Below are 113,668 nucleotides of genomic sequence, written 5' to 3' on the forward strand. Positions count from 1 at the left end.
TAGAAGGAGCTTTCAGTATAAAGTGCTTTACTTGGCGCTTTAGTCACCATGGCTGAAAAATCTGATTCTGTTACAGTTAATAGTAATTCATTTTCTTGACTCGTATGGGGACAGCATTTCTCCTTGTAATTCCTAAAGTAGTTCAGGGCAGGATCTAGGTAACACATTGATTATGCTATTTGTCCTCAGCACTGCTCTTTACTATTGGCTCTGGAATTTTTTATGTGGCAATGGCAGTAGGTTGCTTGAGGTTAAAAAATGTCTGAAATAAGATGACAAATTTCGGGACAGAAACGACTAAAATCTGCAGACCAAGGATTACAATCAGCTAGAGAAAGAGGTAGATGGAAAACCTGTGTTGTTTTGAGTCTGGTGTTAATATATCAGGCAGCCGGGCGGGAGGACATAGCGTGAAAACATCTGCAGTGCGAAGTTTGATTCCCTGGGGTGAGAAAGGAGATGGTGGAAGCAGCAGCAGCAGCTGCAGTCGGAGTGAGAAATCTCTGCTTTTCTTGTTTATTTTAACAGCAATATTGAGCTTATGTTGTGTTGATGGCTCTGGAGACTGTCTAATTTTCTTCTCGCTGGCCAGGCAGGGCAGATTTGGAGCACGCTTCCTGGGAGCTGCCCATTAAGTTGGCTAATGCATAAACTGGAAGGGCCACCTAGAGGGAACAGGGATCTTGAAGGAAGCGCCTCAGCCATCAAATTTAGTTCTTTGCAGTGGTAGGCAGCCCTGTGATAAATGTTTATTACAGATAAGTCAACGGAAATGCTACTCTGTGCATATCCCAGGAGCCCCAGAACACTTCCCCCAAACTTGTAATAACGTATGGGTCCATAATACAAAAGGCAGTACCACAAAAGCACACCACACCACAGGAAAACAGCAGAAGAGACTGGGGCATTACCATTGTGTTCAGACTCCAAAGCATCAGGGGAATCTGTCCCCTAAAGAAGTCTAAAGATCCTACAAAGTAAACAATCCCTCGCGCGATTGACAGAGACCAAAACCTTCCAAGCCTTCCCTGCCAATCTGCTCTGAAAGAATTTTTTGGCCCCAAACCTGGCAACATGCTTAATGTTCGATGCCTCAGCAAGATGCATCATGATTTGGACAGCTGTTTATCCTCCATGTCCATTCAGTTTTCTCACTGGCCTCTGTCTTCTGAGACACCTCAGTATCAATTACGGACATCGCAATAATGAGTCACACTGGAAACTGACTGGACACAGACTTTGAGACCCACCTTATGTTGACCACCCACCATTGCAGAGATCTTGTAAAATCTTGTAATAAAAACTCCAACACTCTAAAAGTAAGCTAACTTTCTTTTTATGTTTGTTTGCTTTCCTCTTAGACCTTGCTGCAGGGTGAAGGAGAAGGGGCTCATTAGAGACTGACACAGGAGTCTTGTCGGTTTGCATTCCTATGTTGCCACCATATGTGTCTATCTTCTGTTTCACTGTTGTTGTCTATAGTAGCAAGGATCAGATAGAAAATCTGGCCTTTCCTATGCATTTTTATAAATCAAACCCCTCAAGGTGGGCCTGCTGTCAAGCTAGGTTAACTTTTAGACACTTTATCGTAGACAATGTCTCTTAAAATTACCATATGGGGTTTCAAGAAGACTAAAGGCCATAAACTTCTAGCCTTTAAAGAAAACAGAAGAAAGCAGATGTGTAGACATTATAAATGAGAAATCAAGTGAAAGCTGCAGCCCATTCTTTACACCAAAAGGTTGTACAAAACATTTTGGAGCAGGGCACAGCAAAGAGGGGGCTGTGAGAGGGTCCATTAGTAGTTCTGTTGTCCTGGGGCAGAAACTGGCATTTCAGCGCACAAATCACCAGGTACTTTCTAAACAGACAAACTGAACTCTGAGTTTCAAACCTTTGAAAGTTTCATGCATAGCTCCCAATAGGTGGGGAAAATCTGGTTTATAATGCCTTAATATACCAAAAGTTCCATATTCTTTTTAGTACTGAGTAGATTCTGAAAAAACGCTGAATGGAGTCCTGTTACTTACGATTTTGCTGTAACCTTTTTATTGAATTGAGTTTTGTTGACTGGTAAGGGAGAAATACTAATTAGTGCTTTCCATTTTTGATAGCTTGCCTTATTATAAAACTAATTACTGTCTGACTTTTATTGTTGTGAGAATTAGAATGCTGAAAAAAGCCTCAGAGTAACAAAATTAAAAATACAGGATTTTTCTAATGATCTTGTGCTGGGTCAGACACTTGTGTATTTCTTCAAAAAAAAAAAATATTAATTTTCTCAGAAAAGAGAAAGAAAAGAGAGTACTCTTTGGGATACTTGAAGTTCTGTTACTGCACCAGTTCTGAGAAAATAGGAGCAGTAAAGTGTAAAAGATATTCAGGGCTAGAACTGTTAAGAAAAAAGTCCAGTTTGCTATCAATAGAGGTTTCTGTCTGAAAACTAATGGCAGGATTATTACCTTCATTCTAGTACTGAGAATACTCATGAATTTGTTTGTCATCTGAAAAGAAACCAAAGCATCCAGAATGGAAAAAAAAAACCCAAACAACTTCATTGCCACTCTGCCCCTGCAAATAAGCTGAGTAACAAGGGACTAGAATTTAAGAATGTATTAATGGATTTACAGAAAAGGTCAAAAATAGTAGTGGTGTTGTCTTTTGACAGTACTGTATACTGTATACTGTAATAAAAAGCAAACGGCCTTAAAGGGTCATCTTGAAAAACTGAAAGTAATCTGAGATACCTAATCTTGTTACACTGGGTCAATTTATGTTAGGGGACTATATTATCGAAATTTTATTGAAAAGTTCTAAACTACAGGGATTGACCTTCGAAGAGGAATCAAATAGCTACACGATTAAGAAGAATTATCTATATCAGTATAAGTAGTCCTACTTTAAAAGGCAATATGCTGACTTGAGCTACTGATTTATCACTTCTAAATACCAGAGGTAAGAGAATCTGTTTCAGGGAATGTGTTAGTTATTCTGTGTCTGAACTGCCACACTGACACTAAAACTGTGTCTAGACAAACCTTTAGAAATGGGTTGCGTATGTGCAGGATGCAACACAGAAGCTGTAAAATTACATATTTTGGTTTTATGTTGCTGTTGACATTAAATGTTTGAAGACAGTTATGATTCAGGAGAGAATGTAACTGGTTTTAATGGAGCACAGTTGAAGTATATAATTTAATGCCATCTTTATCCCTAAATGTGTTATACAGCGCTCTGTATTGCTTTATGTAAGTAGGCACTAAAAGAATATGTTAAAATGATGCATTTTCTCTTTGTTTAATTTTTAACGGTATCTATGTTTATACATTTTAGGTTTATATACTTGACAGATATTCCCTGTAGTTCAGTTTATTTGTAAAATGGTACTGGCACCTTTTCTAAAAGAAGGTGAAAATTCGTTTTGCTTTCTTTCCCACTGCACTGATGGCTGGCCTTGTATTTTGTGACTCATTTGGCTCCATTCTTTCTGATATGCCTGTAGTGTAAGTCTTGTATCTGTATTCTTCTGTGTCGTCAAGTACAGAAGACTACGCAGTCTTGTCGTCCCACTGTTTTGAACACAACTGGTTGAGTGAGCAATCACAGTCTGCATTTCTTTACCTGTGAAATCCAAAGAGACACCAAGAGAAAAGATGTCTTGGCAAAGAATGCCTTACAAATTTGAATGGAGGGTGTCTGAGGAGAAAATCGGTTCTGAATGATTAAATAAAAAAATATTCTTTGAAATAATGAACCTTGCTCCTGCCTGGGCAGCCCGATACCAGCACACCTCGTGAAAGAGTCTGCATAACTGAAAGATCTAGGCTTTGAACCATTTCCCTCAGGTTGCCATTTTGGGTTTGCAGCTGACTACGTTTTTGTCTAATTTTCTTCCTAGCTATTCAGTTATGAATGTCCTTGTGAAAGTGTGAAAATGTGAAAGTGAAAATGTGGCCAGAAATGGTCAAAAGGCCCTCTTGGTTCAAAGTTCTCCTATTCTGTCATTTGTTTACACGCTGCCATGTCCACACTGGAAACTCTAGTTTCTTTTTTTATTAACATACTGATCCTATTACAAAAGGTCTGTAGGTATGTGTGTCAAAATTCTACTGCAGAATAAAGATTGTGCTATAGTCATTAAGTACCACATCTTATGTTATCAGCGCCTTCCTCAGGTAGACCTGTCCTAGCTTTGCCTCAGCTCTATCAGCAGAAACAGCTGGTGCTTTTCATGGGCATCTTCTTTGGAGGAAGTGGTCTTCCTAGTCCTTACGAAGCTTGAACAGGGGCTACAGTGTTTCAGCAACAAGGACAGGCTTTCCTCCCAATTAGGGGCTGTGACTTCCACTTTTTGCTGTTTAACGATTTTAAAACACTGGCTCATTCTCAACCTCAAAATGTGGAATGTACACCATGTGGAGGGCACTGTGGTGGATGCAGGAGACAGGAGTTCAGATCCTCGCTCTCAGGAGTGTAGCAGGTAACTTTCAGCAAGACGTTGGCATTGACTTGACCTTTCTGTACACTATATTTTCTGTATGCAAGCTGTTTTCTTTAATCTAGTAATAGGGACTTTTGAAAAGTTATGTAAGAGCTGAAGATGCTAAGAGGAGTGAGCTGCTTAGCATAATTCTTGTCCTGAGAGGTGCTTATATTTCTTGTTTATCTCCTTTGATCTCAGAAAAGATGCTTTGTCACAAACTAATCCTTTTCTTCACTGTAAAAGGGTTGCTGGAGAAATAACTGCAAAAAAAGAAGTTGTTGCAGACATTACTGATATGCACTGTGCTGAGCCCGCCTCCCAGTCGTCTCTGTTTCTTGGTTTTAAGCTTGAATTTGCAAGGCGAATTTGTGGCATACATTGCTTATTTGGAGCTGATGATGTAGCTCAGTGTTGTGAAAGCTGTACGAAAACCCGATGCATCGAATAGCAGTTGAATGTGCGCCCGTTGGAACTAACTGGTTGCTCCACTTTCTACATGGGGACCTAGATACTGAAATCGCTTCCAGTTATCACAATAATAATGTTTGGCATAGCTGTGCTTTTTAACCAACAGTGTGCAGATGACAAAAGGGCCATTGAACTACTTAATTTCTGCCTTTACTATCATGAGAGAGCTGACAGGCCAGAAGTGTCTTCTGGTTTCATGTAGCTAATACTGTTCTGAAGAAGTTGGTCCTCTCCCTGTCACTGCTTCACTTCTGAGAGACAGAGGAGCAGCAAGCCACCTGGCTGAAACTGGTTCTCTAATCTACAAGCAGTATTTACATTATTTAAAACATGTTACCATTAAAAAAATACTTTGTTCTGGGTGTGGGCTGGTGATATCTGTTTGCTTCTTGCCTGTGCCTGGTCTCTGTATCCCAGCCATGACATCAACCATAATAGTCGCTGCATACAGCAGATTTCATTTTGCCTCAGACTTCTTTAGCCATAACAGGTCCTTTCACAAATACAAAAAATAGTGTACAACAGTGAAGTTATACAAGGTCACATCAGATATGAAGATGGCTCAAAGAGGCAATTTTTTTTGCAGTTTCATGATGCTCAGTGTACACTCTTTATACACAGAATTCTGTATTTGCCGTGCAAGTGAGTGTTGGAGTCATTTCATTTGCAGAACCCACAGGCTCTTTTTTTGCTAAATCACATTGCTCAGTATGGTTCTGAAATTGCCTGCTGCTTTGCATCCTTCTGAATCTTATGCGGAACATGACTCTTGTTTTGCAACAGGAAAGAATTCATATAAAATGTGTCTCGAATTGATATGAACTTCAGTCTTGAAGTTTACAGAGACAGGAAGCTCATGCTTCATCCCTCCTCACTGAACATGGTTACATGCTCTGAAGGCAATGTAGGTGTGTTCCACTTACGCTCTGCGGTATCTCTATCTGCCTCCAAATGGTACCGCACGAAGCCCTGCAGTGGATGGAGAGTTAGGCCTGTTTGAGTGCGTTTCTTGGGTTCCTGTTACCTTCTGGTGGCTGCAAGTTACAAGGACAAAGGCCCTGATTCTAGAAACAACATTCATGTCTTTTATTTTATGTCTTGCTAATGTGACGGTTACAGCTTTTGGCACAAAGATATTTCTGGATGGCATATACTAAAAAATTCCTAGTTTTTATTATTTTGGAAAATTGCAAGTGTTTATTTTTTTTTTAGGTGGGGAACAAACATGCAGGCTACTTTATGTGGAAAACCAGGTATATAGGGTTTCCTTAAGATTTCTGACACTACAAAACATGAAATTGTAGTTTGCCCCTTCTCTGCTTCATCACCTCTACTGTTGTGCTCTTCAGAGTTTACTGTCTCAAGAATATCTAGTGAAGCCTGATTCAAAAGTATCTATGAAAGATTTTGGAAAAGGTGTTTTGGAAAAGGTGCAGTGTGAGAGAGTCTAATTGATGCAGCTGACCGATGAGTGAAACCCTGTCTTTTTACTAATTGCATCTTCAGCTTTTGTCATCTTCATACATGGATTTTATCTCCTAACTTGCAAGATAAACCAAGGACTGATCTTTGATCTGTCACATATGATCAGCTGTTACAGCCCTGTGTATGACAGCACCCTGGCTGCAGGAGTGTGTAGCTCCATGTGGGCCACGTGCCAAATACCCAGCCTTGAGGAAGAGTTTGCAGCTTGCCTTGAGCATTGCGTTACTTTTTCTACTTCTTTAGCAATATCCAAGCTTGCTAGTTTAAAGATAGCTCATACATGCCCACACTAGGTGCAGTGACCGCAGTAGAGCAGTATCTGGTGTTTCTCTAATATTTCTCTATCCCTCCTCTGTGATTTCCTTTCTCTTTCTATGCTTAAAATAGAATGTTAGAGATTCCTGCATTTAAAAAAAAAGGCAGAAAAAAAATCTACGTGCACTTCTAGTATCTTTTTGCTTATTAAAAAACATCCAGTACAGACACATAATAAGGACGAAAGCACCTTGCTTTTATTAGCCATTTTTCCCTAGGCTTCTCTGTCTAGAACACAGTGAAACAGGCAAATGTGAATTACATGGCTATCAAAAGATTTTGCTAATGCTATAAACCATAGGAATGAAGCTTGTATAGTCTTTTTATTTGTAATCAATGAGATGTTGACATAAAATTAGAATCTGAGATTTGAAATATCCTCATTCATTTGTTACAATTCTTGAACATGATTTCCTTATTGCTTCTACTCCCTCTTTTGTCTGCCTGATTCGAAGACCAAACAGAAGCCCTGCTCTAATCGGTTGATCGTCCTATTTTTAATTTGCAGGAGTGATTTAATCCCTCTGAATTACAGAAGGGGCGAGTGACTTCATAAACCTGAGTAATGAGATTTGTTAAGCATTACTTTATCATGAGGATCTTTCCTAGAGCACATATCTACCCCAGGAAAATATTTGATTAAAACATAATGGGTGAAAGAGTATGCCGATTCCCAAATCCAGCAAGGTTCCTCCTCCTATGAGGTTTAAATTCTTTTGAGTCACAGCAAAATCAGCATTAGAGAAGGGATATGACATGACCTGGTTTGCCAACATTGATTAAAGGAAAATGTAGAAGACCTATCAGGTATTCAAAAATAGTATTACAATTTTGAGATCAGCCACCTTAGGTAGTCTTCCCTTTAATAATGTATATTGCAAGGGTTTTTTTATTAAACACGGGAATAATAACAGTCAGATTTGTAATTATCATTATTGACTTGAATCAACAAAAGTCAGTCTTGAAAGGTTGCATGTTCAAGGGTTATAAATAGCCCTATTTGGATTCCCCTGCTTTTTTTTTTCCGAAGAAAATATAGATGTGATTTAATAGATTTAAATACACAACATGGGTATCCAAGTTGGGTTCATGAAACCACAAAAGACTTGCCAGCAATTTGAGTGAGCTTCCGTTTGAGCAGCAAGTGGGGATAAAGCTAGCAACATGAGGTTGCCACAGGCCTGAGCTGGATGTCCTTTCAGTGCCCCTGACTCTTTTAAGCTGATGTTGTCTCCTGCTCATCCTGCCCCTGGCACCACCAGCAGGGACAGCCGAGAGTTCTGGTATTTGACAGGTCCTTGCCCTGCCTCCTAAGGATGGAGAGACTTTTGCTGCTTGTGAACTGCTCCCCATGCTTCCTCCATCTAGACTCTTCATAGTATGTGTGTCTCAAGGGAATGACATTTGAATACCTCTGTATGCAGAATATAATCTCCAGAAAGTGTCCTGTAGCCATATTTTGCTGCTTGAGTTCAGTGTTCCTTCTGCTGGCTTTGTTGTCTTTGCTGATGCCTTTAGGGTCCGAGCCTCACCTACTGATGTTCTGTTGGTTTGAGCCTTGATATTCTGAACAATGTATTTTGCCAGCCAGCTAACGTAATATTGTTCCTTTGAAGGCATCAGGTGCTGCAACTTGAGAGCCTAACTACTTCTTCACTTTACTGTGTAGAATGATCCGTCTTCACCTTTCGTTGGCCTCCAGTAGCACAGCAACATTATTCCTCTAGGCATCAAAAAGGTAATGAATGCCCTTCAACCTCTTAATGCTTTTTCTTCCCTGTCTCAGTTACCTGCACCAGACTACTAATGTTTGAGTTCCATAGGTGATGTTGATACCAATAGAGGTAACCATGACACGTCAATTATTAATGCCCCAGGATCTGATTTTCACAAGTGCAGGGATCCTGCAGCTTTTGTTTACGTCATTTGGACTTGAGAATTCTTTTTAATCCTAAAAATGGAGCCCACAGCTTCTCCTGGGGAAAGACAGAGAGAGAGATGAGACCCGACTTTATGCAGCTTCCAGATTAGATTTGCAAAAGGATATGGTGATTTTCAAAGCTTCCATCTTTAAGACCCTACAAAGGGCCTGGCATTTTTGTGTATAATTTCTAACCATCCACAGGGTGTTGAGGTTTGCATACTAAAATTAGGCCGTTCAAAGTCATTGAGTCCCTTTTGGATAATGTTTTCTTGTTTGAAAAACACCCTTCTTCGAATTTTGGGGTAGCAGAAACAAAAAAACTCCAAAATGAACTCTCCCACTTTATTGTTCGTTCAGTAAGGAATGCATTTTTATTCTACTGTTTAGTTTTAACTATTTGTTTATGGCCATTGGTTTTCTACATAGTTTAGAGGAGGTTCCATACTTGATGAAAAGGTTGTGTCTTCACATAACAAACTTCAGTGGGGGGGACAGGTGATGAGAGCAGAAAGGGCACTGAGCTGAACATTGCCATGCCAACTCTGTGAACAGAAGAGAGAAGATGCAGGTTCACATCCTGGCAAATACAACAATTTAAGAAGAATGTTAGTTCATTAATGTTTAAAAGAAGTTCTCAATAGTTTATGTGCAACACAATTCAGTTGTGTGGTCCTGGCTGCTTTCAGAGAGGTAGGTATTACTTGTCAGTGTCAAACCTTTTAGTCTTTATTGCATCCACAGCTCATTATGGGGGATCATAGCTTCAGGTGAAGTAACTTGATTCATTTATGCACAAGCTGGGCAAGAAACCCATAAATATTTAAAACTGATGTATATTTACTAGTGTAATATTGCATATAGAATTAGTTGTCCAGTTTGTCTGCCAGCGTTTCAAAGCTTGCAGTTTAATTATCATGTTACCTAAGTCTGACGGCCAGTGGTTTTAATGGATTCATGCTTCTGCCCTTTCCTTCAGCTTCTCCTTAAGCTCTTCTGAGCTCCTTTGTGACCCAGATGAATTGAAATCTTGTCAGCTTAGTGCACTGACAAATGAAAATAGGTGACTAATGTTGATTGTCTTTTGATATTTCATACTTTGCTTGCCAAGAATGTCTCGTGTACTGCGATCATTTAAAATCCTACACACTCAGGATAGCCATGTTTTTCATAGAGACTGATTGCAGTCTGTTGACAAAGAATATCATCGTGAGCAGTTGCTCGCCAGTAGCCACTCCTTCTTATATTAACTTAGTTTAACAAGAAATAATGAAGTCATATCACAAAGGACCACTTAGTCATATTGTCTGATCTCCTCTGTATTCTATGTCATTAAATTTCACACATGTACATGCACTGAAGGCAGTAATCTGCATTTGGCTGAAGCCTGTCTTCCAGAAAGACATCTTGTCCTGGTCAGGGGGACATAAAACCATTAAAAATTTCTTGGTGCCTTTGTTAGCTCGTTCCAGTGATGCATTGTCACCTTAAGAAGAAAAAACGTCTGCTTCATTTGAATTTGTCTGACTTCAGTTCTACCACAGCTTCTTCTTATGCCATTCTCCGCTAGATTAAAGAGCCCTTCAGAATTCAGTGTTTTTTTCTCCATTGAGGTACTTATATGCTGTAATCAAGTCAATCTTTTTGATACGATAAACAGATTGAGCTCTTTAAATCTCACTTCGCAGCATTTTTCTTCAAGTCTCAAATCACATTTTCAGCTCTTAATCTGCCCCCTCTCAAATTTTTCAATGTTTTTTTTTTTTTTCCAAAACATGGGCAGAAACACAGTACACAAGATTGGTCTCATCAGTGATACATCCAGAGATAAAACTATCTCCCCTACTTCCTACTGCCCTCATGCAGATTAATCCTTCCTGTTACCAGTGTCAGAGTCAATGTTTATGATGAGTTGGTGACTACAGCCCCTAAATCTTCTTCAGCAAGTGCTGTCTCCCTGTCAGTACACAGCACCTACAATCCTTCACGCCTGTTACAGGGATTTAGTTACAATAAACATAGTTCGTTTGACAAGGTCCAGTTTGCCACTCAGTTCAGACTACTTCAGGTGGTTGCTTGGTCCTTATTACCTTTACCATTTCTCTCCTCTTTGTGTCATTTTCAGGCGTGACCCCCTTTCCACAGAAACTACCCGTTCGATGAAAGTTACTTACTGTCAGCTACTTTTTGTCATCAGTCATTTAGACAAGTCTTAGTCAATTTGGCATGTGCTTTAATGATATTGTGGGATACTACATTTTCTTTCAGACTGTCTTAAAAGTCTAAATCATCAATATGCACTTACCCAAATGAGCAATCTCATCAAAGAATTAATTTAGAGAAGTTTGATTACATGTGGTCTTCCTAAAAAAAGATTGGAATTATTTCTATTCCTTTCTTTGAAATCTTTTAAAATTAAATCTGTTGTTCCCATCATTATTTGGGGTTCTGATGTTGGCCTGTATTTTCCTGTCATTGCAATTGCCCTTTTTTGACTACTGGTATAACATTAGCAGCCTTCTGGAATTTCACAAGTACTCCAAAGTTTACTAAAAAAGGTGAAAGAGACCAAGTATCTATTCTGGAACTGGGAGTAACAGTTATCTAAATTTGCTTATAAGACAATGGTCATGATTCCTATCTTTCTTAATTACTAGCAGGCTGGAACAGTTCTTCACAGTCCCCTTGAGATCCATCTACTTGTTTCTTTTGTAGCACAGAAGTACTTATGGAACATATTTACATTTTCCGCATGAGCACAAACCCATTTATGAATTACCTTCACTGATGGGCCAGTATCACCACCGGGTTTTCTTTTGTTCCTAACACACTTAACATGTCTCATTTGTCTAGGTCTTACAACCACAGATTTTTCTCCTGACTATTAACTTCCCTTATAAATTTTTGATATTGTAACTTGTAATTTATATCAACTGTAATTTATACATTTTCTCTTTGTTTTCCATTTTATTTCTAACTGCCACCTTTGAGCTTTTATGGGAAAGTTACTGCCTTCTCTGATTGCAAAATCATATTGGTTTTATAGATTCTTTAAGAGAGACCCTTTTTCGGTGTTATCACCATTTTGCCCTGTCAGTTCCCTTTTCTGTTTTTCTCAGCTTCTGGAAATAAGCTCTTTTGAAGAAGCAGAAATACGTAGTTTTAATTGGGGCTGTCCTTCATTTACCCATGAGGAATGCAATCAGGCCATGATCACTTGTTCCCAGGCAACTACAAACTTTTAATTTAGTGATATCTGCCATTTTTATCTGTCACAATGAGGTTCACATACTTATCTATTGCAGTGTAGGATATCTAATGGGCTGCAAAATTACCTTCTGCAAGTCGTTGAAGTTACTAATGACTTAGTAGAGGCTGCAGTTGAAGTTAGAAAAGGGCTATGTCTTTTCCTCACAAGCAAGGAAACTTAGGATACTATATAAAGTCATAGAATGGTTTGGGTTGGAAGGCACCTTGAAGATCATCTAGTTCCAACCCCCTGCCATGGGCAGGGACACCTCCCACTAGACGAGGCTGCTCAAAGCCCCATCCAGCCTGGCCTTGGACACTTCCAGGGATGGGGCGTCCACAGCTTCTCTGGGCAATCTGTTCCAGTGCCTCACCACCCTCACAGTAAAGAATTCCTTCATAATATCTAATCTAAATCTACCCTCTTTCATTTTAAAACCGTTACCCCTCACCCTATGAATGAGCATTCGATTCATGGCTCAATATTTCACCAGCTTCCAAAAATCTTTGCCAAACTTTGATCAGGCCTGAATTTTAATGGAGGGCATAAGCTTTTGGGGGCTTTCGTAGTGAATTTTTGGACATTGTTCAGACCTTTCTGTGACAACAGCACTAATGTCTTTTGTAAGAAAGGGATGAGCATTAAGAAGGCCTGTGTGGCATTGAATGGGGCTGGTGTCCTGGAATAAAGTGGAATAGGGAGGTCAGCCACAACTCACTCGGAGGCCTTAAAATAGCCCTTAGGGGCCAGCGGTGGCCAGCTGGGCTTTTGCCCAGCAGCAGCCCCCAGGGGAGGCTTTTAAGGCACCGAAACAAACCCTCCCACAAGCCGGGGGCGGTGACGAAACCCCCGACTTGGGGAGTAAGGGCAGCTCCCGGGCATTAAAAACCACCTTCCTTATGTGTCGCAGCCTCTCCCCGCAGCCGGGCAGGGAAACCCTGCGGGCGGCTCCCCCCGATCCCCCCCCCCGGTCTCCGGCGAGCCCCGGTCGTGCCCCGTTACCCGCCTCTCTCCCTCCTTCCCTCCCTCCCTTTCCCGCCGGAGGAGGCGGCTGGCGGCGGGCCAGCGTCGCCGAGGGTATTAATAGGCGGCCGGGAGGCAGCGGCCGGGCGGCTGCGGGCGTGCGGGGCCAGGGCTGCGGGCTCGGCACAGGACGGCTGGACGCGGGAGCGGCCCAGGGTCAGGCCGGGACGGGGAGGTGCCCCCGGTCCGCAGCCGGCTCCCACCGCGGAGGCGAGATGGAGGGTAAACGGGGCCACAGCCGCCTTCTCCCTCCCGCCGCGCTCGGCCGGGCGGAGGGGCTCGGGGGAGGGGAGCGCCTCAGTCTCTGCCCCGCTGGGGGCTTTGAACCCCTTCCACAGCCGGCTGGCGGCGGCTCCCGGAGCCTGCTCGCCGTGGCTACCAGCGGGGAGGCAGGGGACATCGGGGCAGAGGGTCGGTTCGCGGCCGAGGTGCGGGAGGGGCAAGGGCTGCCTCGGCGAAGGGCTCCCGCCGGCTCGAAACTTCCCCGGTAACGTGTGGAGATGAGCAGAGAGGCCTGTAGAAATACCTATCTAATATCTATCTATAATGCCCTTTTGTCAAAGTGCGGCAGTAACACAGCCAGAAGGGTTTAATAAGGTATAGCGTTTGTAACAAGTATTATAAAAGCATTGCAGTGTAGTATTTTTGTTGAAATAAATGATTGTTAGCGTGGTGCCTTTATTTATTTTTCTTTTTTTTTCTTTTTTTTTTCTTTTTTTTTTTTTTTCCAGGCACCAGAATAAAATAGGCATGGCAGTGTGATGGTTTGCTTTGGAGAAAAAGGTTTGAGGAAGGGAGAAGTTAATCCTGTTTTGTAAGTGTATTATCAAGTTAACTTGTTTACCTGCATTAACAGGAAGGCCTTGCATCATTATGTAATGAAAAAATAAAAGCGGACCGTATGTTTATGAAAGTTGGGAACATGGAAGTCAGGTGGCTAATACAATAAGGAGACTTCTATAGAAGCTTTGAAAAGGAGACGAGACTAAATTGTTGTATGCCTAGGCTTTAGGTATGCCATTATTTGCAAGGTTAAGAAATGAGGAATTCCTTTGTCTTCCGAGTGGAAACTGGTTGCTAAGTCAGAAAATAGTAAAAGCGTTTGCAGGTGGCAGTCCTCTGTCCCACAAGGTCAATAAGAGTTTCTCCACTTATCCCACATTGGGAACCTTTTATGAAAACAGTCAAAAAGGCTTGAGGATCTAGTATGTTTCTTTTAGTTTTACCCTAAGCATGGATGAAATACTTAAAAGAAGGTTTTACTCCTAGGTTGAGAAAGTCTCCTAACTTGTCTCCCAGAAGTTCAGTGTCTCACTTTCATGGGTGACTTAAGTCATTAGCACTTGATCGGTGGAAAATTTCCAAAAAAAAACCCGTATCCTTGAAATTGTGAGAATATAAGAACTCCAGAAACTTAATGTTTACGGACAATGATTTATTTTTTTCTTAGTTTGCTGTAAATTGAATGAGCCTTGTAAAGTTACGTGACAGCTCTAGTTTGCAGTAGATGTGTTCCAGGGTGCACAGTAGCTTAAGGCTGTACTGTATGAGTAGTGGAAGCAGCACTGGATGAGTGGCAGCAGCTGCAAAAGTGATTCCCTTCAGATGCAGCTTGTCTTAATATCCTCTGCCAAGACAACACCAAAGATAAGCTTCTATTAGTCACTAAGACCGAGATCCTGGTGTTCCCTTCAGTGTTCTTGTTAAAATATTGTTCAAAGTATGCTACCAAAAGTCTAACTTCCTTCCAAAACTATTGGCTTGTGCTGGTAAGACAGAATGAGTCTAGTGATAATACGACCTCCACACTTGTTGCTGCAGGTTTTTCAGTACCTCTGCCTTCCTCGTGAGTAGCATCTGTAACTTCTGCCTACTTCCTTCTCATCAGAAATTCTTTAGTTTCCCTGTCCCTTCTTCTCCCCTTTACCTTTGGTGATTTGCGGTGTTTTCTGTCTGGTGAATGGACTTCACATCAGAGGGATGGTGAAGGAAGTTCGGCTGCACTGTAGCCTCTGCTGGGCACATTGATTGTAGTCTGATCATTTGTAGATTTAGGTGATTTGGGATCTGGGGTAAGATTTTGCTCATTATTCAGAGCCATTAGAGAAATGAGGCTCGGGTTCTTGAGTGCTGCCACCTGAAAGCTCTTTTTTTTTTTTTTTTCTAGCAAGTGTGCATCCACACTTAAGATCAGATCTTTCTGGGCTGGTATGTGCAGCCTTTCTCCTTTCAGTACTGATTTTAAATGCTCTTAGCTGGATCTTGTTAAGGTTGTATGGGGAAAATATCTGGGAGACGAAGACTGAAGGGCGCTTGCCTGTTGCAGCAGTAGTGTTGTGTTTGCTTTGCACAACTGGAGCAGCTGGCAAAGTGGACACAGTTGCCGTGGAGATTTGGATGTGTTTCCCAGTGCATAGAGTTATCCTTGCAGTGGCTGCTCTGGCTGTGAATGCAGTGGGAGCACTTTCGAGCACACCTGACATTGTTTTTTAACACCCCTAATGTATCTGAAAGTGAGCGCTTGTGAGGTTCCTCTTGCCTGTTGCTAATTGGGCCTAATTTCTCTCAGGCATTATCACCACTGTCCACGAGGGCAGCCTTACTGACTATGCAGGGATGGGTAAGAGGATGCTTTAGGCTATGCCTTCGCTAACACAAAAGATAGCAAAATTCCATGTGTGAGTGGGGACCAAGTTGTAGATTCCTACTCCTAGCTGCAGAAATGGGTCTTGACTGCATATATTCTTCAGTCATTTGGCATCAGGGTAGCTTTCTGAAGTTGTTTTGGCATAGAGAAAGCCTGGAGAATTCTGTATTAGGAGGGGGGGAAAAAAAAAAAGGTGAAATGTTCCCTTGTGGGGCTTAAAGGCTGAGTCTATTAAGCAGAGTCTCAAGCAAGTTACTAGCTCATCAAGTACAACAAACAGACCTGTAGCTGGAAACCACAAGAGGAAGGAAGCAGCCAGCATTTATGCAATATGCTGCTTTTTTAACTTCTGGCTGGCAGCTGAGTGCGTATATGGTATATTTGGGGTGTTATGTGGTTTGTGTCTGCCAGCAGAATGGGGAGGGGGATGAGTCAGCAAACATTTATTTAATGTAAGATGTTGCTGTGTTGCCATCTCGAACAGGTGTAATGTGAAGCATGGTAAACCATACTGGAAGTTAGGGTGACTTTAAGACTCCAGTAATGTGATACTTGGGTTAGTATTTTGGTCAGAGCAGAGGGATAGGATCTCTCCTGTGTCATAAATCTATCTGATAAAAAAAATACAAGGATATTTGGTAATATCACTTCATCAGAAGAAGGGAAACATAGGTTTGCAAGAAATGAAGTTTGCATCAAGTAAAGCCATTCTGTGTGAGTGCATTCATTGTGCTTTAAAATTAATAAGAATTTTCTCGGCAGTTAATGAACGTTTAGTGAAGAAGCTTAATTTGGCATTTGAGAAGTTCAGTAAATAACTTTTCGTTCTTGATTAAGGCATCTTTTAAGCTGTCACTTATACAACTAAGAATTGTCACTTTTTAATGCATTTGGAGATCTTGTTGCATACTGATTCAGCTATTATTGCCTATTAAACAGTTTAGACATCATGTGCCTTAATTTCCCTGCCCTTGATTATTTTAAGCAGCCTGCTTCTTTAAAGACCATTCGTATTCCATAAGCATTTATTACACGTTCAAGACAGAAAAAATGGATGCGTTGAATACATGTCTTTGTATTTCTCTGACTTCCCCCCTCTCCCTCCTCACAGTCAGATTTGGGGTAGTCAGTCCTAATGCTCATCCCAATTATTTATGAAACTACCTCTTCAGGCTTTGCAAAAATCAAAAGTTAAATATCTTATGGTCTTTTTTGCTTTGTCTTGTGTTGCAAACTGTAGAGGTTGTTGGAGGTAGTTGTTTGTAAAGCATTGATAGCTCCAGGATGCTCAGCAGGACATGGTTAAATTGGGGCCATTTCCCTCCCTTTTTTATCCTCCCGTCTGTGCATGCAAGTTAACTTATTTTAACATTAATAGGGTTTATGTGTGCAATGAGGGAATAATAAACTTAAAAGGCTGTTGTTTTGTGGCATGTCAGTGGAGGTTGTTTCTGTTGATGATTATCGTCAGGGCTAGTCTAAGGGTAATAAAAGGTGACTTTGACTTGGTTCAAATGTATGTATGTCCATCTCTATTACTGTTTCTTGAGTATATGCGATCTTGATTTTATTTTTTTTAATGAAAAGCTTGTCAAGTGTTGGCAAATAGAGGTGTCTTTAAAGAAAAAGTCACTGGACGAGATGTTTTCAGTGCCATAAATATGATGAGGAAAGTGATTCTTAGTAATCAAGGTCTTCTGTTAGTGAAGTAGCAATAACTCTACAAAGTAGCTGGTTAAGTCTAGATAATTTGGAAGAGCTTTTGGCTCTAAAGCTTGGATGTCCCTGCCCTTTGCCATGTCTCACCTTATGTAAGCTGAAAAGCCTCATAAATATGATCTTATCCATTGGCAAATGTCAGGGTTTCAACAAGAAAGGTTGTCTCATAAGCGGCTTGGTGTCCCTCCGCTAGTTACACTGCAAAAGAGCTTACGTCTCATTGAGCTTCTTAAACTCATTTTTCTCAAGCAGGCCTACTCTATTGTTCAGGGATTACTGAACCCCCTTTGGGGCCAATATATCATCTTAAAAAGCTGTTACACCTGCCTGAAGGGGAAAGAGCAAGCAACAAATGCTGTATGTACCTGGTATTTTGTTGCAGTGCTGATGCTGATCTCAAATGACTGATTAAAAGTTTTGGCATGGTCAGAAAAAACCTCCAAATAAGTTATCCATCGTCTGTCTTTCACAGGGGAAAAATGGAAGACTGGGATCAGGGATGCAGTCAGACTGCAGGTGGTGTGGGGACTCTGTGCCTCTTTCAGCTGCCTTGCTGGGGCAGGGATCACACGGTCTCATTGGTGAGCCCTAGCACGGATAGCATGGTCCGATCTGTGCTTCTACCAGGCATCATCCAGGCTGCTGCCCTTCAAAAGGACTTCCAGTGTCTTCTGCTGGGCCTTACTGTGGTGTGTTGTCACCTGGCAGCTTGGCCTCCTGCAGCTCAGGAATGGTTTCCCAAAACCGCGTAGGAAAATCAAGGTAGGCAGGATCTGAAGTGATGATGGGTCCAGAGCCCTGCCGGCTCCCTCATCTGTGCGACCAGTCTCTGCTGATCTGATGAGCAACATTATAATAGTCTGTGCAAGGCAGCTTGCTCCGCTTTGAGACTGGATTGAACTATTTTGCTATACGTAATATGCTAATAAATTATGGATGTCCATGTAAGAACTAGTTCAGAGGCCCTAGAGGGCTGGAAAGTTACATCCCAGTTTACTGTGCATTAGCTTCCCTGTGTTAGTAAATAAGGGCACATCTCAGAGCAACGTTGCAGACTTAAGTTAGTGATCAGTAATTGGAAATCCTTTGTAGGAAACAGAAAATATGGGAAGTGTTTATGATGTTAAGAAAAAGCAAGAAGAAAAAAGTTCTTTTAACAGTAACTTGAATGTAGAGGTAAAACTTCCTAAAATGAAATTTAAATTTTTCTTCTGTTTTTACATTTTAGCTTGCATTGAATCCCGGAAAACTTAGTTTTAGTAAATTATTGCTTTTTTAGATGATTTTTGAAAGACTGGAGTTAAAAATTGTTTTTATATTATGACTAAAAATATAGTTCTTGCAGGAAATTATAGGCTGTCATGGAGTCTTTTAAATCAAGTTGCAGGACTTCCATTTGGGAAAAAAACCCCAATTGTATTTTCACTTCAATTTTTTTCCAGTGGGAAGCAGAGAACTCTCAGGGATTCTTTATATTCTATGTGGGTCACACACATATGCATCACTTCTGTCTGAACCCAGCCTCCTGAAGTTGTTAACTTTGCTATCCCGTGCATGGTGCCTGTGATTGACTTGGATGTTGCAAATATATTCACTTTCCCCTAGAAAAAGGAACATTCATTAAATGTTCATTATCAACGTGCACCTTCTAATTAAAACAAAAGCTTCCTACGCTGTTGGCAGATGTTAAAAATTAGAGCATGTGAGCTGAGAGAATCTCATTGGGGTCAGGGAGTTGGGATTTCCATTTCATAGTTGGCATCTGCCGTTTCTCAGTTTCTCATCAAGGTGAATTCCAATTCTCCACAGTCTTTCTTCCTAATTGGAAATGTTACAGCATGAATCATTCCTGCAGTTACTTGGTTAGGGCAGTGAGAAGTTGTTATTAAATATTAACATCAGTTCCTGAGGTTTGTATGCATAAAAATTTCGGATTCTTGTTTCTTAACTTTTGTATGCTGCTTTTATTTATTTATTTATTTTGGCATATCCTGCCTAGTGCTGTTTATAGGAAGCGCTTGGCACACAGTGAATGGGCACGACATGTCATGAGCATTCAACTAACTAACAAAGGTGCCCCCTCTGGACTGTGGAAACATTTCTGAAAGCAGAACCTCTCTCCTAGCATGGACCTTGTATTTCCTGTCATCGCTGGGGCTCTTCTCCAGATTTCTCTTTCTCCTCCCAGCCTTTCCTTTCAAATGGGAAATTCAGGTGTGGGATGGAGAATAGGACCCGTTTGTTGGGCTGTTGCTGTTCAGTGCTAGCAGTGTGCTCAAAGAGCCTATTCAGGGGCCTTTGAGCCTGGACACAAGCACTTTTGTTTTCCTCGTGTCCTGCTCTATAAAGGTCACTTTTGTATTTTCACAGTCGGAGGATTCCCGTGTGCGGGGTGGGGGGGGCTGTTGCAGACCTTCTGAAGGGAAGGACCCAACTTGTTCCCTGTCCTTGTCCATAAACCTCCAGAACATGTAGCATGGGGGCAATTGTATGAGCCCTGCTGTACCCGTGTCTGCTTTTATTCATATGGGTACCATATATATGGATACCAAATCAACTCGTCTGCTGGATTCTAAGAAGTCTGCATCTCCTTTACTAGGCAACAGGCCTGGGAAAATCAGTTTACTAAGAAACAATGTATTTTGCCTTAAAACCGGAGTGGCTTTACTTCGGTTGTAAACATACAGAAGGCAGTGATTAAAGAAACAAAAGTGTCTTTAAAAATTATGTATGCCAAGGGACTCAAATAGCTGCATAGTACAGGACGGGTGTGTATGTTAACGCTTTGATACATGATATGGTCTCACAGTAATCCATTAAACATGGTGCTGTGGAGTCTGGACACTGAAGTTCTCTTGTTTTCTTTTGCTGGACACACTGAAAGAAAATACTGAGGTCTTCTGGAAGAAGAGCAATGACTAGATCTTACAGGATGAGCAACTTAAAATTTGTTTCTTATTAGTGCTGCCAGTTATTACTGCATTTGTTACAAAGCAGAAATCAGCCTTTGGTCAAAGCCAGCCTTTTGCTTTCAATTAAATAGTGGTGCTAGTACAGTGTAAACTGAACAGGATTTGGCTCTGGTGTTCAAGCACAAGCTACTCTTTCACAGCCACCCCCTTCTGTTTCTGCCTTTTCCTTGTGAGCAGTAAATCTTTCTGGGCGTTCTATTCTACTCTCCCAAATGTTGTCAGAACATGCCAAGTACAAGGCTCCAGTTTCTTTTTCTCGTGCAAGAATTTAGCAGTGAAAGTTTCTCTGTGTTTATGGAAACACAGATGCAGCTTTTAAAATACTTGGTAGTGCTTACATAAAGATATAGAAACATCTGAAAAATGTTTATTTTTCTGTACATAATTTCAGCTCCAATTAATTTATGTTTTCTGCTGGGAAAATAATATTGATCGTAAAAATGAAATGCTGCTTGGAAATCCTTAGGCTTCTGCAATAGAATATTTCATTCAGGATGAAATGTGAGAATTACAGGCTTGATTCTGCTGCTGCTGAAGCCAGTGGCTAAATGCCCAATTACCTTCAATTGGGGCAGGATCGAATCTTCTCTTTTGCAGGAAGATGTCTTGAACAGTCAATAATCCTTCCTCTCTGGTTTGAAGCACTTCCATTTGGTAAAGTTTTAGTGCTGTTTCAAGCCTGGAGCCATTTGGCTGAAATTGCATTTGATATACTTTCTGGAAGTCTGTTTTCTGAGTCTGCTTAGGAGTCTGTTTCTCTATCCTTAAATAGTGACTTGCAAAACCTGAAGATCTTTACCTCAGAAAATGTGTATGTTTGGGCCTTGATTTAGCTGCTGAATGTGAAACAGTTGTTCATATTAATTTCCAGTAATAGTCTAATGGTATGTTGCAGGGCAGAATTTAGGTCAGCAAGTTCAGATTGAAATGCTAACAAAAAAAATTACTGAGAAAGTGGTAAATAATTGCAAGTTGTATTATTTAATGAAATGCATTGTGGGCTAAGTCCTGAACTCTTTGACGGAGCCTTACACAGGTAAATTGCTGTTGAAGGGAGAGCTCTTCTCCATCCATTCCTTCTGACCCCCTGCTTTGCCTCTCTGTTTCATAGACTCTTCCTGAGGCCCAAGACAGATGTGTTGGGACTAGGTTTAGGCTAATCATCCATTTTCCAGCGGATGTCTTCTTCCTCAGGCTCCACAGGTGTCCTATGGAGACTGTAAAGCTATGTGTAGAGGGGAATAGACCTGCTTCAAATAGGGAACTGTTGTTAGACACATCACCCAGACCCCTAAAGACCTGGTAGAAAAAGTAATGTAAAGTTCTGTTTTTGCTTTTCACAGAATCCCTGGAAGAGATCATTGTAAAGTCATGGAAATACTAGTATCGCATCTCTGTGCAAAAGTATCAGAAATAGGGCTGATGGAGTTACCAATAGAAAGCTTTTGCACAGCTCTGGCTCTAGCAGAGACATGAGGGGTGGAGCAGAGCAAAACAAGGAGTTAGTGAATTCTCTTGCTCTGCTGTATCTCCTTCCTGTAATGAAAGGAAATATCAATATCTGTGGCCTGTGATAGATATTAATCTCCTATAAAGTTTTTTCAGATCCTGTCCGCTTTTTCATAAAAACAAAACACCTTTGACATACATAGAAATAGTAGCATTTCTAGGAGATAGCAAGGCTGAGATTATTTTTTTTTTTGTTAAGGCAGCTATTTATGTATCAAACAACTCTTAATCCAAAAATAGTCCCTGTTCTGTCTGTCCAAAACTTGGTGCCTTCCAATTCCTTGTTAATACCTGGTGTTTTAAGTCTTGTAAAGTTGACCTACTAGTTTGTGTTTTCAGAGAGAAACCTCTAAGACTTTTTCAAAGCTACAGTTTTGGTACAGTGCCTTTGCTGTAATGTGCTGGGAAGCATGATGAGAATTAACATTTCTCATGTCTAAGATTTTCCCTCTTTGCCTGTTGAAGATGGAGTACTGTTTACCTGCTTGTTCTGTATGTGTCCCACAAGAACGTTTATGCCTCTCCTATAACAATGTGCTGAAGGCCTCTCTGTTCAGGAAAATGTAGTATATTGCCCCTTTTTAATTAAAAACAGAAGTAATTTCAGAAATGCAGAGCGTGGAGGTCTCATTTTTGTCATTAGTGATATGGGAAACCTAAGGCTCCACCTCATGTTAGAATTAGATCTTGTTTGTCATATCTCTCCTCATAGGTGAAAGTGAACTGAATAGCTTCTCAGAGTCATCAGTAAATAAAAGCTCATGGGATTGACAGGGTTTCTTTCAATCAATGGACCTTGAAGTCATCCACCTTTCTAGGCAGCGTTGTTGTACTTCTATATCCTCCTGCGCATGAGGAACTTTAATAATGATAAATACGACAAATGTGTCAGACTTCAGTGTCTGGCAGTCTTCTGGAAATTCAGTTGTTTAGACCTGTGAAAAAGCTGCCTTTCTTCTGTAATTTATAACTGGATCAAGAAGTAAAGCAGAAAATAAAGTTGCTTTGGCCATAAAACTTTCTCCACCGTACATCTTTACCCTTCCACCATCCTCACTGTAGCTAAAGAAGACCCTCCAAGGCAATGCTGCCTGGCTTCATAGATCTTAGCAATTCTAGGGCGAGATCAGTGGACAAGCGCTGTCTGTAACCCAGATAATTTGGGCATGGTAGTTACCGCTTCTTCTTTCAGCGCTATACTGTTTCAAATGCCTGTTCCCTTGATATCTCCAAATGTCTCACTTTCGTCTTTATCCTTATGTTGATTAAAACTGGAGTCCTGATCTTGCCGTATGAAATCAATACATGAAATAGATACGTGGTTGCCACTGTTGGCCACTGTCTTATAAGCATCTTGGATGTGCTTTCAGAAGTAACGTAAAGAAGGAAGTAGCAGTGTGTTCATGGAACACATCAGGAGAATAAGTCTTGTGGATGGGTGAGGGAGAGAGAGAGATCACGGTTGAAGTGAACAAGCAAGATAATCTGCACAGCAAATTACTGTAATTAGTGACTGAGGGAACTTAATAGGATAAGGCCAGAAAGAGAGAAGTACAGGTGTGTGATATTGACGGCAATCTCAAACACGGAGTGCCTTCGCGGAGTGTGGGTCAGTGAAACACTTTGCAAAGGACGTGGAAGACTCAGAGCAATAGGACCGGCTGGTGGAAAGGTGCAGCATAAGGATATGAGAAATGAAGCTGGAAATTATTTCGTGATAAAAGGGGAGCAGGAGGGATGATGTGGAGGGAAACATTTTCAGCTAAGAAAAATGCCTATTATCTTGCACTTTATTTCTGTTTATCCAGTTGTATCATGTTCTAGGCCAGAGCAGTATTTTCTTCTGTGTTTGGAAGGTGTCTTGCATGCTTTTGTATGCTACAGAAAGCAGTATATACAATAGAGTAGGCTATTATTACCTACATAATAACAATCTAGGTTTGAAGTAACATATGTTGGTTTTGTTTGTCTGCAAAGATTCTTTCACCAAAGAATGCGCATGCGAAAAGTCCATGTGAATTTCTTTTCTTAAGTTGACTAAATCTTCAGCAATGAAAGAATATTTTTTTAGTTTATAATTTAGTTGTCCAGGCCTTGCTGTAATGGTGAGTTATTTATCTTACAGTTGGAAATAGCAAACAGGAGATGCTCCAGAAGAAGAAGAATGCTGTTTTGGTGGATGGCGTCATCCTAAATGGTCCGATAATGGACTCAAAGGCAGGAGAGAAGTTTGTGGAAGAGGCCTGTAAGATTATAATGGAAGAAGTCATCCAGAAAGCCGATGATGTAACAGAAAAGGTAAAGCCAGAGAGTGTTGCTGAGAATTTGTAACAGAGATAATGAACAGTAAAGCAATTTTTTTTTTTTTTCCAAGCTGTATTTTATTGCACTTTAAGTAGCCTTGAAATTGCTTCTAGTCCACGTCCGGCTCTGAAGTAGAAAGGCAGCCTTCCAAACTAAGAAAGAACATAGTATAAAACCTTTCAATTATGTAATTAGCATACATATTTGCCAGAAAACAATGAGTTTTTTCATCTCAGAGTACAATGGTCACTTTCTTTGAGACGACAAATGGATGAAGTGTTTTTCTTGTTTGGTGTTGGAGGAGTTACTTCTTTTCTCCTCAGGGGCACTAGTATCGGAGGAGAAACAGTGCATGTGGTACCACTGTGAAAGGGCAGGGTTTTGAGATTGCTATGGGTTTCGCAAAACCTCTGCTTATGGGCTGTATGGGAAGAGGGGCTGAAAAGAAAACATGCTTGCCTTTGGGCATGCACGGGTTGTTCCTGCCGCTTGGCAGAACAGCATCTGAAAAAATTTGACCTGCAGGCCTCTTGCTCTGCTGCCCTCCAGCATTCCCCACTCTAATTTTTATGGTCAAGCAATGCCTAAGAGACAATACAACCAAGATTCCATGAGACAAGTTTGCCGGAGAGATTTTCTGGTGGCATGCTGCACTGCAATGGGCAGTTTTGTGAAACCAGTGCTGAACGTGGTGCTTACCTTGTACCTTTATAACCTCTTCCTCTTGGTTAACCTGTTCACTGCTGGTCTCTTCCCCCCTCCCCTCCCCATCACTAGGTTTGTGAATGGCGAGCCCCTGAAACACTGAAGCAGATTCTTGACCTGGAAATGAGGGACACCGGAGAATCTCATCAGAAACTCTTGCAACTCTGCCGGGATGTTATACAATACAGCGTCAAAACCAGTAAGGAATGTGATTTCTCGTGAGGGTATTCTGTATGCTAACCTAGGAAGGCAGGGTGGTGTTTACGAAGTTCTGTCACCTTTCAGGGAACTGGGGATGCGAATGTTTGTTTTCTGCCTGCCTATACAAGTATGCAAACATTTGGCTGTGTTTCAGTTGTTTGACTGAATGCTGGTCACTGTAGGTTTGACTAAAATGTGTAATCATGGCAGACTAATCGAAAACTAATTCCTGTAATGCCATTGGCGTTAGCGGTGGATTCTGACGTTTTGAAGTCGTGTGAAAGTCACCTAGACGGGTATGATACATCAGTCTAGCAAAACAGGCAGGAGGAGGACCTTTGTGTGTGACTTCCTGCTGTCTGAGTGGTGAGTGGAGTCACCATCATTGCCCTCATACATTCTTAGTGATGATTACCCTACATTTACTATTCCTCTTGTTGAGCAATACTCTTATAGGGTGTTAATTTGCTGATAGGCAGTAATTCCTGTTCCAGGCGCTGTGAGAAGAGAGCCCGCGGTGTTTCAGAGACAGTACACCACATCTCTGCAGGATTACTTCTCTATGGCTAGCCTTTCTGCAGCATGCGTAGTATAATTAAGTCTTAGCAAAAACGGATGAATAACATCTGTTCAGGAAATAGTGCTGTGGATCGGTAGCTCAGGATTTCAGATGTGGCACAGCTTAGGCTGTGTTTTGGAACGTGAGGAGGACAGTGGTATAGCTAGTCGTGCATTTCCAGGGCATGTTCCCTGCTACAGTCACTATTGCTACGAAGTAAAACCGTAAAATAATGTTGAGAGTGAACGTGTGCCTTGGAAAACCATAGAAAAGTTGCAATACTGATATACAGGGGGATTGAACTAATAATATGCAGATATAATTACTGAGTTACTGGAAGGTGTTCTGTTTACCTTCTTTTGTAAATTGCCTTCAGATTTAAATTTGTTACACTATGTCACCTTAGAAAGGATATTGTATATAAAAATGTGCTGTGCAAATAGTCCCTAATCTAAGTACAAACGTTTGTGGAAGCCCCAGATATAATATAAATGGAGCTGTATAGTTTACCTGGTTTTGCATGTAAAAGCACTGTGCTGTGGATTAAAATTTAGGTGTTGATCCCATTGCTGAACTGACTTGTTTTTATAATCAGCAATAGTATAGACTTTTCTCATAATTAGTTATATCTCAGAGTTTCAAGGCAGGTAAACAAATTCTCTGAACTTGTCATTTTAAGTCTGCAGCAAGTTTTTCCAAGCTCTTATACTGCCTCTCTCCATCAATACCGAGACTTTGGTGGGAGCACAGGCACAGCTACCTGGGACTGGCGCGTTCCTGTATTCTACTGCTTAGCAAAATTTGGCTGAGCATCCATCCTGGCCTCTCAAGACCACTGTTAAAAGCCACTGTGTTTACTCAGTTGTCAATTCCTCTTCTTCTTTTTTTTTTTTTTTGTTTATAAAACTTGTGAACAACCCATATTCATTCAGTGCACTACTTACATCTCGCAAACCTTGTTTGGGGATCTGAAAGTGATTATTAAATTTATTTTCAAAGGATTGTCTAACCTAAGAAAAGGACAGCAAGTCCAGAAAATACTGAGAGAATGATGGCGTGAATCGTGGTTTGCAGTGATCAGTGTTCAGCTGAGAGGGCCTGTTATATATTCTCTTTTCATGTATATCTTGTCATTGCTTGCTTTTCATCTGTATTTTCAGGTCATCCAAGATTTTTCAATCAACTGTATGCTGGAATAGATTATTACTCATTAGCGGCTCGTTTCATTACAGAAGCACTGAATCCAAGTGTGTAAGTGTAGTTCTTTCTGCTCTTGATGACAATGAAGATGATTTGGTGACATATTTGATGACAAATTAGCATGTGTGTCCCCCCCTTTCTGATTTCTGTTTTCAGTGTTACAGAGGAGGTAGGAATTGGGCAGGAATTTGGGAGAGAAAACAATTTGGATTGGCTGAATAGCTCACCAAAACTTGGCTAAGCTGATGAGGCCTTTTTTCTAGTTTGAGGTGGGGCTTAAGAGAGGAGATCTTTGCTTTTCAACACTTTTAAACCTAGGCTTTTTGTTTTACTTAGTGCATAAAAATGAATTAATAGGATTTACTCAGTTGTTCGTTTTCTTTGAAGCATTCAGCACAGAGATGAGTGCAAATGGTTACCTGACTGCTGTTTCATTGCAAATGTAAAGCCTAAACAAAAAGTCTAGGTTTAAAAGTTGTTGCTTGCAATAGGTTATTATAGCTGAAATTTAAGCGTGTGACCTACTTTAAAAGCAAACTCTGATGTATTACTTTGAGAGTAGAAGTGTCCATGTGATGCTGTCAGGAATGAAGCAATTGCTCTATTGGGTCAGGTCCATAGTGTTTTTAGTTAGAATTTTACTACTGATGATGGTCAGCTTCTGATAGATTGGAGGAAGGTGCAAGAAACACTTACCTAATTTTATCAATATTCTGTGGCGTGAGTTCTTGTAGTCTTAATACTAATCATGATGCTTTTATTTTTGTTCAGATATACATATGAAGTATCCCCCGTGTTTCTGTTGGTGGAAGAAGCAGTCATCAAGAAAATGATTGAGTTCATAGGCTGGGAAGAGGGTGATGGCATATTTAATCCAGGTAGGAGCAGTTCAGATTTCAAGCTGAGTCTTGATAGATCAACTAATATGGTAATTTTGTGAACATTTGACTTGTACAGGATGTTTGAAAATGCATGTAAAAATCCAGCGATGCGCACACACACATACACACACACACACACACACACACACACACACCATCCAGGCTTATTCTATGTGTTTCTAGTAATAATTCTGTGAATCTGATCAGCAGATGAATGAAAACAGTTATACATTAAATATAATTATGTGGAAATTAATTGCTTGTAACTGATGCCCTCCTGACTTTATTAACAGCAATACCAACAGCCTCGTTGGATAGAGTCAAATTGGTTGACAGACAGGGAGCTGATACATGAGCTAGACACCAACCAGCGGTGCCTGAGGGCACTGATCTGTGCATCCTGCCCATCAGCTGTGGGAGCCAGAGTTTATCTTAATGGGAATGTCATGATCTTAACTCCTTTGAGTTTTGATAGTTTGGGGTGTTTTTTTTTTTTTTTAAATGTTATGATAAGGCCAACCAAACAACTATGTCTTAAGCTTCTTGATAAGCCACAGTTTTCAAATGTTCTGTAAAGCAGCATTCCAGCCCATTGTATGGATATAATGAAGCATAATAATATTAGTCCACAGATTATTCAGGTAACAAATTATTAGGCTAGACGTGAAGCTTTTCTATCTAATTTGGGGGTGAGAAGAGAAATTAAATGAGCAAATGGATTTACTCCCCACCCCTTCCAAAACGAAAACAAAGTCAGTAATTCTAACCTACATGTGAGTAGTAGAAAAATAAATAAACTAAAATCCACCCCCCCCTTTTTTTAATATATTAATGGTATGGGTTTTTTTCACATCAGATTTGATGTGTGTTTTCAGTAGAATCCTTGCTTTCACTGCAGAACTGCTTAATTAAAAATTACTGAGATATTGTCAAAAGATAAATGAATTGTACCTTTTTATACTAGTTTTATGTAAGGCTTTCTTTTATTATTTTGCTCTTTTAAGTGAATAAAACCTGTCTGGATCTTACCTTGCAGATCTCCTGGTTTCATTCACTCTTTTTTTTTTTTTTTTCCTTTGTTTTTTTTTTTTTTTTCCTGCCCTCCCCTCATAGCCTTCTTTTCCTCATAATACTCTTGAGGTCTGGTTGCCCGAGAGATCTCCTAAGCTCTGTACGATGCAGCCGCAGCTGAGCTTGGTGCAGGCAGCTGAACTACTGCTGCTTCAGTGTGAATGGGAAGGAGCTGTTGCAGGGTGTTCTCTGTCAAGGAGGGCTCTGTTTGGGCACAGTTCTTGTTCTTCAGGAAATATTCACAAAGAGTGTTCAAACCAGCTCTGTTTCCGTGCATGCTGCTGAGCCCAAAGTTCCTTTTACGTCTGTAGGGTTTTGAGGAGGAAAGGAGCTATCATGCATGCATCTAAAAGCTAATTCTGTGTTGAGGTGGTTTTTTTTTTCCCCTCAATATGTGAAGCACAAGACTGTTTTGCCTCATATGTGAACACAACACAAGTGCTAGGACTGTGGCTAATATGATACTCGTGTGTCTCTTTCTGCAGGTGGCTCTGTTTCTAATATGTACGCTATGAACTTAGCAAGATACAGATTTTGTCCTGAGATAAAGGAAAAAGGGCTTTCGGGTTTGCCAAGGCTAGTCCTGTTCACTTCAGAAGAGGTAAAAACAAAACCAAAAATGCTTTTTGAAATTTATTTTTCAATGGCTGCAAAATTATGTCATTTGCATGTCTGCTGGGGGACTGGTACACTACATTTGTCATCAGTATATGATATGGAATATTGGAGACTAGTGGAGAAGTCTGACGGTAAATTTCCCTGCAGAAGCCTCCTTGCTTGCAGAACACAAACACAGATGTTCCTGCTCTTGGAAATTCCTGATGTAAGAATAGGTTGTACGTGGGGCAAACCCATAGCAGAATATATGTGGGATGTTGTGGAGGTCTGCAGCATTTGGTTTCCCACAGCATAAGGTCTAGCAGGAATCATAGGTAGGTTTTGGATGTCAAAGTGTTTTTCCTGCAGGTTTAATTTGGAATAAGCTGAGCACTTGTTGACCTGTGAGACGTCTCTCTGCAGCTCCCACTCTGCCCTATGTCTGCATACAGACTGGCAGTGGTAGAGAACCAAAACCACCATAAAGCATTTTGGGAAGGCCTGCTGGATCTTTAGACAGTTCTTCTTTAAATAATTGAAAATGTGTGACTAGTGTTAAAGTTTTTGAATAATACTTGTTTAAACTGCTTGTGGAAAGCTGACTTGTATTCATGCATTTATTCCAAAGCTAATTTTTTTTAGATGCTTCTTTCTCTCACCTGTGCCGCCAATTTTAAGAGTTTATCATTTGATTGGTACAGAGTTGTTATTAACTCTGACTCCACTGTATAAAGGTCTCAGTGGAAGCGAGAACCTTATTGTAGTAGGGAGTATACAGTTACCAAAATAATTTTAGCTCTTAAATTTATGCTCCAAACAGTTTGCAGTGTAAATAGAAGGATGAAGGCATTGCATAAGTTATCCGAGACAGCATATATATTTTGGAATAGAATCCAAATGTCCTAAATAAAGGGATTTTTTTTCCCCAGGCAAAATATATTTAGGTTTTTTCTTTCTGAAAAGTGTGTATATGAAATGACATGCCAGTTCATACTTAATACATCATGTTACATCTTAAAAAATAGCTAAGGAGGAAAAAACGAGGTTGAAATGTGTTCCTTTAATGCTTTTGAGATGAAATGCATAGAATTTTTATTGTAAAGTTGCAAGATTTCATTCCAAGACTTAAATAAAAAGTACACTCTCTTACTCCAAAATAAAGAAACATCTAATTTAATGACAAAAGAAATTTTATCTGACTCACAGAATAAATTTATTTTGATATATTTGCTTCACCAGAAAGAACAAAACCATAAAACATACAAATGACCAGGAAAAATAAATTGGTAAAGTATTTGTAAGGTGATGCTCTTGATCTCTAATACTTTGCTTGATTCACAAAGCCATGTTGTCTTCTGAACTCAGTAATCACTTGCTGTAAAACTGCCATTTGTAGTATTTGGGACTATTGTCTAAGATCTCTATATTTATTCATGGTTATGAGGGGAGGAGATGTGCGTGTTAGTGTATCCTTATTTTAGATCCACTTGTACTGAGTCCAAGTTAAGATTACCTTTTGGAACTTTATTTGGTTCAGATATATAATATTATTGAGAATATATTTAGTAAATGCCCCACGCTGAAAAGAAGTATATAAGTGCTTGTGTTATATACTCTTAATTTTATATTATTTATTTTTATTTTGGGTTGCTTTTTTTTTTTGTTTTGTGCGTGTGTGTGTCCTGGAGGACATAGACCTGTTTGTCACTGGTCAGGCAAATGATTAAAAAAACGATCCCGGAGAAGTTAACAACCTGTGTTTTTCTTTAAAGTCAATCAGGCAAACAGTGTTGGCATGGAAAAGCCATGAGGCTGTAATGAACTGAGAGTATTGATAAAGAGTCAAAACACATGGCTGCTCAAGGCACTTGTGTCATTTTAGGGCTTGGCTTCAACACTCTGTTCAAATAAAATGATTTTTGCCTTGTGTTGCCAAGTCCCAAAGTTTCAGTCTGGCACTTGGCAGACTGAAAGAGTTGCTTTGCTGTAGAGCAGGGGAATGCATGGACTTGTCAGTGACTTCATTTCATGTAATCTGGGGCTGTGTATTTTTCATATGTTCTTGGATAACATGAAGGTGTACGTTTAGTGTATGGCCCACCCGTGGTCCTCATATGCTCTGTTTGGCCTTCAGGACCAAAAAGGCTCTTTGTTCCTGCAAGTGAAATGCTTAGCTCCTTAAAATTATGGTGATACACAATGAATGATGTTTATGCTGCTGCTCCGTAGTTCTCTTGCTGGACCATTACAGAGTGATTCCTCTTGAGACAGCAGCAGTAGTAGAGAAATTGTTATATCCTGCCTTCTTGAGGCATGATTTGTGGCTCTGTAAGAGCTGAATACAGTTGTAGTTAGCCTACCTTTTTATCACTTTTTGCTATTTGAGTCCATCTGAACTTTATTCTGACCCAAGAATGTATTGCATTGATCTAAAAGGTAGAAATCTGCTAAATTTGAGGTAACTGAGGGTAGAAGAGGATGTGTAAACAGTTGAAATGTGCATGCTGATATGAGCAGTTTTTTAGATGCAATGAAACTAAATTCCTCCCCAGTGCCACTTGATCATGAAAGCAATAAAGTGAGAGAACACAACATTAACTCACCATGCTGTCCCCTGTTGAAATTACAACAGACAAAAATGAGTAATAAAACAATCTCATAATAATGTAATTGCTTTATGCAATCATGTTTCTAGGAAACTTCTCAAAATCAAGAAAATACAAATTTATCTTCTGTTTTAATGAGCGCATGGGGAAAGTACCTTGTCTTTGCAAATGTTATAAGGAAAAGAAAACTATGTCTAGCTAAAATAGTATAGCAGCACATCTTAAATGTGCTATTCCAACTTGATCTTGTGCTCAAAGGCATTAATTTCTTACTACAAAGGGCAGCAGATTTAATAATGTGTCCAAACAAACAACTGCAAAAGACAAGGCAAGAGTCACCTGAACTCACAGTATTTAAAGGTGTTATTTATTATATAATCTAGATACAAATAATACCTTTTATTTGCATATTTCTTTCTTTTTTTTTATTGAAAGAGAACTATGAACAAGAGAATTAGTTGACACTGTTGTGACTGGAGCTGCTAAATATTCTCTGGTATATTTTTTCTTAAAAATGCTGCGGTGTAATTTAGCATAATGGCTTTTAGTAATGATAGCAGGGGAAAAAAGAAAAGAAATTCTTGTCTGTTTTCAATCAATATAACTGAAAGACTACTTTTTTCATCAAAGAGCATATTCCAAGTCTATGTAGTAGCATAAGTCTTGTCCCTTTTCTGTCCTACTGAAGACCTGACATAATTTTCCAAGGGGCGCAGTAGTACCTGTGGAGGCAAGAAATAATGTATCTTGCAGCCTGTTTTGTTTTGATATTCCCTTTATTCTTCCCTTTCCCTCTGCTTTTTGGTATAATCTCTCAGGTGCTCAAGCCTCTTTTATCTTTCTCCCAGTCTCCCATACCATTTTTTATAATAAAATACATGATTTAGCGATTGCCTGTGTACTAGCATACTGAATTTGCAGGTCTACTGCTTTCTCAGTTTGGAGCAATCTGATTATTCCTGGTGATTCATACCTTTCATTGGTATCTAATGGATAGAAAATCAGTGATTGAGGCAACTTGTATTTTAAGTGATTCACTAATCGGTTGAAAAAATTTCCAAACTTCTCCTGAACAACACACAGCCACTCTACAACCATTATTACCATTATTAATTTAATTTGATGTAATGTAAGACTAATTATCCACCTATGTATCTTATTATTCTGAAGTCTAAATGAATGAGCCCTAAAGGTCTGTGGGTGTGTCATGTTACAAAAATAAGCTTTCTTAACACTACCTGATAATATCAGGTCGTGTCTTTGTATGCCTTTATTTAAAAAGTAGGTGATGGTGGGGGAAACCTTTTTGTCAAAAAGAAAAAGAGCCTTTTGAGATCATCCATCTCATCAAAATAAGCGTGACAGGCTTTAATACCTTTAATATATTCATACCCACACATTAAAATGTTGTACATTTTTCATAATTATGTTCTGCTGTAACTGCATTTGTGTGAACTCTCTGGAAGAAAATGGAATTAATTAACCACCTGGCTTCACCTCCTGTATGAAAAGTAACAATTCTAGACATCTTCACGGTTGCTGGAATATGGTTATTTTAACTCTTCAGTAATGATGTGAAACAGAGCCAATTTTATTTTTTGAGAAGAGCAGTGGTAATCCAAGGCTTTGGACGATTTTGATTCTGAGAACTGTGTAGTCCTATGAGATGCTGCAGGTTGTTCAGAGTGGTTTTGATGTCTAAAAATATCTTCAGATTAAGAAGGTTACTGTATCTTGAATTCCAAGCCTAATCTTGAAGATGGATTAAGTTGAGATCAGCATACTCTTATTCTGGAATAGGACAAAATGTTCTTATGCTAGAATAACAGTGTCCACCATAGAGCAGGTCCTTATAGTTGTGAATGTTGGAAATATGGCGGAAATACAGAATATACCTTGGATATCTGTTTAATAGAAGAAAAGCTTGTAAAAAAGTACAGAGTGGACTGTAGGCTTGGGTATCCTTCTTGCCAGACCCATTTTACTATACTCAGATTTAATAAAATACCTGTTTCTAACGTTGTTTGAGCAGGTGAAGGGGCCTCTTTTACACTCACTTCATGGGTTTCATACACTTATAGCAAAGTTTCATGCCCTTATAGCAAAGTGGGCTATGTGTAATTGTAATCATTCAAAGATGCCTCTGTGATGAGACCTAGCTAAAATACTTTGCTGAAATACTTCATTTTCTGGAAAATACAGACTGGTCTACACTTGGACCTTTTGCAACATCCGTATTTATCTAAAGACTTTTGAAAATGTGCTTAAGTGCTGTCTAAAGTCTGCTTGCTTTAATGGCTTCTAAGACCCACATTCAATTGAACAACCTCGGTGTCTAAACACCAGGGCTTTCAGGCCCTTTTACAGACATAGGACTTTGAAAGCCTTGGAAGTCCCAATTGTACCACAAGGCTTTGGTAAGTATTGGGACTTGAGCTCCTTCATCCTAGGAACAGAATTGCTGGATCAGGCCAAGGATCAGTTTAACATAGTATCCTCTCTCTGGCAGTGGACAACAACTGATGTTTAGAGAAAGCGTATAGAAAAATCACTAATTAAGGGTCCAGTTTCCAAAGAGTGGTGCTTTTGGACTTTCAGACCTATAGGTTGCTTCTAGGCTGTTGAGTTCAGTAGTCTTTGGACCTTTCTTCTCATGCATTTCCTAACTCTTACACTCATTGATACTTTTGACTCAGTTCTACTAAAACATTTTGAAACAATTAATAATTCTTCCCCGATGACACTTCAAAACTCATATTTTTCATTCTAATGCAGAACCAGCTTAAAAAAATTGTATGGAATAGAGCTTTTTATTTTTTTTAAGCTCACACTTTAAACATCCATATGCAGGTGCACATCTGTTTGTGTCTTGTTTTCCTCAGTCTTCAGTGTGTGTCATTAATTGTTAAATAAAAGATGGTCTTGGTGCTGTGTAGCTTTGTCAGTTTACTTTTTTGTGTTAGGATATGCTGTTGTCATGCCTGTTAGTTGCTATTAAATTAATTTCCTAGGTTTCCTATGCTAAGAAATTTCTTTCATTTTCAGTTGCATACTCACTTTTCCCTTTTTCATTCCTCTTTCACTTACAGTGTCATTACTCCATGAAGAAGGCAGCCTCCTTCCTGGGTATTGGTACAGAGAATGTGTACTTCATCAAAACAGATGAAAGGTAAGCAAGCAAAAGCCATGGCTGTGCTCTCTGAGCCTTTTCAAAATGCAGTAGTGCTGTACATAACCAACCTATTTGAATGTAACTGAAAAAGTTTTAAATCTGTGTCCCTTAGAGGTAAGATGATACCTGAGGAACTGGAGAAACAAGTCCAACGGGCCAGGAAAGAGGTGAGAGGGGGAGAGAGAGCATGAAGGAGAGGGGAAGAGTGTATGCAGACCGCGTGCTTGTCTCTGAGTGAAAGGGAGGAAAACTGAGTGAGTGAAATCTTAAAAATAGGGCAGTGATTGTAACAGTGTCTTTCTTTTTGCCCCAAACTTGTGGAACAAGCCAAGACGTTTAGATGCTACCCTCTTATGAGGGAGAAAAATTCCACAGGGTGTTTACTACTAATGAAAGTCCTGAGTACACTACTCTGAAGTATTTAGCATGTTTCTTCTAGGACTTCTTTTTGCCCTTGATCCTTTTTTAAATGGATGCAGTATTCATTTTCCTTAAATGGTAAATGAAAACTAGATTTTTCAGTTAATTACAGCAGCTATTGCTCTATCATCTGCAGTGAGCAAGGTCTGTAGCATGTGGCTTAGTATCTAAAACTATCATACAAGCTAAAAATGCTAAATTTGGTTCTTCCTAGTATTTGTAGCAAGAGCGCAGGGATTCCATCCTGTCCCTCTTTTCCCCCAGAGACTTTGCCAAGTAGAAAGCCAAAGACCAGCATTTGGAAATGTACTGATGTGTGTATTTGGACAACATTAACATAACGTTCCCACAACCTGTAAGACAGTACTTCAGAAAGCTTGTAGGGCTGAATGTGAATTCTAAGGCACAGAGCATCTTCTTTTGGCTTGGTTAGCTCACCTTATTTCTCACTTCCAGTTTGTCCATCAGAGCAGTAGGATTCAGAGCTCAGCCCTTAGTCCGCAATACCAAGAAACTAGTGTAATGTCCATGGTGTGGACAACGCCTACCATGGAAACCTACTTTTTGGCTAATAGAAAAGCGAAAGACAGCGCTGTCCTGTCGTGCACTGGCATGGCTGCAACAGCTTTCACTTATATCTGATTGAGATACATCATCTGCTAAACAAACATCTCTTCTTTGAGTTTCACGCTAGGTAGAGTAACTATTGATATATAGTGGCCCTAATGACCGAGGAAACTCTCTTGCTTGCCTCTTTCTGTACTTTGCATTATCTGTGGAAGACAACCTGTACTTTACACATTTGAGCAAGCTGGGAGGAAAAAAAAGGACTGAAATAAAACAGAGCAAGAGCAAGCAGGCTGGCAGGAGAATGAGCTCTTTGTTTTTGCAAAAACAGAATTCTTATTTGTTGATGTAATAATAAATTTAATGGTTATTTGGAAGAAATCCTCTGGTGTTTATGATTTATTTTTTTTAAAAAAAGTCAGCCTCTGCAATTTAAAAACAAATGTTCAATATTAAAAAGCTTGGCTTACAGAGGAACACTATTTCAGTTGCATTATAATGGAAGTTACAGGTATTTTGGAAGGTTTTGATTTCATCAGAGCTTCAGTAATTGTGTCTGTCCTTGATAAAGTAAGTGCTACTTTACAACTTTTATAGAAAGACACTTCAGTGAATTACAGTAAATAGTCTAATGACTCTAGACAACAGAGGATGTATTAGCTAGTGATAGGAGCACAAAACAATCACTGACTACGAACAGCAAGAGTCTTCGGCCTGTTTTTAGAGAATTTAGTCAGGAAGATTTATTTAACTATATTGTCAAGAAGAATAAAACTTTAATCCCCTTCTTTGCAGGAAAAATGTAATGGCAACAATCTTTGGAATTTGTAGAGATCCTGGATTTGTCTCCATATTCAGTCACATTAGCTACTGGCTGCTGGGGGGCCTTTGACTTTGATGTAGCTGTGGGAGAAAATTGATGAGAAAGCTAACAGAAACTAGGTGCAGCAAATACATCTTTGTGTCACTTGCAAGTGTTTTGTACTGGAGCTTCAGGCTGGTTTGTAAGTTTGATTGACTTTTGTGGTAGGTTGTACTAGGAATGAATGACCAAGAAGCGAATTATAGGCTGCTAATTCTTTGTGAATGTGTGGGATTAATTTAAACTCATTCCAAGGTTACTTTTCATTGCTTTAGCAATTTGTAAAGAAACTTTAAAATACAAATAAATCATAATTATGTACCATTCTAGCAGTCCTCTATGCTGTTAAAGTAGTATAAAACTGTCAGAGTATAAATGTGAATCAAGCTTGTCTCTGTAGTTAGATGTTTAAAAGTGGCAACACTTTTTTTTTTTTTTTTTTTTAAAAATAAGAGAGATCAGATTTTGGTCGAAGTGAAGATACATAAAAGACACGTGTAGAGTTTGATTTATTTTTTTTTTCCACCTGATGTCGGGTTTCAGTGAAGCTATATTGAGTTATATCAGCAGAGAGACTTACATCATCTGAGAGATTTAATTCACGGCAAATGAACTCCAGGGATCCCAGATTGTACAATTTAATAACAACTTTAGTGCATCTTCAGTAACTGCGTTGTTGTGCTGTGGGACAGATGCTGAAATGTGCAGAGGAGTTCCTTCAGCATGAATTTACCAGCAAGTGAGACCACACAGTCATTGCTAGGGCTGATGCCCTCAATTTCATGGAGTTGTTACAGGCTCCACCAATTCTTTTCATTGTTTCAGTTTCTGCTCATAAGCAGACACAGGCACATACATCTGGAAGGGTACATGACCTGGTCTGCTATTGTAATTGCACCCTGGTATTAGTTGAATGAAAAAGCAACGGCCAAAGCCACCGAAACCAAAATGGATGACTTGTGGTGATTGCCTGAGACTGCAGCGTGACAATAGTTTTCCTTATCCCACCTAACTTTAAAACTGTCTGAGATTTCCAGTGGTCTCGCTCCTGATGTTCAGTTCTCACCTACAGCCCTTCCTGTTTCCTAGACAGAAGTAGGAGGAAGAGAATAATGCTTTGCTGAAGACCAGGCATTGGGGTCAGATAGTGCTGACTGTCCCCGTCGTTGTATGTACCGTGCCAGTGCTGCCTAAGGCAAATCATGTTCCCTGATTAAAGGTTCCTCTTCACCGGGCAGAGAACAGGGGCATTGTAGAGACAACACAGGTGGAACCCCTAGAGGGATGAGCCCTTTCTTTGCATGGGTAGCCTGCTGGCTGAGCTAGTAGCTTTCTTTTTATTCGGCAGCAAATATGGTAGTAAAATGTGGAAGACTGAGAAATGAAAATCAGTGTATAAAGAGAGATGTCAAATATCTGCTATGTTTTGATCGTGACAAAACTAGCATCTGTCAAAACAGTCTGAAGCTGGTGAAATCTGCCCTGGGAGGATGGTGTTAACTGGAAATGGAAAATGATGCTTTTTTTTCTCTCTCTCTTTTTTTTTTTTTTTTTTTTTTTAAGTCAGCACTTTTAAATGCAGTACCTTCTGCTGGGAAAGTAAAATGTAGACTGTCACATCTTTGTTCTGCATTCCTAGTCCTTTTTATGCTTTAGATTTGCAGATATACTGGAAGAAATGAGCAGTGCAAATGACAATTTTTTGTTTTGAATCCTATTGCAGGGGTCAGCACCATTTCTTGTCTGTGCTACAGCAGGCACAACAGTGCTGGGAGCATTTGATCCTCTGGATAAAATTGCCGATATCTGTGAAAAGCATGGCCTCTGGCTTCATGTTGATGTGAGTTTGTATACTGTGTAGTTTTGTTTAGCATTGCTTTTTTATAACTGCTATTTTTCTTTGACTGTTGACATTTCTCTGTAGAAATAAGGTGGGCTCTAATAACATTTTTTTTTTTTGCATAGAGAACAGAAATACTTTCTAATTTGTCTCTGTTCCATGTGTTGAAAGCCAGCAAATAATTTGGTTGTGACAAGGAGTCAACCCTTTTTTTTTCATTGTCAGGTTATATTTCAAAATGATTTCAAAATCAATTTCTTCCTTCTTACTACCTCCTGAAAATGCTTCAAGGGTGATTATATACAATAATAAAATTCATTCTACATTCTGTTGGGGAGTGGACACATTAGAATTGTGGTGTATGGTTCATACAGGTTAAAATAAAGGTATATTTCTGGCTCAACCAGTCGTAAATTATTCTGTTTCATGTTTACAGGTTTGAGCTTCTTGTAGATCTCCTTATGTTTTCCTAAATTGTTCAGAAATTTTTGTTTTCTCATTTCTTTATAATTTTAGCTTTGGATGTTAAAATCCATTCATGAACCTTTTTGGAGTAATTATTGAGCCTTTTTATTCCCTGCAAGAGTTAGCTGTAAATGTATTTTTCTAAAACTAGCACTCTATTTTCTGAAATTGCATTCTCTTTATAATTGCAATGCCACAAATCCGGAATGGCTAGACTAAAAGCCGTGGATCAACGAGAGAATCTGGAGCAACATTAATGGAGATTTTTAGACCTGCTCTAAATTTTTATAGTGTTTGTTTAATGTTGAGTATTTAAAGAAAAATCATGTAGGCAGCGATGTGTGTTTCAATTAAGTGACTCACAGACATCAATACATAAAGTCGCTGTATGTGTGAATCAAAAGAGTTTTCTTATCGGAGGCAAAGATGCAGAATTTAGCCCTAATATTTAAAGAGTCTGCAAAGCCTCCTGATGGCTGTGTGCTGGGGAGAACGACGCAGCAGATTTCCAGCAGAAGTGCAGCATTCAGATCAGGCGCTAGTCTCTGGTATGTCTACATATAGTTGGTGGGAAGAGGGATGTATTCAGAATCTGTGTTGGATCTTAGGTGAGTTGAATGAGTGAGTCCAATGGCTGCAGGAGGACAATGGGTAGTCTTCTAACCTTACTCCCTGTAGTTGAATAATTGAAGTTAGGTGGGATGAGCCTGGACCCTATTCTGAACTATACTTCATAGGCAGTTGATAGTATTTTGTAAAGAATTAACTTTCATCTTCCAGCTTTGCCTCGTGTTAAGCTAAGGTAAAAATGTCAGTGGATATCTTAAAGTCAATTTTCTGTTTGAACAGTGACTGTAGTTGTCAGATGTTAATTGAATTCCCAGCAGAAGGACAAATGTACAGTAATAAATTGTGTTTATGGTCGGGAAGACCAATTGTTCTGTTAAGATGTGATTCATGTTATGAACCTCTCAAGAGTTCTCGGGAGTTCTATCAGTATTTTTTTTCCATCTTTTCTTTCATGCTCTATGAAGAAGTCATCCACTTATCCATCTATGAAGAAAGAGTGGATGACTGTTTCTTGTTTTTTGTTTATAGTTTCGAGATGTATTTATAGGAGAACAGCATATGGGGAAGAGACTGAAAGTTTTCCACAGTGACATCAGGCATACATGTATATACAAATGTGCTATGGTAAAATGAACAGACTGTAATTCATAATGTGACCTTTTTTTTTTTTTCACTCATGGTGCCATTAGAAATAGGTTTACTAGAATAATATGTGAAAATGTGCAGTGAGACCAGCCATCTGCCATTCAGAAATAGTGTTTAAGAAACATAGTGAAGAGTTGTATTTTTTCTTTGTTTTTAAGTGAGCCTACCTCCTTTTAGCCTTCTAGGCAAGAATATAATATTTTTGAAATCTTTGAGGATCTACTTTCCTCTGAAAGGCCTGGCTTCTTGTTGAAAGATTTAGACATTATGCAGTCTGAGTTATAGCAAGTGAGTACTACCATTTGGGCCAGCTGTAACTTTGGAGGAAAAAAAAAAAGATATAGTACAATTAAAACAAAGATTAAAACCAGGGAAAGTTCTGTCTAATTTAGGATTTTTCCTGTATCATTGATGGGAATCAGGATTATCTACTGCAAATGGTCTCAAGAGCTGTTTATAAGAATATCTCATATGAATGTCAGTGGTGTTATTCCCAGGTTTACACTGATGTATCTCATTTCAGAATATTTTCTGATCCTGAACACTGATATATTTGCCTTAGGGAAACTCTTTTCATTAAATATGAAATGATAAAGCTCATGACTCTTTGGGAGCGCAAAAGGGAGAACATCAACATAAAATCAGTGGGCTTCTAGGAAGATAAATTTCAATAAAGTCAGAAATAGTAGATAAGCTCTCACATGGAGACAAATCCAAAGAGGACTTAAGGAAAAAGTTGTTTTAAGAAGATAATACCAATAAGCCCAAACTGTCTCAACAGTCAAGCCATTCAGCAGCCTAAGTGCAGAGACTATAACCAGGCTTATTTTGTGTACGTTACAGTAGTAATACACACATTCCAGTTGCTTATTGCATTCTATCACTAATCTATGATGCATTTCTTAATGACTTGTTTGCATCATCAATATGCACTCAAGCTCCAGCACTTACATATGTCATGTATTGTGTTCCTGTAGCTTTAAATACTATGTATGAGCATTTCTTCCTTGCTGGTCCTTACTTTGACTTTTTTTTTTCCTATGGCTAGACCAGTATAGAAAATCAGGTTTGACCAATTAGCCTGTGCTTAGGTAGCTAGTTTAATCACACTGTGAGCACTGCGATTCCCATTGTTCAGCTGTAAGTGGCTTGTTGCATATGAAACACAGTCATTTTCTCATACATAGTTACCAATTACATTGTATGGGACACAGTTATAATAATTGTCTTTGTGTTTTGAACTACATTGCTCTCAGCTGAATTTGTCATAAACAAAATATGTGTCAATCCAGTTTGATCAGTCTGCCTCCCTTTTCTAGTCTCATGGGTGGAGGAGAAGCAGTTAACTTTATTGTGTCTTGGCAATATCTCATCTGAAAGCCAGAGAAACACTGCCAAGCTACAGCTGTGGTAGTGAGTGAAAATCTGGCTGGAAAATCATACCCAGAGAGCAGTTACCGGTGGTTCACTGCTGAAAGGGGAGAAAATTTTCAGTAGGATTCCACAAAGGTCTGTTCTAGGTTAGAAGTTATCTGGGTATTTTCATTATTAACTTAGATGAAAAAGAATATGCAGACTAAATTTGAAGATGACATAAAACTGCAAGAGGCAGTGGGAGGACAGGATTAGAAATCAAAGAGATTTTGACAGTTTGGAGAAAAAAGCGGAAAAACTAGGCTACAGTTCAATAAAGACAGAGCTCTAAGTTTAAGCTGTAATAATCAACTGCACAAACACAGGCTGGGGATTGTTGGCTAGACAGCAGATCTTCAGAAAAAGATCTAGGGTTCGCAGTACATCACAAATCGGCAATTGTAAGCATTTTCAGATAGAGTTAAATGTCTTTCAGAATTGAATTAAGAAGATATATAAAATATTTGTCTCTTTCTGCTTGGTGCTCCATCTGCTTTGTCTAGATTGTGTCCAAATAAAAAGCTGTGTTTCAAGAAGGTTAAGGACCTACAGGAGAAAGATAAGAAAAAGGTAGAGCAGTGAGGATAAACAGAACCATACCCAGAAATTATGACCAATGAGGAAAGATTGAAAGCACTGATGTTATTTAAACCAGAAAAGACAAACAGACAATACTTGATAGTCTACAGATGCTTTAAAAGCTGCTGCAAAAATAAGAGAAGAACAGGAATAATCTGTTCCCCTGACCACTGCAGGTATGACAAGAGGTAACAGTTTAGGACTGACAATTTAAATCCTTAGGATCGTTATTGTTAAACACAAATTAGGTGGTTAAGTTGTACAGCCTCAGTCATTAGAGGTCTTTACAAACAGACAAAGCCAGTAATTCCCAGTCGTCTTAGGTGTCTTCTCATTAATTTTTGGTTTTTGCCAGCCCTGGCTCCCTATGTGTGTGGTCTTTGAACTGGGTAAAGAAGCACAGAGCACAGATTCATCTTGTAGTACTGTGGCTCAAGGAGAGATTGAAAGGTGGTGGAAATGCTGGGACCTCTAGTAATACCATCCCAAATACAGCCATCTTTGGATGCAGATTTTCTAAAGATTTATTGTATTTCAGTGGGTTGCTTATGAATTATGAAAATAATGGAATAACTTAGTGACTGTTTTGGCTTTATTGAATCATCAAATGAGAAGAGTAAAATTTGTCTATGAATAGGAAGTTCAGTTTGATTGTCTTCCCATAACATGGCAAATTTGGGCTAGCTGGAGAAACCCAGTTTCAAGTCATTGTTCTGCCATAGGATTACTGTGAAGTTTGGGGGAAATCGTTTCCTACCTTAGGTCCCACCTGTAGATTGAGCAGCGGCCCTTTCCTCAGCGAGGGTGTTGTGAGCATGACAACATAAAATATGATGTGGTGCATTAATGTACCGCATTAATGAGAATGACGTGTTAAGACAAGTTATTAACCTTTCATTTCCCTTGTGAGCCTTTACCATTCCTGTCTCCCAGAGATAGCAGATCTTATTCCTAATGTATGGCTTATGAAGCAAATACTGATGCTAAATTCATAGATCAGCTATCACATCTGTTTCTTTCAAGGAAAAAAGAAGAAAAGCCAAATAAGCATGTATTCTCCATGCTTAGGTCAGGAATCTTCTTTCCATCAGTGATTTTTTTTTTTTTCTTCATTAGCCCAAATGTATAAACCTTTTTTTTTTTTTTTTTTAAATAAGCTGAGTCCAGATGTTTTGTGGACTGATGCCTCCTGTGCATCTCTGAGGTGCCTTGCTTACTTCACAGGGAAAATGCTTAAGTGAATTCTGCCTGCATGAACATTGAAAATCTTTTTTTTTCATATTTAATAATAATTTCTTAAGTGCACTGTATGAAATGTCTACTGTTTGCATGTTCTCCCCACCTCTCCCCTGTGGACAAATATTGCTGTTTGAGAACTGAAGAACCTGGTGGGTGAAATCTGATCCTTGCAGAATTCATGCATGAGAATTACCTTGAATGAGACTCCAGTTGCTCAGAAATTAAGCTTGTGTAATAAAAACTTGCTGTCTGGGTTCCTTCTATAATCTATGGAGAGAGACATCTGCAAAAGCTGTTACCCAAAGACAGGTATCTAGAATAGATAAGATGATACTTGATAAGGGGTTTCAGTGGAGAGGTCCTCACTGCAGAGAAGGCTAAAATGACTCTTAGACCACACACTTTCTTCTTAGATGACCTGAAGGGGATGTGACGAGTCTTTCTCCGTTTTCATGTCAGTTGCCTTGCTGGTAACAGAAATGCTGCTATTGCCTACTCGCTAACTTTGCTTTTCATATCCAAACTCTGTCGAAAATCTGAGCCTGGACTTTGCAGTTGGCAGAGCTTATCATTCTCCACTGTTTCCCTTGTGAATGTCTCAGAAAGGCAATGGATAGCAGGAAAAAGATATGCAAAATGGGTCTTTCTGCTCCCATTGCTTAGGTTTAGGCTGTGGGAAAGGAAGCACCTCTGATTCAGTATCAGGAATGGGTCTGGTTATGCAAAGACACTTCAGTTCATGCCCTTGCTTACACAGAAGGGACAGTGTAGTTTGTGGCTCACATAGTGGCACAAACCATCAGCTCCTCTATTTTAGGCATAACCCCAGGCTGACATCTTTATTTCAGTAGGCGATACTAAAGGCAAAATTTAGCCTGCTAACCAGCTAAATTAGAGACAAATGAGACAAAACATCTTCAGAAATTAGTAGCTGAAGCATTATCAATAGAACTTTATAGAAATAATATTGTCTTAACTCTATAAATGTTCCAACAGGCTTCTTGGGGTGGCTCAGCTTTGATATCAAGGAAGCATTGCAAACTTCTTCATGGCATCCATAGGTAAGTCAATTTAGTTCCTGGGCACATTTCCAGGGACTGAGGTGGAAGTTGTGTGGCCTATTGGACTCCATGAGAGCTGCATTTTCCAAAATACGTTTTACTGTTAATTAGATAGATTTCTGAACCTATGGGGGTTTGGGTATAAAAAACAGGAAATGTGATTTATCTACTTGGATTTTGTTGGCCACATTTGATTCTCTAGTACCCATGATTATAGGTGCAATTTCCACCTCCCTTTCTCCATTTACAAATTTTGCAGGGCTGATTCTGTCGCCTGGAATCCCCATAAAATGCTGTTGGCAGGAATCCAGTGCTGTGCGCTTCTGGTGAAAGACAACTCTGTAAGTCCTCCTGTCTTTTTTTTTTTTTTTTTTTTAATGTGGTAGGCTGCCATTGCTGTAATATGTAAGTGGAAATAATTAGAAAACAACTGCAAGTCAGTTTTACTACACTGCAGTGCGAAGGCTGAATGATATTATTTTGAGTTTCACCACAAAATTTAATAAAGGGTGAATAAGAGAGCAGGGTCAAACTGATCCAAGTCACTGGACTCGCCAGTTGTCAAACTTTGCAGCTGGTGCCCTTGCTAGTTAGCTCCTGTACTTGATTTGCATTTAGAATTGAGTATTTTGTCACTTGGGTCTGCAGCACTTAAATGGCGAGCTCGTCAAAGTCCTCAGAATAGCTGTCATCCATTGGGACTGCAGCAGTACTGCATCTCCATTTAAAGTACGTAGAGCTCCTCTTTGCATCCCTTTACGTGGGCGTACCAGAGCGGAAAAGGAGAAGGATAGGAGTTGGAGCACATGTAGGTAAAGGTGCTGAGCCTTCTTTCCTCGCTCTACTAGTCCTTCCTTATCACCAGGGTGACTTAGGCTTGCCAAAAGCCGTGACAAATTAAAAGGTCCAGCAAGCAAACTACAGAGCTCTGATCTTAAGTGACAAAAAAGTGAGATGAGTCTGCAATGTGGTAAAAGTCCCAGCTTATATCTTTGTGGAATTCTATCTTAATAAAGAAACTAGTAAGGGGTCAATTATTTCAAGCCCCATTTCAAATTCGGCCTGCTAAAATTTATGCCCATTGTCCACCACCAGGGGTGAGTTTTAGCTTATGCTTCGTAGGTTATGAGTGACTGAACATCATGAAGATATGGAGCCCCTGAGGTTTACATCACTATTTTGTGGCCATAGTTTGTAAATCACTTTTAAAAATCTCTGTCAAAACACCTGATAGTTCCTATTCAGCTGCTAGTCCTTAGCTATCCGTGTAATTGGTTACTAATTTCTGGTAGTAAGAACTGATGAGGACCAAAGAACGTAGATGCTAATCGGTGCTCTCTTGCAGCTGATTGCTCCAAGTCAGGGGTGAGACATGGCAGGACAGCAAAGAGACGTGTGACTCCTCATTTCCTTAGACTACAGTCTGTGGGATTAAAGAGGATTAGACTCCAGGTCTAGCCGTCCATCACTTTATCTTTATTCCAGGATGAAAAACAAGCAGAATGAAGTTATTGACTAAGATTAATGTGGCATCTTAGTTGCAGGCTTGGGAAGAATTCAGTGCTATATTTTTAACTAATTAGGCCCAGTACCTACATATAGCCCCAGGTAATGATTAGACTACTTGGGCTGCATAGTGGAAATTTCTCAGGAAGAAAGAAATGGAGAGAGATGAAATATTCTAGCTGCCCTGGCATTTAGAGTCACTTTACAAACTGTATTCCAACTTCAGGGCTCTGGCAGCCTTTCTGTTTTCTCCTTCCATGGAGTGTAACGTCTGGTAGAGCAATTCTATTCCACTTCGAAATCACAGCCAGGCAATGTTGTGCTGGAAATACTTGCAGAGCTGAATCCCAGGCTGTTGAAGGGTGAAAATACAAGTATTACTGATCATGCAATCACATCCTATTGTACAGTGTGATGTGTTCTGGAAAGTAGAAGATTTCCCTGCACAGGGCGGAGAGCGTGTTTTACTTTCTGTTTAATTCCTGGAAAATTGGCACTTCCATGTTTTGTGTGTGTGCCATCACAGTCTTTATGTGCAAACAGAAGCACATACAAATTTGAATACTTTCTTATCGTCTCTTAAAATGTTGGAATATAAATCTTTAAGGAAAAAAGATCAAATGCATATTTAAGACACTTTGGCAGAAAGGCCTTGTTTCACTATACCAGATCTGGAGCAGGCAGCTGTGCCCAGTTTCCAATTAAAAATGCTATTTTGAAACCAGTAAGGGTATGGAAGAGTACATGTATCGGTTCCTCACTTCGGAGCTTGTTCCACTGCTCCTTAATTACATAAATACCTACGGCTGGCTGCAGATGAAGCACGCATTTATATGTGAACATAATTCCTTCACTCTGTGGTTAGGATGCTTCAGTGGGATCTGGATGCTGAGGTGGGACCTGAAAAAGTTTGGCATACATTGCTCTGCTGGTGAATGCTCAAGGAACATCAGGTAGTTTCTCAAGTCTTGAATTCTGCAAGAAATCAGAGCAGCGAAATGTTAAGCATAGATGTTAAGTCCCATTTATGAATCAAGCCCGAGCTCCCTTTGAAGATTTAATTAAGGAAGTTTTGTTAGCTTGTCTTCCCATTTGCTTTGAGGTCCATTTTGAAACTATGGACTACCTATAAGTGGACAAATGAAAGGGTCATCAAACATTGGAACAGGGAAGTGTTTAAGTCCCCATCCCTGGAGGTATTTAAAAGACAAGTAGATGTGGTGCTGAGGGACATGGTTTAGTGGTGGAATTGGCAGTGTTAGGTTGGACTTGATGATCTTAAAGATCTTTTCCAACCTAAGTGATTCTGTGATTCTATAAATAATCCTCTTCCATTTATATATATATATATATGTGTGTGTGTGTGTGTGTGTAATACATACACACACATATATATATAGTTTAACAAGCCTAAGCTTTGTATTTTACTTTATGTTATGAAAAGATAATCTTTAGAAGGGAATCATCACATTTCTGACATGGTGGTAACACCCTGATTTTCCCATTAGCAAATGTAATACTGACTGGTTTTGTTTGGTTTGGGGTTTTTTGACACACAGCATCAATAAAGCTATGTGGTTTAGCAGTGTTAATAGGCTTAAGACATTTCAGCTAGGTTATTGGTGTGAAACACTGTATTTAAATATTTTCCTAGACAGATAAAAAAACCCCAAAGGATAAACTGCAGTAAGATGCCAATAAATGCATGTCTTCCAGCCTTAGTGAAACAAAATTGGAATGATTTCCAGAACAGGTAGAGATATAAAGAGAAATATGCGTTTGACTTGATTAGAAGGGAGAAGCGTTTTCACCAGAGGGAAAGAGGTTGGTTAATCCTCCGTAAAAACTCAGATCAATTACAGTAGTTCTTCAGTGCTTAAAGCGCTCAAGAAATGCACAACTATCCCTCTTCCACTGCCATACCCTGAGTAGCTTTCATCACTTTTGTAGGAAGATGGACTTACTCAGAAAACACTTGTATTGCTGTGGGGTGAATGGCAGTGACTGTTTAAACAGAAAGCTAGATGGACCAATATTCTCAAAACATCAGCGAGTCAATTCTGTTCTTATGTGTTCTTAAAACGCTGTGACTCAGTCTTGGGTTGTACATACTCCTTTAGGACCACAGAGCTACTCTGATTTGTCCTTGCTATCCATATTGTCAATATTATCACCATATAAATAGAGAACTAATGTTTATCACCAATGCCAAAGTTCTGTGACTCGGTTGAGTGTGGCACTAGGTTAGGTAATTAGCAATCAATTATAAGTAATGAGCAGAATTTTCACTTATTAGTTAAAAATAAAGTCTCAAAGAATGTAGCTAATGAAGTCCCAGTTTAGCACAGAATATAATTGATTGAGGTGATCGTGGTAGCCATCTACAGTGTAATCTCTTCCTCATCATTATCAGTATCACAAAGATATTTACTTCTCTGGTGTCTTTCCAGGGCAGCTGCAGGAAATATGCTGTTCCCATTGCTTTCTGCTTGGGGTTAGCACAACTGAGAGCTCCTTCTCACCTCTTGAAGTGAATTACAGGGGTGACCTTTTGCACAGCATTGCTTTTGAGAATTTTCAAGTATGCCATTGAAAATATTGTCCTTATTGCTTCAGATGAGGCAAATCAGGAAGATGTTTGTCTTGGGGGGAAAAAGATGTTTTGTTAATGAAGCTGAACTTCACTTTTAACTAGCAATGGAAATGAAAAGAGATCAGAAGGCTTGCTGTAGGTTAAGTGTGCTCAATAAGAAAAAATGTTGAGTTATGAAACTGGAGCTCTTATATATTGATTTCCATATCAATAATTTTTCATTTATTTGCCATTAATTAGAACACACAGCAACTATCCATAGACTTCATCCAAACCACAGTCTATTTGAAACTTCATAGTGGACCGGGCCCTCCATGAAAATAGTATTTCCATTTTCTAAACTTTATCAGTCCCAGTATAAGGCAGAACACTACCATTAGTCTCTCTGCAAAAAGTAGTAATAGAAGATGCTGAAGAAAGAATCTCAAACTTGTCAATGGGGCAATTATAATGAAATTTTTGCAATTCTTCTGAACAGATGGAGCAACTCAGTTACTGTGTGGAAAACTGTTGGGGTCTTCCTGTGTCTGAGAATGTTGAGTTATAAAGCATAATTTTTCCTTTGTGGTGGTTGTTTTTTTTTCCTTCTACTTTTCCATCATTTGAATAGCAAAACTGACATGACTCTGCATGTCTTCAGGATGTTTGAATCTCTTACTTTTGAGACAGCAGCGATGAAGAAGTAACAGCTTTCTTGAGCATAAAATTTATTTTGGATTTTTTTTCCTCTTCTATTGTCCTCCCTGCCCAAACTCTGTTCTTCAACGCTTTCTTTCTCTTCCCTCCTCTTTCTCCTCCACCTTGCTTCTTGCATTGGTCTGGCATATTTCTTTCTTTCTTTCCCGCAAAGCATGAGTTTTGTTTCTTCTCCTGTCTGCTCTAGTGACGTGCTGGAGGATGTCACCTTACTTGCCTCTGGAGATTGACAGTAGGCAATATCTTCAGCAGATTTTCTTGAGCACGTTGCATTATTAGTAAGATAAGCAGATGGAAAAGGATCATCAAACCAGCATGTCTTGTCAGCTTCGGATGCAGCAGGAGAGTAGGACAGTACCTGTTTTTTATTATTATTATTTTTTTAAATTAAATATGTTCCCAGGAATCTGAGTTCACTCAGAGATATTGAACTATTTGTCCTTGTTGCATTTTCACTCTAGAGCATTTGTTTTTAAACTCCAAAACTCTGCAGCTGTACTGTGATCTTAAGTGAACTTCTGAGTCTTTCTGTAATATTAACCAACTGAGTTTAGGTTTCTTGTGACAAACAAAAGTTATTATTTCTCAGGTGACGGGCATGAGGGGAACTAATATCCTGTGTTGTCCTCTATTGTGCAGCTGTATTACATTCTGATAAGGCAGAAGATAGTCCCACACTGATCAACCCTGCTGTACACTCACTGCAGAAACACTGTGCAAAATTTTAAAGCCAGTAAGAGACAAAGAAATTTTTGATATATTTATTTCTATAAATAGAAATTTGTGGATGTTGCTGCCTTTTTTTTTTTTTTTTTTTTTTTAATACCAGGACTGGTAAACTTGTATTTCCCCTGAAAATCAAGGTGTGGAGATCGAAATGAATAGGGCACAATGGCTTGACAAACAGACTCCTGTTCCTGTTGCGCAGCTGCTAGCCAGAGAACACAAAGCTGTAGAAAAACTGTAAAGGATGGATGGATGCTTCAGTACTTGACTTTTCTTCAGTTTCTAATGTCATCTTCTTGCTTTTCTGTTTCTGAGAAAGTTGGAAAGTAGGTGTGAGAATCTTGTATACTGCAAAAAGCTGCGCCCAGCATTGGCTCTCCAGCAACAGCTACCGTGTGCTGCAGCAGCACATTATCACTGATGACTGCAGAGGGAGAGCAGCCGCTGCCCCTTTTTTTCCCAAGCTGTCGCATAAACTGTCATTTCACGAGGCTGAATGTGCTGGTCCTGTGGCTAAGAGTTTGGACTGAATTTGCTGCTCTTTTTGCAAACGAGCAATATTACAATGGGATTGTCAAACCCCTATGGAAGTTCTGGAGAAACCTTTGCTGCTGTTCTGCTTTTGTGCTCAATGAATATGTGTGCAGATTGTTGGTTTTTTTGTTTAGTATTGATGGAGGGAATTGAAAAGGCTAGGAGAGAGGGAGACTTATTCTGCCAGTGGATTATTTCTCCTTTGGATTTTTTGTCTTGACCTTTTTTTCTTTATTTTACTGCGAGTTCCAAACCTAACAGTAGAGTATTGTAATGTAGATCAAGAATTGTACCTCTGTTATGGCAATATGACACTTTGATTAAGAGTGATGTCAGACACTGGTTGCCATTTTAAAATCGGACTTGCAGCAGATGCAGAGAAAAGGATGAAATGTGAAATGCTTTTTCAGTTGGCTCAAATTGAAGAGGGATGTTGAATAGGAAAATGAATTGTGCTCTTCGAGATACTGTTTAGCAACTTCTGTTATGTCGTCCACTTCTGTTCCTTGGCCTGTTCTGCATGGAAGACTTCTGGTTCAACTGTCACTGAAATACACGATCTGAATCAGATGCTGTAGCCACGTTTTTAACCTCATCTGAATTTATATTCTAGTATTACTTTACAGATTGTGTTGGGTTTTTTTTTTTAACACACTTTTAATATCACTGACAAATCTGCAGACTTTTCTGTCTCCTGGGCTCCTTGTAGGCCCACCCTCATCTCTGCTCTTATAACCTGCTCTCTGCCAGCCCTTCTCTCTACTTCACAGTATTACAGAGCATACTTCCATATTTCATTCTTCAGCCAATGGCCAGTCCTATGCCTCTTCTCTTCCGCTGCACCTTTAAATCTATAACAGCTGCTGTGCCTTCTGTTTCCCGGCTTTGTTCTTTGCTGGAACTCGCCACATTACTCGTTTATCTTTGTCTGTTTTCTGCTGCTCATCTCTGCCCAGGCAGCCTCTCAGAAGTTGGAGGCTGGAGATTGCTGAATAAAAATAATTTCATTAACAAACCATAATTGGGGTATGCTAAAGTACCTTTTCTGAGGTTCATTTTCAAATGTTAAAATTGTCTGAACTGTGAAAAGAGACAAAAATCGAGGTTGTACTAATCTCATGGTGTTTTCACTCAAAAGAGTCAGATAACCTATGCTAAATCCTCAGTGACCTTATTTTCTGGTAAGGGCTAAACGTACATTTCTTGGGCCTAAAATCTTCCCTACCTGCAACTAACTGTGCTGTATATAAAGTTCTTTGTTTGACAAAGAAGGAATAGATTGAGCCATTTGTGAACATGTAGGGAGCTCCTCACAGGCTGTTCTTCCTACCTATAGACTGGAGCAGTGGACATAGGCTTCTGCTTCTCCTCCCTCTTCCCCACCCATGTAAGTCTTTGGGCAGCTGTTTCTGTAGTACCCACTCCAACGGTTTCTTGAGATTGGAGTCAGAATTCTTCTTCAGCCTGCAACTCTTCAGTGACATTATGAAACAATAATAATAAAAAAAGTTTCCTTGTCAGTGCTGACTTCACTGGGTTCAGTTTCATCCAGGGTTCTTAAACCACACCATAAGCTTTGGATAGTTTCGTGCATATCCAGTTCTGTTTCATTCTGTTCTGTTGGTACAGGCATGAAAAAAAGGCTTTGGCTTGTGAAGATAAAAAGGTTTCAAAATGCTTATCAGCAATCTAAGTCTCTATTGTGTTTCTAATAGGGCCTCCTGAAGAACTGTTACTCTGCCAAGGCTGCGTACCTGTTCCAGCAGGACAAGTTCTACGATGTCAGCTATGACACTGGTGACAAGTCCATTCAGTGCAGCAGGCGTCCGGATGCATTCAAGTTCTGGCTGATGTGGAAAGCATTGGGCACCACAGGCCTGGAGGAGAGAGTAAACAGGGCGCTGGCTTTGGCTAGGTACTGCCTCACAATTTTGAATGTCCCGTCTGTTTCATTGACTGAAATGTTGACACTGTTGATGCTCCACATCCTGTAAAAGACCACATTGTTACTCCCCCCTCCCCCTGCCTTTTGTTTATGTATAATAGGAGGAACTAATAGCAATAATAATTAGCGTTACTACATCTGCTACAATATTTAATAGTAATTATTACTTTTAGCAATAACCATAGATGTTGATAAACATAGAAGACCAAATTAGACTGTCAATCTACATTGTTTAACATTTATATCATCTGAACCAGACATAGGACAGGTTTACCGATACACCCTCTTCTAACTCATAACTGTGTGTTCTGCTGTTAATGTGCCAAGCTCTGAGCTGTGTCCTGCAAGAAGTGAATTAGCTGTTCTTCTGCTCACTTCATTCCTCATGACTGAGGAAACGCAGAAAGCCGATGATGTGGGGAAATTTGTATGAGGACACTCTGTTAATGTTAGCATGTAGTAGAAGTATACGAAGGCATATTGTTCTGAGATGCTGCTTGTTTTTTCTCCACAAGTTTGATGAAGTTCTTAATGCTTACAGTATGTTCTGTTAGGGACTGAAGCACCTTTTTCTTGGTGATCTTCCCCTTGCCCACGCTGTTCAATTTTGCTAAGTTTTTGGTCTTGCAGCACTGAGTTTCACAAGTGAATTCTGCAAAATTGTTAGAAAGTGTTTCTAAAGTGATGTCTCAGTTTCTGGGAAGTTTGCTGGGAGGAAACTTCACTGCATAGGTTGTTTTGACTTCTGATGGAAGAAATAATATTGAAATAATGGCCTATTAAGAACAATTCACCTGAAGTATCACATTTGTTCAGAATCTATACAAGACAAACAACAATGAAATCTTCACATGTTCCTGGGCTAGCTACAGCCTACCACTAGTCAAATCATTAATATTTAAAACCAGTCACCCATATCATATTACCATTTTTGATATGAACTACAAAGTCGAAAAGAATTGAATGTTTACTCCAGTGAAAATATTCTCACTTTAACAAAGTCACTTAAAGAAAAGGTAAAAATATGCGTAACCTAAACCCAGAGTGAATTAGAAAGGAATAAAAAGAAAGAGGCAAAGCCAGAAAAGCCTAAATGAGCTGTGGCTTTTTCCTCTATTTCAATTCTTTAAAGCCACTCATTGTTTGACTGGTTAAGTGTTCCTTAAGATCTTCTGGTTAAATTGCACCTTGTTTTTGTTCTGAAGCATTTTACAGTTCTGTGTCTGTACAGAGCAAGTAATTCATTCCACTATCAGTAGGAGAATTCAGCCTTATCAAGGTCACTGGCCAAGGTCGTTTGGCTGAGAGCGTAGTGATTAATGACCTTTCTGGGATCGATATTTTCTTTGAATGTTAGGATTCAGCTGGTAACGCTTCTAAGGAGTGACTGGGTTGTCTTTTGGTGTTTGTTTTTTTTTTTTTTTTTTTCTTTTAAGAAATTTAATTCTTAGTCATTATTTGATGAAGTATATTCTTTACAGTAGTGGCATTGCTATCTTGAGTTTGCATGGACATGGGCACTCAGCAGCTGAGACATCAGGTTTACTGGGCACTAAGCCAGGTTTCCTAACTACTCAACAGCTGTGCAGCCTTTCTCCTCATTTGTTACAGTAGGTTTTTACTTTGAAGTTGCAAAGATAGTATTTCATCTTTCCTGAACCCAGACCTGGATTAATTCTTGAACTAGTCCACTGACTATAGAATTTAAGAGCAAGATTACTTTCCCTGCCCCTGCCATGGCCAAGCAGAGCTGCAAAGGTTTTAGGGTAATTGCAGACATGTATTTCCGTTACGTCAAACTTTGGTTATTGGCTATTTCATTAATTTCTTCTTGTTCTGGAGATGAATCATGTTTTCAGTGTATTAGATATAACAGGAACACTGTGACACTACCTATTTGGAAAGGCTTATTTTTAAAATACATACAGAAGAGCATCCTGCTAATCACTTTGGAAAATTTTTTGCTGTGTTTTTTTTTTTCCTCAAATTATTTTTGGTAGAGAGATGTTGCTTTATGAAGTACGCTAAAAAGAAAGTAGAAATAAACTGCTTTTAGAATACAACTATAACCACCTCTGCATTTTATGCTTCAGCATATTTGCAGTTCTGCCTGATTCCTCTTCTGACACCCACTCTTAGCAGACATATGTCTACTTTCACTGCAGATCTCCACCCCTCATTTTCTGCAAGGCTTAATCATAGCAAATACCACTTCTCTCTGCACTCCTGTCCTCACTGAGACTCAAGCCCTTCTGATGTTCTACAACCACGACATGATAATAAAACTCCACTGTCAACTGTGGAAAGATACACAGAGTAAACTTCTTCACTGCCATCAAATGGTCCTGGCAAGATAAATCATGGGTGATAGATTTTCTAATGTCTGCTTTCTTAGGCTATTGGCAGCGTAGTTAAGAACATGATTAACAGTGTTGTGAGCTTGACCGACATCAGATATTCTATGTGAGATGGTGGTATAAAAAAAAAGGCACTTGTAAGAGGGAAGGGTATTAAGTGTTGTAAAATAGCTCTAACAATTCAAAACCTAAAAAAAAAAAGTAGGCATATGTAGGCTTCTTTTTCATGATTTATTAAAAAAAAAAATAAATTCAGGACCACTGTCCTGTGAATAGCCTGCTGATTTTGCCAAATGTTGGTTTTATGGCACAGACAAGTACCTTCTAATCAACAGGACAAAAGCACTGAGCTTGTTTTACTTAAGACGATTCCCTTACAGAAACAGGTTCCCCCCAACACGCTCACATGGTATCTAGCCTCCTGCTTACCTTTCAGTATACCTCTCTTTCAGCCTAAACAATAGTGTGGGCATTAACAGCCAGGTGACAAACAAATTCATGCAGTAGGGTCTAAGTGGTCACGTTGGAAAAGACCCAGAACCTTGACTTGTTACCGTGAAACACCTCAACAGTGCACAGTGTGACACAACCCATAGAGCTGTGTGTTGTGGGAACTGGCGCTCGACCGCAGCAACCATTTTGCAAGGACGTGTGCTAAGAGGTAATGAGTCACACGCGTGATACTTATTAATGATAAACAGCGTGACAACTCCCCATGCTCTGTTTTGAAAAATGCGTGCCATCTAGGGTATTGTTTACCACCTCCCTAGCCAGCCTGCTTCTGAAGCACGTCTGCCGAATAACAGGCATTGCAGATACCACTGTGCTAGAGGTGTCCCTGCGGGGACAGGTTTCAGGCATGCGGATAGGACCAAGGGGGGTTATTTTGACAATATTTTTATTCTTCAAGTAGTGGATAAAAGAATTATTTGTGTGATGACCGGTAGTGCAGCTGCGGGCAGGAAAATGCCAAATAAATGCAACAAAAGAACAGGCTTGTACATGATCAGTAGTTTAACTGTCTCAGTTTTATTACTTTTAGACAGCAAAGTCTTTGTGTAGAAGACTAAAATTCTGTTAAGATGGAAAAGCTGTGTGTATTTGAGGTGATTTCTTTGGAGTTTTCCTTGGGGCTTTGAGGGGGAGGAATAAATAGAAGTCCCAGCTATGTCAAAGTGTCCTCTCTGCTTCAGAATTCCTGTGTGATGTGTGCCATGGCAAAGTTGAGGTCATGTTTTAAAAAATTCTATAAATTGAAGCCCTTTGGATCCAAAGGTTTGATTCAAACCCGTCTACGCATTGAAGGCTTCTGTGGTTTTCATATTGACAGTGAAAAAGAAAAGAAATTCAATTCACAATTTCAGTGCATTGTTGGCGTAGGATGCCCAGGGATTACTGTGCATCAGCAGTGGCTTGCTGAATGGGAATGTGCAGTGTTGTGTACAGCGTGGAACAAGGACAGTACTGGGAAAATTGCTGGGCTTGAAGCACGTGGAAACTTTTAAATTCTGGGCTAAACTATGAGGTCCCGGTGACAATAGTAGTGGAAAAGATGTCAGAGTGACCATGAAATAACATGGCAGCACAGCATCAGCACTTGAGAAAAAGAGGTGGAGGAATTAATTTGTAGAGAGCAACATCATTGGAAATTTGCATTGGGAAAGTTCACAGCCTGATGCAAATAGGATCAATTTGTGCCATGTGGCTCCACTGAAAATCTGTGCCCGAGGACAGAATTTGGCCTCTCCTCAGTGCTCCTTGGCTGGCTGCAGCCTTCATTTGTTTCCACGAACTTATAGCTACTGCACTTTCACAGCAGGTAGAAATGAGGTTTAACTCTGTGGTTTCTTTAGGGGGGAAAAAAAAGAAAAAAAAAAAAAGAAGGAAAAAAAAGTGTATACGTGTTCAAGAACTTTGTTGTTGTTGTCTGTATGTATTGTTTTCTTCTATGCTTTAAACCCATGCATTTTTGATTACAGATATCTAGTGGAGGAAATCAAGAAAAGAGAGGGATTCCAGCTTCTTTTGGAGGTAAGTGAAAAAGGAACTAAACTGTTGCTGTTTTGGGGGGGCGTTTCTATTGTTTGATTTTGTCCTTTTTAGCAAATTGCTAATTTGTATTCAAAGTATATAATTTAATAAGTTTATGTATTGGAGGTACACAGATATGATTGAACACATATAACATGCTCTGTATTCCCTACCATCAGTCTACCTATTTTCTTAGCTTCTGGGCCTGTATTGCCTCAGGGTAATAGATGGAGCACTTTTCTGTGAAAGTGAAGAGTCTGGCTGTAAAAAAGCAGTGCTTGCCAGACTTACAGATAAGATTGTGTGCTGGATGGAAGAGTATTTTGATCCTAAAAATGGACTTTTCATCATTAAAGTCCGTATTTTTTTTCCTTAATTCTGTTTCTACTTCCACCTTCCTGAAAACTGCCCAAGAGTTGTGTTTTTCACTCATCTTTGCTAAACCTGTCACCTGTTGGTGATCTTGCTTGGGGGAGGGTGAATAAAGGGGGCAGAGCTAAAGTGCTTTTTTTCTACCTATCCTCAGCTCTTTGGTTAATAAGCCTAATGTCTGGGGATGTTGCTAAGACCTGTCATTTTTGGAAAAACCTTCTGCGTTGTTGGAAGTGTACGTGTATGAAAGCCAGCTTTGTATGCAGTGTGGGGAGGAGAGAACACATGGAGGAGGAAGGGAAATGAAGTAAATGCTACACATGGAGACGGATGAACCACAATGATGCAGATTTGGTTTACACTTGCTGATGCCATGAGCATTCCAGGTTAGGCTAGAAGATATACGAAATATAAAAAAATAAAATCTTGTACTATTCACACAATATAAATTTTTCCCTTTAACTTTGAAAACTGCTAATTTGAAAGTGCATACTGGGAAACTTTACATGGAGTAAAAAATTTTGAGACAGCGGCATATGAAGGGGTTACTGAAGCAGCAAGAGTGTGGAAAGCTCTCTAATTTCTGTTATTGGAGATCTTAGCAGAGAGCCCAGATCTACTGCAGATGTGAAAGCTGTTGGTGAGAGCAGAGGCTGCTGTCTAGTTCCTGCAGGAACAGGACACCTTGATTAAAAGTGGGATTGGAGGGAGAGCTGTAGTATGGGCTATAAGAAGGAAGTTGAGCAAGGGTTAAGAAAAGGTTTTCAGGAGTGCAGGGGGTGACAAGCAGTGAGAAATCGAAGAAAGACTGCTGGGAGGCAGCTAGGCCCATTTAAGTGAGCGCTTTCTGAAAGGAAGTTGGATTTCGTACAAGAAGCGGAGGAAGATGATGATCCTCTGATACATGCAGTGAGAAGAGTCCTGTAACGGGAACTGTGCTATGGCCTGGAAATGCTGCTTGTGCTTGAGTCATCTTGAACTCTTCTGTGGTGTAATTGCTTACGTACTTGGATAAGAGCTGTGACAAGATAACCAGAAATAGAGTGAAGCATGGCTGGGGGTAGTTAAGTTTTTCTAGGATGAATGGTATTTTCACGGGGGGATGATGTATTTGATGTGTGAAAGGAAACTGAGATAATCAAGAAGGCAATATAGGTAATGACAACATGGTAATATATGCCATCTGTCTGCTCCTGCCGTCTGATTTTAAACAGTTTTAAAATAAACCCTGTAACAGTGAGCTAGTGCTTGTGCTCATGAGGAAGCTGCTGCCTTTTCAGGGTCTGTGTTTATGTGTGTACTCAATGCATGCTCTTTGGGGAAAGAAATGGGACGTTAAGAACTGAGCTTTATTTCATTCAGTGGCAGCAGGTGGCAGGTTTGCAGCTCTGTTCCTGCTGACAACGATATTCTTCTTGATGATTAAACTGTATTTAATGCATTCTTTGAAGCGAGGCGGAAAATGATATGAGCAGTTCTCAGTGCCCTTTCATGAAAGAACTTGTCTCAGCTGGTGGGCTCTCCTTGTTCAGGAGGCTGCCTGGGACTGTAACAGCAGCCATATTCACAGTGGGGCAAAGAGATGGTGTGACCCAGCTACCAAGCTCCCTTTTAACTTCCGTTTTTTTTTTTTTTCTTTTAACCAGTACTAATGAGGATGGCATGTGGGAGGGGAGAGGGGCGTGTGAGTTTATAATCCATGTTATAATCTAGATCCCAGTTAAATACTGTGTTGCAGATAGTGTAGGTCAGGATTGACTGAGTGGTTTTATGGGTAGTGTTGGATGGGATTACATGGCACATCTATTTCCCATGCTATTGCTATCTTTTCGAGGAGGGAAAAAAAAAATCATTCCAAATTAGCAGGAAATGTAGAGAGATCCTGGACTGGTCTGCTGGGAACATTTTCTCAATCATATATGAAACAGAAACCTCATAAGCACAAAATGCCTTATTTTATGGTGAACAGCCGTTCTTGTTGGGAGTCTTGCAGCTAACTCTCTGCTGAGTTTAAAGGCAAAATTTCTCTGGAGGGAAGCAGGGATGTGGAGTCTCAGTCTTTGCTCAAAAGGCCTGCTTAGATATTGTACAAGATATATCCAGGATATGGCGCATACCCTGCAAAGGGTCCTGAGATTCTTATAAAATGAGGAAATTGAGAAAACTGGCATTAACTCTGGTACTGTGTAATGTGCTGTATGATATATGATATAAAAGGACATTGTCAGCGTTCAGTTGAAAAATGACTGGGTGTGCAAGTGTAACATGGTAACAAAAATTGATTTTTTTTTTTTGGTGTAAAATGCATCATAGGAAATTTCCATTTAAAAAACACTAAAAAGAAAATGTGTTCTTCTCTTTAAAGTTCCTTCAATTTTGAAATCCATAAGTTACCTCTATGCCCCTCTTACACTTTTTTCCTAACCCAAGTTTTCAGTGAGCAAAGCAGAGTTAAATATGTATATAGGAAGAAGAAACGAAAAAGGAACCCCAACAGGTTTCCTTTTTCTGGCAGCAGGAAGAGAAATAGATGATACAAAAACTATTTCTAGTTTCAAAAAAGGGAAACAAAAAGTGAGTCAGAGAAGGAAGTTTTAATGAAAAGGGTATAAACTCAATGGCTTCCCCCCTCCAAAAAAGAAAATAAAGCAGAACTCTTTGACAAGCTATGGTATGTATTCCTGTCTCATTTGTTATATCTCATAAAGAATGACTTGTTCTCTTGTTTAGCCGGAGTATGCAAACGTTTGCTTTTGGTACATTCCACCAAGCTTAAGAAAAATGGAGGATGGACCTGAATTTTGGCAGAAGCTACATCAGGTGAGTGTCACATACACATGAAGAGTGTTATCTGTAGCTCACTGATTTATCTGTGTGTCAGATAAGAATGTGAAATAGTCCTTGGCTTTGCTCATCATTAATTTACCAGTAGAATGGGGGTTTAATCCTTAAATAGATGTTGGTAGGATTTAAGTTTTTTCTCTGTTTAGACAAGGCTATTTTTTTTTTTTCCTAATGGAAGAGGTGCAGGCATTTACAAGTACTCAGCTTACTGTCAAAGCTGTTAGCAGCTGGCAGAATTGAGAGAAGAGGAACAGTGTTGTCTGCATCTCTTGTCTAGACAGAGTATTCACTACCTGTTTCAGACACTTAAGGCTGTCCTTGGAACTTGTCTTGCACTATCTATGATAATCTATGATAATGCAAGTGAGGAAGTGCTTAAGAATACATTTCTGATGTTAAACAACCTATAAATGACAACAGGAATACAATGGGAAAAACTTAATTGGTGAACATTTTGGTAACTCTTTGCCATCCTGGTAGAAAATCATGAACATCTTGAAAAAAAGCAGCAGTAAAATTTTGAAGTTACTAGTGAGGAATCAGTAGTTAAGACTACTTAATTAAGTAGTTAAGTCGTTAAGAAGCCAATAGACACTGTTGTGTTATGTTTTACTGAATAAGCTATTCTGTGAGGAACTGAATTTAATTCATTGTTTGCTCCTCTCTGTAGCTGCTTTGGTGTTCTGCATTTATTTTTTCCCTAGAATTTGCTACCAGAAATTTAAACTAGAATGTAGACGCATATACCATACGCATGCTTGCAAATGGTATGCATACTATATATTACATGCTATACATACTGTATATACACATGCATAATTCCTATAACGTCTGCTGTCCTTTAAGCAGCTTTTCTTTCACAGGAATTGCTTTCAATTTATGCTGGATCCTGGCGTCTTTAGGCGTGAGGTGGTCTTTAACCCTGTCTGTATTGTTTTGGAAAGTATATTTAACTTTTGCAGTACAAAGCCATGCATAGCCATAGCGTGGATTCAAGGACTTTGCATTTACCATGCTTTCACAAAGCGTGGATGGGTTATGATCCTTTCATACGGGGCTTCCCTTCCTCTTATTAGAGTGGAAGGCCTATATATATACATAAATAATATGTGTATATGTGTGTGTGTGTACATACACACACAGAGCTGCGTAACAGCTCCTCTACCCATGGATGAGTGAGTATTTGGAAAGGAGCGATGGGAGGCATAGAAGAAATAATGCTGCAACTGCCACCTTCTGATTTATGTGTGCTACGGAAGGGATTGAGGAGGGGAGGGATGAAACACAAAAAATGGATTAGAGCACATATGTTGTGAGTGGCTTATTGAGTATAACTTACTGGTTCTTTGCTTTGCTGCCTTATGGTGCTTCTAGTCTGGGTGGGGAAGAGATGCCAGGCTTTATTTTTTGTACTGATATAGATAGACTGATGCTGGAAATGCAGATTTTAGAGTTTTGTGGGAGAGACCTTGGAGGGAAAGGAGCTTGTGTTTCCACTTTTTCCTCAAGAAATGAGCACTGCCGCAGATCTCAACCACCCTTTTCATGGGCAAGGTGATGCTTTTTTGATTCTTATGCCTCCTCTGATGAAGCACTAAGAAACCCAAAATCATAAAGCATAACCTATTTCCCTCCTCCACACAAAAGCTCCCCAAAAAATCTATCAACGAAACAGACCAAAATTCCCTAGCGAAGCAAGGCACTGAATGGCACAAATTTCTCTCCTGGAGGAAACAACAAATGATGATTGTTAGTTGCGTTGCTTTAGGCATGCTGGGAAGTTTTTGAGCACTACAGAAATGACCCTGTTACAAAACTAAAACATGTTATTTCACCTCCCTGATTCTATACAGGGACAGGTCTGGGGTTACTTTGCTTTTTGGATGCTGAGGGCCAGTTTTGGGGCACAACATGTACCAGTGAAGAGAAAAGATGACAGCACTGGGTCACAAAAAATAAGACTGACTTGACTTTTCCAGCTAATGTCAATTTGTTCTAACAATGCTGATGCCAACAGCATAGTCATTCTATTAGTATTACATTAATCAGTACAGATGTATGGCTAGGCAAGAAGGTATGCATCCTGATCAGCGAGGTGTGATAAGATGACGAAGACTGGAGAGGTTGTTGCATTATGCCATCGATGGGGATGTGTACAGTTTCTTGACTGCAAGTGCTTCCTGAATATTCCCATCATTTCATTAAAAGAGCATTAAAATTCTTTAATTCACAATTTGTCTTTTCATACAACATTTTAACATCACAGTTATACTATTTATCCAGAAATCAATCTTCCTTTTTTTTTGACCTGCATATCTGACAATAATTAAGGAAACGTATGTCTTAAAAATCTCTTGAGCAAGTAATGGATTTTATTCAACTGCTTGTTCAGCAATGTGGTTCAGAATAACATGCTGTCTTCTAAGGTTAGTTAGGTGAGTTTTAGTGCTGGTGAAAGTTGATAAGCAAATAGCTCTGATCTCAAGTCCTCAGCTCATGAAGAATTTGCATAGTCCTATGCAAAATAACCTTGAAGGGTTTCTGCTGTACTGGCTCTTCTCCAGCTTCCATGGCCCACTTTATGTGGAAATGTGTCAGGGCTGACTGGATCGCAGCGTGACACCTGATTCTGATGTGAGTCTTCTAGCTGTCCTACATAAACTCTGCCTCTCAAAGCTTTTTTTTTTTTTTTTTTTTTTTTTTTTTGGTGGTAGACTGTTCGTTGTAAATTCTGGGGCCTTGGACTTCAGGTATAAAATTTGTCCTCTTCAGAGTCTCCAACATGCAAACCAGAAAGCTGATAGGAAAGAGTGGCCTGAAGGATTTGGGACAGCCACTAGCTGGTCATTTGACTCATCGCCTGAACATTTGAGGGAAAGAGAAACAACATGGTGGTGAGGAATTAAAGAGCAGCATAAATGGTACATTACTCCATTCCCAGTGAAAGTGGGAATTCTGTGCACATCCACAGTCTTGCAACATTTCATCTTTAGGGGTTACAGCAGGATTTGGCTATGTAGCGAAACTGGTTCTAGAGATGGTACAGCAAGGCTTTGGTTGCAGTTGGGTGATCCAAGATAGTCCACGCCCTGAACATTTTGCAGTACTCTGAGTGTATAGCAGATGGTGTAATCTATAAAGGAACCTGCGATGTAAGGTGTTTTTCAGTGACGTTCTGCACACGTAAGTGAAGAGGGATTTCTTCTTGTAGAAACCACAGAAATGGGCACTCCGTGGTAACTGGGGAACTGTTGTTACATTCAACTAGAAATATCTGTAAGTGGTGTTATTTTGCCACTGCAAACTGGGGGCAGTTGTCTCTGACCTGAAACTGACATAATTGATCGGACAATTGAAGGAACAATTGTTTTGCTAGTACTGTGTGTGCCCCCTAGTGGTATTTTTCTTCCTCTTCCTCCTGTGACACCGTAAGATTTACTTTCTTTGGTGCCGGGGATGGTAGGTCTGTCACAGAGTCACGGTGAGCAGCCAGAATTGGAAGTGAGGGAAGAAGTAAAAAATGTAATCCCAGACTTTCTAATTTTCCTATTTTTTTCCATGACTACAAATATCTATGCATGTTCTTACTTGTAACAATCTTCTCTTTAGAAATTAAGAGGTCATCTTTCTCAGCTTATGCTGGAGCGTCCCCAGGTGATGCAGAATTTTCTGATTTTTAGTAATACTGCCTCTGGGAAGCCTTCTGGTGGCACAGAGTGTGCTAGGGCACAAGGAAATGTGTGGAGGGATGCATCTGGAACTATTGCCATCCTGTTGCTAACCCAGCCAGCCATGCCTTGTGCTTTCTGGATCAGCCTGTAGTCTGCTCAGACTCGGTGTGGTCTAGAAGACTAAGAAGGATGAACAGAAGAAACCATCTTTAACAGTGCCCTCCTCCTTTGGGAGCCTGGCTTTGCCGAAGGATCCTGGAGTGTAATTGTACTATTGAACACTGCTCAGTGAAGAAGGCTAGTGGTATATCGCTAAGTACCACTTCAGACCTCAAAACTGGCGTTAAAAAAGTGCCAGCAGGTTCCTGGTAGGTCTTTTATGCTTTACTAAACTTTGTCTGGTCTGTAGCTCTGTATCAGACGTCCAGTCTGATACGCTGGAGTATCAGATTTCCGATGGTTCAGTAAAGCTTTTACACACAGATATTAGTTCCAATTACTCAAATTCTTGCATCTCAGTCTCAGACTTGTGTGGTGGGTTTGGGGTGGTTCTTTTTGTTGCTGTTATTTTGTTTGTTTCCTGCCCTTTTGTGGATTTTTGGCCAAATAGTTCAAAATTTATTGGCTGTATTAGAAGGCTCAGGATACAATTTCATACTAAAGCCCATAGAGCTTGGAATGTTACTCTCCCCCTTAGTAAAAGGTAACCTTATTCCTGCCTCCCCCCCTCTACTTAAGAGAAGAATATAGCTGTCTGCTATCTGAAGGCATATTTGTAAAATAGCCTGTCATGCTGACTGGTGTTGTGATACATTTATATAATGAGAGGTTTCATATCAAAGCAGAAATGTAAGGAGGTTGAAGTGGTGTTGCCTTGGAAACCTCTGAATCTTGTGGTCTTTGTGGTGTAAATCAAAGACTAATCAAGGACCCGATTCAGTATTCTTTATGTATTCAAAATACCCATTGACTATGGTAGGAGGTTTGAATGGGAAGGGAAAACAAGACCTCCAATTGGTTATATTAATAATGTTTGCCCTCTATACTTCAGAACAACAAGAGAAAAATGACATGGATTATAACAACAGGTTTATGCACAAGAAAGGTCCCCAACACGTCACTGCAACTGTATTTCCACTGGGGATTTACGTACAAAATGTTGTTACTTGAATGCCTGGCATCCTTGTATAGTATAGTTTGAGTTTTTCTTACACTTGAATAAGTAAACAATTAAACAATACTGTAACGTGTGTGTGTGAAGAATGATGGTGGAGACTCATTTCTGTGAACTTTGCTTACATGAGTAATTTTTACAGTAACAAGTAGCCTACTGACTTTAGCGTCTAGCTCTGACATGAGTTTCTGTGGAGGGCCACATCAAACGACAGGAAAATCAATGGTAAGATTTACACAGAAGTATATGGGAGTTAGATTGGCTAAATCATTGTGACTGACAGATCTAGAGCTATTCATCAGTCATTTGTGAGTACTGTATGTTAATCTAATTGTTTCTGATCCCATGTGCTTTCTTGTTGCATTGAAATAATGTAATTGTATAGAAATGCTTTGGAAAAGAACAGAAAGAACAAGAGTGGGTCAAGATCTGTTTGTTTGGGGTCTTTTTGCCAACATGTGGGGGTTGTTAAGAGATGGTGTCATCTCTTAACTTCTTTGCTTTCTCTCAAAGCAACCTACAAATCTGTTGTGGACTTCAAGAAACAAAAATCTGCAAGTAGAAGAGATTTCTCTGGCAGGTCTGAAAGAAAGACCTTCCAGGGGGATGGATTGTCTTTTCAGGGAATCAGATGGGGACCTCCAAAGGGGTTGTCTGAAAAAATTTTGTTTGTCAGGGAAATCCTCAGGATCAACAAAAGCTCCAGATCCATCCTGTATTACTTGAGGAAGCTTCTTGAGGAATTGGCAGAGTTTCCCTCCATCTTTAAAATGGGGAAGGAGGAGGGAAACTCACAGATCGTGACTCAGGCAACCTAAAGTCAGAACCACCCTGGGATGCCAGGGTCCCAGCTCAGCTGCCTTAGCTCATAAACACAAGTACAAAGAACCCCACACTGTATCCTGAGTGTGCTGTGTGCTGATTTAGACCCCTATTTTATGGGGTCCTGGAGGGAAGAGCTTCAAAATCACCTCCTAATTCAATGGGCCCAACTGAATTCTCAGTATTATGTTCAAGGGGGGCAGAAGTGCATCGTTCTTGGAGGGGTGACAGCAGGAGGCCTGGTAGAGGCAGGGCCGCAGGCAAGGACCTTAGGGGAGAGAGGCACAATAAGCCCTGAAACCACAAAGTGAGTAATAGAGTAATAACCAGGACTTACGTTGTAGTGTGACCGTTCCTCAGCAGAGGATGGTGCTCAGAAATTTAATAATACAATAAGCAGTCACTTGTTAAAGTAACAACATCTCTTATTTTGCAACTAATGGTACATAATATACAGCAGCAGATGAATAAAATCTTTGTAGTCTAGCTGCATATAAATGACTGTTATTGTTAAGCAGAGATCTGAACTCTGATAAATGAGAAGGAACAGTACAGTGGAATATAATAGCAGAGGGAAATTATAGCAGTGTTTCCATACCTTGTTAATGAGGGATTTGCACACTTTCCCTTTTAATATATTTTTTCTGCAGTTTTATATAGCTCATCAGTACAAAAGAGTCTGTAGCTGTTAATTAAAAAAGATATTTAGCATGACTTTGTTTTAAATGTCTCCTCCATAGATTTGAGTTGTAAGAACATAAAAATAACATGCCTTTTTAAAAAACTTAATTTAAAACAGAATTCTTTGCTTTCTGACTGCGTATCTGCACATAACTGGAATTTATGTCTTTGTTCTCTGTTATAAATATTCTTGCATGAGTACTGAAGTAGTAGTGCTGGACTAAGGGGCCAAATTCACCATTAAAGTCTCCATCAGGAGAAGTAGGGATCAATGCATTTTACACTGATGGTGTCCATCTCACCTTAGCATTAGACCCAGGTGCTAGCAACACTTCAGTATATATTTTACATTACTGAGGTCATACACCTGCTTAACTTTCAGCCACATATAATGGTTTGTGAGACTGACTTGATCTTCTGCTTGCTCTTTTATGGGATGATTAGCATATCAGATGTGTGTATGGGAGTAGAAAGGAGGTATATTTGTATTGTAACCTACAGTAGATGTAATAAGACAAGGCAAAGATGTGAACTGCTTCCAGACCGTGCTTTCTGTAATAGTCCTAAGTGATATTTTAGCAATTCATGATATGTCAATTGTAGAGATTCTAGCTTTCTGCTTGGCCCCTCTTCCAGACTGACTGTTCAGGATTGGGTAGTACCAGTTGGGCTCCAGTTAAAAACACCTCTATTCATGCAGAAATCTTTACTTGTTTTAGGTCAGTGGTACTGTTTCAATTGAGGCAAATAAGCAAGAATTAACATCACTAAATTACCTTCCACTTCATTTTAACCATCTGAGTTCTGTCCTTTGGGTAGCTGACTATTTCTATGATATCTCTCCGTCTCTTCCCAGACTTGTAATATCAAGTGATATCTTGAACTGATGATATTTACATCCCATCCACCAATAGTAACACATCCGGCACCAAAACATCTCTGTTGTAAGAGCACTGTTACACAGCTGCTACAACTACCCCTCCAATTCTCGGAACAAAGAGAAGAAACCCAAATGGCTTTGCTGCTGGATGGTTTACTAGATGAGAGTGCAGGGCAACTTTTGTCAGAGATTTAACACTGAGCTGTGCGTGTTCAAGGCTCACTGGGGACTGAGGTCTATTGATCCCTAGTGCTCAGCCTACAGAAACAATCGAAGTTGTGGGGAGGGAGTCTGCTGCAGCTTCGTATGTTACGTTCGGGATGAACAAGGATTTCATCTTCCCCGAGCCACCTGCAGAGCAAGATTGCTCAGATCTCCAGAGGTGAAGTAGGTTTCACACTAGTTGTTTCTTGCTTGAAATCCTTTTTAAGGATAATGGAGGGCCCAATCATTTCTCCATGTGGTAATACACATAATGACATGAAATGAAGCTGGGGGGATAGACAAAGTGGAAAAAAATATTGCGAGGAAGTAAAATCATGGGAGACTGACGGATTCAAAGTAAGCGACCCAAAGCTTCCAGGGAGATCAATGCAAGATGTATTTTCATCACAGCATGTAATGCTCTGTGAAGGTACCTGAGCTAGCTCAGGTACTAGGAGCGGTATGTATGGCCACACGTAAATATGGTACTTAATTCAGGTTAAAAACTGTCTCACTAGGACTGATTAGTTAACATGAGTGTTCTTTCAGGACACAAGCAAATCACCTATAACAGTGGGGTATGTTTTGTGTAGATGTACTCCCTTCTTACAGGGGAAGCGTATGTTCCACTTGCCCAATGTCTTAAAAATTTTGCATACTGCCTTACTAAAACCTGAGGGTCATTCTAGCTTTCAGTTCAGATATTGAAAACAAACAAGCAGATTTCAAACCTTTGCATTGTTAAAACCTTCACACATAATAAATCTTTCTGTTTACATATAGGAAACATCTAAAAAGCTTTATTTTCTAACTGAAAGATCACAGAAACAAAGGCCATAGGGTTTCAGTGGGACTGCGTTCTCTGCTTTATTGCCACAGATTCAACTGACTAAAGGGTGCTTAAGCACTGCATAAGCACTTCTTGCTATTTCTGTGTGAACAAAGACAGTACTATTTAATTTGTATGGCTTTCAAATGGATACAGCATGTTACCTAGAGCAGTGGACATCTTGCATCTGTTGTTACAAATCTCACAGATTGTAGAAGGACCAAGAGGGAAAAACTAAACCCCATTTCTTCTCCAGAAAAGAGAATTTTTTGGGGGACTAAATGAAAGTGGCACAGTTCATATAAATTAAGTAGGCAGTTTGTGACATACCTCAGAAAGTCATTCTGTCTGTGTTTGTGAAGACTTGAAAAGGTAAGATGTTGAAGTGCGCCTAATTTACAGATAATGGTCATCTTGATTAAAGGGTTATACTAGGGTAAAACTGAAGCATTGAAATGGTGTATCCTACTATGAATGACCAAGCTGGAAAAGAAAAACAATGATCATTGCTGCGAACACAGGAACAATGAATAATTTAACATTTTCTGTTATTATTAGCCTGTCCTATGCTAATAGGCAAAACCAGCTAATCTGAAAACTAAGTCAACTCTATAACATTTTTTTAAGAGCAAGCATTAAACTATTTTCAGAGTATAGGAAGCCAAAGGGAATTTACATTGAATCTGTCCCACTGGTTAACCTTGTTACGTATTTGAAAGGCAGGTAAATTAATGATGAATTATCAATATTTTACAGATAAAGAAAATAAGGGAAAAAAGGCATGGCTGTTAGAGTTTCTATTGTCTGTTTTTTGCATTAGGAGTATGTAAACATGTCGTCCTTGGTTGTACCTCTTGTCATTTCCAAATAGCATAATAAAAATAAGTGCTTTTTCTTTGGAGTCATGTTGGCACATAGAACAGTATTGCATTTTTGTTCATTACTGCTATAGAAATGAAAAATTAAGTATTGTGTAATGCAATACTGTGAGACTTTTCAGAACTGTACATATGCACGTTTTGAATATAAAAGTGTGTGTGTGTTCATGCCTATGCATGTATATGATTATGGATTTACATATTGGGATCACGTAAAAGAAAATTATTCTTGAAAAGGGAGAGGATGGAATAAGGCATAGTATTACTGAACTAACCAGATTCTTAGAAAAACTTGTTCACAGAATCACAGAACAGTTGAGGCTGGAAGGTACCTCTGGAGGTCATCTTGTCCAAACCCCCTGCTCAAGCAGGGACGCCTAGATTTGGTTGCCCAGGACCATGTCCAGATGGCTTTTGAGTATCTCCAAGGGTGGAGATTGCATAACCTCCCTGGGCAACGTCTGCCAGGGCTCAGTCACCCTCAGAGTAAAAAAGTGATTCCTGATGTTCAGAGGGAACCTCCTGTGTTTCACTTGGTGCCTATTGGCTCTGGTCCTGTCACTGGGCACCACTGGAAAGAGCCTGGCTCCGTCCTCTTTACACCCTCCCTTCAGGTATTTATATACATTTATAAGATCCCTCCATCATTCTTGCCTTTTCTAGGCTGAACAGTCCCAGCTCTCTCAGTATTTCCTCATAGGAGAGATGCTCCAGTCCTTTAATAGTTTTCATGGCCCTTCGTTGGACTCTTTCCAGTATGTCCATGTCTCTTGTACTGGGGAGCCCGGGACTCAACACAGTACTCCAAATGTGGCCTCACCAGTGCCAAGTGGAGGGGAAGGATCACCTCCCTCAACCCGCTATCAGTGCTTTGCCTAATGCAACCCAGGCTATACTAGCCTTCTTTATGGCAAGGACACATTGCTGGCTTATGTTCAACTTGGTGTCCACCAGGCCTGCTACGTCCTTTTCTGCCTAGCTGCTTTCCAGCTGGGTGGTTCCCAGTATTTATTGGTGCAGGGGGTTGTTCCTCTCCAGGTGCCGGGTTTGGCATTTCCCTTTGAACTTCATGAGGTTCTCATCAGACCATTTCTCCAGTGTCTGTTGTCTGCATGTTCCAGTTTCTCTTAAACATGGTCAACATTTTTGCTATCTTAATAGTCTTTGTCTGCTTTTAGGAAAAAACAAACAAAACCTACAAAGGCAAACACAACCTTATTCCTTGCAAATATATGCTTTCCAAAAAACGGCAACCTCTAAATCTATGGTTTATTCTTTGACAAAAATACAGTATGCATTCTTAGCCTATTTACAGTCAAATATTTTCCATTCTGAGCTATGGCAAATTGCTGTACTCTTGATGTATTTTGTTGGTTTCAGCTTGTGCATTCAGATTCCTGACTACATCGTGCTTGTTTGCCCAAACAGCATGTATTTTCCTCTGCTTAAATAGGACTAATTACTCTTCCTTTCCTTTGCTTCATTTTGGAGTTAGAACATATCGACTAATATTTTAAATGGCCTTTTGTGCCTGCCTGTGAAGAGAACTGCTTTTAATAAGAAAGCAGAGTTTGAAGACACTCAACACAGTTAATTTAGCTCTGGTTGACCCTATTGACTGTGTTCTTATAACAGCAGCACTGTGCTCCTGCATATCTGTGCACCTCTTCATTATGCTCTCTCAGTGCCATATGCACATTAATAACCAATGATGGAAGAAAAAAGAAAGTTTGAATTACAGGCTGAACTCCAAACTACAGCTTTTCTGAAAGTGTCATAGATCATGTTTAATAGCCTGTGGATCAAAATGAAACCCAATATACATCACAGGGGAACTCAATAATTGAAGCATCCCGGGAATGTCTAAGTATTGGAGTCTTGAGGTCACTAGAAGCTTCACTCTGTACTCAGTTTTTACCTCAATAAAAGCTGTCTCCCCTCTCATAATATTTTCTTTTTGTAACAAATGGTAATCATATTTTAATGCACTGACTTAAATTATTTTATCTGGCATTTGGGGGAACAATGAACTCCCTTTTTGTCCCCTTCCACCTCCTAATTTTCCGGGAAATGAGAAAAACAGTCATTCAGAGGTATTAGCATTTCAGAGTGTCTCCAGTACACTCGACTCATGGCTATCTCCTCCCTGTGCTGGTTGTCTGCAGAACGGTCCCACCGGGGCACTGAACATGTTCTCTGGGTCTGTGAAGCTGGTCTGTACACCAGCTCTGAATTTACTCCTTTCATGTGAGAAGTCCCAGGGGCTCTCTGAGGGATCCTAACTGGTCCCGTGGTGATGAGAATGCAATAATTTGCAACCCTGGGGCTGCACAGGTGGTATTGTGTGGGTATGGGGAGGATGTATAGTCTTGTCTCAGGAAAACAGCAGTCACAGAAGGATTTTTGTGGACTTGGTGCTCTGTAGTTTGCACAGGGGATAAATTCTATTCCTATGTGAAGGAGGTGGAGGGGAGGTTGACTTCTGCAGTATCCTACTGACAGAAAAAAAAACTTGGAATGAAACTGTAGGAAGCCTCGCCAAAGGGCAAATCGTGCCTGGCAAACCTAGTGGCCTTCTATGAGGAGGTCACAAGATCAATAGACAAGGGGAGAGCAACTGACATCATTTACCTGGACCTGAGCAAGGCCTTTGACGCTGTCCTGCATGACATCCTGGTCTCCAAGCTGATAAAATATGGGTTTGATGGATGGACAATTCAGTGGATAAAGAACTGGCTTGATGGCCACACCCAGAGTGGCTGTCAATGGGTCCATGTCCAAGTGGAGGCCAGTGACAAGTGGAGTCCCTCAAGGATCAGTACTGGGACCGATCTTGTTTAACATCTTCATCAGCGACATGGACAGTGGCATTGAGTGCACCCTCAGCAAGTTTGCCGACGACACGAAGCTGACGATAAGAACATAAGAATGATTTGTATCTGTTGAAACAAGTCCAGAGGAGGGCCACAAAGATGACCAGAGGGCTGGAGCACCTCTCCTATGAAGACAGATTGAGGGAGTTGGGGTTGCTCAGTCTGGAGAAAAGAAGGCTCTGAGGAAACCTTATTGTGGCCTACCTATCTTAAAGGAACCTAGAAGAAAGCTGGTGAGGGACTTTTTAGGATGTTGGGTAATGGTAGGACTAGAGGGAATGGATTAAAACTGGAGATGGGACAATTCAGATTGGACGTTAGGAAGAAGTTCTTCACCATGAGGGTCGTGAGACACTGGAACAAGTTGCCCAGAGAGGTGATGGAAGCCACATCCCTGGAGTTTTTTAAGGCCAGGCTGGACGGGGTTCTGAGCAACCTGATCTAGTGGGAGGTGTCTCTGCCCATGGCAGGGGGGTTGGAACTAGATGATCTTTAAGGTCCCTTCCAACCCTGTCAATTCTATGATTCTAAATTGAGGCCCTTGGGCCTTTCTTGAGGTGTGATCACAGGGATCCTGTGTCAGAGCTGCATCGTGTGATTGTAGCGGAACTGGGCTGGTGCGGGGTGTGCTGGGTGATCTGGAGCCCTCAGGGTTAGCGGCAGCGAGGCAGCCCTGCAGCCCAGGTCAGTCCCATCCCACGATGGGCAATGGCGCTCCTTGAGGACTATCATTGTTTCACCGCATTGCTTCACCTTGTGCCTGTAAGCTGCTTCTTAGAGCTGCCCTTCCTGCAGCTGTCCACGCTGTGGCTCCCCACCCCTGTGAGGATTTTGGTATGCAGCTCAGAGCATCAGGAGTTCTGTCTTTTCCGATATACAGCGGGAGTTTTAACTGAATGGGCTCGATGACTGAGGAATGCTTGTGAGGAAATAACAGGATTTTTAGGTGAACTCCTGCAGTGAACGTTTTAGGGTGCGCTAGGGATTGATGAGGTGATTGCCCAGCAGAGCCTCTGGCTTGATAGGTATATGGTTATATATGTTCCTTAACCTTGCTAATATTTGATATTTCAGTGCTGAAGGATATATGTAGGATACAAGGAATGTCTGCCCCTCCCATTGGTCCTTTGCATAGGATGACTCTCACTGAGAGTGAAAGCAAAGAATGTGGCCAAACAAAAATTATTTTCAGCAGTTGCTTAATTGTTACTGCATGATTTTCCTTGCTTTTGCACGCAGCAAAACTGCAACGTGGAAAGGAAGCCACCGCTTCTTAATTGCAGCCTCTCCCTCTGCAAGGGTGTGGTAACAGGAGCTTCTCTGAATGCTTTAAATATTGTATGAAGCTACTTGAGTATCAGAAGTTGCAGGTGGGCTAAACGACAATCTCATGAACGGATAATGAGTGCTAGTGTGGTCTGTTGGTAGTGGCCTTTTAAATGAACCCTTTCTGTGCTACAAAATAAAGTTTCCTTCTAGTTACAAATCTTTCTGGTGGCATCTTGACCATTCTGCCCTGTCAGCCTGTACCTGCTGTGGTTTCTGAATGAACCAAGTGTTTTCTAGCATGCTGTTGGTTTTGGCACGCTTAATAAATAACGGCGATGAATTGGCTGTAGAGCAATAATAGTGATTACAAGATAAATAGCTCAGTGATATTTTTTGTCATTTTATAGGGAATTGGACAGAAGGAAAATAAAATCTTTGAGTTTCACCCTTAATTAATGGACCCCCACAGCATGAGTTTCTATGTATTCATTGAAAAACAAGACAAGATATCTTTCTGCCTTATCAGACAGAAAATGAGAAGCTGCTTAACAGTATAAGCCTTTATTTTACCTCCGAGAAAAGGTACACTTCCCCCGTGGTCTGAAACATGGGTGACAATTTCAACACTGCTTTAGCCTATCTGGGGAAATATTTAATGGTATTTGTTATATCAAGTATAAGGGGAAAACTCCCATGTCATATGAAGTTGTGAAGGATGTGGGCATTAGGGTATACGTAATGTTTCTAGAAAAGAATGGCAAACATACCTGGGTTACAAATATTTGATGAAATAATTGTTTAGTGGCTGGTTTAGGGCATGAATGAAACATTTATGGCTCTACATTTCTGCTTGTGTTGGACAGCCTATGTAGATTTTGTGGAAGAGCGGTAGTGCATGGAAGTGTCCTTACTTTGTTCCTCGTAGTCCAAAAGATGCATTTTTTGGGGCACCAGAATAGGAGTCCATATCACTGAGGAAAGCATGCTCTCTACCGAAGAAGAGCAATGAAGCTGTTGTACTTTCCCTGCCATTCCCCACTTTCTCTGTCTTTCCCTGCCGCTTCCTGCAGGAGCAGCTCTTTACCAGTACAGGTTTGTGCTCTTACCATGCGTGCTGGGAGAGATGCGTCTGGACAGGGGATGCAATTCCTCTCCCCTTTCCCTCTTCTGGGCAGACCAGATGAGCCAGCTGCAGTCAGTCCAGAGATCTTAGGTTGCTGCATGTGACTTAAAAACCGAATGAATAAACTAATTTACATGTTGGCAGCTGATTTGCATCTAGCTGTAAAACTGAAGCCTGTGATCAAAAAGAACTTAAGGACAGAAGGAATTACCTGGCCAACTCTATATTTTGGGGATTTTTCTCTGGGTAACCCAGTGACTTCTGTATAAGCATATCTTCTAGAAAGGCTTCTATTCGTGACTGGAAAATATGAAGGAATGGTAAAACTACCATTTTCCTTGGCACCTTCTTTCAATGGCTAATTAGCCTTCCTGTATAAAAAGGAGACTGATTGAAGAGGGAGGAAAAAGGTGGTGAAAAAATACCTTTCCATGATAAAATAGCCTTCTCTACTGTATTTTCCCCTTTTCGCATGCTCATAAGTTATCAAGTCACCTCTCATTCTTTTGTTTGTAAACTAAATAGATTCACAACTTTAAGTCTTCATTAGCCTTTGAATCATTTCTGTGGCTGTCAGCATCCTTCCAATTTTTCATTATTGTTTTTTTTTTAAAAAAAAGAGAACATCTGAACTACTCATTGTTTCCAGTATTCCAGCACCTGAGTTTCTTTGTGAGCTCAATCTGATGAGGCTTTGTAAAATATATACATCGTGATGATGAATGCTGAAAGGAAAGCTTCTCTTGTGTGTATAGATTACTATTTCAAGAACAAAAGAAATTGTCAAGACGTCTTGGGTTTTTTTTTCCCCATTGGCCCATAGAAAACAGACTAACGTTCCAGATTAACCAGTGGTCCTCGTATCTGGGGATCTGTGTTTAAGAGCAGCCCTGGCTGTTTTAAAGCCTCCGCATAAATAACCTAATTACAAAACTTCGTAGTCTGTCTCTAGACAGAACTTATTAAAGCTGATTTTGGCTCTGATGTAGGGTGAAAAGAATTGCAGAGAACTCAGTTTCTTGCCAGGAAGGATCCTTGGTTTCTGATATGTGACCTGGAAGCTCATATGAATTTTGGTTTATTAGGGACTGCTAAAGTCTTTTCGGATCCACTGTTTTTAGGATAGTCATCCATTCTCAGCTGTCTGTGGTTTTTTTTTTTTTTTCCTACATGCACAACTTACATTTCAGCTGTATTAAAAAGCCATTGCTGGAGCAGGTGTGAGCACTCTAGGTCTGTCTTCCTCTTTCTCCCTTTGTGAGTCTCTCATTTGCAAATGGTATCAGCTGTCATTTATTGACTTCCAGAAAACCGACAATGGGGATTAGCATCAAGGCTAATCCTGATCTCTGTGGAGCCTCCCTAGCAGCAACATTTGATTGACGCTCTATTTACCACATGTGGAGATATGCTAGTTATTCAAATTTTGCTTAGTTTTACTTTATTGCTATTGTGTGGTCCTAATTTTTTTGTGCTGTTGCTGTGCAAATTGTTCCTGCAATTTTTCATCTAAATGGGTTGTGTTAGGCTTTCTTATTAATGCTCAAAGTGCAAGTAAATAATCAAGAAAACTTGTATTATCAGCAAAATAACGAAGGCAAACTGAACCAAAACATTTATTTGGCAAAGATATAAATGTAACTGAACACAAAAGACTAAATTTTAAATCTGTTTCTACCAGTTTTAAAATGGAGGTATATTCTCCACCTTTAATTCATTATAAATTAAATCCGCTACAAGTGTTTCTTTTTTTAAACTATATTCATACTGGCTTAAGCATCCTTATTTTATTAGGTCCATCTCCTTACCACTTCTAGTACTGGTGCTTGTTTTTTGAGTTGTCCATGGCATCCCAGAAATTATCCAAAGATTCAGTGAGCCTTTTTTAATCCAAGCCTGTAGATCTAAGATTTTGCCTTCAGTAGATCTTTAACATCCCAATAGATGCTGATGGCTTGGAAAGTTTGTCAGGTTTGTGGTAGGAATCCCTCCATGCAGAAGTTGAAAGCTTATTGAACACTTCTGCCTTGCCTGCATTTTTAATGATTGACCATGGCTAGAGCTTCGCTCATCTCTAATGTACATACTGAAGTGTTTCTTCTTTCCTTAGTCCTGTCAATCAAGGATTTCTTTTCCTTCTGATGAATTTTCTCCATGTCACATTTGTATTGATTGCTATCTGATCCTTTTCCCCCTTTCAACTTGTTAAATATTGCTTTGCTACCTTCGCTTGGCCAATAAAGCAGGATGGGCTTTTAGATAAAGCTCTCTTCCTTCTTGATTGAAGGATTGCAGCTTTTGGCCATCTAATCTCTTCTTAAAGAGCTTCAAGCTTTCATCTGTATTTTCCACCTGAAGTTTTTTGGAAATTAAGTCTTTTGAAACACCCTTTGTGATTGGGATCATCTTTTTCCTTTAGCTGCAGTGAGTATAGTCAGGTTGTGATCAGTTCACAGGGGGAAGTGCTGATTTATAGGCCAAAGATTAATTTCTCTTTGCCGTGATATGGTTGGAAATGAAGATGTATCATAGTGGGTGCACGCCACCCCTGCTGGTGGGCTGGGATGCGATGCATTGCTCTGCAAAATGTATTGTTATATGAGATGGGGACTGTCGGATCTGCTAGGTCAGTGTGTGTGATAACGGGATGTGGTGACTGGGGAAGGGAGGGCAGGCACAGCCAGTGCTGGGTATCTGTGTGTCTTACCTGCTTGAATGATGGCTCAGTTCGGTTAATGTCATGCAATTTCCAGCAGAGACCCTGGATGTGGCATCTGTGCTTGTGAATCTGATTCGTTTTTGCAATCAAAGGTAGCTATGATGAAGTAGTTACGTTGACTTGGAGGGCTCGTTGCTCGAGCTGCCAAAGTGCTCTGCTGGAAGTGGTTGGGGAAGGTGGTTAGTACCTGGCTGTAGGACCTGCCCTGTGTGCCCGACTCTGGAAACTACGCGTGGGAAATCTGCAGTGCCGGTAGCTGTGTCAGCGCTCAGAGCTCGGGTCCAGCCGGATGAAAAGCTACACGGGTATTTGGGGATTACACCTGCAACGTATTTTTTCCAACAGAGGTTTTTAAGCCGTAGCTAGTAGTAAAGCCAGGTGACCATTGGGGGGCACCAGAACAACAGTAATATGTTGGAACTGCTAATTAGTGCACACACTGTTAATGTCTATTTGGTGCAGTCAGGAAAAAAAAACCCTGTGTTTGAGGAGGGGAAGAAATGTCTTGCAGTTCTTAAATCAGCATAATTTCCTCAGTAATTCTGCCAGCTCTGTTTTGAAGGCATGAACTGTTAAAGAATAAACTATAGCAAGCATGAATTATCTCCTCGTTTTCAGGCAGCACTATCTTTTCCTTTCTTTTCTTTTCTTTTCTTTTTTTTTTTTTAAAATCCTTTGTATAAAATTATGTATTGCTTACAAGGCTTAGACTATATAGCTATTTTGAATAAGATATTTTGAATAATTATTACTGAGAGATCAGTGTCTAATAAAATACGAAACAGTGCTTGTTAAGATTTTACAGTTCTGTCCTCGCTAGGCATTTGAGTGTCCTCTATGGGGTCTGAATCCAGTAACGTTTGAGGATTTAGTATACAGTTCTAACAGCAGTTGAGTGTTGGGGTTTGTTTTCTTGGTTCCACCCCCCCACCCCCCAAATGACAATTCAGCTGATGGTTTGAAGTTTCAGACATGAAGGGGATGCCTAAAGACATCCCTTCTGGCTAGCTGCTCTGTGAGGATTTTAGCATGGGTAGATATTGTGTAACAGTGACTATAGGCTAGTGGTGAATCATGATGCTAAAGTATCTTTGCTTGCTCCTTGACCTGGCCTCACAAGGAACATGCCTGCCTTTATTGTGGGGAAAAGTAGCATTTTGCCATTTAAAAATAAGGCTCTTCTGCTGTCTACGGGCAAAGGCTTCTTCCAAGTGTGTCTTCTCTAACTTCCTGAAATTCCTTCTGCTAATCTTTGATGAAAATTTACACTATTATTAGTTAATATTGGAGGTATGGCCCAGTTTCGGTAAAGATGTGTTTTCTGGCTTGTTTTAGCCTTTTTAAGTTCCTCAGGGTGAACACATTGAGTTCCTGTGTGTTGAGTCACAGAATGCTTTCTGAAAGGCAAGGCTACTTGCTTGGGCAGTGCTATTGGAAAGCATTGTACAAGTTACCTGAGTCACCTGCAAAGATCATAACCTAAAGCTGTCAGGGACTTTCATCCCTGATGGTATTAGTGGTCTTCCTTTGTCCAGTTGTCTTACTGATTTACCAGCCTTGAAGTCCCCATTGCATGGGTCGATGTTCATCCACAATCAGGATGTGAGTTTTTATTATAACAAAACACCAAAATCCATTTTTGTAAGTGAAAAATTTTACGAATAGTATTTCTGACCATCTTGACAAAAAGTCAGACAACAATGAAACGAATGCAACATTTGGACACCTGGAAATGACCCAGAGACTCGTTAAAAGGACTCCTTGCCTGAAACTGTGTTGCTTTTTCTCACTGTGTAATTTGGTCTGAAAAAGATACTAGTTCACTATGCAGGTCTTGCTTTCTTTATATCCCTAGGCCATCACAGTCACAGCACTACTAGAAAACGGTGTCATTATGAAACATCTGGCTTTCATCAGGTAGCTAGGGACATCTGGAAATTCCCACTTTTTCAAGTTCACTAAGCCTATTCGAGGTCTTCTAGAAATGGTGAAAAGAACTGTTAATCCTACTGCTGCTTAACTTTAAATCGGGAAGTCACTCCTTAAATTTGTGCAGTTCCTTAATTCATGCACTAGATGGGGATCAAAAGCAGCCCAAGTTGTGTGCTCTTTTCTGCTTCCCAAAGTCACAGTTGGCCATGGAAAATGAAAGCACATGAGACTGACCATTTTTCCTGCCAAGCTTTTAGACTTTTTTTCTCTGTCCCTGAATGATTAATCTTTTAGCAGAATCCTCTTAAAGATTAAGGTAGAAATGAAAGTGTTTAGTGGTGCTGCTAAATTCATATATCCTGTTGGAATTGTGATTTTTAAATCAGTTTTTTGATAAACATCGGAAGTACTTCTGTCTGTGTGATCACAAAATATTCATAAAATATCCCATAACTTCAAGCTGGGGTTAGTGTTGTTTCCAGAATACAGGAATGCAAATATACCAGTTCTTAAAATAGTTGCTACAGACTGAAACCTGGTCTCTGAATGTACAATTTGCTTACCGGTGGTTAATACAGGGTAGTAATGGAGAAGGGGGAGCACTACTCTGAAAACATGATTACAGATTTTTACAAGATTAAAAACAAACCAAGGAGAAACCATTTCCATACTGCCCACCCCGAAATTATAAAAGCTGCTCTAATCCTGTACCTTGGGAATACTGCTAGCTTCAGAGGAAAAGATTGCAAAATGTATTTTGAATTCTGTAACTGGAAAAATTAATTCCACTGAAGAGAATCAGTCAAAAATATTCCCTTTACTAAAAAATCAAAGTATTATTTTCAGGAATGGAGGCTGATAGATGGACTTAGACAGCACAGGGACATGGGGAAAGCTAGTACAATACTGTGTAGAGCCAATGATAGGTAGAAAATATCAAAGGTGCAGCGTTTAGATAGTAGAAGGGGAATTTACAACACACTGGACTGTTCTACAGCCATTACAGGCTAATAGTACAATTCAAATAAACAGTTGAAAGAAGGAGGGTGTCAAGTAAATAGTAAGTCTTAATAGCTGGGAGGTTTTTTTTTGTCCTCTTTGTATATCTGTAAGGAAGGCAGCAGAAGCCTGTCTCGGGACTAGTGCTCTGAGCCACTCTTGTGCATACATCCTTCCTCTGGCAGGGTTAAAAGCTGGTGGAGCCGGCTGTCTTGTTGCTCCAAGGTGAAAAGTGGTCCCACAAGGGATGGCTGTGGCAAAAGATACAGGGCTGTGCAGCCACCTTCACTTGTGGAAAGATGACAGAGATCTGATGGTGCATGGAGCAATGGCAGGCCTTAAATTAGGCTTAAATTGAGGGTTCTCTTTTTCTCTTCCTGACCACAACATGGACACTCAATGCTGAAGCCTTATCCCAGAAGCTGGATAGTGAGATCCCCCCGGGCAATAACCTCAAGTTAAAGATTTGTAACCCTTTGCCACTTCTGCGAGGGAGGCACTGAAGGCACAGATCGTCATTCGTTAGGAAGCTGGATAACAATAAGTATCGACTCACAGGCAATTGTAGAGTTAAAAAGAGCAAAAGGAAATTTGATGCAGCTACAACATGTTTTACACTGGTGATCCGTGGAGCAATGAGGAAATGCATGGAAAAGCAAGATTCCAGACAACTGAGTTGATGATATGATTCATACACTTACTTTTTAACTCAGCACTCAGCCCGGTTATAATGAGAATCATCTGAAGGAAGTAAAATAACAACAGTTTGAAGCTTGTAGGAGGGCAGTAGCCTGTAGCCATGCTAGATGCAGAGAGTCAGTTGCTCCGTAGCACATTGGAGAGATGGAGGTTGTGCCACGTACTTGATGGAGTTTTTTCTTTGGCTTGTTTTGTGTGTTTGTGTTTTTTGGAGAAGTCCACTGCAAGTCTGACTTTTGTTCTAAATTGTCCTACATAGCTGCAGTGTGTACACTTGCACACATGTAATATATGCAGGCAAATAACCTGCGTATACATGAAAAATGGATCTTTGCACGTACATATAGCCAGCTTGGCACCAGTGCACCAAAGGGATTTGTGTGCATGAAATTCATAAAAACTGGCTCTGAGTGTATGAAGGGAAGTAGCGTCAAGAGAGCTGAGGCACGCCCTTAGTGTATGGTGTTAGCACGTATTCTCGCAACTGTTCTTGGTTAAAGCTGGCTTTTCCTCAAACAGAATTAGAACTGCAAACCTCACATTGTCTCATTTTGTGCATTTTAATTTTTTGAGCTCAGAGTACTTAACATATGATAGGATAATGAGGTAAAAGCACATGTGAATTTAATCCTAGTCTGAAGTTCCATATCTAGTTTGTGCCAGATGAACCTCCACTCTGACGGCAGAGTTTTCTAATGATCAGAATGCATGTGTGGGACCAATGGGATGCTCCTGGTATCAAATGCAAATGAGTTCTTATGTATAGAAAATGATTCAAAGCACACGTCTCCACAATTCCAGTGAAAATTGACAGCCACAAAAAATTACCACAAAGCAGTGGTAATTCAGTACAATGTCCGAAGGTGGCTGAAGTAGAGTACCTGGAATACCGCGTCCAGCTCTGGGGCCCCCAACATAAGAACGATGTGTATGTGTTGGAACAGGTCCAGAGGAGGGCCACAAAGATGATCAGAAGGCTGGAGCACCTCTCCTATGAGGACAGGCTGAGAGAGTTGGGGTTGTTCAGCCTGGAGAAGAGAAGGCCCCAGGGAGACCTTATAGCGGCCTTCCGGTACCTAAAGGGGGCCTATAGGAAAGATGGGGAGGGACTCTTTGTCAGGGAGTGTAGTGATAGGATAAGGGCTAATGGTTTTAAAATGAAAGAGAGGAGATTTAGATTAGATATTAGGAAGAAATTCTTTACAGTGAGTGTAGTGAAGCACTGGAACAAGTTGCCCAGGGAAGTCGTGGATGCCTCATCCCTGGAAGTGTTCAAGGCCAGGCTGGATGGGGCTTTGAGCAGCCTGGTCTAGTGGGAGGTGTCCCTGCCCATGGCAGGGGGGTTGTAACTAGATGATCTTTAAGGTCCCTTCCAACCCAAACCATTCTGTGATTCTATGAATCCAGGTGCCCGTAGGATCCAGGGGGCTTTCTCCTTTTCCAGCCTGATAGGTACAAGGCCACTGAGGTTCCCTGTCACCAGGTTCAGTGAGCACACATATTCCAGTAGTTGCACATGTGTACATGTACATGCACACAAAATATCCAACATACACACAGCTGGCCGTACAGATCAACACAGAGAGCAGTGTCTTTACTGGCACCCCATAAACACATATAACAGTCATACACACGTAAACAGTATGAAGTGCCCAATTCTCTTCAGCTGATAAGGACTGAAATCTTGTGGGGTCAATGTATGCACATTATGGTCTCTCTGGTAGCTGGTCTTAGATATTGAGTCTATCCAGTTGCTGGTACCTTGGTCTGCACACCCTTCAGGTTGCAGGTACTCAGACCTCTTATCCTGCTACCTGGCTTGTCCATCGTGAAGTTCACTAGCGTTCACACATCCACATAGAAGAAAGAAATAGGATTTAATAAGAATATAGGATAGTCTGCGGTGATCAAGTGCCAGGTTCATCTAGGTGAGTGTACTGACCAGCAGTCTGTATCTGACTGCCCTGTTTATTTTCTTTTCCCTCTGTTTTCCCACATTTGTTCCTCCCCAATCCACTTTGACGTCTCTCTGTCCATACCTTTGGCCCTTCACCTAAGCATTCCATGATACATTTTCTACAGTCCCAGAATTTTCTTCCCTCTGCATTCCATAGTAAATACTATACCCCTTGCCTGGCATTCCTGTGAGATTTTTTAAATTTATTTCTTCACTGTGTATTTCACACGAGGGGCAAGTTGACCTCCTTTGATAGAGGAGTAGTCAATGTGGTGTGCTCAGGTTACTAGAGTTGCTCTCCCTGGTGTTTCTCTGATCCTTGCTGGGTCTTTGTGTTCTCTGTGGCTAGCTTTTAATCACCTCATCTAACACACATCCACCATGTTAGTCACCAGAGGAGCACTTCGTTCCCCCTGATTCTGCTTGACTCTGGATATCCTCCCTCTGCACTGTGACCAATGCAGCTCTTGGGCCTATCCAGCAGTTCCATAGTCTAGAAACAGCAGAAGAATGTGGATTTTAAATGTCTTTGATTTGAGATAAACTGTCTGCATAGGCTTCGTCTTACCTTGCTTTAGCCATCTAAAACTCAGACAGAGGTCTTCCACTGAAGCCCATGGAGGAGGAGAGAAGCGTTTCCAAATTGAGCCCATCTATCTTAGATGCCTACTGTAGGATGAGGTGAATCGCTCTCTGGAGGTGCTTCATTTTCTCTGTTAATTAAAGGCAAAGCCTAAATGACTAGCTTAGGCTAAATGTCCAACTTTTAGACTACCAAAATGATGGCAGTTGAATCCTACTTTCCACACTTTACCTTCAGTGCTGGAGGCCATGTCTCTGGGTGACACATGATGTACAGTTCAATGTGTTTAACACTTCCTCTCAACTAGTACTCCCCTTATCTGTGAGACTCTTACAGAAATACGCAACTTCTGCCTGTAAACAATGCAGGTCGCGATGGAAAAATACTGTCAAGCGTCAATATACGGAGCTGAAACTTGGGAACTGTAGTCTATATTACTGGTGTGTGTGGCATAAATAAGATGGAATGACCAGGATTTAATTTTCTGTGATCCCTCATGTCCTCACTAAGTCTTCTCCAAGAGTGAGGTTCCCACCAGTCAGCAGCCCTAGTGTGCACTGTGAGTGCATGGAGTGCTAACCACTGGAGAAGCTGTCATCTACAGTGCAAGTGGGACACTTTGCATTGTACCCTGATGCCTGAGTTCAGCTGTGGTTCCTTCAGGAAGGAAACCACTTTGACCCAAATGGCAGTGATTTTGCGTGTATTCTTCAAGAGTATTTCCAAGACAAATGTGCACTAAAACTACCCATCCTGCTTGCTGAATCACTAATGTACCTGAGTGATGTCTAGCTTTGGCACAGGGTTGTGGTTAAGATCTTGGTTGTTATTTCCTTTCTGTGTGCCTCAGTTCCTTACAGAGATTAAGATGAAGATGATAGTATTTCCTCCTATCTATGAAGTACACTGAAATTTGGGGATGGAAAGCACTGTAAAACTCCAAAATAGGAGGAATTTTTCACTTAGGAGTATGAGTCCTTTTTCTTTTCTCTTTTTCATGACAGCAGCTACTTATTGATTTGTGTCCTTGCTTCTTACCTGCCTGGTGCATGAATAGTGGATGAATGTGGTTTTAGGAGTATCAGGTTTTTAAGACAAATAGGAAAGTTTAAAAAATGGTGCAGCTCCAACATTGCTTTTGATTCCTTAGCTATGCTGGTCTGGGCAGGAGGAAGGTCTACAGCAGCATGAAGGAGGAAACCAATGAAATATACAATAATATAGTCATAGTAGAGAAAAATAAGTATTTCTATCCCCAGATATTTAATTTTATTAGAAATTATATGATTTAATTATCAAAGCACAGTAATTATGACCCATGCAATACTAATGACTATTGGCAACAAGGCTCACGAGGACACACATCCTAATTAGCTTTAATGGGATGGATTTAATAATACATTGGATTAACATCTGTTAGAACCAAGTATCAAGATTTATTGTTCTCTGAATAAATATTGACCTCTTGCTCTTAGGTCAATGAATCTTAAGCTTGCCTCCACTTAAATGAATATCTACTTATTACGTTAGCACTCTTCTGTTTCCTATCACCAACTTCAATAGGAGGAGAGGGAAGCTGCACCTCCCTCCTGCTGCATCAAACACTTTAAGAAACAGCAAGAAAGCATTGAAATTGCAAATAGAGGAAAAAAGAGTTGGGCCTAAACTCTGTCCTTTCTTCACATAAAACTACTCTTCCTTACTGTTGCTTGATAAGTGGAAATTTCAGATATGTTCATAAATAAATCACTAGTAATGCCACAGAAAAAGTGTAACTTGCTTCATCTGCTCAATTAAGCAATCTTTATATTTTGTGTAATGCTGTGAATGGTGTCAGAAATATTTGTAGGGGTGAGTGGGAGGAAGTCCTGCTCCTTCATGTGTACTGAGATACAAAGTTTTCTCTAGGACCTCAGATTTCATTTTGTGACTCAGATATGTAAGCACGGATTCCTTTCTAACTGTAGGCGTCTTGAGAGGATTGAGATGGAATATGTTTCTTTCTCATGCCTACAAGGGAGGAATTTCTTGTTACTCTCCAAAGGGGTTAGTATGGTCAGAAATATCTACAAGTCTGACAAAATTTCTTATAACCAAGAAAAGTTCCTCTAAAAGCAGTACAAAATAGAGTCACAGAATCATTTAGGTTGGAAAAGACCCTTGGGATCATCGAGTCCAACCATCAACCCCACTCTACAAAGTTCTCCCCTACACCATATCCCCTAACACCACATCCAAACGACTCTTAACCACATCCAGGGATGGTGGCTCCACCACCTCCCTGGGTAGCCTATTCCAGTGTCTGACCACTCTTTCTGTGAAGAATTTTTTCCTAATGTCCAGCCTAAACCTACCCTGCTGCAGCTTGAAGCCACTCCCTCTTGTTCTATCGCTAATTACCTGTGAGAAGAGACCAGCACCAACCTGTCTACAGTGTCCTTTCAAGTAGTTGTAGAGAGTGATGAGGTCTCCCCTCAGCCTCCTCTTCCTCAAACTAAACAGTCCCAGCTCCTTCAACCGCTCCTCATAAGATTTATTCTCCAGGCCCTTCACCAGCTTCGTTGCCCTCCTCTGCACTCGCTCCAGCACCTCGATATCTCTGTCGTATTGAGGTGCCCAGAACTGGACACAGTACTCAAGGTGTCCAGTGCCGAGTGCTCGGCCTCACCAGTGCCGAGTACATGGGGACAATCACCTCCCTACTTCTGCTGGTCACACTATTTCTGATACAAGCCAGGATGCCATTGGCTTTCTTGGCCACCTGGGCACGCTGCTGGCTCATGTTCAGCCGCTTGTCCATTAGAACCCCCAGGTCCTTTTCTGCCAGGCAGCTCTCCAGCCACACTTCCCCAGGCCTGGAGCGATGCACGGGTTGTTGTGGCCCAAGTGCAGGATTGATATCTGTTCAGCAGATATTTAGACCTTCCTTTCAAATTTAATAGAGTTATAAGGAAACATGCATTAGTCTAACTCTACTGCAGGTAAATTCGGCCATAAAACTCCCAGTGACTTCAATGGCAGACTTCTGTAGGTGAATGTTGATTAATGTAGAGAATCTTTTCTGGAGCTGCTGATCAATCGGAGACTTTATAAATTTTGTAGGAAGATTATTTGTATTTATTGAATTCTGTGGAACCTTTTCAATAAAGGTAGTGAAATCTAGCAGGCTTCAATCGACAAGTTTCGTATAGAAGATTGTAACTGCTTTCAAAGATCAAAAAGATTCTTCTTGTGCATGCTCACTGTCTCTCTTTCATTGGTGTGAAAGCCTGACAAAAATGTGCAAGTTTTTCACCTTTTTTTCACCCTGCTATTCTTTTGCTTCTAATGGTACAATTTTTACCTTTTTGGTGTGATTTATAGGTAGCTAAGGGAAATTGTGGCATTTACCATGGTCCACAGTGAATACACGGTCAGACTGGCAAAAGAATAAGGTTCTCAAAGCAATTTGGTGTACAGGGTTAGAGGATTTAATCTATGCCTCTGAATGCTAAGCCATATCAATAGGGGTGTAGGGTAGGCCCAAGGTTAGCAAATTTTTTAATTCCATGTAGTTCTTTTGCGGTAAGTATATTGTTATAAATCTCTGCAAGAGGGATGCTAAATTTTGAGCCCGGTGTGGCTTTCCCCCTCCAAATGCCCTTAAATTATCTAGGGATTGACTGCAGTCTAGTTCCATTTAGCTAAGACTTTTATTAATCATAATTACCTGTATTTTGGTTCTTTAGTTTGCAAATACTTGTAGGTGCAAATCATTACTTTCCCATCACTTTCCACCCTTACAGACTGCAAGAAAATTTGGAAATTCTGAAACCCTAGGGATCCTGGTTTGTTCTTTCAGTTTCCTGATTGTCCATGCATTTAAGCACAGGAGAAAACATGCTCACTGGGGATGAGGAGAGGAGGAAGGCTGAGCTGGAATGAACATTGTCCTGGGGTGAGATGTACGTGAGGAATGTGTTGTTGACTTTGATAGGGCTCCGTGTGGAATGGTTTGTTGGCCTTTATTTCATGTCCAGATCGGGCTTTAAGTAAATGAGTCTCAGGCAAAATAATTGTAATAATTGACAGTTATTGGTCCTATAATTCACTGAGTGGATGGGGAAAGGGGATAATTTTCTTTGTAAAATTGGGTGATCAGGTCAGACAGCAGCCTTGCTTTTGTGGTAGCAGTCTGGGTCATGGTAGACACCATCCCCTCATCTCCCCCAAGACTTTGTAAGCAGCCTCTGAGAAGGTCATTGTAATGTTTTTAAGGAGAAAAAAAGACACAAAAGATATCTTGTTTTGTTGTAATACTAATTTTTTCTTTAGATCTGGTTAAAGAATAGGAACAAAGACACATTACTGTTCTTTAATCCTTACCATAATGCAAATACAGAAGGTGCTGCTACCTTATGCCAGAAGCTGACTTGTGCAAGTAGTAAATAAGATCCTAACAATTGGGAATCATTCCAAGTTTCTGAAGCAATATTCCTTTTTCTACACCAGAAATGTGTCAAGTTTTTGAACTTGTGTCACCGTATAATGTAAATCTTGCTATTGTAAAGTGCTCCTCCCAACCCTAGACATTCACATTGCACTGTGATTTCTTTTTTCCCCCAGTGGAGTAGAACAGAAGCTCATCCCTATGCATACAAACTAAAAAGGATATTTTTTTTGTTAGTTACTCTTACTTTCAAGATGACAAGCTACCCTTTCATCCTGGATGGAGAAGGGGAGCTTGTCTTTGGCAGGGTTGAAAGACTGGAAAACCTGGGAACTTAACAAAATGTTGCACAGAAGAACCTCATGTATGCTATGAAGCCTCTTAAAGTAATTGTTTTTATAAAACCAGTAGCGCTCAACTCTTGTTTAAACAGATCAGAGTATTGGATTTGTAACATTGTGTGCTAGTCTTTGGAATTTTCTTAATGCTTACGCTTTCCACATGGCTTGTTAATAAGACCTCAGTAAAGCAACACAGAAATGACAGAAAAATAATAAGAAATCCAGGTGAATTGTCTTGAAAAGCTGCATGTGCTTAGATAGAAGACAACATGGGACTGTGCACCTGGAAAACCGTGTTGTTCACCAATGTACATTTTAGCTGTAAGTAAACACATGGACAAACTCCTTTAAGTACTGATTCTGTTCTGGGTGCTGTCTGTTCTGGCTCCTCCTTTTCAGAGGCAAATACCATTAGTGTAAAAGCCTTTGTCTGAAGGCTATTTTTCGTTGCGTAAATGGCTGGCTAAAGGAGTCATTTAAAGCAATCAAAATCCGAAGCCAGCCCAGCATCTCCTATTAGTCAGGTCAGTGATTTGTGGGGTTCATTAACATGTCTTCTGGCAAAAAACAACTGGTGAGAAGATGATGTGCAAGATATGGTAGTGTAAACACACTGCACAGCCCAGAGTTGAAGATGCACGGAGAATGTCAGCATCGGGACAGAAATACAGCAGCATCTCTTCTCCTTTGATATGTTAGTTGCTCCAAAGAATGTGGAAGTGGTTACTGCTATTTTGACAAATGCGTTTATTTCTCCTTTTGTTGCCTGGTGTGGCACAAGGGGAACACTGGCGCAATAGTGTACGGCAATAATTTATTAGTGGTTTAGGGATGTAGGCCCAGAACAAATTCTAGACAAAAGAAAAACATGTTTGGGTTTTAGAGAGCGCCTTGGCTACAAGAACAAAGCTGTGATTGGGTGTGCAAATATTTGGTATTTCGATTGTCCCGGTTGGGGTGACAGCTGACAAATGGTCTGAGTTTGTTTTTAATTATCACCAAAAGGGAAAAAGCCTGTTGTTTTAAAGCCAGCAACTGATGCTGCAGCAAAAGGCAAGAAGAGATGTTTAACAGTGAAGGACATACTTTCTCAGTGTTATAATACGTTGAAAGCACTATTACTTCCAAATATTTGTAGTATTTAGCTAGTTTTGTGATTACAACAAACCAAAGAAAGTGTTTTGCTCACTTGTATTGCATCCAATGGTCAGCATTAAAATGCCAGCTACTGTTCTTACTTAATACTGATTGGTATCATTGATATCAAAGTTATCTTTTGCAGTTACTCTGTGAAATGCAGCAGGTATGTTGTGACAGATGTTTGTGAGAACCTATTTAGTGCAGAAATTATTTAATATATATAATACTGGTGTACAGAGCACCCATGAGATATCAGGGACGATTACAATAGATGTATGAACGCATAGAGACTTCATTGCCCTGAAGGGTTATGTGCTTCCTGTGAAGGGAAAAAGAAACGTGTTACCAAAAAGAGATGGAGCGATTTGTCCAAACTGCCTCTGGAAGGGTTAGGGACCAGCCCTATTTGTTGAGTCTGTATCCAGTACCTCAACCACTGTGCTATCATTTAAACAAGGTAAGAAACTACTGTGAAGACCCACTGAAATTAATAGCCCATATGTAAAAGTTTAAATTTGTGTCCAAACACTTCACTGAATTGTTTACCTTTTTGGTGGCAATTGCTGTACAATAGTTGTTTTCTTATGAATATACATGAATCCAAACTGGTCATTTCTAGCAGGAAGCATAACTTGTCAGATTTTGAATAGCCAAAAAGTTGCCTTTTAAATAACAATCATGAAATTCCAAATGAAAATTTGCCCCTTCTGGGGGAGCCAAAACAGATATTTGTGGTCAGATGAGAAAGACTGTTCTGTATCAACTTGTATTCCATTGCAAGGAATAACTGAGGCGAGAACACAAAATGTGTTTTCCATTTTTGTGAAATCATGAGAATGTGATCTTTCCATTTTGTCAAAAGGGCAACTTTTTTTTTGTCTTCTAGCTACAAATCTTCAGCCAATTTCTAGTGCAGTATTCCGTACCTCGGAAAATTTCATCAAGGCTGTATTTGAGGAAGAGAAATAGTTTGAGCTGCTAATACGCTCCTGTCCTTCTGACACTGTCTACCCTCCTTTTGAGGCTGCCTAGAAAGGTTATTGATTTACTGCAAGTGTGGCTTTCTCCAATAAAAGCTGAAGGCTGTTTGCAAACTGCCACCTGAAGCAGACACATAAGGAGGAAATTTAGATAATTGCATTCTGCTTCCATTTGAAGTCTGTGGCAATTTTGAAATGAGTTTCAGGAGAAGCAGAATGGGGTCCGATGACTGGGAGTCGCTGCTGCCAGCAGCTGGAATAGCTCTTCAGCTTTATGTTGCATAGATACTCAGTGACCTGGGAACTCTTCAAAAGATTTGGAAAAAATGTTTCTGATAGCAGTTGCCAGTATTAACAGCAGTTTTTATAGGCATTCTGACTTTGTAGTACTTGCTGGGCTAGCACGTTTGGAGTCATCCACACTACTCTAAGCTGTTCACGTGAGATTTCCAGACAGATTTTGCCAACAGAACAGGCGGTCCCATGAATTTTCTCATACTTTCTGACTTTTCTAGGGGCCAAAAGTTCTACAGATATTTCAGTTAAGCAGTGTCAGCACTTTTGGTCCCACATATTTATGGTTGTACAAATAATGGATTTTTTGGTTTGGCCATTGAATTAAGAAACGGGAAGCAATTCTTGGTTTTCATTGACCAGAAAGATTTTTTGTTTTCAGACAAGCTAAAATGAAGCAATTTGCTTAGTTTCGCTTTTCTCAGTCCTCTTCTATTGGCTGCAATAAAAATGGGTCAATTTCCAATTGAATTTAAGTTTTAATTGAAAACAGTGTTTTGAAACAAATAAAATAGTTTTGTTTCAAAAATTCAGAAAACCTTTAGGCTTTTCTGGTTTCTTTATTTTTCTGGCTGCTTTAATTTTCTGTCTAATGCTATCTTTTCACTTGGGCTGTTTGTCAAATTCACAAATTCCCCCTGCCCCTTCCCCCACCGCTCCGAAGCAATATATTTTCATAAATTCATTGCTTAGCAGAATATTTTTACCGAGCATTGTTGACAATTTGCAACTCATTCCTGTTGCCTTCATGTTTAAATACAAAATTTTCAGAATGTTGCTTTTAAAGAATACAGCCTCTAGCCTACAGTTTGGAAAAGCTGTTGTGATACATCAGTAGCTGGTATGACTACACTAATGCAACTAGAGTGTGAGAATGATGACAGTACAGGTAACAGGGGTACAGTGTCAGAGGCATAGAAAATAATTTGTGATGGGACAGTTTGAAAATACGATATTAGGTCTAAAATGAGAACCCTTACAGATTAAGGGAGGGCATGGAGAAAGAAATTTATAACCAATATTGGACATGGTCTTCCATCATCAGCAAGCTATTCTGCAGTTGTCCAACCTGAGCTTTCTTGCACTTTCAGTGTATCTGTTAATTACAATTGTCAGAGACAACATTAGAGCAGAAAAATAAGTGGCTAATTAAAATCAGTAGGTGCTTTTTTCTTTATTTCAGCAAGAAGAACAAGGTAGCATATTTGTCAGGAAATTCTGCTTCTCTTTAGGACAACCTACTTGGCTATCCATACTCAGCAGCATTAGTGCAGTTGGGGCTGGGGCTCAGTGAATCTATCGCATATGAACAAAAAAGCTACATTACTCTTTTCTGTCCCTTGTCATCAGAAAGCATCATCTGTTTTGGACTAAGTATAGGACTTGAACTATAAACTGTTAATAGTGGTGTATGTATTTTAGAAGTTAATGGGATTGCATGATTTGAAAAAGCTAGGCAGCTTGTTATCTTACTATGATTTTTTTTTGTGTGTGTGTAGTTAGAATAAACTTTTACAAACCAACTCTAATTACAAATGTCTATACTGTTCAACAGGAGGCACCTTACAGGGAATGAATTCCAAAGCATAATACTGTGCCATGACTAACAGGGTGGGAACATCACCAATTTAACAGAGCTGCTCTGGAGATTTAACTTTACACAGGAAACCCATGTGCTAGGAAGTTATTCTTAGCTTAAGAACCAGGCTTACATAGCTTGACCACTGAGGGAAAGGTTTCGGAGGCCTTGATAGCTGGAAGAAGAAGAAATTATCTCAAATAGGTGTTTCAACAAGTTCTCCGAAAGGATTTTAAGTGTTCAAACTTGGGAACTAGCTCTTGGAGATACTAGGTACATGCTTCTGCTGCTGAGAATGTGCTCAACTCTGTTGATGAGTCAGTCTTTAATGGTGGCTGTTGAAGTGTGTTATGAAGCTCAGTGTTTCCACCTGAGCTTGGTGGAAATTCTTGAACTGTTGGAGAAAGTTTCATTGAATGCCATTGACGAGTCAATTAGGGGGAACACAGTGGTTTTTAAGGTATTGCTGTCTGGTATGATTGTGCAGAACCACTCTTCTCAAGGATGCTTGAGATATGGAGAGGGACATATATTGCTTTCCTAATCCTCCTGGTGCACTAGATACTTCAGCTGTAGTGTCAAAACGGGTCCTGGCTGTTTATCACATTGCTCTGTGTGTGTGTGTACGTGCTGGGAAGGAACACTGACATCTTCCGTGTGAATATATATGAGGTTCAGCTGTGGTCTGGACTCTTGATAGAAACAGCTTAAATTTTAGGGCTAAAACTTTCTGTTGTTTGTAGTGTGGCTGAGTGCTGGCTGAGAGTGGGAGAAGATATTATGCTGTCACCCAGGTAGATGGAGAAGGAGCTAAACTGCTATGTAATTTTTGCTCTAGTTTAAAGAACTCTGTTATTAATAGTAAGGGAAGCACGAGATGTTGCAGCCTCTGTGTAGGTCTGCACCGGGAGACTGATGCACACATCGGTCCTCGTGCAAAGCAGTTCCCTGGGCCGCTGGTTACGCAGTGTGCAGCTCTGCTGCAGGGTGGCCTTCCACTCACTGCACCTCCTCCCCACTTTCCTAGGTGGAAGAAGGGCATGTCGTATAGCTAATACACTGCTGAAGTGAGTGTTTGAAATAATAATCTCCAGGGTGGATTGGCAGGGGAGGCCAGCGGTGGGAAGGGAGCAAAGGAGAGAAGAGGACTTTGGGTTTAGGATACATTACACTTAAAATTCTGAGTTTGTCCCACTGACGGGCCACATAAAGAATTAGATTTACAATTTGAAGTAAGTTCTGTAGTAAAATAATTGGACTGGTGAAGCAATCTCACTCCCACTAAATTGCTTTCCGAGGAGCCTATCCTGAACGAGGCTGTGCAGCTCTTTCTGATATTTGAGCATCCTCAGGTCTCATTGACTTGAGCGGGAATTAAACACATTGAACTCCTCACTAGGCAATTAGTTCCTTATAGGTCTAATTTTTCTGCTGCAAAGTGGTACCAGCCTTTACTTTCAGTTAGCAGTCATACCCTGTGCTCGAGTCCAAGCCTTTGCATGCATGTATCACTTAATGGTTCTTTTGTGATACACGTAGTTAAGCATTTATACATATATTTTGTTCCTTACTTCTTTCTGTGGATAGGATAGCTTTGTAATGCTGACTTCATCACTGTGGCAAATAGAACATGCAAAATACTTGATGGAAAATCTTTCAAAAAATAATTCTGTCAATACCACATAAGACAGTTCTATGTTTTCTTTCTTTTAAGTAGGAAGCGTTTGGTTTGCCTTCAAAAAGGGATGGATGCACTTCAAATTAAGAGAACAACTTCATTAGCATGGAGGATGAATGTGATAATAAATGAGATAACAAAAGTCAGAATTTTCTACCTTCCCTTTGCATAAAAGAAGACCTACTGAAATGCAGTATATTTACAGTCCCCAAATTACTGAAGCCTAAATGTTTTTGCTTTCATGGTCTCCATTTGTGCTACTGCACGTTTTGGGATGATGGATCGTGGAGCACTGGGCGTTGAGATGAAGAGAATCAATAGTGTGATACAAAAGATAAAATAACTGTGATGGAACATCAATAAGGGCTAAAAGTTGCCATAGGGATTTGAATCTTAAAGAAGAGCTTGAGAAAGTATATTAAGAAGAATTCGCTTCTCCCCTTACACTTGTAGTGTCTTTATTCCATGAGCAGAAGTCACTAGGGGGCTCTTGTCAAGTACAAGGGTGCAGGAATTTTTCCTATGTATTTTCTATATGTATATGGTGCCCAGCACAATGCCTCCTGGGCGCGATGTCTTCCGAGCGTTGTCACAGTGTCACTGCTATCTCAGCCCATGGCTGGTGTGAATAAAAATGAAAGAGTAGAGTTCTTAGAAGCCTTGTATGCTGCTAAAGGGTTCAACACATGCAAACTGGAGGAAAAGTAGAAGAATTTTTATCATGCCAAAGCTAAGAGAACTTAAAAAAATTAAAAACAAAGTTGAGAGAATACTGTTTTAAGAGAACATGTGTTGCAGGTCCGTACACTAGGGTGCATAACCAGGAGTGTTTCCATTTGACTCCACCACTGGCAAATTGTGCAAGAACAATTATAAGGCCCAGATTTTGCCCTAGGGTTAGCACTGTGCTGTACTGCGTTCAGCGATTTGTTAGGATGCAGTTTGGAACATTTGGTCTGAAGCAGAGAGAATTGTTTGCTGAGTAACATACTTTTCAGGATGAAGGCCTCTGTCTCATGCAAAATAGCTACCATCTCTATCTGTCCTGCAGCAGAACTCCAGTGCTTGTTTATGATTTTTTTTTTTTTGAGTATGCCATAAATGAGGTTAGTCTGAAGTAATTCTGAGCTATAAAACAAGGAAACTGAGGAATCCTTGAATCATTTGCTAGGCAGACAGAAACCCAGGTGGGTGATGGTATAGGGATATATTTGATGACTTCTGTTTCTAAATGATGTATGCATTGCAGATGCACAGCAGAATTGTGTTTTCATTGGTAGCTTTCATTAGGATCTTTATGCAGGAGGCACACCTGGAGCTCCACATTAGATTTTATGGATTTTATGGAAAAAGGTGCTATTGAATGTGACTGACGGTATCACAGTATGCCTCTTAAGATTTCTGTTGTAATTCTGAGCGTTCCTGTCCTCATTCTTATCTTCGTGTTTCCTAAATGTTTATCAGAACTACTTTCCCAACTTATTTCTCTTTTTTCTTTTGCTTGCAGCAATATGCAAAACCGTCAAAATTCTGATTGCGCGCCGCATTCTGAAAGGATGTTCATTGCTTCCATGTGCATAATTCATACTGATGTCACACTCTGGACTTTAATTAGAATTCTGACTCTGTCACTCTCATAGTTTAAAAAACAAACACTAAATAAATGACATAGCTTTGTCACAAAGATAAACCGAAATCAGAGAGGCAAATTAAGTTAGAACCATAGGCAGTCCTCCTCTCAGTTCAACATACATTTTGAAACAATGGTAGTTTAGACACGTACCACTAAGCAAATATGTGAAAGGTAGGCTGTTAGTGTGAAAACTTCAGCTGTTTCTATCTAAGTAAACTGTACGGGACTTGCCTACTAAAATGTGCCGTGTAAAAATAAAGGTATTAAGGCAAGGTTGGCATCATCATTTGTCTTTTGCAGATCAGGTGGTAGTTTCTGGCACTAGCTTTTAGAGCTGAAATAAATTAATGCAAAAACCAAGGTTAGGTCATACTTCCATTTACTTATTTCAAAGTCAAACCGTCACAAAAGGAAGAAAAGGAATGCACTGTTCTGAAATACATGAATGTTGTTAGTAATATATTAAAATGCAAGACATTTTTAAAAACACTGCTTTTGTCAAAATACTTCTTTATGTTGAATTCTGTCTTCCAAAGAAGTACTTAATCCAGCAATGCATTTAAGCTTATGACTGATTCCAAGCATGAGAACACAGAACTGCTCACACGTTTAAGTTGAGCACAAGATTAATTGGACAAGGTTAATAGCCCCGCTGGGATGAGATCAAGTGTTCAGCTATAAGGACCTGACTCTGGCAGTCTTACTCATGGGGTTTTTTTCTGCAGTGAGACACCTATGAGATTTCATCCCATTCGACACAAGAGTGGTGTGGCCAAATGCTACTTACACCTTAAATCTTAAGCTCCAGGATGAGGCCTTCGCCCTCACTATTGCACCGCACTGACTTCTTTGGCACCTTAAATTTCAGGGGGGTTCAATGGAGAGTGTCCTCTAGGGAAAGATGCTTTGCAGATGTGGTGGGAAAAGGGCCATCAAGGTGAGTCGTCAGGCTTAGCTAAGTTAACAAGGAGAGAAACCCTGCCTTTTACTGGCTGCAGTAGCTGTTCTTCCTGAGTTCAAACCTTTGATCTAAATCAGGAAGACTTAACCCAAGATTTCCCATGCTACAGATGAACTCCCCGAGCAGCAGGCTTTTGAGGGTTTTAGGTCTTGTTCTGATTCTTCCACGAGTCCCAGAACCTGAGGGTCTCAATGCACAGTCTGCCTCTAAACCTGCAGGTCTGAGCTTTAATATTTCATGGGGCAGATAATGGAGAGGCAGGCAAGGGGTGCAAAACTCAAACACTTCAAAGAAGCTTTTTAAGTCACAAAGTACAGTTCCTGCCCAAATCTGCTGTATTTATGAGTATGATATCAACCCTTTTTTGTCTCTACTTTTAGGTTGCTCCTATAATTAAAGAAAGGATGATGAAGAAGGGCAGCATGATGCTTGGGTACCAGCCTCACCGGGGCAAAGTCAACTTCTTCCGTCAGGTGGTGATCAGCCCGCAAGTTAGTCGAGAGGACATGGACTTCTTGCTGGATGAAATTGAACTGCTTGCGAAGGACTTGTAGCTGCAGCTCCATAGCACCAAGCGCTGCTCATGTGTGATACTTATGAAGGGAGAATGGCAGCAGCATTCTGGTGCTATTTTGTGAAAGATAGCAAAAAGCTTGACATATACTTTGGAAACTGTCATTTAGCAGAGTGATGTTGAGAGCTTTGCAGGTAGAACACCCCTTCACGGAAAGTATTTGCTGATGGGGGCTGAGAGCGGCCGGGGGCAGGCCAGTGCTTGCAGCACCGCTGCCGCCATTCTGAGAAGGGTTTCCTCGAGAAGGGAGCACTTCTGAAAATGGTGTCTACGTCCCAGGGAGGGCAGCTATTTATGGGGTGCCTGCGCATAGCGTAGCTCAAACTGGTCACTCACATATGCAGGCAATACTCCTCTGAAGTTACTGTTAGGAGTAGATTTAGCTCGGCGAGCTTTAAAATGCTAGTTAATACTCTGTCTACTGTCAATATTTTAGTTTGATATGTGTTTAAGGGTAGAGGCCTGCTTGGTAATTACACTGATAAGACTGGAAATCGTGGATTTACGTGAACAGTTCCTCAAGGCCCCTAAGTCGGTGGATTGCCCAGGTTCTCTGCCGTGAGCACAGGCAGACAGTAGGACAGGGGTCCTACAGGTGGGCTTGTGCAGTCACCATCCTTTTTGCAGGGAGGTTTGCAGGACCCATCCGCACAAAGCCCTCAGCAACCAATATTGACCATGCCTGGAGCAGGCTGAACTAGATGACCTACTAAGGTCCCCTCCAACCTAACTGATTTTGTAATTCTATGAAATACAGTCATCGGGCCCAGTCAGTGTTTGCCAATGTTGCCCACCCAAAATATCACCACCACGTTAGCGGAGCTGAGAATATTGGAATAGGACGTAGAACTTATTACCTCTTTATTAACAGGAGTTACCTATCATTTCTGAACTGCTGTTCACCTTCCTCTGTTTTTAAAGTATAAAGATTTATTTAGCGGCTTTTAGATGCACTTTAAAATCACAACAAAGAAAAAAATATATTTACCTGAAAGATACGTATTTTTTATGCACAGTGACTATAAAGAATATAGCAAAATTACTTATTCGTCATTGTCTGTCTGTATTTTCCTATGGATTTGAGATGACTTGTTCTTATGTTTTTAGTGTATAATTTATATTTTGGCACTGAAATTAAGGTAGTGGTGATCAGAGAAGACCTGCCTGTGATTTTAGGATATGAACAGCCTGAACATTTTTGGTCAATCTTAAGTTGCAAAATTAGGTTCTACGCTTAGTCTTTCTGTTAAGAATTTCAGTATACTTTTGATGTGTTTTTATTCTATAAAATGACCTATTTTATAAAGATAGAAATGTATTTATTGGGGTGGAGTTCTTGCAGCAAACTAATAGAAATAACCATGTTTTCACCTTGTAATCAACACCTATTTAACTTTAATGTTTTGATGTTTGTTCCTTATTCTGTATTTCAGGTGGCACTGACCAATATGAACCTTTCTGCTGTAATGTTTTTTGTCCTGCTGGAAGCTGTCATTAAATACAATGCTTTCTTGTTTTCATTTCCTACATTGTACTAGGATCCAACATCGCATGACATTCCTACTTCCAGTCTCCAGGATGATGGTATGGAAAGTTTAACAAGGTCATGATAACCAAGGAGGTGACATTATCAAAGCAGTAGATAGGAGCAAGAGTCACCCTGCAGCACCTGGCAGATGCCTTTAACAGTGTCCTGGAAATGAATATTCTTGTGCTATTACAGTGAGACAATGGACTTTAAGCCAAAACCCACATTGATATTAATATAAAAATGAATATCACAATATGGCCCCGACATTCTGCCCAGATTACTTTATCATTTATCGCCTTGTGCTTCTGGCTATACCAGTTATCATGATTTTGGAAAGCCCCTAATAAAATTCAGGGCCCGTAAGGCTTATTTAGCCTCCCAGCCACTCTGGGTTGAGTGGAGAGTACACAAGGGCTGCTGGACGGATGGGATGACTTTGCTGTTGCTTCTTGAGTTAGATGGGTCTGTTACCCCTTCTCCTTCTCTGTTTTGACCTCAAAGGGAGAGACAGGATACAGCGTCAGGATGTTTTGATTATGGTCCGGATTCTTGGTGAGTACTTGATCTTTGATTTAGGGGAAGCTATGTCACCTTCCGTCAACTAAGAATTTGGTCCGTGGTGTTTTCTGACACCGTTACTATCAAAAAAGTGTTACTGTCTTGTTTCTCATCATGTTGTTAGGCCATTTCTCTGTTTCCAGAGACTGTGACACTTGTGGCACATGTCAGACTGAAGTAGCACAGTTCCGTTCTGTAGCAGTAGCGGCTACAGTATTTTTAAATGAGAGCAAAATGGAACTTTTTTAATGTTTGCAGAAAATAGGTCTTCAATAAACATGTGCACTGATTTCTTCAAAGGTATAGGTTAATCTTCCAGTGTGATGCGAGTAGCTTATCTAATCTCCATATATTTTCTATTATTTCTGACCCCTTATCATGTCCCAGGTGCGCAATATGATGGTCTCATTTCAGAATTAATGTCATTTTCTCTTAGGACTGGTATGTACAAAACATCTGTTTTGTAGCTGATGATTTTAATAAAAAGTGAAGTAAATGACACCCTTATAAATACAGACTGTGTTTGTCATTTGCCAATCTAAAATCGCAGAGATATATATAAGGAAGGTACACGTGAGTTCTCCATCTGGAGAAACAACAAACTGCCAGCACAGCTTTAAAATGTGAAACCTAGTTTAACCCTGCTTCAGGATGTGGTTTATCTATGTGCTGTGCCCATATCATCTTTAATAAATGTCTTGGATGAAAATGTGTCACAGTTTATCTTACTCTTGCTTTCAAATGCAGAAGTTAAATTGTTTTTGCAGAAATGGCAATTTTATATATTTTTTTTACTCTTCTAGCTAGATGGGATTGGCCCATGAGCTCCCTCTCCCAGTTACTGACAAGCACCATTTCTCAGGATGCCAAGCCAAGTGCTGAAAGTAGTGAAGTACAGGTATAAATCAGTGTAGAAGCTGATCCATTGGCTGTTTGTAATTACTTTTGTCTGCTTCTGATAATCTTTTTTCAATAGGAAATGAAGGAAATATTAAGAAGGGATGCTGACGCAGTTTTTGCTCTTAGTTGTGTGGATGCATCTTGTGAGAACTTCGATCATTTTGTGCTGGACCCATGTACAAAATCACACAAATTATGGTGCCTGGAACAAGCAGTCCTGGTCTCAGGACTTCTAATATGCTTTTCTGTGATAGATTAATACAAATGAATGGGGTATGATTATGTATGATTTTAGTGCTTCTAACTCCCACTGATTTAACTGGAAACCCTTGCTGGATCGGACTCTGAGTTTTATCGCTGGGATGGTCATTTCAACACTAGCAGTTTGGCACTCAGAACACCTCAGTTTATCTACTCAAGGTTTGTGCCTAGAGATTCATATTTATCCTTATTTCTGTGAGACTGAATTGAAACTTATATTCATTTGTATCCTTCAGTGATGCATTAAGATGCTTTTCAAGTATCATTTGACCCTTAAGGGACAAGAAATGTCCTTTAAGAAAAGCCTGGTAGAACTGGTAGAGTTGTATTTGCAGAATGCCAGGTAAGAGTGTATAGAAACCTGTTATGTGTCTGAGGCTTCCTCATACACACAGACCACAGCATTATTTCATGCTCAAATAATTTTTATTTTTAAATCCTTGGGTAGCATGATTGGGCTTACAAAACTGATACAAAATGTTGAAGGCAGAGAAGAATAATTCAGAAATACTAAATGCTAAGTCTGCTTTCTCCTATTATGTCACACATAAGCTCTATGACAAGATAAGGGTAAGCTGGAAGTGCCATTTGAGTCCCCCGTTTTTCATAGTGCCAAATCTGCCCAGCTTCTCTTCCCTGCCGGCTACTTCCATGGGCTTTCAACGGGAGAGCGAAGTGTGTTCATCCTGGAAATCTGTTGTAGGTAAGTCCCACTCACACACCTGCCCTCCTTCCTATGGCATAATTGGTAAATGCTGATAAATCATTTGAGCTTATAAACACTGTGTCTAGTACGGTAACTGCTAAATATTGCTACTGTTACATCCTGAAATAATGCAATTGCACACATTCATTATGTCTTAATTGCACATGCTAATTGCAGGTTAGATGCAATCAAAGCAGCACTGCCTGGCAAATGTACTGTGCAAACCACCAGAAACCCTGGTGGAGGGGTTTTCTTTCTTTAAATTGAATCTACTCTCCCACAATTACATGTTTTTGCTTCAGATGTACAATTAGATTTTATTACTCTAATTCTGTAACTACACAATAATCAACCAAAAATTACTTTGAGAAGCAAAACAAAACAAGGAAATTTGCACAGCAAGAGGTACAATAAAGAGAACGTCAAAGGTTTCCAGGCAAACCCACAGAAGGAAACAATGGTCGTGTGAACAATTAACCTCTGCTAAATCTAAGGTGCGTGCGTGAATGTGCCACATAGCTGTGCTGCGGGGGCGGTGCGGTGAAGTGGTACCCAGCATGGAGTCATCAAAGAACTTGCATATGCCCTGACACCGCAGCAATCTGCCCCAAAATAGTATGGTCCCTCCGCTGATCCTAGAAAAACCCTTTCAGAAGTCAGGACACTTTGTAGTACAGTCATGATTTTTGTACATACTAGGGTAACGTTTGTTTTAAAGCAGTCTCAATAATAAAAGTGATCAGAGATGATTGCTTTAAGCCTTAGTAGCTCTGTCCGATTACATTTTAAAATTTCACTGCAAAAAACAGTAAAATCCTTATTTTGTGAAAGATAAAGGCAAATAATAGAAAGTGAAGGACATTGACCCTTAATAGTTCTGTCAAACACAGACGTGCTGTTTTGATGAAGTAATTTCTTTCTTGTAAGTAACTTGGAGAGCATTCATTTCTACCAAGCTATTTGAAAATGGAAAGTATGATGAAAACACTTGCCATGAAATAGCAGAGGCCCATGGAAAATAACATCTGCCTTTGGGACTGTGCGGTCTATATTGTCCTCTGCACAACACTGGTCTTCCAAGAAACTTTCACCCAGCTTGTCATTCTGAGAAGTGACTCCTTAAATCTGGCAGGCACTGGCAGCTGCAGCTTTATACATCCTGCCTTTTTCATGCCAGGTGATACAGATTTTTACTCTTGTTCTGTTTCTGTGCCCTCTTTCACGCCTGGACATTTTTTCAGAGGATTTTCAGTATTTTGGCACTGTAGGAAAAACTTCGGAGTAGTAAAAGGGAGAAGATTGCAAGCTGAAGTGAAAGCAGTGTTCAGGTTGGTATCTTGGAGTTACGTTTTGCTTTCTCTTTCTCAGTAATGGATTTGTCTAGATGGTCAAATGAGGATCACATTGCTCTTGCCAGAAGTACGGTAACAGGAACATCATGGCTTCACTGTGCACTGTACAACACGGGAGACCAACTTGGCCTTGGGAAGCTAAATAAGACAAAGGGTGAGAGAAAGAAATGTTAGTTCTCCTGTGTTATAGGAGAATGATGCACAAGGAACTTCTATTTTTGTGAAAACTTGCACTGTGGCTTTAGTAAAATTGTTGAAGGAGTTTCTAACAGGAGACAACGGTGAGTGAAAAATGGGACATGGTGTGATATGGGCTTAGCAGAGGGAGGTGGTGCTAGGTTACCAAAGAGAGCTTGCTGGGAAGAAAAGTATTTTCTAGGCCGGACTCTTGTGGTATGTGATGTGGTATGACTTGGGAAAACCTACATAAGATGGGAGGCGGGAAAGAAAAGGTAAGGTGAGTAGGACTATCAAGTGAAACGTGAAAATGGAGAAAGAAAGAAACCACTTAAGTACTGGTATTGATTCTGAGCTAATCTAGCTTCATACTATCATCACTAACCCTTTCAGAAAAATTAGACATATGTTCATGAAATTTACTGATGAAACTTAGTTGGAGTTTCAGAGTTTGACACCCATGAAGAACCAGCTGATTTTAAGAGCTTGTGGCAGGGGGCACTCAGTCAAACAAAGTGCAAAATCTCTGGGGACTTGCAAAAAGCTGCAAGAATTTTTTGGTTAGAGGTAGAATGCACTAAACACTTGAGAAACGGAAAATTGTGGGGATAAATACAATGACGGCATAAATAGCAGTGCATGAGCTAAGCCTAAATGCCATATAAATAGTGTCAGCCAGCCAAGAAATTAGGCGGTAAACATCAAAGCAGATCGTCTGGAGCATGGCAGCAAGGAAACCCTAGCCAGACAGCAGGCTTGGTGGCCGGTCCAGGCCTCTGTCCCCCAGCTCTGTTGTCTCAAGCTGCGAGCAGTGAACAGTGAGAATATTAATTGGTTTTACAGAGCCAAGGAGCAGCGCTGCCTAGTCGCGTGCTCCATCTACTGGTGTGTTCTCTGGTAACCAACTTGTGCAACACACAGGATGTCTCTTCCAAAGAACACTCCTGGACATCTGGCATGTGGCAGAGGAGGGAAGTAGAATGAAAACTTGCTGGGATTTTTTTCAGACAAAAATGATTTGTCAGAAAATGTTGCTTTGTTTTAGGCAATCTCCTGTGAAAACATTGGATTTCAATGGACTTCAGGGAAGTATATGCAGAACTGTGATCATTTCTTGTCGTCCTGCCTAAGTAGTGATGGGAACATGTTTCCATGCTGTGTAATCCATGACAACACCGGTGGGTTTGGGACGTCCAAGCTTAGCAACGGGGAGCTCAGGGGGCCGTGAAAAATGCACTTCCCTGACTCTGAGCCCCTCAGCTGAGCAGCGATTTCTTGCTCTGGTTCTTTACCAAGGTTAAAAATGGAGTCAGGAGCATACCTACACTTTTAAGCTGTATTGCCTCAGGGTGCTGAGTTGCCAGACTTGATTTTATTCTGAAGCAATCCAAGTGTCTGGGTTTTTCTTATATATTTTCCTTTCCATGAGAAGTATTGTTGTTCTATGGTTAGTTACGAAAGAGGATGTCCTGCCCCCCTTGCCCTAGCACATTTTGGAATTTCCCATAGAACAAAATTTCCAGCTTCTTGACCACTCTGAACTCAGAGCTTTGGAGACACAGATCAAACATAAAACTGCAACCCCTGGGGCAGGAAAGATATCATCAAGACGTCATCAAGATGATATGACCTGCATCCTAAAATATGGTCAATGATACCAGAGAACTAGTGTCTAACATTTGCCTAGCCTGGAATTCATGACCAAAATTGCTGGACATCCTGCAGTCTTCCCATGAGGGCTTCTTAATGGATAATCTAGATTTTCCCTGCTGTGCTTGATCCATCCACCATAATTAGGGTCAATGCATATTTTTCCTCCTTGCAACTTCAACATCTTCAAAGGCTGATTATTTTATTACTCCTTAATTATCTTCTTTTCTAGTTCTGTATTTCAGTCATTCCTCTCACATTCCCTCAAAGGCCATGTTTCTAAGTCTTCTGATTATTCTGTTGCTTAAAACAAGACAAAGCAGTCCTCTGAAACCTTGCCAGGGCTTAAAAGAGAGACAGGATTACTTTGTACATCTCTCAGCCACCACTGCTGGTGGTTATACATCCCAGTATGATGTTCACCTTCTTTTGTAACAGCAAGATGCTATTGACTCTTGTTAGGTTTGTGATCTGTTCTGAGCACTAGAGCTTCTTTGGCCAACTGCTCTACATAGCTTTTCCCCATCTATATGCTTAATTCTCCTTTGTAAGTGTTCTCATTAAAGAGGATCATGTTTTTTCATCAAGCACTGCATAGCTAGGTGGTTAAAGGAGGTGATTGATTGTCCCACTCTACACTGCACTAGTGCAGCCCCACTGTAGTGTGTATCGAGTACTGTGTGCAGTTTTGGGCACCTCAATATAAGAAGGACATCAAACTACTGGAGTGTGTCCACAGGAGGGCGACAAAGATGGCGAAAGGTCTCCAAGGCAAGACTTATGAGGCGTGGCTGAGGTCACTTAGCTTGTTCGTCTTAGAGAAGAGAAAGTTGAGGGGTGACCCGGCACAGTCTACAACTTCCTCAAGGCGGGCAGCAGAGGGAGCCGTGCCGATCTGCTCTCTTTGGTGACCAGCAACAGGGCACGAGAAAATGGGATGAAGCTGTGTCAGGGGAAGTTCAGATTGCACATTGGGAAAAAGTTCTTCACTGAGAGGGTGGTCAGTCACTGGAACAGGCTCCCCAGTGACAGCACCAAGCCTGGCAGAGTCCAAGGAGCACCTGGATGACACTCTTAGTCATATGGTTCAGTTTTAGGCAGTCCTGCGAGGAGCAGGGAGTTGGACTAGATGATCCTTATGGGTACCGTCCAGCTTGAGATATTCTATGATTGTATGATTTATTGAAACTGTCAAGAACAATTTGAGTTGTCAGTCCATCCTGCAGTATATGTGCAGCCTCTTACAACACAATACAGTTTGCAGATTTAATAAGCATATATTTTAGTCCATCACCTAGGTTATTACTTAAAATATTGAATAGGAGTTAGATCTGGGTCGCTGTGGAACTGTACTCAATGCCTCCTAGGGACCTAGGTGTCTATATAGCAACTATTTTATCTTTCAAGCCAGCTTTTCACCCACTCTGTACTTGAATTTAGACATTTCCCTTGTTTCCTAACAATAATATTACTTGAGGTGATGTCAAAAGCCTTTCTAACTCAAGCCATATGATATTTACTATCTTGTCCATTTTACATGAGCTATTGCTCTGTAGGGAAAAAACCTCATGACAAATCCGTGTCAATTCCTATCGTCTTCTCATTGTTTTCCAGTTGCCTTCAAATAGTTTGATTTCTCCTACTCCCTATGATTTGCCGAGATGGAAAGCACTGAACAGGTTCCCCAACTCCTCTCACCCCCTTTCAAATGGTAAGTACCACCTCTACCCCTTTGGCAGCACGGGAGCAATCTGGGCGACTGCAGGAGTCCTCGCTGGGGCATGTTGCAGCTTGGAGAAATTGGTCCTCATCGAGAATCATAGAATCATTTAGGTTGGAAAAGACCCTTGGGATCATCAAGTCCAACCATCGACCCCACTCTACAAAGTTCTCCCCTACACCATATCCCCTAACACCACATCCAAACGACTCTTAAACGCATTCAGGGATGGTGGCTCCACCACCTCCCTGGGCAGCCTATTCCAGTGTCTGACCACTCTTTCTGTGAAGAATTTTTTCCTAATGTCCAGCCTAAACCTACCCTGCTGCAGCTTGAAACCATTCCCTCTTGTTCTATCGCTAATTACCTGTGAGAAGAGACCAGCACCAACCTGTCTACAGTGTCCTTTCAAGTAGTTGTAGAGAGCGATGAGGTCTCCCCTCGGCCTCCTCTTCCTCAAACTAAACAGTCCCAGCTCCTTCAATCGCTCCTCATAAGATTTATTCTCCAGGCCCTTCACCAGCTTCGTTGCCCTCCTCTGCACTCGCTCCAGCACCTCGATATCTCTCTCGTATTGAGGTGCCCAGAACTGGACACAATACTCAAGGTGTGGCCTCACCAGTGCCGAGTACAGGGGGACAATCACCTCCCTACTTCTGCTGGTCACACTATTTCTAATACAAGCCAGGATGCCATTGGCTTTCTTGGCCACCTGGGCACACTGCTGGCTCATGTTCAGCCGCTTGTCCATTAGAACCCCCAGGTCCTTTTCTGCCAGGCAGCTCTCCAGCCACACTTCCCCAGGCCTGGAGCGATGCATGGGGTTGTTGTGGCCCAAGTGCAGGACCTGGCACTTGGCCTTGTTGAAGCTCATACGGTTAGCATTGGCCCATTGGTCCAATCTATCCAAGTCTCTCTGTAGAGCCTCCCTATCCTCATGCAGATCAACACTCCCTCATAGCTCAGTAGCTGAACTTCAGGTTGGTTGTGGATAGAGCTGAGGTTGGAGGGTGCTGAAAGCTCTACTGGGGCTGCATGCCCAGGTGCTGACTTTGTGGGAGAGCAGGGGTCCGGGAAGGGGAGGATGGGCGAGCATCGAAGTCTTGCCTCAATACAGAGACATGATGTGGGTGGGATGTGCATTTGGATTTGGAGCCAGACATATATTCCCATTTTATGCAGGAGACTCAGAGTAGTCAAAGACAAGCATGAATGGATCTGGGGTTGTGAGGATCAGTTGCATCCAGATCAGTCAGTCTGGAAGACTATGACATATCTGTGTGGTTTCCACCCTGTTCTTATTCTGTGCTAGTTTGAGAATTAATCTTTTATTGCCTGATTGTAAGCAGAGAGAAGACTGATACACCCAAACAAGTACTAAGCATTTTGGCCTTTCCAGCCACTCTTTTCTGTTGTGCAGTTCTTCCTGAAGGGTTTTCTTTTCTGTTTGTTTGTTTGTTTGTTTGGTTGGTTGGTTTTGTTCGGTTTGGGTTTTTATGTTATTCTTCATTAAAAATACCCTCAGTATTTAGTTTGCTGGGTTTTGTTAGAACTGGAAGACAAAGACATTGCTCTGGTCCTGGAATACTGAGCCCGATGAGACAACCGTGTAGGAGATACTTGCATAGGACATTAATAAAAAGGAGCTCCTCCCCCCTGCCCAAATAAGAGACCTTCCCCCATAATTATTGTCTTAATGAAAGCACTATATGCAGCTCACAATACCTATAATTTAATTTTAATTACTCCTGGAAGACAATTAAAGCAGTTATTTAAAAATGCAATTCTTACCATAAAGTATAGCAAAATGGAGTGACAAGCATACAAAACTTATTCATCAAAGCATTTAATATCCTCAAGTTAATAATTTTATTATTGCCAAGATGTGTGGTTCAAGCAAGAAATGTGGTGCTACGATCACGAGAGGAGTCATTTGCTCTATCGCACTCATAGATTTCAATTGCTAATGTACTGGCTGCACATATAGAAAAGGAGATGAAAAAGGTGGACTTCATCATTTGACCTGCCTGACCCTGTATCCAAAGTTTATTTCATGCATTTGTCCATGACATAAATTTCCATCTCTTCTACAAGCTGATAAGATTGATTTTGCACATCAGAGCGAGTAGTGCAAAAATACAGAGCTCCAGCCCAGCCAACCCACGTGGCAATCAAGACTCACCAAGGAGTGTCAAAATGCTCAGTGGAAAATTGAAAGGCAAAAAATCCTTTGTAAAAATCTGTTGTATTTCTTGCTAGGATTTTTGAACGTGACACTGCGTATCGTTACTAGTAATGTGAAGACATGTAAAGAAAAGAACAAGCACTCTATAAGCTGGTCTAAGAGCACTCTCCATACGTTGGTGTCAAAAGCACAGTGTTCGTACTAAACAACTTGCCGATAATCCATAGACATAACAGGTCAAAGGGCTGAAGTCAAAACTATTGACCTCAGCAATGTTACAATGGCGCGAAGGGATGGGCTCAATGTGAGCCCACGGAGGCGCACAGAGTAGGATTCATCTCGCCACGCTTCAGCTGCCTGAGCATTCGCTGCTGGTGCTCAGGCTCCCTCCTGGCTCCAGACAGGGAAGGAAGGGCTTGCCCTGCCTTAGGAACCACTTTTAGTCCAAGCTGCTGATGTGGGGAAGGTGGCGAGACTCTGCCGCATCGCTCGCTCGCTCTTGGGAGAGTTCTCCTGAGAGTGTTTTACATGGAAAAGCGAGCCGCCTTCTGCCCAAATGTTTTCCTCTAGAGCTAATAAACCCAAATTAGACTCTTCCCCAGATCAGGAATGAATTTTGTCTGGTTGTGTGTCATGGATATAATAAACAGTTTATACTTGGGCAAAGGCTGTGTTTAAGTATGGCTGAATCCTGTTTGGTTTACTGTGATTAACCTAAACAATTTGTAAATGGATGAAGTAAGTTAATTTAAATTCTTTCTTCCATTTCCTATGTCTTTGTTAAGACTAGGTTCTTAAAGCAACCACCCCCAAAATTATTTCAAGACGAGCAAATTAATGTTGACGTTCCCACATTAAAATGAAATAGCATTTTTTTTTTCTTTTTTTTTTTCCCCTCCTTATTTAATAAGGCTTAGAGATCCTTTCCAGAAGTACTCAGGCTAAACAACCTGCTGCTTAATGGGAGATGCCATTAATACCTTAAGACACAGGAGCATTTCGCTATGCCATTCAAAGCATTACAAGAAAAATTTCAGTCTAATCCCCCGCAAATTGCTTCTGCAAACTCCTCCTCAGTGGTGAGGCTGAAGTGTCGGTGACGTTGTCATGTTGCAGAAATATTGCTCCTGCTTCTCACGGGGGGATTAGATGAGCAAAAGGAGTTGTAGCCAAAGCACATGAGCAAGGCTGTGTAAAAGGGTACGAGGCTTACCAATTGGAAAAATTACAATTCCTGGTATGAGATTTATGTCCCGTTCAAAACCTTTTAGCTAATTAAAGGTATGGCCTACTTTCTTCTGCCTCCAGGAGCGCTGGGTGGCTGATGGAAAATGAGTAGCTCCATTGAAAAGAATCAATACTCTGGCTTTAATTTCACCGAAGGAGGGAACCTCACCTTTCCAGAAATAAGGCTGAATTCAAGTATCGGCAGTTACCATCTTTCACTTGCTAAGTGCCTCTCTTCGGGGTGGGCTGCTCCTGAATGTGCTCTCTGTTAACCCGGGTGCTACAAGTTATAATTCTCCTTGGTGGCAGCAAGGCGTAGCTGTTTTCTTGGTGGTGCGAGCAGATGGGCTTTGTCTTGTCTTTTACCGGAGCCTTTCCCTGACAGCCTTTAGTACAGTTTTGTTGGATCAGAGATGAAACAGTTTTTGTCGTTCCAGGTATTCAGATACCGTGTATAAAATGCTTTGCTCTTTCAAAAAATAGTGTTTTACTTTAAATGATTCTCCAACAATCGTTGCAACGATGCGCTGCAAGAGCCCAGATTAGGCCTTGTATTTTCATCTCGATCTCTGAAGCAACGGCCCTTGGCACTTCTGAGTCTGGGGAGGCATTTCTTATATGTTGCCAAATGATGTATTCCCAATTTAATATCAATATTTTTATAATCTTATTTTACTGGGTAGTCATAGCATAGGCAGCCTTGTTAGCTGAGTGCAGAGAGCCTCTCAGCGTTCACATACATGTATAAGGAAGTCAGTAAATAAAAACCAGCCTTTAAAAGCTAAACGTTTGCAGCCACAGACAGACAGGTGTTTATCTCAGGAGAAGTTTATACTGTCTTCTCTTTGAGAACTAGAAAGCCAATTTTCACCTTCAAGCGAAAGCAGGAATTAGATGGAATCACTATCTTCTGTAAAACATTTTCTAACCTTAAATGGTCTCCCGCAAGGTTGAAGCGTGAAGACCCTGGCGCATTTCTAACAGAAGGAAGTCTATTTCTGGAGCTCTTTGTGCGAGACGGAAAGCGCTGGGTTTGGGCTTTGTTCAGGGCGGGGGTGGTGGTGAGGAGCTCCGCTTCTGTCGCTCGCCACACAGCTCTGCTAACACGTCCTGCGTCCCACATCAGTTTAGCTCACCCTAAAATAAAGCCCTCCCCTAAGCCCCGCACGCAGGCAGCTGGTGGCTGAGGCACGCTGCGAAAACCGGGACATTTCCAAGGTCCTTTCATTACGCTGGCAGGTGACAGAGCTGTACGCTACAGAAAACCCTGCTGCAAACGTTGTACGGATGTTTTCATTCCTGGCTCAGGGGGTGGGATTCATGGTGGGGAGCGAGCGGTGAGAGTTGAGGGTGGAGCAGGGGATGGGCAATGCGAGTAGCTTGTGTGGATGACGAACAGTGGAAACTTCACCCCAGGGATGCCAGGACGGGACAACATGGTTGACCTCATCTTCTGGAAACTTAGGAGAGAGCCCTGGTCCAGAGAGCCTCACGCCACCACTCAGGCTGGAGCAGAAAGCCAGTGAGCCTGGCCTGCGACCTGCCCGCCATGTCCATGCAAGTTGGTTGGAAACACGTATGATGTGTATTTCTTTTTGACTTTGCTTCCTCTGCATCACTTCTGCCCTAAATAAGCAAAGTGGCGGTGCATTAAACAGATGTATGCAATGGGTTTAGTCAGGCACTGTTTCCAGAGGAGGTCGGACCCTTGAGATCAGGATGGTCCCTACTGGGATGAGAAGGGGACCCGGGGGGAGAGGGACACAGGAGGAAGGGCACAGCTCCAGCCTGAGCAGAAGCGATGGTGAGGTGCCCTTTGGGAGGTCATTCAGGGCTGAGCTCAACCCTGAAACCCCACTATCTGATGCAGGTCTTGTTCTGAAACACAAATAGCGTGAGTTGCTTTCATGAGAGAAAGCCCAGTGCCCTACTCCAAAACCAGAGACAGGAGGGAGGGCACTGTTCAGCCCCCCGTAAGGTACCTGAAGGTGCCTGGGTGGAGGAAGGGAAGGTGGTGGCCTGGGCTTGAAGCCATAGATGGGTAAAAAACGAGCATGAGGTGAATTGCTTTTTGTTTCATCTTCCACAAGAAAGCCTTCCTGCAGCAGATGGGGGGGGTGGGGGGGTGTTTTCAGCTGTGAGTGGTCCCGTGTGGACACACACAAGGGGGCTAACCTGGGAAAAAATGGCAGAGATCTTTGCCCTACCTTCTTTCACACGGCAGCACCTTTGAGAACCAGTCATTTCTGCAGTAAGTGTTTAATCATACCGACTTGATCAGGTGGACATTTTATTTTTTAAGAATTTAGCTATGTAAATGCAACTGTCTGAAGAGATTGGTCTATCACCATTATAACTGAGCAAGTCACTCACAGCAAATAATTTATGAGCTGCTTTTTGCCTTTGCTTTTTCATGAAGTGATTAGATGGTGCTCAAAGCATTCGTTAATCAAGAGTTTTAAATCTATGTTTTGGGCTCAGTCCTCCCAGGAGCCTCACAATTTGGCCGTATTTCAACAAACCTCTGACTTTGTCCTCAGCTTTCTGCCCACGAACAAGGCCTTTCAGCTGCCGAAGGTCAAAAACAGGTGAGAGCTGCCAATAGGTCAAGGCAGTGTGAGGAAACAGGGTCCAGACAGCCAGGCTGGGACACCATGGGCTCAGGCCAACTGGGTCTTGTGGGTCATGCTGGGAAATGTAACCCAGTAGGACACAGGTGCCTGGAAAAAGCACCCACCACAATCCTCCAGTGAGGCGCATCACTTATATTGACCCAAAATGAGACTGGAATTTTTGGCACACCCCAGCAAGAGCTTTCTGAAAACACACATGGTATGCACCCACTTGCATGAATGTTTGCCAAGTAATATGCAGCATGAATGCAGCCAAACTGCACTCAGCAACAACAAGCAGACAGTCTGGAACAGAATTCACTCCATCTTCTTTGTGGCCAGAGGGAAAAATTGCCATAGGCAGCATTTTATTAAAAACATAATGCAAAAAAAAAAAAAAAAAAAAAAAGGCAAGCAAGAGGGAGAGACAGAGCTAAGGATCAGGAAATAAATTAATCAGTGTTCCTCTGGAAGAGAAGAAAGCCCTTGGGGCCCAGCACAGCTGGCTTGACAAGAGGACAATATTGCAGGTGCTCTACATGTGGCTCAGTTTGTTTCCAGGAGCACTCAGAATAACGATGTCTTAATGCTTTTCTTTTTCTCCCCCACCCCTGCAGCTCCCCCAAGAGCTGGGTCATGATTTTTTTCTTCTTTTATTCTTCATGGCTATTCCAGTAGCAGTTGGGGATAGCCTAGAAGGGGGCGAAATCCCAGTTGTGCTGGGAATTGTGTGAACTGGTAACACGGAGGCGCTCTGTGATGAGAAGCTTTGCCATCCAGTTTAGACCATTGCCTGGTTCAGCGGTAAACCCAGGGACTGCCTTCTGCATTGCACAGCTGGAGCCCCCTTGCTGTGTAACCCGGAGATAAAATGGTGAGCAACATGCTAATTTAGAGCTGCTCCCAGAAGGGTGTTGAATACCATAGTTGAATACCATATACAGGATAAGAAAGGTGGACAAAAGCCTTCATTGAAAAAATATTAAAAGGATATATTTTACTTTATTTCAAGGATATTGTGTACTTCAAGACTGAAAGGTCTCTGGAGTTTGCCTGCTACGGTTTCTTAATACACTTTATATTTCTTTTTTTGCAACACTTGTTTGGCTTGTTATGCCAAAAGGACTTTGCCTTTGAGCCAGTGTAAACAAGAGATCAGGGCTTGAAGATCTTTGCCAACATGTGGCCAGTGGTGGGGATTGCTGAGGGGTGGCCACTGCCACCAGTGTGCCAGCAAACACTGGGGCTGACCACAGTGATGCTAGGCTTGTCTAGGGCTCAGCAGGGTGCTGCTGGAAACCGCAGAGGTGTGGGCAGTGAGGCTTTGCGTGTCCGTAGGGAAGCTGAGAGCTGTTTTGTATCTGGCCTTCACTGAAGAAATGTCCGAGAAGCGAACACTGCACCGTTAATGCTTGCTGGGGAGGGGGAGGCTGTAGAGCATCCCGCCATCCCTCAATGTCAGACCAACTACAGCAAGGCTGGTGCTGGCTGTGCTGCCTTGCGGCTGGTGGTGGACCCGTCCCCACTGCACCCT

The 113,668-nt window shown here is 40.7% G+C and overlaps 1 protein-coding gene across 2 annotated transcripts; it reads left to right on the plus strand.

Annotated features, from left to right (window-relative positions):
* The first annotated feature begins 13,011 nt into the window (after positions 1-13,011).
* Positions 13,012-98,770, plus strand: GADL1 (glutamate decarboxylase like 1). 2 transcript variants are annotated; one of them, XM_054192990.1, is made up of 16 exons: positions 13,013-13,167; positions 13,677-13,759; positions 23,918-24,090; positions 24,874-25,000; positions 26,722-26,812; positions 27,533-27,639; positions 29,199-29,314; positions 35,006-35,085; positions 35,201-35,255; positions 38,661-38,777; positions 44,685-44,749; positions 45,009-45,090; positions 52,520-52,719; positions 57,086-57,137; positions 60,240-60,329; positions 97,062-98,770. In XM_054192990.1, exons 3-16 carry the CDS (start codon positions 23,938-23,940, stop codon positions 97,233-97,235), a joined length of 1,509 nt encoding a protein of 502 aa, XP_054048965.1. In that variant the 5' UTR covers positions 13,013-13,167; positions 13,677-13,759; positions 23,918-23,937; the 3' UTR covers positions 97,236-98,770. The 2 variants fall into 2 exon arrangements, with proteins under 2 accessions (XP_054048964.1, XP_054048965.1); XM_054192989.1 differs by lacking the exon at positions 13,677-13,759 and having other exon boundaries at positions 13,012-13,167.
* Positions 98,771-113,668: the final 14,898 nt, after the last annotated feature.

This window comes from Rissa tridactyla, chromosome 2 (genome assembly GCF_028500815.1).
Source record: "Rissa tridactyla isolate bRisTri1 chromosome 2, bRisTri1.patW.cur.20221130, whole genome shotgun sequence".
In the NCBI taxonomy this organism is placed as follows: domain Eukaryota; kingdom Metazoa; phylum Chordata; class Aves; order Charadriiformes; family Laridae; genus Rissa; species Rissa tridactyla.

What these genes read in the sequence shown, in the direction of transcription:
- GADL1 (XM_054192989.1), top strand. An exon ending in ACAATACAGCGTCAAAACCA is followed by an intron (nt 25,001 to 26,721) that starts GTAAGGAATGTG and finishes CTGTATTTTCAG; the next exon opens with GTCATCCAAGATTTTTCAAT. An exon ending in TCCTGTTCACTTCAGAAGAG is followed by an intron (nt 29,315 to 35,005) that starts GTAAAAACAAAA and finishes TTTCACTTACAG; the next exon opens with TGTCATTACTCCATGAAGAA.